General features: G+C 41.0%; 1 protein-coding gene across 1 annotated transcript; it reads right to left on the reverse strand.

Annotated features, from left to right (window-relative positions):
* Positions 1–18,681: 18,681 nt before the first annotated feature.
* On the reverse strand, positions 18,682–64,638 carry LOC124291729. Its single transcript, XM_046728805.1, has 6 exons — positions 64,213–64,638; positions 41,873–42,202; positions 41,678–41,767; positions 41,026–41,178; positions 19,040–19,075; positions 18,682–18,845 (listed from the first exon to the last, which is right to left on the reverse strand). The coding sequence occupies exons 2-6, from the start codon at positions 42,174–42,176 to the stop codon at positions 18,682–18,684; spliced, it is 747 nt and encodes a 248-aa protein (XP_046584761.1). The 5' UTR covers positions 42,177–42,202; positions 64,213–64,638.
* Positions 64,639–105,970: the final 41,332 nt, after the last annotated feature.

Below are 105,970 nucleotides of genomic sequence, written 5' to 3' on the forward strand. Positions count from 1 at the left end.
CCCCGTAGCTCGAAGTCGGTTAAGCCGGGCGCCGGCTGGGAGGTGCGTCACATCCCGCTTAAGCCGCCCCAAACTTTTTATAGTAGGGGTAATGGTAGCAAGAGCTATGGTCTGACCAAAGCCTTATTTGGGAAATAAGGCTTTGCAGAGGCTTTTGTTGAAAGTGATCCAGAACCCCCATTGTATATACTACTAGGTGTCACAACTGCATTGTGTCCATCTAGGTGTGACAACAGCACTGTGTCCATCTAGGTGTCACAACACCACTGTGTCTATCTGGGTGTCACAACACCACTGTGTCTATCTAGGTGTCACAACATCACTGTGTCTATCTAGGTGTCACAACACCACTGTGTCTATCTAGATGTCACAACATCACTGTGTCTATCTGGGTGTCACAACACTTCTGTGTCCATCTAGGTGTCACAACAGCACTGTGTCCATCTAGGTGTCACAACACCACTGTGTCTATCTAGATGTCACAACACCACTCTGTCTATCTAGGTGTCACAACACCACCGTGTCTATCTAGGTGTCACAACACTACTGTGTCTGTCTGGGTGTCACAACACCACGGATTAACGCAATCTAAAAAATAACACATTGCGTTTTATTGTCTTTGTACTTGACGCCAGCTGTGGTGTTTGCTTCATGTTCAGTGTACACGGTGTTATGGTTGTATCACTCTTTCAATTACACGTGTATATGATATTTATTGTTGTGATACAATGTTGAATGTTGGCATTCAGTTGGAGCAGCGGTGTGCTCTCTATATATGTCTGGTATTAAATACAACCATTCTCGGATGCAGAGAACCTTGCAGGAATATCTCATCCTTTTGCTGAGGCATGTAAGGGGAGCTAACTCTTGGCTCTCATTTTGTATTATATTACCTTTGAATTATAGTGACAGGAGCGGATACAGTGGTGGTGGTGGTGGAATTGGGTTTAACGTCGTGCTTGAGAATATTTCGCTCATATGACGACGTGCATGCGTGTGTATGTGTATGTGCGGCTGCTTGTACTAGTCGAGGCTGAAGCTGGTTTTATAGTGCTAGCCCACTGAGATACCATGCCGCTGTGAAGCATGGATACCCCACTCAGACACATTATACTGACTCCGATCCGACCAGTCCTTGTTGTACCCATTAATGCCGAGCGCCAGGCAGGGACCAACAAGTACCATATTTTAACGTCTTTTGGTATGACGCGGTCGGGGATCGAACCCGCGACCTTCCGCACTCCGGGCGGACGCTCTAACCACTACACCACGGAGGCGATCGGAGCGGATACAGAGGAGCAGGACTGTGATTGACTGCTACAACAAAAGAGAAGGTCTCTCAGTACGTTTATCATCAATCGTAGGAGTAAATCAGTCATCAGTAGATTTGAGGAAGATGTCTTGCAAAACACAATGCTAATGAAATGAAATCCCGAATTAGAATATCGCTAGAATTGTCCCGGAGGCCTCCACAGTCCCATTGACTTCAAGTGGGATAGTCACCATGGAGGTTAAGTTGGAGACAGTGATCGGGAGAAGTTCTGCACTTGAAGTGGAGGAGGAAGTCCCATACCCAGAGGGACATTCAAAGGAGTAGACACCTCAATATGTTTGGGTGCCCTAAATTCCTTTCTTCACTGTTGTTGATATATTGTTGGTATGTTCTGTCAGTTGTGCTATGTGAAGAAAAACCAATCGTTTTCATAACCCTTCAATTCACGTTGCACGGTCATTTGATGTGTTTGGACGTAGGTTCTATTGTTTGCGTTCCCCCCACTGTTTAGGTATGTTTTGGCAGTGCTTTGTTCTACCAGCACAAATCAGGCCTGTCAACATGAGAAATCCATATTTGATATTGATGTCAGCAAACTTCTGTCAGATATTTCCAATTTTTCTACCGTTGCGTTTCTTTTGTTATAGAGTATATTTGATAAAATCTGGATTTCTGTTGAATCTCCGTTATCACGGCGTGATGCCATCGTTGTACCCATGCTTACAGCGGATTTGAACATACTGACCCTCAAATAATCGACATGTATCATTGACTATCTGCGTTGTCAAAATCATGTAACGCAGGGTCAACAACATAGTCAACAACGTAATAATAACCATTCAATGTGGTTTCCGTCAACACTGTTGACCATTTAGTTCGGCCGGGGTCATTTGCTAAGAATGAAGTTATCAAAGAAAACATGCAGTGTCTATATTTTTCAGTCTTCAGAAATCATACGACACTACATGGAAACATGGTATTTAAGAAGGTATATATGCTTTTGGGATACATGCCGTCTGCCTCAGTTTATATCCAACAGTTAAGTTCCAGTCTGATGGGGTTTAATCTAGTCTGGTCCTTACAATCAGGATCATGGTGTCTTGTCTGGTACATTATTCAGCTTCAAGATTAAAAGTCCATAAAAATGTCAAGCGATTCATTTGATGGATTGCTTGTAATGATGATTTAAATACTTCTCGACAAGGTAACAACATACAACGTAAAGACACCTGCACAGGTCCTTGAAGAAAGCAGAAAAATGCTATCAAAGTTGTAATAGAGACCATGTTTCTGGTATTTTACCATCACCTGACCTTTCTTGCATACACGCCTGAAGGTACTCAATTTATCAAAGTGGTTTCAAAGTCCAACTGTTTAGGTGATCAGAAAACCCTCGTCCGACTGCAAAGAGCGGTCATTGGCTTAAAAGCTGACTATGGATCCATCAATTCTGGTGGAGCTTTATAACAGCAATTTGAAGAAACTGACGCTATTCATTATCAAGGGTTGTGGCTTGGTCATGGGGCTTTTTTAAAGCTTCCCAATTCATAGTTCACTATATACGTTTATATGATCGTCCAATACGATGTGTATCATTGTAGCTGTTGAGATCCACGGAGGCCAGTGGTGTGCCAGCTGCTATAACATGTAGACTGGGAGTAATATCTGTCCGGAATGTTCTAGAACATCTGGAATGTTCAGTGTTGTCATACATATATTTATTACCTACGAGGGCAAAAGTATCGGGGTTCAAATATCATTTCGTCATTGTGACGTCATGAACAATGCTATGACGTCACGTTTCTGCTGTGGCGGTGCGTTCTACGCGCGGCGACGGCGGGTAGAGAGCCTATGTTTGAAAGTAGATTTGGGTCCATTTGACAACTTCGGTAATAAACAGAATATTAATGAGTGCCCATATCATACTATGTTTACGACACTCGTGCCTAAATATCGGTAAACCCTTCCCTCTCGCTCGGGAAATACCAACATTTAGGCACTCGTGTCGTAAAAATAGTATGACATGGGCACTCATTTAATATCCTCTATTTATTACCTACGAGGGCGAATATATCGGGGTTCATATTTTTCATACGATGCCCTAGATAAAAATATCACTTTATCATGGTGACGTGACGTCATGAAGAATGTTATGACATTACGTTTATTCTGTGACGTTGCGTTCTACATACGGCGACGGCGGGTAGCCAGCTTATGTGTGTTTGAAAGTAGATTTGGGTTTATTTTCCTCAATTTGACGACTTCGGTAATAAACACAATATTATATTCGTGCCCACACCATATTATGTTTAGCGACACTTGTGCCTAAACATTGTATCGGTATACCTCACCTCGCTCGGAAATATCAACATTTAGGCACTCGTGTCGTAAACATAGTATAACTTGGGCACTCATATAATATCCTCTATATATGAAAGGGGAGCTTTGCTGCCTCAGTCACCACACAATACATCTCATTCATAATACATTGCATCAACGCCAGCAGTGTGTGAAGGTCACAGTTCACCCTGGATACCCAGCCAAGACCTGTTATGGAAGCTTGGCCACTGTTCCAGCCTAGTGAATTATCATGGCTCTCTTAAAAACTATAATTACTGCTTTTATGTCGCATTGCCATTGTATTGTACTGTCATTGTATTGTACTGCCGTTGTATTGTACTGCCATTGTATTGTACTGCCGTTGTAGTGTTCTGCCATCTATTGTACTGCCGTTGCATTGTACTGCCACTGTATTGTACTGCCGTTGTACTGTACTGCCATTGTATTGTACTGCCATTGTACTGCCATTGTATTGTACTGCCGTTGTAGTGTACTGATATTCGTACTATGGCTCTATTGTGTACTGCCATTGTACAGTAACTTTTTTTGTGGTGATTTGTAAAGCTATATAACTAGTGCTGTATAATATGTCTTTAATGTTTGTAGGTTTCATATCACACAAATGACTCAATAACCATTTTGTCACAACAGTTTGTGTCGTTCTAGGTTTTCTCCTGCCTTCGGACTCATGGATGGGATCAACATCGACTGCACCTACGAGCACCCTTGCCTCAGACGCAAACCAAACGGAATCCCCCGTTTACAACATCACCTACCAGACCGACACTGCTGTCTGTGTCTGCGACTGCCTCGGTGTCTACACGTGGAACGTGTCAATGGAAGAACTCGCTCTTCTCACAACGGACATCCGGAGCAGCCTCGCTCTCAACTATCAGGAGTTGTCAAACCGAGTCAGGGGAAAAACCAGTGCACCCGACGACCGCGTCAGTGACCGCAGTATGGGCTACACAAGTGCCCTCGTCATCTTCATCTCCATCGCCATCCTTGTTCTTATTGACATCAACAATATTTGGTCGAGCTTGGTTCTCTTCTCTCAACCAAAATAAGATCAAGAACATATCACCCTATTTCACAGTGATCACACTGATGCCCCTGACATGACGTGTGGAAGAGACCTGTCACTGATGCCCCTGACATGACGTATGGAAGAGACCTGTCACTGATGCCCCTGACATGACGTGTGGAAGAGATCAGTCACTGATGCCCCTGACATAACGTGTGGAAGAGATCAGTCACTGATGCCCTGACATGACGTGTGGAAGAGATCAGTCACTGATGCCCCTGACATGACGTGTGGAAGAGATCAGTCACTGATGCCCCTGACATGACGTGTGGAAGAGACCTGTCACTGATGCCCCTGACATGACGTGTGGAAGAGATCAGTCACTGATGCCCCTGACATGACGTGTGGAAGAGATCAGTCACTGATGCCCTGACATGACGTGTGGAAGAGATCAGTCACTGATGTCCCTGACATGACGTGTGGAAGAGATCAGTCACTGATGCCCCTGACATGACGTTTGGAAAAGATCAGTCACTGATGCCCTGACATGACGTGTGGAAGACATCAGTCACTGATGCCCTGACTGACGCTGACGTGTGGAAGAGATCAGTCACTGATGTCATTCATTTAGTAAACCACATACTCATATCGCATGGAACATCGTTCAGATCGTAATGGACTTTGTGCAGACCACTGTAAAGTGGTAGTGTAGTTGATAGTATATAAATGAATTACAGATCACGTAGAGACAGTGGTTACATATCGTGACGTATTGCAGATCAGGTGAGACTGTGGTTACATATCGTGACGTATTGCAGATCATGCAGAGGCTGTGGTTACATATCGTGACGTATTGCAGATCATGTAGAGACAGTGGTTACTTATCATGACGTATAGCAGATCATGTAGAGACACTGGTTACATATCATGACGTATAGCAGATCATGTAGAGACACTGGTTACATATCATGACGTATTGCAGATCATGTAGAGACAGTGGTTACATATCGTGACGTATTGCAGATCATGTAGAGACACTGGTTACATATCATGACGTATAGCAGATCATGGAGAGACAGTGGTTACATATCGTGACGTATTGCAGATCATGGAGAGACAGTGGTTACATATCATGACGTATTGCAGATCATGTAGAAACAGTGGTTACATATCATGACGTATAGCAGATAATGTAGAGACACTGGTTACATATCATGACGTATAGCAGATCATGTAGAGACAGTGGTTACATATCATGACGTATAGCAGATCATGTAGAGACTGTGGTTACATATCATGACGTATTGCAGATCATGGAGAGACAGTGGTTACATATCGTGACGTATTGCAGATCATGTAGAGACAGTGGTTACATATCATGACGTATAGCAGATCATGTAGAGACAGTTGTTACATATCGTGACGTATTACAGATCATGTAGAAACAGTGGTTACATATCGTGACGTATTGCAGATCATGTAGAGACAGTGGTTACATATCATGACTTGTTGCCCCGATAAACACTTCTATTACAAGAGATAAAATAATGAGAGTGTGAAGAGACGTGAGGGTAGAATTGAAAGTTCGAAACAGGATATGAATAGACATCGATGTGAGATCTGCTAACATGAACCAGGAAACAAGGGGTGCTACAGGACGAGACCCCGGATCTAGTCCAAACAGCAGGATGGACGGTGAGGCCAGTTCCCCACGATTCAGTTCAGTGAAAAGTAACAGGAATACTGACAGAGATTCTCATTCTGACTTGAGTTGGGAACAGAACTATGTGAACCAGAAGGTATCTGGTAGACGGCTGTCATCTCAAGCTGACCGTAAGCTCCGGGAGAGGAGTAGAGCAGGACGCAACAATAAATCAAGATTGTAAGACGCTTCAACTATTAGTCAGTACATTGGACAGTGCTACCTTTATATTGTGGAATGTGTCAGGTCTGCGTACAAAGTTAAAAGGACTGTGACTTCATAAAGTATGTCAAATCCTACGACGTTTTAGGTTTATCGGAAACATGGTTAAGAAACTTTGACATTGATTCTTATTTTGTGGACATCAAAGTGTTTGTAAAGGATGCTGAAGAATATCAGAATCAGGTAGACTCTCTGGTGGTGTTATTGTTCTGAAATTATGTTAGTATTTGACAAAACTCTTTTTGGTTTTAAAAAAAACTTATTGTACACATGTGTTTACATACATCCAGAGGGCTCATCGTGGTACTCCCCAGGTATTAACCTGGGAGTACCACGATGAGCTTCCTCTGAATATCGCTAAACCACATATGTATAATATAATTTTAATCTAAAAGCCAGACAGAGATTATATAAATGGTATACGTTTACTTCAAAGAGAAACTTTGCCATTTTTCTCATGAAATATGATGATGTTTATTTCTTTATTGGTGGTGATTGTAATGTATGAACTGGAGTGTTAGATGATTTTATAGAAGATGATGATAGTATTGGATATGTAGAGAATGATGAAGGTTGTCTATGGGATTTTCTTCTAGATAATTTCTCTCTGAAGAGATACTCAAATGATACCTATTTGAATATGTTTGGTAAATGTGTATTGAACATTGTTCAATGCAAAATATCCATAATGAATGGTAGATGTGGTGGAGATCAGGGCCTAGGTAATTACACTTTCATTGTTCATAATGGGGCCAGTCTAATCAGTATGCTCTCCCCCGCCATATTTTCCTTTTGTAAAACCTTTAATGTATAATAACGCACAGAATTATCACAGCTCCTGCTCTAGTATGGATTTACGTACGGTTGGTAACACTGACCGTCATGGAGATGTATATAAGTTTAAATGGGATGATACTAAGGCAAATGTGTTCAGACATAATCTAGAGTCAGAGTGATTTCAAACCGTGTTAGATAATTCTGTAGATATTGCTTTTACAAATATTGATGAGAGCATTGAGCATACGTCCCAAGGCTTATGTAAGACAGTCCAGCTTATGCAGAGACGCGTTTGCTTTAATCCTACAGATAGTAAACCCTAGTTTGATGCTGAATGTGATCTTAGAAATATGGAAAGATGTAGGGCTTTAAATAGGTTCAGATCTCTTATTAGATTACAACTCTGCTAGAAATAGGTATAATGATGTGTGTCGTCGAAAACAAGTGCGTTACAAAAATGAAATTAATGGAAAATTCAATTGACAAGCCCAAGAAATTCAGGTAGGTAAGTTTTAAAAGTTTTAAAAATTGTAACTTCACTGAGAATAATATAAGTAGTGACGATTGGCACAGTCACTTCGAGAGATTATTTGTTATAAAAGAGGATAGAGATACAGGCCTAGATTACACCTTCAATAGTTTTATTTGTGATGTGGACACTTCTGAAGATGATCTTAACACTGATATTTTAGATGCTCCTATTACGGAAACCGAGAGATACTAGAAGGTATACAACATTTGAAACCGAATAAATCTGCAGGAATAGACAATATTATTCCAGATTTCTTTAAATGTACTAAGGATATTCTTATGCCATATCTATGTGTTATATTTAATTTAATGTTGGAAAAAGCTTATGTTCCCAAAGGGTGGGAAGTTGGTATAATTATTCCTTTGTATAAGAGTGGAGATTCTTATAATCCAGAACATTATCGAAGAATTACTTTACTTAGCGATTTTAGTAAACAAATTCTGTATGTCTTTAATACAAGATTATTATTTTGGTCTAATGCTACAAATAAGATTAATGAATCTCCGGCAGGTTTTAGAAAAGTCTATTCAACCACTGACAATGTATTTATTCTAAACAGCCTCGTACAGCGATATCTTTCTTGCAAAGGTTCGAAGTTTTATGTCCTTTTTATTGATTTTTCTAAAGCCTTTGATTCTGTTAATAGAAATAAATTATGATGTTTTTAACAGCACATGGTTTGAGTAATAAAATGAGGAACATGTTACTAAGCATATATAACAATGTTAAAGGATGTATTAGAAGTAAGGGGGTTTTGTCAGCAACTTTTGATTGTAATATTGGTGTTTGCCAAGGGTGGATTCTGAGCCCATTCTTGCTTTCATTCTTTATAAATGAACTAGCGACCGCTGTTCATCAGAATTGTAATGATGGTATACAACTACATCCTGACGTTGTTACGTTATTCCTCCCATTGTTGGCCGATGATATTATCATGTTTTCTGGCCCTGTTAAAGGCTTACATCGTCAAATTACTGTTTTAGAAGATTATTGTGACAAATTTAAGTTAAAAGTAAATAAGACTAAGATACCGGTTTTTAAGAATGGTGGAAAATTATCCAAGTTTGAAATGGACATTACATGATAATTATTTAGAAGTAGCCAAAGGGTTATAAATGTTTAGGTGTACATTTTCAAAAACCTTATCATGGAACATACATGAAAATATTGCGTCCTACAGGGTACGAAAATATTTATAGGAATATTTCAAAATTTGATGAAGGCTGGTGAAGTAAATTATAATACATTCTTTAAAATATTTGACTCCAAATTAAACATATTCTATTATATGGCTCAGAGGTTTGGGGATTTACACATTTTAATGTTTTAGAAAGAGATCATCTTTATGCATGTAAAATATTTTTTAGGCGTTAAGGTCAGTACTTCTAATTGCATGGTTATTGGAGAATGTGGACGTTACTCTTTATATATTGAAGCATATTAGCAAAATTTAAGATATTGGATAAGGTTAGTAAATATGCCACTTTTTACGATATCCCAAAAATGTTACAATATGATGTGTGTATGTATGATAGATATGGTAAGATAAATTGGGAAACATATGTGAGAAATATGCTTGAAACATGTGGATTTGGATATGCTTTTAAACTTGATTGTATTATATCCCCAAATCTGTAACAAAAAAGGTTAAAAGATATGTACTTGCAACTCTGTACTGCGTCGTAAACTCTATCACCAAAAACCTTATTATATAGCAATTTTAAATCAAATCTTATAGCAGAGCATTACCTCCTTGATGTTAGCATTAAAGGTTTAGGACAGCAATTCCACGAGAGAAATTGGGCTGTGTAACAAGCGAGTTACATACATTAAGACATGTTAACTGTAAGTGCTCATTACGACGAATAAATGCATATTTAACATAGAGAGCTAGATTGCGTAGGGTGGATTCATTATTAGTTGTTATAAACTGGTAAAAGCTATCAGTGGTGGTTCCGACAGGTAACGTTCTGGGATATACATGTAGCGTAGATCTTCATAAAATGGACAGTCAAGGGTAAAATGTAGTTCATCTTCTACTGAAGAATTACATAAAGGACAAGATCTTTCAGATTTTGGGATGGACAGTTTTCTGCCTCTATTTACCATTAAGTCCAACAAACCTGTCCTTTATTTGACAAATATACTTCTGTTACACTTAAAAGTAAGTTTAGATAAATACAGTTCAGGTTGTAATAGGTTTTTAAATGTTCTATATAATTTGTAACGAGAGCTGCTTTGTAGAGTGAAACGCCATTCCTGATGAAACATGTTTACCGCTCGATCACGAAATTCTTTTAAAAACATAAAGACATCGCTTTACACCCTGGCTTATCCATATAAACCCATATCCATGAGAAAACCAAAAAGATTTCTAATATGTGATGCCCAAGATATTTTACCCATATTATCTAGTTGAACCATCATATTATAAGATATTTTTGGTAGACGACTTTTACGCATTAACAGAACCTTAAACCAATATTTAAGGCATCGTATTTGCGAATTAATATACATAGGGTATCTCCCGCATTCACCGTAAACCATACAATTTGGAGTAGCGGATCCAACACATAAAAACTTCTTGCAAGCCATAAGATGTAATCTCTCCAAGTAATCGTAGCGTTGAAATCCCCACACTTCCGATCCATATAATAAAATGGGTTGTATCGGGGCATCAAACAGTTTGAAAAATATATTTGGAGTTAAAATTCCACATTCATGTGAGATAGATAAAACTGAAATCATTGCATTCTTTGCACGTAGGAATAAGTCATAGACACAACTTTTTAAACTCATTGTATTTGAAAAAATTATCCCCAGATATTTATATTGATTAACAATAAGAACATATCTCCCGTGAAGAAACCATTTCTCCTTAGATGCAACAGCGCCATCCCTTCTGAATATGACTATTTTAGTTTTGTCTGAATTTACGGATAGTTTCCAGTTTTCAGAATTACTTTCAAGAATATTTAGCTGATTTTGAAAACCAATAACAGTTTCAGATATCAAAATGACATCGTCTGCAAATAGGAGCATGCAGCCATAACACAGATACCATTAAATATACAAAGTAATCATTTATTGGGGAGGGAGTGTGTGTGTGTGTGTGTGTGTGTGTGTGTGTGTGTGTGTGTGTGTGAGTGTGTGTGTGTGGGTGTGCGTGCGTGCGTGCGTGTGCGTTATGCGCGAAAAAAATCATCTCTTCTGAGGCAAGAAAACATCGAAATATATTATTATCAGTTTTGTACGATTCTGATTTGTGTTTACTTAATCCTTAATACGTGTGTCTGTAAAACATGATACATCATATTCAGAAATTTGCCCAATATACCGTCTGTTTGTTTACATTTAAGTGAAATATAGACATTTCCTTATTGCGTACATTGGAACTGGACCAGGATTTCCCTCTACATCTCCAGGAAGAAGAGTGTTGATATTGTAATGGACTAATTAAAATACTGTGCTAAACAATGATTGTAAAGAAGACAGTGATTGACCTATTGACAGGAAAGAATGGTCCCTTTGTTAGGTGAGGTGAAAGTTATTAAACATTTATTAAGATGCACATATATTGATGCACTGTACTCAAATCAATCATATCCTAAAAAAATGATATAGTATAAACCAGAAAAGCACATCTAAGTTGACCTTTCTTTTCAAAATGTAAATTATGTACCAAATCAGGGTCTTGTATATACAACTTGTAGGTAAAGCGGCCAACATTGTGCCACTAAATACAAGTCTATTTACATACAGAGACACAGTGCAATACGTGAGTGAGTGTGTAGAAATAAACAGTAGAAGACAGACTAACGAACGTCAGGAACAGTGATAAATATATGATACATGACTAACCACAGATGTCATGATGTGCGAAATATAAGCAGATATACTGGAGTGCAGTGCATTGTGACACCAAGCTATGTTGTGTGGACACTGGTTGTTTGTGCCCCCATTATCAGATGAAATTATGATAGCAGAATGACATGACGGTTACAAAAGATTGATAGAAAACTGTATGTTATACAGAGTCCAGAGACCTCGATCTCGTATGCATTGTTAAAAAAATGAACAATGCAAATGCAACTATTAGAGATACGACAATATCGTCTCAATGAATAATTGAGTAACTAAATTGAGTTTACGTATAGTGACCTAGTTGTGTGCTCATACACTTTTCCCACCTTGGTTGACTGAAGTGGTTATTGCGTCCCCACTTTGGAATCCATACGGTAGCCACAGTCGATACATCGTGTGGAATGTTTGTTGACTGTTGTGATTGTATCCTTCTACATCCATGAATAGTCGTTCATGATCCACTGTGAAATTACTGTGTCATGTTTGAGTACAGAGGTTGAAGCATGGCAATCTTGTTGATAGTCTCGGCTGTGCACCCTAACTGTTAAAGAGATTGTTTACTACGCCGAAGACCAGGGTCTTTCCAAATCAATGAGCTCCTGTTGTCTCATCAGTTCTACAACACTCGCATCAACATAGATCTCTCACACAGATAGTGAGGGGCGGTGGGGTAGCCTAATGGTTAAAGCGCTGGCTCGTCACGCCGAAGACCCGGGTTGGAATCCGCACATGGGCACAATGTGTGAAGGCCATTTCAGGTGTCCCCCCGCCGTGCTGAAATATTGCTAAAGGGGCGTAAAATACAAACCCAGTCAGTAAGTCATATAGATAGTGAAATGCTGTCTTTCCAACATCACCAACATCAGCTCCATGTTGTATCATCAGTTTTACAACACTCGCATCAACTTTGTCTCTCCCACAAAAATAGTGAAATGCTGTTCTTCCAAACACATCAATCTTGTTAACATCAGCTCCATGCTGTATCGTTAGTTCTACAACACTCGCATCACCTTTGCCTCTCTTAAACAGTTTGTGAAAAGCTGTCTTTCGACGATCATCAGTCTAGTTAACATCAGCTCTATGATGTATCATCAGTTTTACAACACTAGCATCAACTTTGTCTCCACAACAAAAAAAGTGAAATGCTGTTCTTCCAAACCCATCGATTTTGTTAACATCTGCTCCTTTTTGTATCATCAGTACTACAACAGTCGCATCAACTTGAATCTCGCACACAGATAGTGAAATGCTGTCCTTCCATCATCATCAGGCTTGTTAACATCAGCTCCATTTTGTATCATCAGTTTACAACACTCGCATCAACTTTGCCTCTTGCACACAGATAGTGAAATGCTGTCTTTCCATCATCTTCAGTCTTGTTAACATCAGCTCCAAGTCGTATGATCAGTTCTAAAACACTCGCATCAACTTTGCCTCTCGTACACAGATAATGAAATGCTGTCCTTCCATTATCATCAGTCTTGTTAACATCAGCTCCATGTTGTATCATCAGTTTTTCCACACTCGCATCAACAGTGCGTCTCTCAAACAGATAGTGAAATGCTGTCCTTCCATAGATATCAGTCCTGTTAATATCAGCTCCATGTTGTAGCATCAGTTTTACAACACTCGCATCAACATTGCGTCTCTTACACAGATAGCGAAATGCTGCCTTTCCAACATCATCATCAGTCTTGTCAACATCAGCACCATGTTGTATTATCAGTTCTACAATCGCATCAACTTTGCCGCTCGCACAGAGATAGTGAAATGCTGTCTTTCCATCATCATCAGTCTTGTTAACATCAGCTCCATATTGCATCATCAGTTTTACAACACTCGCATCAACTTGGCCTCTCTTAAGCAGATGGTGAAAAGCTGTCTTTCCACGATCATCAGTCTTGTTAACATCAACTCCATGTTGGATCATCAGTTCTACAACACTCGCATCGACATTGCCTCTCTCACACAGATAGGGAAATGCCGTAGTTCCTTACATGTCAGTCTTGTTAACATCAGCTCCATGTTGTATCATCAATTCTACAACACTTGCATCAACATCGCCTCTCCCACACAGATAGTGAAATGCTGTCCTTCCATACACATCAATCTTGTTAACATCAGCTCCATGTTGTATCGTTAGTTCTACAACACTCGCATCAACTTTGCCTCTCTTAAACAGTTTGTGAAAATCTGTATTTCCCACGATCATCAGCCTTGTTAACATCAGCTCCATGTTGTATCATCAGTTCTACAACACTCGCATCAACATCGCCTCTCCCACAGAGATAGTGAAATGCTGTCCTTCCATTATCATCAGTCTTGTTAACATCAGCTCCATGTTGTATCATCAATTTTACAACACTCGCAACAACTTTGAAAGGCCACCCGCTCGCACACAGATAGTGAAATGCTCTCCTTCCATCATCATCAGTCTTGTAAACATCAGCTCCATGTTGTATCATCAGTTCTACAACACTCGCATCAACATCGCCTCTCTCACACAGATAGTGAAATGCTGTCTTTCCAACATCATCAGTCTTGTTAACATCAGCTCCATTTTGTATCATCAGTTTTCCAACACTCGCATCAGCTTTGCCTCTCCCACACAGATAGTGAAATGCTGTCCTTCCAAAATCATCAGTCTTGTTAACATCAGCCCCATGTTGTATCATCAGTTCTACAACACTCGCATCAACATTGCCTCTCTCACACAGATAGTGAAATGTTGTTTTCCAAACACATCAATCTTGTTAATATCAGCTCAATGTTGTATCATCCGTTCAACAACACTCGCATCAACTTTGCCTCTCTCACACAGAAAGTGAAATGCTGTCCTTCCATACATGTCAGTCTTGTTAACATCAGCTCCATGTTTTATCATCAGTTCTACAACACTCGCTTCAACTTTGCCTCTCTCACACAGATAGTGAAATGCTGTTCTTCCAAACACATCAATCTTGTTAACATCAGCTCCATGTTGTATCATCAATTTTACAACACTCGCATCAAGATTGCCCCTTTCACACAGATAGTGAAATGCTGTCTTTCCAAGAAAATCAGTCTTGTTAACATCAGCTCCATGTTGTATGATCAGTTTGACAACACTCACATCAACATCGCTTCTCCCACACAGGCAGTGAAATGATGTTCCTCGTCCAAACCAAGCTGTCTTGTTTACATCAGCTCCATTTTGTATCATCAGTTCTACAACACTCAAATCAACTTTGCCTCTCTCTCACACAGATAGCGAAATGCTGTTTTTCCAACCAAATCAGTCTTGTTAACATCAGCTCCATGTTGAACCATCAGTTTTATAACAGTGGCATGGACATTGCCTCTCTTACAGAGATAGTGAAATGCTGTCATTTGATATCTATCATTCCTTTTAACATCAGCTCCATGTTGAATCATCAGTTTTACAACACTCGCATCAAGGTCGACTCTCGCACACAGATAGTGAAGTGCTGTCTTTCCAACATCATCAGTCTTGTTAACATCAGCCCTATGTTGTATCATCAGTTCTACAACAGTCGCATCAACATTGCCTCTCTCACACAGATAGTGAAATGCCGTAGAGCTATGCATGTCAGTCTTGTTAACATCAGCTCCATGTTGTATCATCAGTTTTATAACAGTGACATGAACATTGCCTCTCTTACACAGATAGTGAAATGCTGTCTTTCCAACAAAATCAGTCTTGTTAACATCAGCTCCACATTGAATCATCAGTTTTACAACGTTCACAGCAACATTGCCTCTTTCACACAGATAGTGAAATGCTGTCATTCGATGTCTATCATTCCTTTTAACATCAGCTCCATGTTGTATCATCAGTTTTACTACACTCGCATCAAGATCGACTCCCCGCACACAGATAGTGAAGTGCTGTCTTTCCAACATCATCAGTCTTGTTAACATCAGCCATATGTTGTATCATCAGTTCTACAACACTCGCATCAACATTGCCTCTCTCACACAGATAGTGAAATGCCGTAGTTCGATGCATGTCAGTCTTGTTAACATCAGCTCCATGTTGTATCATCAGTTCTACAACACCAGCTTTAACATCGCCTCTCTCACACAGATAGTGAAATGCAGTCTTTTCAACAGCATCAGTCTTGTTAACATCAGCCCCATGTTGTATCATCAGTTTTACAACACTCGCATCAACATTGCCTCTTTGACACAGAAAGTGAAATGCTGTCTTTCCAACAACATCAGTCTTGTTAACATCAGCCCCATGTTGTATCATCGGTTTTACAACACTACCATCAACATTGCCTCCCTCACAAAGATAGTGAAATGCTGTCTTTCCAACCTCATCAGTCTTGTTAACATCAGCTCCATGTTGTATCATCAGTTCTACAACACTCGCATCAACATTGCCTATTTGACACAGATAGTGAAATGCTGTCTTTCCCCCATCATCAGTCTTGTTAACATCAGCTCCATGTTGTCTCATGAGTTCTACAACACTCGCATCAACTTTGCCTCTCTCACACACAATGTGAAGCGCTGTCTTTCCATTCAAATCAGTCTTCTTAACATCAGCTCCGTACTCCAGCAGGACACGAAATGCTACATCGTTTCCACATTGTAGGACTTTGAACAACATAGTTCTTCCTGTTCCATCCGTCTGATCGATTGGTATTCTTCCCGTTTGCTGCAAAACATAATCCTAAGCATTAATTATTGACGAAGCTAATGTTACACTTGACTTCAAAAAGATGTACCTGTTTATGTTGTATCTAAACACTTTCATTGGACGTGTTTTTTGTCACATCACCGACTTATATTGTTACGAGAGTGTGTGTTTTTTGTAATTTGTAATAACATTGATTAGTGATAATAATTATGAGCCACAATGTTTAAAGTTTTGAGTGTCGGTTGTGGGTCACATTTCGAGTCATATATGTTCAGTGGCAACAACTAGTATTTTAGCGACACGCCTTTATGATAGCACTCCAGAGTTACCTCCCTTGACCGGATGTTTATGTGTTGACATCGTGATGTCGTATGTTCAACATGTTTCGAGAAAGATCTAAGTGGTTAATGATACAGCCATGCTTTGCTGGAACGTTCGAGAATCTGTGTCAGTATATATAAAAGCTGGCTGTTGTGTGGTGCAATGCAAGGACTGACACACGGAATTACACGGAACTTTCGATATCACTGGAGTTGCCCATCGGTGTTTGCCTTCGTCCTTCGTCACATCGCCATCGTCTGACCCTGACACTTCGTGCCTGACTGCTCTCATTTTTAAGCAAGCTCCATTTAGAATATCTGATATCACTCTGGTCAGTTAATATTATATATCTGACCCATAACTTTAGATTTGTGACTCAATTGCATTGTACCAGAAATCTGTATTGTGATTCATTGTAGCTTGCTCATTGTTTGCTCAATATATTATTGAATATTTTACACCTGTCTGTGTTATATTTTGCTGGTTCGAAGGGGATTCTTAAATCTATTGTCACGGCAATATATCAACTGTAACAAAATTATCACGATACAAAGAGTATTCGTATCTAAAAAACAGACTGTTGATTGAACACGACAATATGTAAGTAATACCATGACGTGCCAAATGATGTGGAATGGAATCCAGAAGTGATGCAGATCTTGGATGTAAGATACTTTGAGGAGACTGATGAGCACAGTACTGACAAACCAAGGAACATAATCAGGACGAGAAAGGGATTCACAGGTTTCTGGTGTGCCGTAAGATCCCAGGTCCCCACAGCAAATCGTTTTATTCTCTTCACTATCACCCCAGGCAAATTCCAACCAATTTAGAATAGATTTGGAATATCTCGTATGTAAAAACGGTGTATACACGATTCGATGGATCCAACACTGAAGGGGCATAATTTCTGTTGATTGTTTAGTTACCTTCCAGCATAGGAAGTTGAAATTGTTCCAAAAGGTATTCGCCTCAGTGATCGATGGAAAGAAAGCCCGACAAAAGTCCTCGTTTTGAAAAAATGGATGACCAAGTACAGCAAAATGTCTATAGAGCACTGGAAGGGTGAACCTCTCACACAAACGTCGGATGTTTTCTGGGGTTGGTGGCACGCTGAAGACACTTCTCGACACATTGATGTCATGGGTATGTGACGCTGCAAACTTCATTTTCTCCATTATAAAAGAGAAACTGAAATGTTTGAGAGCGAACACCACGTCGCGTGTGCCTGTGCAATTTGCTGCACTTTCATATATTGAAGGATGTGCGAATGTTATAATGCCTTGGGTGTTTGACAGATAGCTTCCAGTTAGAGGAGATGATACTTCAAGGATACCACTGCGCTGTTCATCGTCATCTATCTTACTGGTATCAAGTCGCCCATCTTGTTGCAAGAGAGTCTTGAACAATTGTTTCAGTTTTTCGTTTTCTAGATACGCATCAGTCGTGGCATCTAAGATCTCAAGAGGAGAAGTGAAAAACTGAACAATGTCAATTTGATTTCCCTTCTGCTTTAACTCTGCAAACAGTTTGCAACAATGTGGAAATCCGTATGGTATGCTTCTCGCAATAACTTTTCGTTTTTCTGTTTCTGATATATCATTGATATTCTTCTGATTCAGATGATAGTCTAGTATTGCGGATTGCTCCTTATCCGGCAGACGAGATAGATTTGTGACAGCGTTTTCCCCAAGAATGGAAGATTTATGTTTTTCAAGGCTGAATTCAACTTCTTTTAAGATATTTAACCTTTGCACAAACACACAGATGACTCCACATGGCTGCCCAGATTCTTTAGACTTTGACATTTTCTCCATGGCGTCGAATATGACAGGTTTCCATGTGCTGAACGCCAGATTATCAAGAGCAAAGGCCCCTATTACATCGTTCATCATGATGACACATTGGTCTGTATTGTTTGTAATATTGTAATAGTCCTCCACTGTCTTCATTCTAAACACTTCTTTTCCTTGCTTCATCATCTCCTCAAGCACCATGTAGGCCACAGTTGTCTTCCCATCACCACCATTTCCGGTGACTGTGATCCATTTTGTCCAGCGTCAATCTTCTTCACGATGTCATCAACGAACTGTATTTTGATCATACCAGATGTCCAAGTATTGATTTCTGAAACTGTCGCATCTGTGAAACGCATAAGATGCAATGTTAATGTATCATCTTGACATTGATCGTGATTATGTTGCATATGCCAAAGGAGAATTTAGAGCTACGTAATAATTTCACATCTTCACGAACTTATGATCAAACATACTTGTATGCACACTTGGCAAATATTTTTCAAACACTAACGGGAATTTTCAAGGTGCCACACTTACCTGTTATCCTCTGTATTTTGGAGTCTTTTGGGGTTTCTGAAAATTATGTCACATAAATCAATGTCAGGTCAGATGTGTAAAACCCATCCCTTTCGAGTCTCCTACAGATGTAACATGTCAATCTACAAGGGTTTCATTGTAAGTCCTTCAGTTGCGCCATTTCATGCAGCAATTTATCATATTATTCCACAAGAGATCATCCGTAAAGATCATCCTACAGATGCAGTCCTGGGCGGTGGGTCACGCCGGATACCCGGGCTCGATTCCCACACATGGGTACAATGTGTGAAGCCATTTCTGGTGTCCCCCCGCCATGATATTGCTGGAATTGTGTGAAACGGCGTAAACGCGCGCGTGTGCCCGCACGCACGCACGCACACACACACACACACACACACACACACAGACAGACACACAGACACACACTCACTCACACTTGCGTTCATACAGGTGTTTCATGTCTTTCCTCAAATTAGGATATGGTAGAATAAAATAATATGAATGTGTATTATATGTAACTTAAGAGACAAGCTCCCTCCCCCCCCCAAAAAAAAACAACAACAATAATTGGTCACCCATCAAAAGACACTTCGCTGCCTGACTGATTTCTGAAATGAGCTCTATACACAAGACAACACGCAGGTGTTTCATGTTATTCCACATCATTCTGTATGTGTTTCCTGTCGGCCTAGGCTGTTTTTATCATGCTACTAGGGTGTCATGTACCCTACAGATGTGCTATATCATGCTACTGGGGCGTCATGTCCATACAGATGATCTATGTCATGCTACTGGGGTGCCATGTCCCCTACAGATGCTCTGTATCATGCTACTGGGGTGTCATGTACTCTACAGATGTTCTATATCATGCTACTAGGATGTCATGTACACAACAGATGTTCTATATCATGCTACAGGGGTGTCATGTACTCTACAGATGTTCTATATCATGCTACTAGGATGTCATGTACACAACAGATGTTCTATATCATGCTACAGGGGTGTCATGTACACTACAGATGTTTTATATCATGTTACTGGGGTGTCAAGTACTCTACAGATATTCTATATCATGCTACTAGGGTGTCATGTACTCTACAGATGTTTTGTATCATTATACTAGGGTGTCATTTCCCCTACAGATGTTCTATATCATTATACTGGGTGTCATGTCCCCTACAGATGTTCTGTATCATGCTACTGGGGTGTCATGAACACTACAGATGTGCTATATCATGCTACTGGGGTGCCATGTCCCTTACAGATGTTCTGTATCATGCTACTGGGGTGCCATGTCCCCTACAGATGTTCTGTATCATGCTACTGGGGTGTCATGTCTCCTACAGATGTTCTATATCATGCTACTAGGGTGTCATATAAACTACAGATGTTCTATGTCATGGTACTGGGGTGTCATGTCCCCTACATATGTTCTGTGTCATGGTACTGGGGTATCATGTCCCCTATATGTGATCTATATCATGCTACTAGGGTGTTATGTCCTCAAACACTGTTTTTATATACCATGTTACTGGGTACCATGTCCCCTACAGATGTTCTGGTACTGGGGTGTCATGTCCCCTACATGTGTTCTGTATAATGCTACTAGGGTGTCATGTCCCCTACAGATGTTCTATATCATGCTACTAGGGTGCCATATCCCCTACAGATGTTCTGTATCATGCTACTGGGGTGCCATGTCCCCTACAGAAGATCTGTATCATGTTGCTGGGGTGTCATGTTTCCTACAGATGTTCTGTATCATGTTACTGGGTTGTCATGGCCTCTCCACATGTTTTATATCATGCTACTGGGGGATCATGTACACTACAGATATTCTATATCATGTTACTGGGGTGTTAAGCACTCTACAGATATTCTATATGATGCTACTAGGGTGTCATGTACTCTACAGATGTTCTGTATCATGCTACTGGGGTGTCATGTCCCCTACAGATGTTCTATGTCATTATACTGGGTGTCATGTCCCCTGCAGGTGTTCTGTATCATGCTACTGGGGTGTCATGTACACCACAGATGTTGTATATCGAGCTACTAGGGTCCCATGTTCCCTACAGATGTTCTGTATCATTCTACTGGGGTGCCATGTACTCTACATATGTTCTGTGTCATGGTACTGGGGTATCATGTCCCCTATATGTGATCTATATCATGCTACTAGGGTGTCATGTCCCCTACAGAAGTTCTACATCATGTTACCAGGGTGTCATCTCCCATACACTATTTTGTATAACATGCTACTGGTGTGTCATGATCCCTACACTTCTTCTATGTGATATTACTGCGGTGCCATGTCCCGTAAACTTGTTCTATATAAGGCTATTGGGGTGTCATGTCCCCTACATATGTTTTGTATCATGCTACTGGGCAGTCATGTACACTGCAGACGTTCTATATCATCTTACTGGGGTCTTAAGTACTCTACAGATATTTTATATCATGCTACTAGTGTGTCATGAACTCTACAGATGTTCTGTATCATGCTACTGGGGTGTCATGTCCCCTACAGATGTTCTATGTCATTATACTGGGTGTCATGTCCCCTGCAGATGTTCTGTATCATGCTGCTGGGGTGTCATGTACACTACAGATGTTGTATATCAAGCTACTAGGGTCCCATGTTCCCTACAGATGTTTTGTATCATGCTACTGGGGTGCCATGTCCCCTACATATGATCTGTATCATGCTACTGGGGTGTCATGACCCCTACAGATGTTCTGTATCATGTTACTGTGGTGTCTTGCCCCCTACACATGTTTTATATCATGCTACTGGGGTGTCATGTCCCCTACATTAGTTCTATATCATGCTACGCCCGTGTCATTTCCCCTACAGAATTCTACATAATGCTACTCGAGTGGCATGCCCCCATACACTGTGATGTATATAATGTTACTGGTGTGTCATGTACCCTACATTTCTTCTATGTCATACTACTGGGGGTCATGTCCCCTACAGATGTTCTATGTCAAGCTACAGGGGTGTCATGTATGCTAGAGATGTTCTACGTCATGCTACTGGGGTGTCATGTATCCTGCAGATGTTCTGTATCATGCTACTGGGGTGTCATGTACACTACAGATGTTCTATGTCATGCTACTTGGGTCATGTCTCCTACAGATGTTTTGTATCATGGTACTGACGCGTCCTGTCCCCTACATATGTTTTGTATCATGCAACTGGGGTGTCATGTACACTACAGATATTCTATATCATCTTACTGGGGTCTTAAGTACTCTACAGATATTCTATATCATGCTACTAGTGTGTCATGAACTCTACAGATTTTCTGTGTCATGCTACTGGGGTGTCATGTCCCCTACAGATGTTCTATGTCATTATACTGGGTGTCATGTCCCCTGCAGATGTTCTGTATCATGCTGCTGGGGTGTCATGTACACTACAAATGTTGTATATCAAGCTACTAGGGTCCCATGTTCCCTACAGATGTTTTGTATCATGCTACTGGGGTGCCATGTCCCCTACATATGATCTGTATCATGCTACTGGGGTGTCATGACCCCTACAGATGTTCTGCATCATGTTACTGGGGTGTCTTGCCCCCTACACATGTTTTATAGCATGCTACTGGGGTGTCATGTCCCATACATGTGTTCTATATCATGCTACGCCCGTGTCATGCCCCTACAGAATTCTACATAATGCTACTCGAGTGGCATGCCCCCATACACTGTGATGTATATACTGCTACTGGTGTGTCATGTACCCTACATTTCTTCTATGTCATACTACTGGGGGTCTTGTCCCCTACAGATGTTCTATGTCAAGCTACAGGGGTGTCATGTATGCTAGAGATGTTCTATGTCATGCTACTTGGGTCATGTCCCCTACATATGTTTTGTATCATGCAACTGGGGTGTCATGTACACTACAGATATTTTATATCATCTTACTGGGGTGTCAAGTACTCTAGAGATATTCTATATGATGCTACTAGGGTGCCATGTACTCTACAGATGTTCTGTATCATGCTACTAGGGTCTCATGTCCCCTACAGATGTTCTGTATCATGCTACTAGGGTGTCATGTCCCCTACAGATGTACTATATCATTATACTGGGTGTCATGTCCCCTACAGATGTTTTATGTCATGCAACAGGGGTGCCATGTCCCAAGGGGTGTAGATGTTCTATATCATGCTACTAGGGTGTTATGTCCTCAAACACTGTTTTTATATACCATGTTACTGGGTACCATGTCCCCTACAGATGTTCTGGTACTGGGGTGTCATGTCCCCTACATGTGTTCTGTATAATGCTACTAGGGTGTCATGTCCCCTACAGATGTTCTATATCATGCTACTAGGGTGCCATATCCCCTACAGATGTTCTGTATCATGCTACTGGGGTGCCATGTCCCCTACAGAAGATCTGTATCATGTTGCTGGGGTGTCATGTTTCCTACAGATGTTCTGTATCATGTTACTGGGTTGTCATGGCCTCTCCACATGTTTTATATCATGCTACTGGGGGATCATGTACACTACAGATATTCTATATCATGTTACTGGGGTGTTAAGCACTCTACAGATATTCTATATGATGCTACTAGGGTGTCATGTACTCTACAGATGTTCTGTATCATGCTACTGGGGTGTCATGTCCCCTACAGATGTTCTATGTCATTATACTGGGTGTCATGTCCCCTGCAGGTGTTCTGTATCATGCTACTGGGGTGTCATGTACACCACAGATGTTGTATATCGAGCTACTAGGGTCCCATGTTCCCTACAGATGTTCTGTATCATTCTACTGGGGTGCCATGTACTCTACATATGATCTGTATCATGCTACTGGGGTGTCATGACCCCTACAGATGTTCTGTATCATGTTACTGTGGTGTCTTGCCCACTACACATGTTTTATGTCATGCTACTGGGGTGTCATGTCCCTTACATGTGTTCTATATCATGCTACTCCCCTGTCATGTCCCCTACAGAATTCTACATGATGCTACTCGAGTGTCATGCCCCCATGCACTGTGATGTATATAATGCTGCGGGTTTGTCATGTACCCTACATTTCTTCTGTCATACTACTGGGGGTCATGTCCCCTACAGATGTTGTATGTCAAGCTACTGGGGTGTCATGTATGCTAGAGATGTTCTACGTCATGCTACTTGGGTGTCATGTATCCTGCAGAAGTTCTGTATCATGCTACTGGGGTGTCATGTACACTACAGATGTTCTATGTCATGCTACTTGGATCATGTCTCCTACAGATGTTTTATGTCAAGCTACTGGGGTGTCATGTATGCTAGAGATGTTCTACGTCATGCTACTGGGGTGTCATGTATCCTGCAGAAGCTCTGTATCATGCTACTGGGGTGTCATGTACACTACAGATGTTCTATGTCATACTACTGGGTGTCATGTACTCTACAGATGTTCTGTATCATGCTACTAGGGTGTCATGTACTCTACATATGTTCTATATCATGCTACTGGGGTGTCATGTCCCCTACAGATTTTCTGTATCATGTTACAGGTGTCATGTACACTACAGATGTTGTATGTCTGACTAGTAGGTGTCATGTACTCTGCAGATATTCTATATCATGCTACTGGGATGTAATGTCCCCTACAGATGTTCGATATCATACTACTAGGGAGTCATGTACCCTACAGATGTTCCATGTCATGCTACAGGGGTGTCATGTCCCCACACTGTTTTGTATATCATGCTACTGGGTGTCATGTCCCCATACACTGCTTTCTATATCATGTTTCTGGGTGCCATGTCCCCTATAGATGTTCTGTATCATGCTACTGGGGTGTCATGAACACTACAGATGTTCTATGTCTTGGTACTGGGCTGTCATGTCCCCTACATGTTTTCTATATCATGTTACTGGGTGCCATGTCCCCTACAGATGTTCTGTATCATGCTACCAGGGTGTCATGAACACTACATATGTTCTATGTCCTGGTACTAGGGTGTCATGTCCCCTACAGAATTCTACATCATGCTACTCGGGTGTCATGCCCCCATACACTGTTTTGTATAACATGCTACTGGTGTGTCATGTACCCTACACTTCTTCTATGTCATACTACTGGGTGTCATGTCCCCTACAGATGTTTTGTTTCATTCTACTGGGGTGTCATGTACACTACAGATGTTCTATGTCATGCTACTAGGGTGTCATGTATCGTAGAGGTGTTCTATGTCATGTTACTGGGGTGTCATGTGTCCTACAGATGTTCTGTATCATGCTACTGGGGTCATGTCCCCTACAGATGTTCTGTATCATGCTTTTGGTGTGTCATGTACACTACAGATGTTGTATGTCATACTACTGGGGTCATGTACTCTACAGATGTTCTGTATCATGCTACTAGGGTGCCATGTCCCCTACATATGTTCTATGTCGTGGTACTGGGGTGTCATGTCCCCTACAAATGTTCTATACCATGCTACGAGGGTGTCATGTACACTACAAATGTTCTGTATCATTCTACTGTGGTTTCATGTCCCCTACAGATATTCTGTATTATGCTACTGTGGTGTCATGTCCCCTACAGATGTGCTATACCATGCTACGAGGATGTCATGTACACTACAGATGTTCTCTGTCATGCTACTGTGGTGGCATGTCCCCTCATATGTTCTATGTCATGGTACTGGGGTGTTATGTCCTATACATGCGTCTATATCATGCTACTGGGGTGTCATGGAGTTTCTACTTCATGCTACGCGGGTGTCATGTCCACATACACTGTTTTGTATAACATGCTACTGGTGTGCCTTGTATCCTACTCTTCTTCTATGTGGAGCTACTGGGGTGCCATCTCCCGTAAACTTGTTCTATATCAGGCTATTGGGGTGTCATGTATCCTACAGATGTTCTATGTCATGCTACTGGGGTGTCATGTCCCCTACAGATATTTTATATCACGTTACTGGGGTGTCATGTCCCCTGCATATGTTCTGTATCATGTTACTGGGGTGTCATGTACACTACAGATGTTCTATGTCATGTTACTGGGGTGTCATGCCCCCTATATATGTTTTATATCATGCTACTGGGGTGTCATGTCCCCTACATGTGTTCTATATCATGCTACTAGGGTGTCATGTCCCCTACAGAATTCTACATCATGCTACTCGGGTGTCATGCCCCCATACACTGTTTTGTATAACATGCTACTGGTGTGTCATGTACCCTACTCTTCTTCTATGTCATGCCACTGTGGGGTCATGTCCCCTACAGATGTTTTGTATCATGCTACTCGGGTCATGTATCCTAGAGATGTTCTATGCAATGCTACTGGGTAGTCATGTCTCCTACAGATGTTCTGTATCTTGCTACTGGGGTCATGTCCCCTACAGATGTTCTGTATCATGCTTTTGGTGTGTAATGTCATGTATCCTAGAGATGTTCTATACCATGCTACTGGGTAGTCATGTCTCCTACAGACGTTCTGTATCTTGCTACTGGGGTCATGTCCCCTACAGATGTCCTGTATCATGCTTTTGGTGTGTAATGTACACTACAGATGTTCTACGTCATACTACTGTGGGTGATGTACTCTACAGATGTTCTGAATCATGCTACTGGGTTGTCATGTCCCCTACAGATGTTCAGTATCATGCTACTGGGGTGTCATGTCCCCTACAAATGTTCTATACCATGCTTCTAGAGTGTCATGTACACTACAGATGTTCTGTATCATGCTACTGTGGTGTCATGTCCCTACAGAAGTTCTGTATCATGCTACTGGGGTGTCATGTCCCCTACAGATGTTCTATTCCATGCTACTAAGGTGTCATGTACACTACAAAAGTTCTCTGTCATGCTATTGGGGTGTCATGTCCCCTACATATGTTCAATGTCATGGTACTGGGCCGTTATGTCCCCTACATGTGTTCTATATCATGCTACTTCGGTGTCATGGAGGTTCTACTTCATGTCACGCGGGTGTCATGTCCCCATACAGAGTTTTGTATAACATGCTACTGGTGTGTCATGTACCCTACACTTCTTCTTTGTGATACTACTGGGGTTCCATGTCCCGTAAACTTGTTCTATATCAGGCTATGGGGGTGTCATGTATCCTATCGATGTTCTATGTCATGCTACTTGGGTGTCATGTCCCCTAGAGATATTCTATATCATGCTACTGGGGTGCAATGTCCCCTACAGATGTTCTGTATCATGCTACTAGGGCGTCATGTCCCCTACATATTTTCTGTATCATGCTACTGGGGTGTCATGTACACTACAGATGTTCTATGTCATGTTACTGGGGTGTCATGCCCCTTACATATGTTTTATATTATGCTACTGGGGTGTCATGTCCCCTACAGAGTTCTACATCATGCTACTCGGGCGTCATGCCCCCATACACTGTTTTGTATTACATGCTACTGGTGTGTCATTACCCTACTCTTCTTCTATGTCATACCATTGGGGGATCATGTCCCCTACAGAAGTATTATATCATGCTACTCGGGTGTCATGTATCCTAGAGATGTTTTATGTCATGCTACTGGGTAGTCATGTCTCCTACAGATGTTCTGTATCTTGCTACTGGGGTCATGACACCTACAAATCTTCTGTATCATACTTTTGGTGTGTAATGTACACTACAGATGTTGTATGTCATACTACTGTGGGTGATGTACTCTACAGATGTTCAGTATCATGCTACTGGGGTGTGGTGTCCCCTACAAATGTTCTATACCATTCTTCTAGGGTGTCATGTACAATACAAATGTTCTGTATCATGCTACTGTGGTGTCATGTCCCCTACAGAAGTTCTGTATCATGCTACTGGGGTGTCATGTCCCCTACAGAACTTCTATACCATGCTGCTAGGGTGTCATGTACACTACAGATGTTTTCTGTCATGCTATTGGGGTGTCATGTCCCCTACATATGTTCAATGTCATGGTACTGGGGCGTTATGTCCCCTACATATGTTCTATATCATGCTACTGGGGTGTCATGGAGGTTCTACTTCATGCCACGCGGGTGTCATGTCCCCATACAGAGTTTTGTATAACATGCTACTGGTGTGTCATGTACCCTACACTTCTTCTTTGTGATACTACTGGGGTTCCATGTCCCGTAAACTTGTTCTATATCAGGCTACTGGAGTGTCATGTATCCTATCGATGTTCTATGTCATGTTACTTGGGTGTCATGTCCCCTACAGATATTCTATATCACGTTACTGGGGTGTCATGTCCCCTACAGATGTTCTATATCATGCTACTGGTGTGTCATTGTCCAAACAGATGTTCTGTATCATGCTACTGGGGTGTCCTGTCCCCTACAGATGTTCCATATCGTGCTGCTAGGGTGTCATGTCCCCTACAGCTGTTCTATGTCATGCTACTGGGGTGTCATGTCCCCTACAGATATTCTATATAATGCTACTGGGGTGCCATGTCCCCTACAGATGTTCTTTATTATGTTACTAGGAGGTCATGTCCCCTACAGATGTCCTGTATCATGCTACTACGGTGTCATGTACACTACGTATGTACTATGTCATGTTACTGGGGTGTCATAGCCCCTACATATGTTTTATATCATGCTACTGGGGTGTCATGTTCCCTACATGTGTTCTATATGATGCTACGCTGGTGTCATGTCCCCTACAGAATTCTACATCATGCTTTTCGGGTGTCATGTCCCCATACACTGTTTTGTATAACATGCAACTGGTGTGTCATGTACCTTACTCTTCTTCTATGTCATACTACTGGGGGGTCATGTCCCCTACAGATGTTTTGTATCATGCTACTGGGGTGTCATGTACATTAAAGATGTTCATTGTCATGCTACTGGAGTGTCATGTACACTACAGATGTTCTATGTCATGCTACGGAGGTGTCATGTCCCCTACAGATGTTCTGTATCATGCTACTTGGGCGTCATGTCCCCTACAGATGTTCTGTATCATGCTACTGGGGTGTCATGTACACTACAGATTTTCTATGTCATGCTACTGGGGTGGCATGTCCCGCAAGAGATGTTCCATATCATACTACTGGGGTGCCATGTCCCTCACCAGATGTTCTCTATGATGCCACAATAATTGCTATGTCCACCTACAGGTATTCTCTATCATGCTACGGGGGTGCCATTTCCTGCTGCAGATGTTCTATATCATGCAGGGTGTTTCATGTCCTCCTACCGATGGTCTATATCATGCTACTGGTGTGCGAGGATCCCCTAAGGCTGTTGTATATCATGATATTAGAGAGCCATGTCCGCTACAGGCGTTCTATATGATGCAGGGTATCATGGTAATGGGGTGTCATGCCCCCTACCGATATTCTACATCATGTTACTGGGGTGTCATGTCCCCTACAGATATTCTATATCATGTTACTGGGGTGTCATGTCCCCTACCGATATTCTACATCATGTTACTGGGGTGTCATGTCCCCTACAGATATTCTATATCATGTTACTGGGGTGTCATGTCCCCTACAGATATTCTATATCATGTTACTGGGGTGTCATGTCCCCTACCGATATTCTACATCATGTTACTGGGGTGTCATGTCCCCTACCGATATTCTACATCATGTTACTGGGGTGTCATGTCCCCTACAGATATTCTATATCATGTTACTGGGGTGTCATGTCCCCTACCGATATTCTACATCATGTTACTGGGGTGTCATGTCCCCCCTACAGATATTCTATATCATGTTACTGGGGTGTCATGTCCCCTACCGATATTCTACATCATGTTACTGGGGTGTCATGTCCCCTACAGATATTCTATATCATGTTACTGGGGTGTCATGTCCCCTACCGATATTCTACATCATGTTACTGGGGTGTCATGTCCCCTACAGATATTCTATATCATGTTACTGGGGTGTCATGTCCCCTACAGATATTCTATATCATGTTACTGGGGTGTCATGTCCCCTACAGATGTTCTATATCATGCTTCTGGGGTGTCATGTCCCCTACAGATGTTCTTTATCATGCTACTGGGGTGTCATGTCCCCTACAGATATTCTATATCATGTTACTGGGGTGTCATGTCCCCTACAGATGTTCTATATCATGTTACTGGGGTGTCATGTCCCCTACAGATGTTCTATATCATGTTACTGGGGTGTCATGTCCCCTACAGATGTTCTATATCATGCTTCTGGGGTGTCATGTCCCCTACAGATGTTCTTTATCATGCTTCTGGGGTGTCATGTCCCCTACAGATATTCTATATCATGTTACTGGGGTGTCATGTCCCCTACCGATATTCTACATCATGTTACTGGGGTGTCATGTCCCCTACAGATATTCTATATCATGTTACTGGGGTGTCATGTCCCTACAGATATTCTACATCATGTTACTGGGGTGTCATGTCCCCTACAGATATTCTATATCATGTTACTGGGGTGTCATGTCCCCTACAGATATTCTATATCATGTTACTGGGGTGTCATGTCCCCTACAGATGTTCTATATCATGCTTCTGGGGTGTCATGTCCCCTACAGATGTTCTTTATCATGCTTCTGGGGTGTCATGTCCCCTACAGATATTCTATATCATGTTACTGGGGTGTCATGTCCCCTACAGATGTTCTATATCATGTTACTGGGGTGTCATGTCCCCTACAGATATTCTATATCATGTTACTGGGGTGTCATGTCCCCTACAGATGTTCTTTATCATGCTTCTGGGGTGTCATGTCCCCTACAGATATTCTATATCATGTTACTGGGGTGTCATGTCCCCTACAGATATTCTATATCATGTTACTGGGGTGTCATGTCCCCTACAGATGTTCTTATCATCATGCTTCTGGGGTGTCATGTCCTACAGATGTTCTATATCATGTTGCTGGGGTGTCATGTCCCTACAGATGTTCTATATCATGTTGCTGGGGTGTCATGTCCCCTACAGATGTTCTATATCATGTTACTGGGGTGTCATGTCCCCTACAGATATTCTATATCATGTTACTGGGGTGTCATGTCCCCTACAGATGTTCTTTATCATGCTTCTGGGGTGTCATGTCCCCTACAGATATTCTATATCATGTTACTGGGGTGTCATGTCCCCTACAGATGTTCTATATCATGTTACTGGGGTGTCATGCCCCCTACAGATATTCTATATCATGTTACTGGGGTGTCATGTCCCCTACAGATATTCTATATCATGTTACTGGGGTGTCATGCCCCCTACAGATATTCTATATCATGTTACTGGGGTGTCATGTCCCCTACAGATATTCTATATCATGTTACTGGGGTGTCATGTCCCCTACAGATGTTCTATATCATGTTACTGGGGTGTCATGCCCCCTATAGATATTCTATATCATGTTACTGGGGTGTCATGTCCCCTACAGATGTTCTGTATTATGCTACTGGGGTGTCATGTCCCCTACAGATGTTTCTGTTATGCTACTGGGGTGTCATGTCCCCTACAGATATTCTATATCATGCTACTGGGGTGCCGTGTCCCCTACAGATGTTCTATATCATGCTTCTGGGGTGTCATGGCCCCTACAGATGTTCTGTATCAAGCTACTGGGGTGTCATGTCCCCTACAGATGTTCCATATCATGCTACTAGGGTTTCATGTCCCCCACAGCTGTTCTATGTCATGGTGCCGGGGTGTCATGTACACTAGAGATATTCTATATCATGCTCCTGGGGTGCCATGTGCCCTACAGATGCTCTGTGTCATGCTACTGACACGTCATGTCCCTACATATATTTTGTCTATCATGCTACTGGGTGTCATGTCCCTACAGATGTTCTGTGTCATGGCACTGGGGTGTCATGCCCCTCTACATGTGTTCTATATCATGCTACTAGGGGTGTCATGTCCCTACAGATGTTCTGTGTCATGCTACTGGGGTGTCATGTACACTACAGATAATTTATATCCACACGCTACTAGGGGTGTCATGTGCTCTACAAATGTTCTGTATCATGCTACTAGGGTGTCATGTCCCTACAGATGAACTATATCATTATACTGGGTGTCCTGTCCCCTACAGATGTTCTATGTCATGCTGTAGGGGTGTCATGTCCCCAGGGATGTACATGTTCTATATCATGTTACTATGGTGTCATGTGCTCATACAATGTTTTGTATACCATGCTACTGGGGTGCCATGTCCCCTACAGATGTTCTAGTACTGGGGTGTCATGTCCCCTACATGTGTTCCGTATAATGCTACTGGGGTGTCATGTCCCCTACAGATGTTCTATGTCATGCTACTAGGATGCCATGTCCCCTACAAATGTTCTGTATCATGCTACTGGGGTGTCATGCCCCATACACATGTTTTATATCATGCTACTGGGGTGTCATGTCCCCTACATGTGTTCTATATCATGCTACGCCCGTGTCATGTCCCCTACACAATTCTACATGATGCTGCTCGTGTGTCATGCCCCCATTCACTGTGATATATATAATGCTACTGGTGTGTCATGTACCCTACATTTCTTCTATGTCATACTACTTGGGGTCATGTCCCCTACAGATGTTCTGTATCATGCTACTGGGGTGTCGTGTACACAACAGATGTTTTATGTCATGCTACAGGGGTGTCATGTATCCTAGAGATGTTCTACGTCATGCTACTGGGGTGTCATGTATCCTACAGATGTTCTGTATCTTGCTACTGGGGTGTCATATACACTACAGATGTTCTATGTCATACTACTGGGTGTTATGTCCCCTACAGATGTTCTGTATCGTGCTACTGGGGTGTCATGTCCCCTACAGATGTTATATATCGTGGTACTGGGTAGTCATGTCCCCTACATATGTTGTATATCTTAGTACTGGGCTTTCATGGCCCCTACATATGTTCTGTATCATGCTACTGGGGTGTCATGTACACTACAGCTGTTCTATGTCATGGTACTAGGGTGTCATGTCCCCTACAGATATTCTATTTCATGTTACTTGGGTGTCATGTACCCTACATATGTTCTGTATCATGCCACTGGTGTGTGATGCACACTACATATGTTCTGCATCATGCTACTGGAGTTTCATGTACACTACAGCTGTTCTATGTCATGCTACTTGGGTGGCATGTCCGGCAAGAGATGTTCTATATCATGCTACTGGGGTGCCATGTCCGTCACCAGATGTTCTGTATCATGCTACAGGGATGCCATGTCCAACTACAGGTATTCTCTATCATGCTACGGGCGTACCATGTCCTGCTGCTGGTGTTCTCTATCATCCTATTGGAGTACCATGTCCCTCATCAGATGTTCTCTATGATGCTACGGGGATGCCATGTCCACTTACAGGTATTCTCTATCATTCTAAGGGGGTTCTATGTCCTGCTGCAGGTGTTCTATATCATGCAGGGTGTTTCATGTCCTCCTACCGATGTTCTATATCATGCTACTGGTGTGCGAGGATCCCCTAAGGCTGTTGTACATTATGATATTAGAGTGCCATGTCCGCTACAGGCGTTCTATATAATGCCGGGTATCATGCTAATGGGGTGCCATGCCCCCTACCGATATTCTACATCATGCTACTGGGGTGTCATGTCCCCTACAGGTGTTCTATATCATGCTTCTGGGGTGTCATGGCCCCTACAGATGTTCTGTATCATGCTTCTGGAGTCTCATGTCCCCTACAGATGTTCCATATCATGCTACTAGGGTCTCATGTCCCCTACAGCTGTTCTATGTCATGGTGCCGGGGTGTCATTACACTACAGATATTCAATATCATGCTTATGGGGTGCCATGTGCCCTACAGATGTTCTGTATCATGCTACTGACGCGTCATGTCCCCTACATATGTTTTGTGTCATGCTACTGGGGTGTCATGTACACTACAGATGTTCTGTATCATGCTACTGGGGTGCCATGTCCCTCAACAGATGTTCTCTATGATGCTACAGGGGTGTCATGTCCACCTACAGGTATTCGCTATGGTGCTACTTGGTTGCCATGTCCTGCTGCAGGTGTTCTATATCATGCAGGGTGTTTCCGTCCTCCTACCGAGGTTCTATATCATGCTACTAAGGATCCCCTTAAGGCTGTTGTACATTATGATATTAGAGTGCCATGTCCGCTACAGGCGTTCTATATGATGCAGGGTATCATGCTAATGGGGTGCCATGCCCCCTACCGATATTCTACATCTTGCTACTGGGGTGTCATGTCCCCTACAGGTGTTCTATGTTATGCTACTGGGGTGTCATGGCCCCTACAGATGTTCTGTATCATGCTACTGGGGTGTCATGTCCCCTACAGATGTTCTATATCATGCTATTGAGGTGTCATGGCCCCTACAGATAGCCCTACCCGGCATCCTGGGTAGCATCGTCTCGTGGTTGCTGGGTGCTTTGGCTAAAACTGCCACGTGGCTTAGTCAAAACCTGTGGGCAGCCATCGTCGCCGTGGCGGGTCTGGTGTACGTAGCGGCTAAGGAATTTTTAACCAAATAAGCCCCAAAGCTACCCCACCAGCCACCATAGCTGTTTTATGATCGATGTGCTGCTGCTGTGGGGGTGAACCTACAGGGGGTGTATGTTGAACCCTGGTTTCCGGGGATGGCGCCACTATACCCGTTTCACCGGTCGTGGGTGGTGGGACGTGGGGGGTGTTAACATCGGGGTTGACGCCCAACTTTTGGTCCGCCGTGGCTATGACTATTTCGTTGTTGTAGCCCACCACTTTTTTTACTCTCAGTTGCATATCGCTCGGAGCCATGTACAACCCCACGTCGAACACGTAGTCAACTTTCGACCTGGCGTATTCCAACACGCCTTGGTAGCGTTTGATGGCACTCGGTAGATCAACTGGAGCATTGATAGCATCCTCAACGTTGACAACGAACTGTTTCTGAGCGTCATAAGCAGTCCCCTTACCAAGGATGTTGGAACGCGTTTGCGTCTGCGCACCCAACAGCGCCCACACGTACGTTCGAATCGAGTCGTTTAACCTGATTACCCCGCCACGAGTGAATCCTTTCGACGTGTCCAGCATGAACTTTTTCCAGTCATCCGCTGCCCCCTGCTCGAACCTCCAGACTCGTTGGTTGTGAGGTGATGATACGACTTGTATCCCCATTCTTTCAACTTCTCGCTGGCATCCACGAGAGGCATGTTGTGAACGATGGGGATACCCAACCCGTGGTTCGGTCCCGGCAAACGCCAATCCGTTTTTGGGTTCAGTTTGAATTCATTGCAAATACGTTCATAGGCCCGCCTATCGTACTTGTTGTTTACTGCGTTCCATGCGTTGTCCTGTGGGACCGGAGCGCTGATTTCTTTAAGGATACGCCTGACCTGGTAGTACACGTGGAACGTGAACACAGACTGACTCAGCGGTCCACGCCGAGTGTCGGTTAATGTCACACCACACCCGTTGTAGCGCACCACACGGCGAAGTTGAGTTGATTCTGCCAGAACTGCATCGGGTTGTTGAACCAAGCATGAACTACCTTAGCGTTAGTCACTGAAAATGTATACAGGCTGAACACATCTAAAAGCTGGGCGTTGAAATACATCCCATCAGCGACCGCGATCTTCATGTGTGAGAAATCTACGTCCAGTTTAGGGTAAAACACTCCAGGGGAATGCATTTTAAAACTATTATATAATGAGCATATATACTCTAACATGTACATAACACTTCCAGGAATAACGAGCGGCGAGGCCGTTCAGCTGACGCACGCAATCGATAATACGTCGGGTCAACTCGAAGTCGCACTCTGCAATATCACCTACCTACCGCAATGGACTAACATCAATGCCAGCAACAATAAGCTGTTCGTCAGTGGAGCTCGCAGTCAGATAACTGACGGCTACTACAGCGTGTGCTAGCTAAGCGACGAGGTCTTCAAACCCCTGGGAGCCGAACTCAAGATGAACGACTCAAACGGTACAGTGGTGTTAATCAACAATGGAAGAAACTCCTTGAGACTCGGTCGACCATTGGCGAGGACACTCGGTATGACGCCTGACGAGATAAAACCAACAACAACCGTCACAGGCATGAAGTTACCCGACCTAATACCGTACCGAGAGCTGTACATTCATCTCGGCCAGGTGAGCACAACGTACAACATTCAAGGGGGTCACCATTCCACTATACTGAGAGCAGTGCCGGTTAAAACGGAGAAATACAACGACGGTAGAACTGAGTCGTTTTCACCGCGGCAGTATAAGAGGTTGACTCAGGGCAACATACCTGAGCTGATAATATCGGTGTTAGATATAAATCATAATCCCGTCAATATAGGATACCTCAGCTTAACGCTTCACATAAAATGACCAGCGCACAAGGGCCCGGGGTGAAAAAATGCGTCAATGTGGGGATCTCCGACCTCGGGGACACACGCGGTTTCGACGCTCCCGGAGTAGATGGTAAATTGTATGCCTTGCAACTGAAAAACAACATTTACAAACGCGTTGAAGTCCCCTCCGATGGAGCCCTAGGTGATATAGTAGATACCACAACACTGATCATCCAAGTCTACCTAGGGGAACCATCACAGGGTGATGTCGAGATCGTGAAGGGGATCAAACTCAGGTGGGCGAAACGACACCAGTATCACGTTTGCACAGTTTACGTGCGGGTGGGTGTCGGCTCCAACACCAGTCTGCAGGGTGTCACCGTGATCGTGGAAGACACGATATCACTAACCAAGATCTTCCTACCTGGCAACATACACTTCATGGGGGTGAAGTTCACCCCTGAACTATTATCAGAAAACCAGTTGGAAACTATATCGTAATAGTATTATAGCAATGACCAGTCATCGCCCCAACACTACGCTTAATGACCTAGGGGACACGGAGGGATTCGATCAGCCTGGTGAGGAAGACACCTTGTACGCCCTATTATTTAAAAACGGTGTGTACAAACGGCAGGACCTTGCAGACTTAAAGGAGCCCAAATGGGTGATCAACCATCACCGCACCTTATATCTCACTAGACAAATATGGCTATGTCTCTGAAATTAGGAACAACGGTACCTTGATCACGTCTTTCATTCCAACTGAAAAGATGATAGTTTCTAACTCTGAATATTTGCTTAAGGACACCCTGTTAATTTCATCCAGTCAGTCCCAGTTAAAAGCCACCCCCCATCATACCATAGCAGGGGTTAGGGCTATGGCCCCAGAATCCACACTCATCGTAGAAGTCGCTCACAATGGTAAGTTTGATGATTCGGACGGCGTTGACCCACCCCCAAACTTGCAACTTTTACCCGGTGTAACAATACGTTGGGGTGACTCCTACGCATCAGATTTCGTATATTGCCGTATCGTTATACGATTGGGGGACTCCCAACAGGGATTACTACCCCCCATAATAAACGGCTATGGTGTTGATATAGACCAGAAGTTACCTATTGACCCTTCCCGTATCTACACATACAAGAATCTAAGTTTTATAAGCCTCAGGTACGTTGACCGACTATTAACTGAAACCCAATTAAAATATCTTTTGTAATATATATTTTAGGATGGGGCTATACCCAGTCGTAGAGGAAGAAGCGAAGACCCTGGAAACCGTAGATGGGTTCCGTTTGAGACAGTTATGTGATGTGAAACGCCAACTAGAACAAGACCGCGACACGCGTAAAGCACTATGTAAGAAGTACCATAGAGCTTTCAATATCGTGGACGGGGCTGATACTGCCCTTATGGCAACCAGCATGGGGCTAGGGGCGGCAGGTGTTGGGTTGTTAGCTACCATCGTGGCTACCCCCGTAGTGCTAGGCATTGAAATAACAGCTGGGGTGGCAGGGGTGTTAGGGTTGGCGCTTAAGTTTGCATCCCGCAGACTGCATCGTAAGGCATTGAAACACGACGAGATCAGGGTTCTGGCTGAAGCAAAGCTGAACACAGTAAGTGAGCGTATTTCCATGGCACTCACTGACAGTAAGATCTCAGAGGAGGAGTTTCGTTCAATCCTCTCTGAACTCACAAAATATAACAAAATGAAACAAGAGATTCGGTCCAAGTCTCGTAAGTCTGCTATCAGCGAGGATGAGAAAAAAAAGTACATAGAACAAGGGGTGAAAAAAGCCCAGCAAGCCTTTATTACAAACACCAAAGAGATCATAGGCGATTCACATTAAACTGTTTCATCGAGGTAAACATGGCATAGCGGCACAATAGTGTCATAGCGGCACGTGGAGCGATGATGCAATCCCAGGATAGACCCGTTAAACCAACATACTTCAACCATGTCCCCAGTAGCTCAGTCGGTTAAGCGGCGTGGTTGTGAGGTATACATGTGGAGCTAGCGTCCTAAACTTTTTCATAGTAGGGCTAATGGCAGCAAGAGCTAAGGGTCCGACCAAAGCCTTATTTGGGAAATAAGGCTTTGCAAAGGCTTTTGTTGAAAGTGATCCAAAACCCCCATTCCCTATACTACTCACAACAGATGTTCTATATCCTGCAGTTTATGCCAAATATCATGTTACTGGGGTGTCATGTCCCACAACAGATGTTCTATATCCTGCATTGTATGCCATCTCCCCCGACACAGATATTCTTTATCATGCTACTGGGGTGCCATGCCCCCTACAGATAGTCTATGTCATATTACTGGGGTGTCATGTACCACAACGGATGTTCTATATCCTGCAGGGTATGCCATGTCCCCCTACAGATAGTCTATATCAAGCTACTGGGGTGTCATGTCCCACAACACATGTTCTCTGTGATGCTACTGGGGTGCGATGTCCTCTACAGATAGTCTATATCATGCAGGGTATTTCATGTCTGCTTACAGATGTTCTGTATCATGCTACTGGGATGGCATGTCTGCTACAGGCGTTCTATATTATGCAGGGTAGTGCATGTCCCTATACAGATAGTCTATGTCATGCTACTGGGGTATCATGTCCCACAACAGATGTTCTATATCCTGCAGGGTATGCCATGTCCCCCTACAGATAGTCTAGTTCATGTTACTGGGGTGTCATGTCCCACAAGAGATGTTCTATATCATGCAGAGTATGCCATATACCCCTACAGATAGTCTATGTCATGCTACTGGGGTATCATGTCCCACAACAGATGTTCTATATCCTGCAGGGTATGCCATGTCCCCCTACAGATAGTCTAGTTCATGTTACTGGGGTGTCATGTCCCACAACAGATGTTCTATATCCTGCAGGGTATGCCATGTCTCCCTACAGATAGTCTATATCATGCTACTGGGGTGTCATGTCCCACAACAGATGTTCTATATTCCGCAGGGTATACCATGTCCCCCTACAGATAGTCTATATCATGTTACTGGGGTGTCATGTCCCACAACAGATGTTCTATATCCTGCAGGGTATACCATGCCCCCCTACAGATAGTCTATATCTTGTTACTGGGGAGTCATGTCCCACAACACATGTTCTCTGTGATGCTACTGGGGTGCGATGTCCTCTACAGATAGTCTATATCATGCTACTGGGGTGTCATGTCCCACAACAGATGTTCTATATTCCGCAGGGTATACCATGTCCCCCTACAGATAGTCTATATCATGTTACTGGGGTGTCATGTCCCACAACAGATGTTCTATATCCTGCAGGGTAGCCCATGTCCCCTTACAGATAGTCTATATCATGTTACTGGGGTGTCATGTCCCACAACAGATGTTCTATATTCCGCAGGGTATACCATGTCCCCCTACAGATAGTCTATATCATGTTACTGGGGTGTCATGTCCCACAACAGATGTTCTGTATCCTGCAGGGTATGCCATGTCCCCCTACAGATAGTCTATATCATGTTACTGGGGTGTCATGTCCCACAACAGATGTTCTGTATCCTGCAGGGTATGCCATGTCCCCTACAGATAGTCTATATCATGTTACTGGGGTGTCATGTCCCACAACACATGTTCTCTGTGATGCTACTGGGGTGCGATGTCCTCTACAGATAGTCTATATCATGCAGGGTATTTCATGTCTGCTTACAGATGTTCTGTATCATGCTACTGGGATGGCATGTCTGCTACAGGCGTTCTATATTATGCAGGGTAGTGCATGTCCCTATACAGATAGTCAATGTCATGCTACTGGGGTATCATGTCCCTCAAGAGATGTTCTATATCATGCTATAGTTCCCTATACAGATAGTCTATGTCATGCTACTGGGGTATCATGTCCCTCAAGAGATGTTCTATATCATGCTACTGGTGTGTCATTTTCCCCTACAGATGTTCTATCCCATGCAGGATGCTGCTTGTCCTCCTTCAGGCGTGCCATGTTATGTTTGTCACTGCTGAAATGTTTTAACAAGTACATTGTACTTCATTTGCTTAGTTTGTAGATGCCCAAAAGTGTTTCCTTTGCCGTTGGGATGGTAGTTTCAAATATTAGCAAATCTTCTATTACCATGTGTAACACCGAATGTTTAGCCTTGTGATGTTTCATTGTCATATCTATCATGTATGTCGAGTGAGTGAGTGAGTTTAGTTTTACGCCGCACTCAGCAATATTCCTGCTATATGGCGGCGGTCTGTAAATAGTCGAGTCTGGTCCAGACAATCCAGTGATTAACAACATAAGCATCGATAAGCGCAATTGGGAATCAATGACTTGTGTCAACCAACCAAACAAGCGAGCCTGTCCACCCGATCCCGTTTGTCGCCTCTTACGACAAGCATGGGTTACTGAAGTTTCATTCTAACCCGGACCTTCACGAGTTCATGTTTGTCGAAGTGTCAAATGGCGAATCAAGGCACTGTAAGCTGTTTGAGATAGTGTATGGTACATGTGTGCTTATGGTGGCATTTTGTTCACTAAGGGCGGGTGAATTACCCTGTCTACAACGCCAGATTTACAAGATTGCATGTGTATATCGTGTGTGTAAGACTTACCGTCTTATGAGAGAAGAACAGAGGACAATGCTACTTGAACATTGCCTCTCGATACGATTTCGGGCCTTTCATTTAACATCAATCAAAAATTGCAATATATTCCAAAATGTATCGTTTTACTTGTTGGTCTGTTCTGTGTCTTCTGCTGGCTTTCAGCACCGTCACTGGATGTTGATGGCTGGATCACCTGTTGACCACCCATAGATACATTGTGTGCGGTAAGATTGGCCACCTCAGTCTTCTTTGTCAAGTTGAGCTGTGGGTTGTTGATTACTGAAAGAAGAGAGTAGGGCTTCAGTGGTTGCTCCGTGTGGATGACTGGAACACGGGATGCGTACATAGACATCAAAATGTAAACGTAAGACACCCTGTTGTTGGTGTTTGTTTCTCATATATTACTCTGAACAACCTCCCTACGTCGATTCGCATCGCATCTTGCTACACATGTGCTAATGGGAAGAAGGAAAACGACAAATATATCTGTTTCATTCTCCCATTGTTAAGCTTTGACAGATAATGCGTGTGTGTAGGTTTTGCATCAAATGAGACACATTTTCCCTTAAAATGTAACGTGTGTTGTAACAAAGTGATGTAGGGTAGTAAGCCAATTTCCCCAAAGGGCAGCTGCGCTCAGTGCATAGCCAGTCTTTGATGTTTTAACACATTTACACATCCATAACTGCAACCATAAATGAATCAAAACCTTCCTGAATCTAACATATAAGTATGATATGTATTGACATATTGACATATAATCAAAACTTATACCTACGTATATTTGTTACTCGCTGTTCGGTATTCACTGATGACATGGCGTTGCTGAATGTTTCTGCTATAGCATGCGTCAAGTCTTGCGTTTCGCCTGCAGTAGAAACAACCCACGTGTTTTAAAAGATAATATACAGAAATAAGGTCAATTGTTTATGGAAAATCAATGACTTACTTCAAATCCTTCGCACAAACTCACCTTGTGTCAGTGCCACAGCTCCCTGCAGAGGCGATGGAGACATATTCGTTTGTCCATCGTCGTTTTGATGAGTAACATCTGTGTCTTCACGTGTTTCCGTTTTGTGGTGGTTGTTTCTGTGATATATAGCCTCCAAAGGAGGAAGGAAATCGTTGCTGATACGAACCGTCTCCTGCTCTTCCTCCTCCTCCTCCTTGGCAACATCACTTCCTGAATCGCCCGTGGAGTAATAAAGGCCTGGTGTAACCTCCCCTGTGTCATCGCTGTCGGCACCATCAGAGTCTTGGCGAGAGGGTGAGCTCATTTTGTAACATGTACCACTACCCTTTTCTGGAATTCAGTGGTATAAAGCATAAGTATAAACCGAATAGGTAATGTCTCAGACAGTACTCACATGGCTTCATGTGTTCATAAGGATCAAGTGCCTGAATTTAGTTCAAAGAAGTCAAGCTGAGTAAAACAACCTTCATGCATGGTTCAGTAAGATATTTACATGATGCTGTAATTCAATGTGAAAGAGTGATGTAATTGTATCACATTGTTTCTGTGTAGGTTCATTAAATGGTAAGAAGATTATGTTTCTAAACAATCAGTTGTCAGCAAGGCATTACTTCCTAATGTAAGCAGTGGTGTGGAAGTCTATTTTTAGATTCCTTTTCGGTCAAGTGTAATCTGGAATCTTCTAGAACACAGTGGTCTAGTCACCCACAGTTTGGACGTACCAAAACTCACCAGTTCATAACCAGCTGGATGATAAGTACGCGATGTGTCATGAAGAAATAGTGAAGGGATTTGCAAGTCTTACAACATTTCATCGTACAAGTTCAATGCTATTTTGATCCCTGCATTATCTGGGTTGTTCTTTCTTGGCTTTCCAAGTATACTGGTATACTGCAGGTTTACTCAACACGAATCTCTAGTCTCTAGAATTAATACAAATTTTGTGCTATCGAAGCAATTTCCGACTTTTAGATGGAAATATATACTTGGAGAGAGTTTAACAGGATGGTCAAACGAATGTCATTATATAAAATATTGTCGGACAAAATCCAAAATGTCTGGTTGAGTAACTGGAGAAACTGAACATTAGAGTGAACACGTATCGTTGAAGAAATGCTGTTTCGGGTTGAGTAATGTAAAGTCCGTTAATCTGTGAGCATGGTAAAGTGCAAACGTCATAGTTAAGGAAAACAGCAAAACAAACCTGGACAAGTGTTGAACTCTACTATCAACTACACGAACACCAATTTCGAGCACATTAGTTTGACTGACTGACTGACTGACTGACTGAGTATGGGTTTACGCCGTTTTTAGCAATATTCCAGCAATATAACGGCGGGGGAAAACAGAAATGGGCTTCACACACTGTACCCATGTGGGAAATCGAACCCGGGCCTTTGGCACATTAGTTTGAATAAACATAACTGGTTAGACATAACAAACCTTTTCGACATGGTCAGCATGGGGGTACTGTTGTAGCCAGGATTCTAAACTTAATAAAACATTCAGGTATTATCATTTGTGGTGACAAGCTTCTTTCGGCCTTATTGGCTGGTCAAGGGATTTCAGTGAAGATATTCATAGTATAAAATAAACTGTTTTGTATTTTTTAGCACGGAAGGAATTGAAGCTTTCTGAAAGTTCACAAACTCTAAGTAAAAGTCTCCATGGCAGTACAAAATTGAGTGGCAGTACAAAACCAAAGGCAGTATATTACATTACGCCGCTAGGGTATGTTATGTCCATTGTTCTGGCAGGTTGATGTTCTGTGTATCAACCTTCTATCTGCACGTGCAGAGGTTGATATGTGGATAACAACCGGGTATGTTATTTGGCAGCTGGACTGTCTTACCTAGGGTAGATAAGTCAGACTTCGGCTTCGCCTCTGCCATTGACTTATCTCCCCACGGAATTTTGGACATCGGTAATTTTTCAAATATTGTTTCTCGGCTTCGCCTCGAAACAATATTTGAAAATTACCTCTAAAAAAGTGTCAAAAAGGGTGTGAATACGGCGATACCGTCCAGGTGCCAATTTAAAATAACAACATGAACAAGAATGTTTTTACATTTATTCCATTGTGAAATTTACAACGCAGTTTTCGATGGGAATCTGGTGCCTGGTTTGTGCTGCCGCCAGCGTGACGGTGGAGCTTGAGGTTCCAGAGGTGGTGTTGCTGTGTCCCTGGCCTGGCCTGGATACGGTCTCCATTGACTCTATCACTCCCAGTTGCTCGTCATTCAGTATGGCGTTTACAGTGGCCTTCTGGTCCTCACTGGTTCTGGTGTAACTGCGCACACTTGTTTGAAAGGAAATTGGATCAAATTAGTATATGTAACGTATGTAGTTAGTCTCAACATTACGACTTTAGTTTGAAACAAACGAACTTCCTCCACTTAAATGATTGTTTTACTGAAAAGTAAATACACACCTGTGACGCTCCTGTGTCCAGTTCGTTCCATTATCAATGGTTCGCTAACCCCAGCCTGGTACAGTCGGGTTGCAGTGGTAACCCTAAGTGAGTGGTTCGTCTTGTAGCCCTTTACACCAGCGTTGTGACACATTTCCGGGACAATTTTCTGTAACGTGTTGTGACCTAGTGGTTGTCGGAAGTACCTGGAACATGGGAGAATTTGTAATTTATAGACTCTGGCCAATCCAATACTGAACATTGGGTGTATTACATGTTTTTAATAAATATTTTTTATTTTATTTTTATTTTTAACAATAAATCTGCTATTCATTGACTTGAAAGTGCTTTAAATCAGACGGCTGTAATATAATGGTACGTCTCCATGTGAACAAGAGCTTCTATACAAATGTGACTTCATATATAGGATAAAGTATATACACTAGTTTGAACAAATGGTCTGGTTTGAATGTGAAATAGTTTTCATTTCGTTGATCAAAAATATTTATTTTAACAAAATCTTGATGAATTTTTGGATATGAATGCATCTCTGACATTGCCACATTAAAACCCGAAGTTGTAAACTCACGAAACACTTACCAACACTTATCTGTCGGAGACTGAAAAGCTTGAAGATACAAAGCGTCATCATGGCCGTCTTGGTGACACTGTGATAAGTACTTCTTAAACAGACGAACATGACATCGGGCAGGATTACTACCTGTGTGATGTTCGATCTCTTTAGGGGTAACTCTTCTATGCTTCAGGCCCCTTGCACAGTTTTAGAGTAATCTTCCCGGTAACACAAGTACTCGTGTCCTTCAGGACTCGTCTTCAGGGATATTTGTGAGTTTTTGTGCTTTAGCTTTCTGTGTTCGTGGCCACTACGAAGTCTAAAATGTTTGCCATTCAGGTAAAGCAAGGTGTTCACCAGTACTCGCGGGTTCTGGTCTCCAAGTTGACCACTCCTCCATAGCAGCTCCTCCTCGTCAACACTGATAGCTTCAGCTTTCTTAACGCTTTGTCCCAACCCCTTACGTGTCAGTCTTTTCATCTCTCCGTCAAGAACCTGGCGGAATTCTTCGAACACATCAGACTGGAGAAATTCAACATTTCGTTTAGAAACAGTCTTTATGTATGGTTGTATACCCATAAGTATTTGAAAGAGTGAATTTGGGGGGTATTCCCAGCCATCTTTTTTTTAACTTCCAGAACAAACTTCGACATGAAATAAGCCAACTCGTCAAGTCCCATATTTTCCAAAACAGTAACCGGTTTTCGTCCAGCCCACCTCCGATTATTTACGGCGATAGCCAAGGCAGTAAACGTGTTGTACGCCCATTTATCCCGTCGCTGGGTGTTAGTAGGCACAGAATCCAACGCACGTTTCTCAATTTCACCATCATTAGCTTCATAAAAACGTTCTGCAGTTTTACCTTCTTCTTTTTCAATAATTTGAGATGCTTGAAACAATTCAAAATCGCTATCGTTATAAATAAGGCTTGCCTCCGCTTCTTGTGAGGCCCGACAAAGCTCATCGTCTGAATTCATCTTGCACAATGATTTCTCTTCCCAAAACCAAGTGTACACGTAACCTTGGCGGTGCAGGAAACGCACGTGCAACAAGCAATGGACGAGTCCATTCGGCGCCCACGTGGTGTAAGTAGGTTAGCACCACCCTCTGCGGGTGCTAACGTATACAGAGCAGTGACAATGATGTAATATTCATCAATGCTGGTCATCTGGTAACATGATGTGTAATGTGACATGAGAGGCCATGGCCAGCTCCCCGTCTATACAGACAAATACTTCGTTAGAAACAGCTAGACTGTTGTCTGCATCAGCAAAGGGTCTTAGGACATTCAAACACACTCTTGGAAAGTCACGATAGAGCACACCACTGCCAATTTCGAACTCTCAAGGTACTCCTCGTTGTGAGTGCTGCGTAACGCTAACAGCTCTTCCCCCTGTGGACCCGGGGGAGAATAGGTCCGCAGCATCCCACTGCTGGTTGTAAAGGGCGACCAAATTGGGCAACCTGTGTCGGTGGAGGACGGGATTCTGGAGGTTGATGTCCACACCACTTTGACCATTACTTCACGGCGGGTGGTAGTATGGGTCCGGTTCGGCTCGTCATGCCCACCTTGTGTTACAGTGAGTGAGTGAGTGAGTTTAGTTTTACGCCGCACGCAGCAATATTCCAGCTATATGGCGGCGGTCTGTAAATAATCGAGTATGGACCAGACAATCCAGTGATCAACAGCATGAGCATCTATCTGTGCAAGTGGGAACCGATGACATGTGTCAAACAAGTCAGCGAGCCTGACCACCCGATCCCGTTAGTCGCCTCTTATGACAAGCATGGGCACATTGTACTGAAGGCACATTCTAACGCGGACCTTCACGGGTCCCCTGTGCTACATGTATGCGGTGTTGCCCAAAATTGATTAAAAACAATGATAGCTTGTTTTCTCTTAGTGCTGTGGTTACTACTCAGTGGCGATGGGGTAGCCTAGTGGTTAAAGCGTTGGCTCGTCATGCCGAAGACCCAGGTTCGAATCCTCACATGGGTACACTGTGTGAAGCCCATTTCTGGTGTTCCCCCGCCGTGATGTACCTGGAACATTGCTAAAAGCGGCGTAAAACTACACTCAGTCAGTCAGTCAGTCAGTTACTACTCAGCTTGCGTGTTCTTAAGAAGCCATTCTCAAAGCAGTAATTTAAACCCATATTTAGCTAGACTTGCTTAGATTTTAGACTGCATACAAGGCATCATATATATGTTACAGGACTCCAAGCCCCATTAGCGCATTGATTCACCACTTGCAAATAATTGTTGGCAGATGTAAATGTTACTGAAGGTGTTGGTCCTGCCAGCCATGGGAGTTTGGTATGTTTACTCTGTGACCCGAAGCCTGATAACAGACCCTGAACCTGGAAAAATCTAAACATGCTTTAATTAGGGAGTAAGCATTACGGTGAGGGCTAGGAGTAAGGGAAAATACTATAGTTCTGAGACTGTGATATAGACTAGAACAGGATCTGGAAAGCATACATCTGGACAATAAACCATTATCGGTTTCTCTTAATTGTAACGATGATTCAAATAGCTCAAACTAAATTTCAATATCCGTCGACATTTGGTTGAAACTGGGCAATATACAGTTATTCCGAGACAAGAACGAATATTTACTTGTAATTCAAAAGTACCATGTCATGAGTATCCGTTTTGCCTTTTATCTTCAACCCATCCTCACCTACCCCTCAAATACAAGGGTCTGCAGGTCATGGAGTATCAGTTCTGCCCTGGTTCAGCGTCCTCGATAATCTCCAGGGTATGCGTTACGATAACTCTCCACTAAACCCTGGATGCATCTGCGGCTTGGTCCGATGATTTTATTACCTCCTTTGGTTGGCTTTTTATCCAACCAGGTGTCTCTGATTGGAAGTCGAGCATACCAATCACAACTCACTTTCGCTTTTTAAATTATCTAACCGATTAAACTTGGCAACACAATAATATATTGTTGCAGAGGTACTGTGAAATGGGAAGGAGTTCTTGCATATATTTACTTAAGGTTTCACACCTGTCAATTTGTCTATATGTTTTCCGCAAAATCTGAACAAACTTTCGCGGCTGCGACCGCTACTTTTGTTGACACTGCCATGCTCGGTTGTAACGGCGGCTTATCTGATTGGCTACTGTGAGAAAACGGAGCCAGCAAAGGTAGATAATAAAATCATCGGCCAAGCCGCAGATGGAGTTTGCTTGTTCTGCCGACAAGGACAGACGTGTGTAGCTCTCTGAGTCAGTGTTCCTGTGTAGATTGTTTTCGCTGAGATTTATAGTGGTTAGTTGTGGATTGGTTTGTTTTATATCATAAGCATAGTTGGTGAAACTTGCTTTGGTGATTAATTTAGTAATTATATTTTGTAATTGCCTTTCGTTAGTAAGTTTGTGTTCGTGAAATTTACTTGCACGTTCACTGTTTCGGTTGACTGAGCACGCTCGGCTTTGTGCGTGCGCTTGGCACGTATTGTCCATGCAGAACTTGCTTCGCGGATTACGCTTGTCGACAACACTGATAGCGGAAACATGATGACGATGTAGAAACAAATTTTACAGAAATAAATCTGAAGCCCATTGTTATTTTTCCCTCGGTAGACTCTAGTGTCAGTTTGAAATCCGTCACTCCCGTTACACTAGCTAAGGACATTCAAAAACATATTGGGGATATAAATAGCCTAAAAAGGTTGGATAAAGGTGACATTGTGTTGCACTGCAGACCGGCTGAGCAGTCCAAAACTGCTCTCTCATTGACGCGAATTTGTGGGAAACAAATCAAAGCTTATGTCCCCAAAAGTTTGCGAGAATCAAAAGGTGTTATTTACAATATAGATCTGGATATTTCTGAAGATGAAATAGTTGAGTAGTTGAAATCCTTCAAAGTGACTGATGCTAAATGTTGAACCAGAGGTAAGGAAAAACAGCAGACATTATCAGTTCTGTTAACTTTTGCAAGTACCACACTCCCAGAGCATGTCTACATGTACTATCAGTCTTTCAAGATAAGAACGTATGTTCCACCAGCCCTTAGGTGTTATAAATGCCAGCGTTTCGGTCATACATCACACAATTGCATATAGAGGTTGTAATAAATACAAGGAAGCAGTTGAAATCCAACGTGTAAAAGTCGAAAACAAAGCTTCTTTTAAAGAAGCCGTACACATGGTTAAAAAAATTGTTCAACTCAATGTTCATGTCAGTGTTCTATTCATGGTGATAGATCACTGGATCAATCACAGTCTACTCGTCCATCAAGCGAAAGCAGCCCATCCCGGGTTGATAATTCCACTGAAAATCTTGCTGCTTTCTTACTAGAGGTTATCACAGTCTGTTTGGTGCTCCAAACCGTGATGACCAAATTTGTCAAATTATCACCTCTGCAAAGTCTCATGTCCACATTGATATATCTCAAGACATCTTCCGTTCTTTTTCCTCTCATAAATCATGATGGATAGCGCCCTCTTGCTGCTAACTATTCTGCAGTGGAATGCACAGAGTTTAGTTGCACACGGTCCTCATCTTAAGGCGTTTCTTGGAAAACTAGAATTCAAACCGGATGTAATATGCATTCAAGAAACATTCCTCTGGCCTGAATGTCAGTTTAAAATTAATGGTTATGTTAGCAAGCAAAAAGATCGCATTGAATATGACCCTACGTCCAGAAATTTTAAATGTGTCGGTTGTGCTATTTTTGTCAAATCAGATTTAACCTATAATAGTCATACCTTGCCGAAACTTAATTTTGAGGCAAATGCGGTGGAAATTGTCTCCGACGAGAAACAATTCCTAACCATTGTTAATATATACAGCACTGGTTTGCCATCTCTAGATGATTATAAAATGCTGACAAATTCTGTAGATACACCAGTTTTAATATGTGGTGATTTCAATAGTCATAATGCACTGTGGGGGAGCAGGCATACAAATCATGCTGGTCAAGTTGTAGAAAATCTTTTGGATGACACAGGCTTAATATTGCTAAACTCTGGCCAAATGACCCGTATAAATACTGGTAACTTTACTTTCTCAGCATAGGATCTTACCCTTGTTTCGCCGATTTTATCACACAAATGCCACTGGGGTGTTTATCAACACGACAGTCTGGGGAGTGATCACTTTCCAGTTTTCACTGAAATATCGTTTACACCTCTTCGAACACCTGCACATGGACTTTCTAGATGGAGATTTAAATCTGCAAATTGGCATAAATTTGTTGAACTTTGTTCAAATGAAATAACGTGTGATCTGCTTACAGATGGCATTGAAAGTTCAACTTGTAACCTAACTTTATTTCTGACTAAAATCTCAGAAAAAGCTATTGGTAAAACTTCCGGAAAGCCAACTACTCGAAATTCTCAGTATTGGTGGAATAAAGATTGTGATAAAGCCGATAAAGCTCGACAAAATGCCTATAACCGACTTCGCAGGACATCCTTACCTGTTGATTTTGAAGACTTTCGGAAAAAACGGGCTGAATTCCAACGTCTTGTACGATCATTAAAACGCAGCAGTTGGCGTTCTTACATATCTACAATAAACAGGCATACTTCCTTGTCTTCAATTTGGGCCAAGGTGAAAAGGATTAGTGGGAACCGTAATAGATCCCCTATTCCTGTTTTGGATCAAAGCGCTATTTGAGGCTGTTAGCAGCTATGAAAACTTTTCAACAAAATTTAAAACCGAAATCACAAATTTGGAGAATGAGATTATTCCTATAATTCCAGATTCTTTATTACAATCTTTTCCTGAATATCATTTATCCTTCCACCTGGGAGAATTAAAATCGGCAATATCAAAAGGCAAGAATACATCTCCTGGTGCCGATGAATTGTGTTACGAACATTTTAAACATACACCAGATTCAGCTCTAGAAGTCATACTTAATATCATAAATCAAAGCTGGATATCTGGGAAGTTACCCAAAAGCTGGAGACACGCTGTTGCTATCCCTGTTCCCAAATCTGGTAAAGATCCATCTCGTACTGTTTCATACAGACCAATAGCCTTAACGTCTAACCTGTGTAAAATCATGAAAAGGTTGGTCACAAATCGTTTGAGTTTCTACTTCAAATGAATCAAATGAATTATTAACGAGGCTACAGTGTGGGTTTAGGAAAACTCGTTCTTGCATAGATCACCTAGTTCGACTACAAAATGAAGCACAAAAAGCACTAGGAAACCAAGAGTATATGCTGTGTGTATTTTTAGACATTGAAAAGGCATATGATATGCTATGGAGAAATAGACTTTTATTTAAACTGCAAAGTTTGGGGGTAAAGGGACGTATGCTACAGTGGATAAAGTCCTTCCTAACTGATCGAACCATACAAGTTCGTATTGGCCAACACGGGTCTGACATGCCAATTATTGTAAATGGCACTCCACAGGGCAGTGTTATAAGCCCTTTGCTCTTTAATATAATGATCAATGATTTCTTTTCTGAACTTCCTTTAAACATTGATGCATCACAATTTGCAGATGACGGTGCTTGTTGGAGACGTTTTGGAAACATTGAATTTGTTTATAAATCTATCCAATTCATATTACTGTATTGTTACACTAACATTCGCCATATACGGCCGTCATATAATTTCTTGCAGTACCCGTTTCTCGCTTGATCTTCTCAAATGTTCCGATGTTCCAAAATGTTTAGAAGCCTAGTCATATTAGATCAAGACTATCTACTACTTTTACTATACACCTTAATGTCCCGTTCACCGTGACTGAGCGTGATTACAGAGGTGGTGGCCGCGCGCTCGAAATCTGAATTTTTGTGGATTTGGCCAATTCTTGAATTGAAAGAGTCTTGAGATGAGATTTTTTTCTCTAACTGTTTTCTTCACAATGATCTTTTAGACATATGGTTATGCAGGAAGGGCAGACTACATACTTCACATCTGCGTTGTTTATGCAGTATGTACACAGACTTTAGAATCAGGTTTGCCAGTATCTGCAGGGTATGAAAAGTCGACCACAAATAACTTCTTTGAGTGGCATTTTAGCACTTCGGAAGTACAATATAGACACACTTTATGGATAACAACTTCTTTATAACGTGAGTGTGACGTTTCGATACAGATTTCAATACACGAATCTGTATCGAGACGTCGCACTCACGTAATAAAGAAGTTGTTATCCATAAAGTATAATGTATACACCTCGCCAAAGTATCGCACCACACATTTTAAAGTCAAATTAGAAAATGTAAGTTTCGGTTTTTGTTTCTTAAATTACAAGTACATATTTAATATACTACACCATCTGTGAACATAATATCACAAACACACCTTGTTTCCGAGTTGTACGTGCATGCTTACGATGAGCATGCTTGCTCCGGGGGTCGGTTTGCTAAAAATGCAGTGTGCACATAGCCTCTTTTGGCGTATGGTACGTTGGCAGACACAGCTAAAATTTGATTTTAGGCATAAATTAAGCTTCACTGTGGCCAATCAGTGAAAAGGCCAAGCGTCTAGTGCCTCTGAACCAAAGATGGCAAATTATTGGTATACATCAGACTGGTATGTCATGTCGTGCTATTGGAGCACAACTGAACAGTAATCACACTGTCGTCAGCAGGCTCGTACGTAAACTTACTGCTTCCGGTGAAGTGAACGATGCACCGAGGTTACGACGTCCCAGGAACACAAATGACAGGGAAGATCGTGGTCTCGTACGCCAAGCCAAACGAAGCCCAAGTCTACTTGTACACAGCTGCGACAAGGATGGTATCCATACAACAGAGTGTCCATCAGCACCATCAGACGACGCCTAAATTCTGCAGTATTTGGAGCACGTCAGTTTGAACATGCGACGCCGTTGATATCTTGGTCGACGTCGACTGTGCCTATGTCAGGCAAAAGGCCTACGAGACTGTGTCAAACAGCGGAATATAATTTATATCCAGTGATGAGGACTTCTCCGACGCGGATTATGACAGCGATGCAACATCGCGTTTACTTCTACGACCTTTGCCTTGGCGATATGAGTTTTTAATCATCAATTTCAACAGCCTAAAGGGCAGACAAGAAGAATTTCCTATGGTATACCGGGAGAACACGTGCCACCATTCGATGAACCCGCTTATATCATCCGTGAAAAGAAACACTTTTTCACTTTATGTCAGCAAAAACATAACTTCTTCTGTCCCAACTATACCAATATTGAATAATCTGGTTTGTGGATGTAGTGAGCGTACACCAAAGAACAGGATTAGGCATTCTCGCATTCACAACACCAATGCAAAGTTGTCTAACAGTCTAACACCTAACTGCCTTGCACCCGTGAACACAGCTTTTGTCGACCTGGGTAATTGCTGTACAATTTTGGCGCCTAGCTCTTGAACATTCTGGGGTTGACGTCTCAAGGCACGAAGCCTCCAAAAGTATCCCACACTGGGCAGTTATGCGATCCCTAAACAGTTGCGGCTGACGTTGCGATCGTAAACCGATTACGCAAATGACATAGCGGAATTTGATTGTCCTCGGCTTGTGACGTGGCCGTCATTACCTGGGGAGTTCAGATGTCGTACACGTTAAATGCACTAGTGTCCTCAGGCTGTCCATCTACTGCAACTCATGGCATGTGCAGCAAGTAGACTTCTCGCAGTCTGGAGCATGTCAATTGCACGTACACGTTCCACATTTGAAAGGTGTGGCATGAACTCTTAAGGATTATTAATGTGTTTTTTCTAGTGCACTCGTGATGTAAGCTTTTCACATGAAATTGTGGTCACGTGACGCACGTTTTGCATCCACCGCGCGTGATTTCCCACAGTTGAAATGTACAGGTGGTCATTGTGGTATTCGCTCTTGTTAACTACCTTGTTCTACGTATACCCTTTTTGAATATAATTTCTCCAAATGTGAATTATTTTTTTTGTTCCCAGTGTACATCATTTGATATGGCATCGTTTTATCAGGATTTTTTGCGTCATTGAAACAAATGCGGACAACTTTAATGTTAATAAAAAGTTATTACAGCAAGGGCTGAGCGGAAGAAGAAATAACATGGTACAAGCACTGTGTGACAAGGTTCAAGTGCAGTACAATAATATTCCAATTATGATCAGACTAATGAGGTCAACGTTGATTTCAAACGTATTAAAGTGTGTCAAAATGAAGTTACTTGAACAGAGTATGGAAACATGTGATCAACTTGTTTGAACACAGGTAACACGAACATGTAAAAGCTGTTCATATGCATAACCTTGACATCCTGCATGGTACACACATATCCAAGATGTCTAAACATTTGACACTTTGGAACGATACACATGTTTCCCTCAAAAGGAAATTCCATGTTTCCAAACCTAGTCAACTCCGAACGAAATCAGAAATTTCAGCACCCACTGCAATCAAAAGAGATGATTGGAAGGACTCTACAATATGAGTGAGTGAGTGAGTTATGATTTAAAGTCACATCGGCAATATTTCTGCCATTTCGTGACTAAAACTAGTTCTAAATACCTTAAGACATACATATAACATATATAACCCTGTCAACAAAGGACAGTAAAATTACTAGATTATCACAAAATGAGTTAAAACTAGTTAGCATATATCTTTAAAAGGAGAAAACTATTTTGTGACAATACAATGTTAAAATGGGCTATTGATCGCCAACAACTGAAGGTATATCACCATACTAGGGGCCATGGGGACTTACGGGAATTACTCTATGATCACATATTTACTGGGGTACCTGTTTTTTCATTCAGGTTTTCAAATATCTGAAAATCTGGTCATAGACTACATGAACGAGGCATTAAACTACACCCATTTTCTACTCGGGCTAACAATGTCAGTTGTTACACTGCAAATGTACTCCACAAGTTCAGCCTCATGTATGGATAATAGTTGTAGTCAGATCCTTGGGAACACGGATTTTTGCAAGCTACGTTTAAACAACGTTTACTTGCCAGTACTCCCTTGTGAAAATACTGCTGTTGTTAGCCATTTCATATGATAGTTTGAGATAAACTTTAGAAATTCCAAACCTAATTAGGTCGTCAGATATCATTATTAATTGTTGTTCAACCGTAAAATAAGTGTCACAAAAGTTAGTTTGACGGACTATAGGCAGTTACTCACAGGATCCATACATTGCGAAAGTAGATACATTGAACTTGAAAAATCATCACCACACAAAATGAATGTATTACCCAAATTTACTAACATAAGGGAATATACGTTTCATCCGGCGGCCATATGAACAACGTTTGAAATCCACGTATCATCTGGCTGTCAGATTTACACAGGTTTAAAGGGGTGTTAAAATAAATGAACACTCAACTCTGTATTTACTTGTATTTCACATGTGTGTAAATCTGGCCATAGTTTTCATGTGTTTTCTAGCATGTGTAACGTATGTAAATGCAGTGATTGTAGGACATGCATTTCAATACCTTTGAAATCTCGTATGACCAGTGTTAGGTTTGTCATATATTTAGTACACGCGTAAATGGATGGTAATGGGTAAATAAAGTGTTACAAGACTAACACTACTTTAACATGTATTTCAATGGTTCTGTAATGTAACTGTCACATCGGGTTCGTTAGCGCGTCGGACCACACCATAATGCACGGAGATCATTAGAAACACATGGCGAAGTGATACCCATGACTGTGCACCACTATCAACGTGCCTGCCTTTCTTGACATACACATGATGTCCGTTTAAAAGGTTACAATATTGGGTCTATGGGCCAGAGCGATATGCATGTTAGGGAGTGTGTGTGTGCATGTGTGTGAGAGGGAGAGGGTGTGGGATGGGGTAGGCCTAGGGCGGGGTGGTGGCGGTGGGGTACTGATAAGCCTTTCTGATCAGTAGGTAATACCGTTTATACTTTTTGTAATGGAAATTACATTATAGTTTAAATAATTGACCTTAGGTACACTTCTTATATATGACATACAAGGAGAGACTGCTTATTACAATAAAACACAGACAGGTGTGTTCACGTAGCTGCACAAATTTCATTATCTATACTTTCGAAAAAGATGATTACAATGTATTAATGATGTGAAGTACTGTTGTAGATGTGTAAATATGCACATACTTGGTATTAGAGATGTGCTTCGTAGTCTAAGTGGAGAGACGATATATCCTGATACCAGTTTAATGAGGCGAGACGATATATCATGAGTGAGTGAGTTAAAGTTTATAGTCACAGTGGCAGTATTTCAGCAATATCGTGACTAAAAATAGTTATAAATTCATTAAAACCAGTGTTACATTCACACACACACACTTAAAGAGCTGTTGATCTCATAAAATTTCAGCATTTCATGTTGAATTAGGTACAGTCAGCATGTTCAGCACGCCTTAAAATAATTTGTTTCCTTTGGGAAGTTGTGTTTCCACACCAATTCTTTCACAAGCAATTCAATGTAATTTATATCAGAATTCAGAATCACTGAAAAGACTCTTAAGTCTGCTGTCTAAATTGTATCTTGTCTTTGTTTTCTTTCTTAACAAAGCTAAGACATCATTCATAGTTGTGGATAAATGGTGTTATTTGTCAAACAACTAAAACATATTTCATTTGCTTGAAGAGAAGTATTGTACAGTTCACAGAGTTTGAAATGTTCACACTCTATCACTTCTACACCAACTCCTTTGTTCATGTAACAGATACAAACAAATATTCCTACTGTCCAACCAACATTAGAATGAGGTGCGCGAAAGACGCGTTTGTGAAAGGACAGCTGGGAGCGTGCCGTGAACTGATCCACTACCTACTCGAAGGGGGAACAGGTGTGAAAACTTCGCGCACGTGATTTTTGTGATCCTCTGTGATCCACTTTCTACGCAATGATTCGGAAACGTTGTGTTTCTGCTCTAGCATGTGTATACTAGTATCTTGTAATGTGGTCTGTTAAAAGAGTATCAAACTCTGCAGGTATTTGAAACTTATCATGTAAATTTGGTAAACGGGGTCAAGCCATTCATTCACAAACACGTGAGGTTGCCTACAATGTCATTCAGTACAGTGTACTATTTCCGACAGCACACACAGTGAACTCAAAAAAGCCAGCGATGCTACTGGTATATCTGTCATTATCTTGCGCAAAATAAAGGACGAAGGTAAACAGGGGCGTAGCTACCATCATGAAATAAAGCCCGGGCTCACACATGATTTTGAAAAGTTGGGCAAGCTCTCAACACAAACTAAATATAAAGTTTTGCAACCTACCTGGATTACACGAAAAAAAATTAAAAATTTTCTTTCTTTCTTTTTCTCTTTCCTTTCTTTCCCCTTGATGTATTAGTTTGAACACTTCGATGTATTAGTTTGAACACTTAAATGTATTAGTTTGAGAAAAACATTGTCAACGTGGCGTGCGATGTGTGCACATGATACTTAACACTGACGTAGTTTCATAGGGGTCGTGTTGAACATTATGTTGGTCCGTGTACCTCAATGATAACTGTGCTGAGCTATGACACCTCTGTAAACTGTAGCAATTTAATCAATGTAATGGTATGTTATGGCTTTGCCGGGTTTAACAGAAACCAAGTCAGAATCTCGCTGCTGGAATCAAGAGAGCTACGTGCTGTTGTATGACCATACCCCTCTTTTTATACCTGAACTTGTATACATTTCATGGACAAAGAGCTAAGTCATATTCAAGGTTGCGGTACTTCTTCTCATAGCTACATACACAATTGTCCTAAAGGTGCCTCCACACGACGAATGTGAACCTTGCTCTCTCCTCTCGGTGTTCATATAGTACATTTGTTTGTCACAGGTGCAGTAGTTAAGCTGTCGAATGGTGTTTACAGGTTATTCATTGAAGACAAAAGATGTTTACCAGTCGTTGTCAAGTTAAGATGATAATTGCTCAGTGTAGGTATTTATGCAATATGGAAATCGGTAATGTATGGTGAATGCAGTGACATAATGGCTATATACGCAGGACCATATGAGTGTAAATAGTATCCACAGGGCACACAAAGGGTCCTGTGTAAACTCAACTGACACCTTTCACACCAAAGTGTGACGAAGGTGGGTTACTTAGAAATACTAAGCTGTATATATGGTATACTTTGCTGTACATAACCAACGCATGCATACAAAACATCTGTAGTGACAAAAGACTTAGTGAGTGAATACGTAAATATTGCTTAAAGGTGAGTCAGCAGTATTGCAAGTATTTGCAGTTAAGTTTGTAAGAATATATGGCGAAACACTTAATTGTGTATGATTATATCAAAGGTGTGATATTTATTATCCAAAATGTATTCTGGTGGAACTAGGGAAACATAAACGACCCACTCTACTAAAATGAATTATGTATGTAGAATATTTGTGCATATAATATATTGTGAAGCGGTTGCAATGGTATGGGCATGTCAGCCCACGTGTTGGAAAAAACCCACTCATACACTCACTTGACTTTCTATGGCACGTTTGAACAAACACAGCTGTTAACCTTAATGATCTTGAAGAATATCTGATTTGTAATCGGTGTGATGGTCTGAAACTAGAATACGATAATGATCACGTGACCAGCTACCTTAAACTCTTAGTGATTTTGTATTTTCATTTGTTCCCATAATTGAATACAAGCATATAAAGTAAAGCAAAAAGTGTACATATGCATGATCAAAGTTCATCAACTGGTAGCATGAAGAAATTATAATGCAATAAAGTTATTCAAGTTTGATTACAGATTAAGAGATTGACAACTGAGGATAAAGGAAACCATTTCTCTGAAAATTATCAAAATTATTGTTCCTTCTGGATATGAATTTCTTAACTTTTGGAATTATTTTCTTTAAAGTGCAAATATATATATGTCTTTTAGCAGAAAAGATTATATGATTTAGCAATGGCTTATTACCAAAAACCAAACCAAACCAAAGTCTTTCTTATTTCAAATTTCTGTTTGTTTTGGATTATCCAGTTTTCAAGTTCTTTCCAGAAGGTTTGAGTTACAACACATTCCCAATATACATGACATAAAGTTTCACTATCAACATTACAAAAACATATATGTTCCTCCAATATCAAATTTGAGTTTCAGATCTTCAAAAGACATAAAACTATCTTCATTACAAGGGTCCTAAATTGTTAAAATTCCATTTTTAGCCCAATGCCTAATAAATTGATTTGGGTTTTTTGACGTTATCACCATGAAAAAAGCCCCGGGCTTAGACATGATTTTGAAAATGAAAGTTGGGCAAGGCCTCAACACTAACTAAATATACAGCTTTGCAACCTATCGGGCTTACACAAAACAATTGGCTTGCTACGCGCTTGGTAAATGCGTTCCCGCGATGGGTACCAGTAAGTTCACAAGCCCAGGGAAAGTGTGTACTCGAGCTCGTACCGAAAGGAAAATTGAATTTGATAATTTTGATAAATGCGCAATTCGCCAGTACATTCAACACTGCTACACAGTAACCAAGACAATGCCAACACTGACAGTTTATCGCTTTACATACCCTCGGCACCTTAATGGTAAAATGGACTGCACCGCTTTTCAGATGCACGGGTTCAAATGACAGGTCGGCATTATTCTTAAGTTCGTCTCACAGTACAAGGTTCACCTCAGAAGAATTTCAAAGAGACTCCCTTCCCATTCCTAATGCAATACTCCTTACAACTTTCAGCAGTACTTCAGTAGTATCGGGATATATCGTCTCTTGTGGCGATACATCGATGTATCACAGACCCTTGCGATATAAATATCCTGATGTATTGCCTAAATGTGTTTTGTATTGATGCATTCGTATCGCATAGTTGACTATGCAAACATCGATACTATCGATGAATCGTTACACCACTAGGTGTGATGGCCTCTTTTGATTCGGAATACAGATGTTGTCCCATACGGACGTTTTCTCAAATTTCAGTTACCCGAAGGAATATACTGTACACCTGTTTTGATTCCATCTCTTGGGTAGATTATAGAAAACTGTTGTGATTGCAATTAGTTAATAAATTTAGATAAATAAGCAGTTTCTGTAATTATTGAAAGCTTACTACCTGACAGTATTTATGTTGCTCATGCGTTTTTAATTTTTGCTTTTTGCTGTCTGGTTTGTTATACATTATATAATATTGCTAATCATTCTGGCATCCCAATATCATGGAATATAATGTGAACTTGTTAATCTATCAAAGTACCGAAACGTTTTATAAGTATGCTTTACTGTTATTGGGTGAAACTGTTAATTAAATGTACCTCCGTACAACATTTCCAGAAATTAATAGAAACTGAAAATTGCGAAATAAATGGAAAACTAAATTGGGTAAAGATTGCAAACAGTTATTATTTATATACCTATTTTAAATTATCAGTGTGCAGATCATGTCACAAACATAAAAACTGAAGGATGGGTGTGGAACAAGTGGAGGAAAACACGTGCAAAGTCTCTGAGTCAGCTGTGATTATCCTTCAAAAACATCATATGTACATTTAACAATCACTTATCATTAAGGCAACCAAAGCATTACAAAAACGCCATATTTCCAGACAGCATAACATCACCTTTTGCTGGAGTTCTAAATATTCGATACCGAAAGCCTGTCAGTTAACTCAAAGGAAATAACACTTGTGCTTTACAGTGATGGTTTAATCATAGTCACAATGAATTATAGGCTGCTATGTGTTTTCCAATGTGATTGAGTCAGTGAAATACTAATATTTACCAAATCAAATTCTAAAGGAGCTTTTCTTCAAGCAGTGACTTAAAGCCATACATAGCTAAACTTGCTTAGATTATAAACTTCATATAAGGCATCACAGATATTTCACAAACATGGTACAGGACCCTTAGCCTCATTAGCTTATTGCCTCACCACTTGCGAATTAAGCGTTGGCAGATGTAACTGTTAATGAAGATGTTGGTCCCCGCCAGCCGTCGGTGTTCGGTATTGTTTACTCTGTAACCCGAACCCTGCAGTGAGTTTTAACAGACGCTGAACCTGGGAATATCTAGATATGCTTCATTTAGGGCGTAAGCATTGCAGTAAGGGCTGGGCGGAAGGGGAAATAATATCGTTCTCTGACTATGATAAAACAGAGACTATATAATAGACTATTGTATGGTCTCTGGATACAGATTGGGACAAGATATGGAAAACAAAATATTTGGACAAGACCATTGTTTGGGTCGTTTAATTGTAAATATGATTCCAATAGCTTAACCTAGATTTCGATATCCTTCGAATGTACATTTGGTTGAAACTGGACTGTATACATGTATCCCGTGACAAGAACGAATACTTAATAATTCAAAAGCATAACAGCACGAGTATCCATTTTGTCTTTTGTCAATTGTGTCTCCAGGTCACGGAGCATCAGTGGTTTAGGGGCCCGTATTGCAATTCTCGTGCGTTTCCATGTGTTGTTGACGCGGCATGGACGCCTTGTAACATTACTATTTGATTATGATTCACAAACACATGCTCATGATATGGTTGGAATCGTGCCATGGATTAGCAGATATTTATCATGAAGGTTTTTTATGTAAGTGGCTTGAAACGCGCTTTGACAAAGGCCTATAGTTCGATCACATTAATATTCGTTTGACAGCTTCTTTTCTATAAAGAAGCTCACGCCAAAACTGATTTAAATTCTAATCGCAGATAAAAGAATAAGACAATAAATAGTATACCAATTATCGTTACCATGACAACCCTGTGACATTTCACCTTATGTAAATGAGAAATAAATATGATGCTGGGTATGGCAGTACTACTGCAGATGATAGTGTATGTCGTAAATTTCAGTAAGTTGCAATTGCTGCAGCACTATCCCTAATCACTGGATATCTATACAATTAAATGTGTGATGGAGGAGAACTTGCGTCGCTACTTTTCTCAATAATCTGAATACATGTATGTAGCGTGAAACAGGCAGATACCTATAGAAGAAAGTGTTTGCCCTACCTGTAACAACCATGTCATGTGTCTATAAAGGGGATATAATGTGGGAATGAATGACACACGTACTTTTATCTGGGCCCGTTTATGATAATACATATTGCGATCTTTCACAATAATCTCACTGGCTATCAGATTGAGGATACGTTTCAAACATAACCGGTATTTCTATTATTGTATTTATACAGCAACATTCTTCGAACTTTCTCCATATACATCCGCCAGATACATTGCACACTACCCCTTTCTCTCTTGATCTTCTCAAACAACTGTTGCAAGTTCGAAGAATCGTGGTCAAAGTAGAAAAGTCTTAAGACTATTCCCTACAAATCTCTAACTTACACATTGTACCATAAATGAGTAGAGCTTCCGTTAGGGGGAATATCAGGAAGACAACGATACCATTATCTCCAATGTTGTAGAAAGCACTCCACTTATTTCGAAAACAATAACCCACTGATATATTGCATTCTTGTTGGAATCGATATTTTCGGCACCTGTCAGATCTGAACTTGAACATGCCAGGTCTGCGTCTATGTCAGGTTAAAGGTCTGCAAGATGTTTAGCAACACTGGGGCGTAACAGTCATAGGCCTGCTCCAAACAACGGAATATATATCTTGTTTGAAGGACTTCTCCGACTTGGAAAATTACAGCAATGCATCATCACATTTACTTGTGTGACATTTGCTTTCGGAATCTGGGTTTATGGATCGTCAATTTAAACAGGACAATCAAGACAAATTACAAAAGGCACAGAGGCCCAACATGCCAATGGTATACACACCCGCCTGTGCCATCCGGACATAATCGCTACACGATAAAAACTATTTTTTTGTCTGGCGTTATTACAGCAAAGGCTGAGCGGAAGGAGAAATAACATGGTTGAGGCACTGTGAGACTATTAAGAAAGGTCACACCAAGTGCAATAATATTCCAATTATGTACTGCCAAAACTTATTTTACAGTACAGATGACTTAAGAAATTACGAGTTGGTTCGTGTAGCGTATTTGGCCGTGATCAAAGAGAGATAGACTAATGCTTAGTCTCTGAACACATATAATTTTGATAGTAACAAACAAGCCCATTTAAATTGAAAAGGATCTACTGGGAGACTAGAGATTCAGAACCTGTGGAAATCTAGATTTGCTTTATTTAGGACTTTAGCACTGCAGAGAGGGCTTGGTAGTCTGTCGTACAGACCCTGAAGCAAATATATCCAAGAAAGCCCACACAAGTCTAGAAAATGTGGCAAGTCTAGATTTCCTCAGCTTCAGAAAATGAAGAAAGTCTCAGGGCTCCTTTTCATTATATATATTTTTTTTTACTATGAACGTTTTTCAGTAAAATATGTTCATTTCAGAGACTAGTTGTTAGTCTAAGGGCTTGGCAGCAGGGAAAGTAATGTGGTTCAGGAACTGTGAGACAGACTGCAAGAGAGATAAAGTGCTATTCTTTTGGGGCAGCTAGGGACACTTGCAAGGACGAAGGGGCAGCTCATCGCCCTTTTGTTCACCACTCACAAGATCTGCCAACAATGCAGACAAAGCGTAACTGATACTGGCAACAAGTGCGAGCGCAGCTTAATAAGCCATGTTAGCTTGCGTAATACCGCTTTCTTAGTCAGGCTCTTTTAATGATAAGTCACATAAATGTTGATTTCAAACGTACTAAAATGTGTGAAAATGAAATTACATGAACCAAGTAATTCACATGATGGAAACAAATGATCATCTTGCTTGAGCACAGGTAACATGAAGGTGTATGAACCGTTCATATACGTACCCCTGAAATCCGGTATGATACATAAATATCTAAGGTGTGTAAACATTTGCACATGTGAAAATTTACAAGTGTTTCCCAACCTAAGTAAATTTACATGTTTCCAACATGGGTAAACTTAGAACGAAATCGGAAATTTCAGTACCCATTGAAATTTAAAGGAATGCATCGGAAATACTGTATGATCATGTATTTACTGGGGTATCTGTTTTGCAATTCATGTTTGGAAACACCTGACAATCCGGTCATGGCATACATGAACGAGGTACTTGTGCATACGAAAATGTACGATGAGCATATGTTTCAAAGGTATAGAGTCATATGAAATGTATGCCCGAAGTTAGGAAATATCTGAAAACATACGTAAATCCGGTCATGGCATGTTTTTCCTACTGTATTTACGTTATTTCAATGGTTTACTATCCGGTTTTTGGTCCTGTGCATATAAATACAAAATCAGAAATATTTGCACTTTATTACGCAGTAATGTAACAAGAGGTGACTTTGTCAGTGGTCTCTGCATGTGGTCTTCATGTAATAGTCGTTGGTTTTAGGGCAAAATAAAATCATTCGAAAGTGACATTTCGTCATAGGAGATAACCTAAAGCAAGAAATATGATGCTTATTCCCATATTTACAGCACATTTTATGAAAGATGTTCATGTGTAAAATGACCGACAACTTACCTTACTTTCCAACAAATGCAGATTTCCTTCCCTTCTAAGAACTGATGGCCACTGACACAACCAACTGCGTTCTAAAATGTCAAAAGCATTACACTTATATGCCTCTGTAGGCTGCGACGCGTAACATCTATTGACGGTAAATGTATACCTTGACGTAGTCAATTAACTGTCTTTATACGCAAGTCAGGTCTTCAAAACGTTTCGTCATTTCATATCCTCCAGGATCCCGTTGTTCCCGCCATGTTAGAGGCAATGGGATGCGGAAAACACTGCTATGTTGTTTGAATGTAAATTGAACTTTACGTTCAAACTGCTGACTGCTTAACACTTCCACTGCCACAATATTAGCAACAGCGTAGATTAAACGCCATAACCACAAGCACACACTGCACGTACTTGGTGAAGTCACAGTCTGAATGCAAACACTATTTTTAGGTCCAACAACCGACAAGTCGAAATGCATGTCAGCAGGTGTGAATGAATTCGGGTCATTCGACACCAGTGTGTGACAGAATTGCGTTACTTGTAGCTTAGGCTGTTGTGACTATGTATTTGCGCTTTCACTCTGCAGTTGTGTTAGGATCTTTGTTTGTTTGTTTGTGGTCTTTGGAAGGCAAAAGTTAGAAAGGAATTTCCAAACAGCTACTTCCAGACCCTGACGTTGGTTGTTGACGGAGATAGTAATAAATGTTGGTCACAACTCTAGTAAATTTGATGTTGTTATGAAACAAGTATAGTTTTATAGAGGTTTTTATAATGTCTCATCTTACCGTTATCGTTAGTTTTAATGTGGAAATATCTTATCAATATGGACACTTGCATTCACACATAAACGCATCGTTAAATTCGTGTTTGAGAGGTATATATCTTGACAGTTGCTAGCTGGATAATAAGACACATTTATATTATTGGCAGGGTGAAAGTGAAGTTAGTCTGAAAATACATTCGTTCAGATTACAGGGTTTCTTCCCACGTTTACTATGCCCTGTCACTTTATCAAGGGGATATTTTCATTCCCAAGAAGTGACGTACATGTATTTGCCGAAACTTGGTGCAATGCACGAGGTAAAATTACAAAAATCGATGATTTAGCTATATACAGATTTTCATTTTCGACACATTTAAAATCGAAAGCGAAAGGCGGACAGTGAAAGGCTACCACCCGTAGAAGTTTTCCACGATGCATCATCAATGAATATATTTAGATTATGTCTGGTGTTGTAATGGAGATCTGTGTAACCCTGTTCATATCAATTAGTAGTGTTGCTCCTAATTTATGGTTGTAACTCACTATCTGCACTCATAATAAAATAAATAGGTTAACACATATCTTGATAATTATTGAGGAATTACCCAGTTATGTTGGGAAACGTTTCGCATCTACACTCCACTCTTCTGTCATAATTCTGAAATGCGCACTTTATTATAACAGAAGAATACGTTTGATTTCAAGATGTATTTTCCATAACCGACAATATATTCACAATGCACAGTGTAACTAATATTCTTCAGTGTAGAAAGTGCATTAATCGATTTTAGAAACGCGTTTGATTATGTAGGTCTGTCTGTAGATATTAATATTGCATGCTGGTGTAAACAGAAATCTTTTATCAACCTTTGCGAAGTCATAAAATCCATATCAGACTATTTCTAATGTATAATAAGGGTCTGACAGGGAGGTCATCTCTCGCCAATATTATCCAGCTTGAAAGACACAGCTGTGAAAGTTTCAAAGTATCCTTTATGTTAGCTGATGAGAACATACCAATGTCTATTCAAACTGTTGTCCTGTAATATGTTTATGCCGCATGGCTTTTAAGAAAACATAAGAAAGATTTAGTCACTTACTGATAAAGTTGCTTCTTTTTGTAAGTTAATTTTTCAAAGACATACTTACTGGCATTGGTTTCAATTAAAAAGATAGGAAATGTAGACTTTGTTGAGGCTTATGTACTATCTTTGTATGATATTCCTCTGATCAGGTAAAATAAGTTACGATAAACCCTGCAGCACAGTTAAGATCAAGCGAACAGGGCAATGTAATTTGTGATGCATAAAAGCAGACTGCATTTTAATCACTACTGTGGGATTTAATTTATTTGCTGTTGTAATATCCATACTGTGATGGGTTTTTTCTGTTTAATGAAAATAAAAGGACGGCTCTCATTTTCTTTTATAGAAAGGCTGCATCCTTTTAACTCTCTATTTCCAAAACGTTTACTTGTAAGCAGCGGAATTGCTGCTCGTCTATGCTGCAGTTGTAATTGATAATTAACGACTGGATGTCCTGACCGATTTGCCACTAGATTGTCTGATCTGTTTGTCACCCTCCACCGTGTAGGGCACTTGTACGTTTACGCAGATTTGGGCTGTAAATACTCTTTTCATAGATTGTTCCTGATGAAACCTGTTCATAATCGAAAATATGTAAGAAAGAGAAATATTTTGTTGATGACTTTGAAACACCCTGTAAATGGAAGTGGGTGGTTTAGCGAAGGTTTTAAGCAACTAAGCTACATCGCAGCAGTAGCTACACGTTGAGCACATGTGGATTATCCGAGCAACACATTCAATGAAAACCCCTTCAACTAGACCAACAATTACCTGGCTGCTTTTGTGGGCATTCGTGTTTATTATGACATAGTTGCGTTTGCCCCTTTCAAGGGCAAGTAACAAAGCTGTGCGCTGACCTGGTTTCGTAGCTCCCGGGGAATAGCTAGCTAATACATGTAGGTGGGGAGGGCAATGTAACAACATTGGGTAGGACAAACTGGATCGGGAGTATTCAAACATTAATGAAATTGTTTCACTGGTAAGCATATTCCGATGCATTTTTCATTCTAATGCTCAAGACCAAATGAACTGCAAGCAGCTGATAACTCTGTACGCGTTTTTTTCACTTTATTTATATTTATTATCACATCTAGCTTCAAACAGGTTTCCACTGGAGATGTAACACTATTAAATTTCAAATATGAAATCATCATTTCGTGAATCATTTTGCCTGATTCTTATGCAACATATATAGGTAGTCAATGTATTTTCTTTTTCATACTGATGTGTGGAATGAATGCTAATACCACCATCATTATCATTTGGACGTACACATGAACATGCAGTATACATTAACTGAGGTAAATTATGTTTTATAGCTTTAGTTGCCGTATAATATCTTACAAATGTACCTGTCTTCACAAACTTTTACCTCAACCGTTAATGCCGGGTGCAAATAACAGAGCAACACATCGTTGGGTATGTTAGTAAGTGCTGCTTTTGTCTTCGTATTCGTATGTAACATGGGCCGGTGTCATGGATTTCCCGAATAGCAAACAACAATTGATATATTGATTATAGTATGTGAATGTGGCGCCCGGAGGTAAGACGCGTGGATGCGTCACTCCTGTAATCACGTATGATAACACAACATGTACAGTGTAAACTGAGACGCGTGGATGCGTCACTCCTGTAATCACGTATGATAACACAACACGTACAGTGTAAACTGAGACGCGTGGATGCGTCACTCCTGTAATCACGTATAATAACACAACATGTACAGTGTAAACTGAGACGCGTGGATGCGTCACTCCTTTAATCATGTATGATAACACAACATGTACAGTGTAAACTGAGTGGCGTGGATGCGTCACTCCTGTAATCACGTATGATAACTCAACATGTACAGTGTAAACTGAGACGCGTGGATGCGTCACTCCTGTAATCATGTATGATAACACAACATGTACAGTGTAAACTGAGACGCGTGGATGCGTCACTCCTGTAATCATGTATGATAACACAACATGTACAGTGTAAACTGAGACAGACGAACAGGATTTCAGTAGCGATTGTTGTCTCTGCATGAAACTGATACCCGATGTGACCTTTGTGCATGTAATACGCCAATAGCAAAATTTATAAAACGTACTGGATATGATGTTGATTTCAGATGAGTGGTTGAATGTGAGCATGTTATGTCACAGCCAGTCCCTGACTGACTGATGGGACGTTCACTTCCAGCAGTCAGGGCACACAATGTTACACTCATTACCTGATCTTCCGCTTGGTGTCGCAGCACTTCTCGACCGTCAGAACTGAGTGAGTGAGTGAGTTGAAATTTATCGTCACATCGGCAATATTTCAGCCATATCGTGACGAGAACAATGAATTTTATACATAGTAAGTAATGGCAAATTGTAAAAACCTGTCAACGAAGGACAGTAAAATAACTAGATTATCACAGATTCGACTTTAAAACAAGTAATTAAATCTGAAACAGTTTAACTATAGATGACAATACAAGGTAAAAACAGGCTATATATTGCCAACAACTGAAGGGAGATCACCATACTAGGGACCATGGGGACTTACAGTACATTTGCTTCCTGCATGGATTCCTAGCTGGATTTACACCATCCCTTCAGCTATTAGCAGTGTTAGATAATCTAGCCTCAAATTAAACGAAGATATATTCTACGATTAAAATGGTAGTAGGTTTAAATTGACTTTGAATGTCTTGGGGACCTACGTACCCTCTCAGGAGGACAATAATTTTACAGTACTTTAACCCCCTTTGAGGGTATAGCCACTGACAATCTAATTTACTAATCTAAACTACCAATCATTAAAATGAATCTATATACAGGACATATAAATAATGATAATAATAATAATATCTTGACCGTCTGACCAGAAGGATCATGTCTGATAACAGAGCCCACCACCCTCGTTCCTCTCTTAACCGTTTAGACATGCCAATCAATTCTGGAGGTCGGGGTTTGATTAATGTGGAGGCTCTTCATGATAGAATTTTATTGTGTACTTTTGCACATATCTATTTATCGGATGATCCTCTAGTGATGAATGTCAAGAATCATGATGAAAGCAAGGAATTCCACAGCTATTTTAAGCGTGCCAAGGTTGTTGGACAGAATGTGAGATTTCAGGTTGATTTTGTTAATGGCGATGTACTGCTGGACGGTACAGCGATGGGAGTAAACCAGGTGAAGTCCTTCACCAAGTCTGCTTAGAGTCGGTCTTTTGTGGAGAAGCTTCCTGAGAAGCCATTGCATCGTGTGTACATGCAGTGTGTGGAACAGAACAGCAATCCCACCGACTCCTTCGCCTGGATGAAGTCGGCTGGTCTTAAATGTGAAACTGAGGGCTTTCTTTTTGCTGCTCAGGACCAGTCACTTCCCACTCGCAATCGCCTAAATGTGATTTTTAAAGAAAATATCAATATGAAATGTCGACTTTGCAATGAATTCACGGAGACTGTCCAGCACATTGTCAGTGGAAGCCCTTCCTTGGCACAAACAGCATATCTTAAACGACATGATGGCATGGCTCGTTGCTTTTACTACCGTCTCCGACATGCCTTTGGCTTTGACTCCGAGGTCCATCCATGGTACGACCCTGAACATGTCCAGGGCGTCATGGAAAATGATGCTTTCAAACTTCTCTGGAATACGCCCTTATACAGCCTCAGAAGAATTCCAGCCAACAAACCTGATCTTGTCCTTTTTGATAAAGCCAATGAATTGATTTATATCATTGAATTTTCTGTCCCTTTTGACACCAATGGGATTGGCAAGATTCAGGAAATGCATGATAAATATGCGGACCTCGCCTTTGAAATGTCTCGCTTGCATCCCAAGTACACTGTCGCCAGGCTCCCCATTATTCCCGGTGCCCTTGGTTTGGTACCTCATGATCTCTTGGCGCAGATCAGGAGAGTGCCCGGGTTCTCCACCGGGAGTACAGCCCTTCTGACACTCTGGGTAATGCAGAAGGCTGCAGTGTTGGGGAGCCTTCATATTCTCCGGAAAGTTCTTGGTGGATTCGACTACGCAGCGTTTCCTGGGAGAAGTCCCATTCGCTGTCTGGGCTGCGTGTAGAGGGGGCAAGGGCCCTGAGCTGATGATGAGACTTACCAGCCTGACTGTGCCAGGATCACCCGAACCCTCTCTGCTGCATGCTATCTTAAATCTGTAAAACATAATAAATATACAGCCTCAGAAGAATTCCAGCCAACAAACCTGATCTTGTCCTTGTTGATAAAGTATATTTGATGATATCTGGATTTCTGTTGAATCTCCGTTATCGCGGCGTGATGATCACATGATGATCACTTTATTCAGAATTGAAGGCCATGTGGCCAAGAGTACAACAGGTAATACAACATTGTCATGGTGTGTAGAGTTGCAATATAATTCATAATACAATTATTTTAACGTAGGTTTTGCTTCAGGAATATACATATTCCTTTAAGAACAGTGACACTGTGTATCTTCATAAGGGCTCGGAATTTCACAATTGAAGGTGGGCTGTAGAAATATGCTGGAATACATTGGGATCTGCATCGGTTATAAAATGGACATATTAGCAACAAGTGATATTCGTCTTCAAGCACGTTTAAAGTACATTTGTTACAAACTAATTCTTTATATGGGACAATTATCTTTGAAAAACGTTGTTTTTGTATATTCAAGCTATGTGATTGGCATCGGAATTTGATCAACATTCGGATAAGATCTTTGTTTAATGCGCCACAGGAAATATACAGTTCAGGTTCAAGAAGTGACTTAAATGTACTATAATTTACAAGAAATGATGAGTTTCTTATTTTACTATTCCAGTGTTGTATATTAATACAGCGTTGTTTGAACTCAAACATGAAGTGATTTACATCGCCACAAATAATGGACATATAGCATTGACTATCTGTGTTGTCAAAAGCATGTAACGCAGGGTCAACAACTTAGTCAAATAACGTAATAATAACCATTAAATGTGGTTTTCGTAAACATTGTTGACCATTTAGTTCGGCTGGGGTCATTTGCTAAGAATGCAGTTATCAATGAAAAACATGCAGTGTTTATATTTTTCAATCTTCAGAAATCATACGACACTACATGGAAACATGGTATTTAAATAGGTATACATGCTTTTGGGATACATGCCGTCTGCCTCAGTTTATATCCAACAGTTAAGTTCCAGTCTGATGGGGCTTAATCTAGTCTGGTTCTTACAATCAGGATCATGGTGTCCCATAACGTAGTAGTTTGTCTGTTACATTATTCAGCTTCAAGATTACAAGTCCATAAAAATGTCAAACGATTCATTTGATAGATTGCTTTTAAGGATGATTTAAATACTTCCCGACAAGGTTACAACATGCAAAGTAAAGACACCTGCCCAGGTCCTTGAAGAAAGCAGAAGATGCTATCAAAGATGTATTAGAGACCATGTTTCTTGGTATTTTACCATCACCTGACCTTTCTTGGATACACCGGTGATATAAAGAATAAACGCCTGAAGGGACTCAATTTATCAAAAGTGGTTTCAAAGTCCAACTGTTTAGGTGATCAGAAAGTCCTCGTCCGACTGCAAAGAGCGGTAATTGGCTCAAAAGCTGACTATGGATCTATCAATTCTGGTGGAGCTTATAACAGCAATATGAAGACACTGGACTGTGGCTTGGTCATGGGACTTTTAAACCTTCTCCAATTCATGGTTCACTATATACGTTTATATGATCGTCCAATACGAGGGGCGGTGGGGTGTAATAAAGCGTTGGCTGTAGAAGACCTGTTGAGATCCATATGGGCACAATGGTGAAGCCCAGGCCGTGATGTTGTGGTATTGCTAAAAGCGGCGTAAAACCAAACTCAGTCAGTCAGTCAGTCCAATACGATGTATCATTGTAGCTGGAGATCCAGGGAGGCCACTGGTGTGCCAGCTGTTATCATGTGTAATATCTGTCCGGAATGTTCTAGAGCATCTGGAATGTTCAGTGTTGTCATACATATATTTATTACCTACGAGAGCAAAGATATCGGGGTTCATATTTTTCTCAAATATCACTTTGTCATGGTGACGTCATGAACAATGCTATGACGTCACGTTTCTTCTGTGACGGTGCGTTCTACGCGCGACGACGGCGGCTAGAGAGCCTATGTTTGAAAGTAGATTTGGTTTTATTTTTCTCCATTTGACGACTTCGGTAATAAACAGAATATTATATTCGTGCCCATGTCATACTATGTTTACGACACTCGTGCTCGGGAAATACCAACATTTAGGCACTCGTGTCGTAAACATAGTATGACATGGGTACTCATATAATATCCTCTATATATGAAAGGGGAGCGTTCCTGCCTCAGTCATCACACAATACATCTCATTCATAATACATTACATCAACGCCAGCAGTGTGTGAAGGTCACCGTTCACCCTGGATACCCAGCCAAGACCTGTTTAGGAAGCTTGGCCACTGTTCCAGCCAGGTGAATTATCATGGCTGTCTTAAAACCTATAATTACTGCTTTTATGTTGCATTACCATTGTATTGTACTGCCGTTGTATTGTACTGCCATTGTATTGTACTGCCGTTGTATTGTACTGCCGTTGTATTGTACTGCCATTGTATTGTACTGCCGTTGTATTGTACTGCCGTTGTATTGTACTGCCGTTGTATTGTACTGCCGTTGTATTGTACTGCCATTGTATTGTACTGCCATTGTATTACACTGCCGTTGTATTGTACTGCCGTTGTATTGTACTGCCGTTGTATTGTACTGCCACTGTATTGTTTGCACTGTATTGTACTGCCATTGTATTGTATTGTACTGTTATTGTATTGTACTGCCGTTGTAGTGTACTGATATTCGTACTATGGCTCTATTTTGTATTGCCATTGTACAGTAACTTTTGTGGTGATTTGTAAAGTTATATAACTAGTGCTGTATAATATGTCTTTAATGTTTGTAGGTTTCATATCACACAAATGACTCAATATACCATTTTGTCACAACAGTTTGTGTCGTTGTAGGTTTTCTCCTGCCTTCGGGGTCATGGATGGTATCAACATCGACTGCACCTACGAGCACCCTTGCCTCAGACGCAAACCAAACGGAATCCCTCGTTTATAACATCACCTACCAGACCGACACTGCTGTCTGTGTCTGCGACTGCCTCGGTGTCTACACGTGGAACGTGTCAATGGAAGAACTCGCGCTTCTCACAACGGACATCCGGAGCAACCTAGCTCTCAACTATCAGGAGTTGTCAAACCGAGTGAGGGGAAAAACCAGTGCACCCGACGACCGCGTCAGTGCCCGCAGTATGGGCTACACAAGTGCCCTCGTCATCTTCGTCTCCATCGCCATCCTTGTTCTTATTGACATCAACAATATTTGGTCGAGCTTGGTTCTCTTCTCTCAACAAAGATAAGAGCAAGAACATATCACCCTATTTCACAGTGATCTCACTGATGCCCCTGACATGACGTGTGGAAGAGATCAGTCACTGATGCCCCTGACATGACGTGTGGAAGAGATCAGTCACTGATGCCCCTGACATGACGTGTGGAAGAGATCAGTCACTGATGCCCCTGACATGACGTGACATAACGTGTGGAAGAGATCTGTCACTGATGCCCCTGACATGACGTGTGGAAGGGATCAGTCACTGATGCCCCTGACATGACGTGTGGAAGAGAAGACACTGATGACAGACGTGTGGAAGAGATCAGTCACTGATGCCCTTGACATGACGTGTGGAAGAGATCAGTCACTGATGCCCCTGACATGACGTGTGGAAGAGATCAGTCACTGGTGCCCCTGACATGACGTGTGGAAGAGATCAGTCACTGATGCCCCTGACATGACGTGTGGAAGAGATCAGTCACTGATGTCAGCCATCGTGATGTCATTCAGTTAGTAAACCACATACTCATATCCCATGGAACATCGTTCAGATCGTAATGGACTTTGTGCAGATCACTGTAAAGTGGTAGTGTAGTTGATAGCATATAAATGAATTGCAGATCATGTAGAGACAGTGTTTACATATAGTGACGTATTGCAGAACATGTAGAGACTGTGGTTACATATCCTGACGTATTGCAGATCATGTAGAGACAGTGGTTACATATCGTGACGTATTGCAGATCATGTAGAGACTGTGGTTACATATCGTGACGTATTGCAGAACATGTAGAGACAGTGGTTACATATCGTGACGTATTGTAGAACATGTAGAGACAGTGCTTACATATCGTGACGTATTGCAGATCATGTAGAGACAGTGGTTACATATCGTGACGTATTGCAGAACATGTAGAGACAGTTGTTTATATCGTGACGTATTGCAGATCATGTAGAGACTGTGGTTACATATCGTGACGTATTGCAGAACATGTAGAGACTGTGGTTACATATCGTGACGTATTGCAGATCATGTAGAGACAGTGGTTACATATCATGACGTATTGCAGATCATGTAGAGACAGTGGTTACATATCGTGACGTATTGCAGATCATGTAGAGACTGTGGTTACATATCATGACGTATTGCAGAACATGTAGACTGTGGTTACATATCGTGACTTATTGCAGATCATGTAGAGACTGTGGTTACATATCGTGACGTATTGCAGATCATGTTGAGACTGTGGTTACATATCATGACGTATTGCAGAACATGTAGAGACTGTGGTTACATATCGTGACTTATTGCAGAACATGTAGAGACTGTGGTTACATATCATGACGTATTGCAGATCATGTAGAGATAGCGGTGAGGTATCATGGCTTATTGCCCCGATAAACACTTCTATTACAAGGGAAATAATATAATTGAGAGTGTGAGACGTGAGGGTAGAAGTGAGAGTTCGAAACAGGATGGGAATAGACAGTGATGTGAGTTCTACTAACATGTGCCAGGAGACAAGGGGTTCTACAGGACGAGACCCCGGACCGAGACCAAACAGCACGATGGACGGTGAGGCCAGTTCCCTACGATTCAGTTCAGTGACACGTGGCAGGAACACTGACAGAGCTTCTCATTCTGACTAGAGTGGAGAACAGAACTATGTGAACCAGAAGGTATCTGGTAGAGGGCGGTCATCTCAAACTGACCGTAAGGGCGCAACAATAAAGTGAGATGAGGGTGTGACCAGGGCCATCAAGATTGTAAGACGCTTCAGCCAATAGTCAGTACATTGGACAGTGCTAGCTTTATATTTTGGAATGTGTCAGGTCTGCGTACAAAGTTAGAGGACTGTGACTTCATGAAGTATGTCAAGTCCTACGACGTTATAGGTTTATCGGAAACATTGTTAAAAAACTTTGTCATTGATGCTTCTTTTGGACTTCAAAGTGTATGTAAGGGATGCTGAAAAGATATCGGAATCAGGTAGACTCTCTGGTGGTGTTACTGTGCTTGTAAAGAAATGCATATCACATTATGTCAAGGGAGTTGATATATTTGATTCTGGTATTATGTTAGTATTTGACAAAACTCTTTTTGGTTTAAAAACACCCTATTGTACACATGTGTTTACATACATCCAGAGGGCTCATCATGGTACTCCCAGGTTAATGCAGACAGAGATTATATAAATGGTATACGTTTTCTTCAAGAGAAGCTTTGTGATTTTCTTATGAAATATGATGACGTTTATTTCTTTATTGGTGACGATTTTAATGCACGAACTGGAGTGCTAGATGATTTTATAGAAGATGATATTATTGAATATGTAGAGAATGATGAAGGTTGCCTTTGGGATTTTCTTTTAGATAATTTCTCTCTGAAGAGATACGCAGTTGATACCTATGTGAATATGTTTGGTAAATGTGTATTGAACATGTGTTCAATACTAAATATCCATATAATGAATGGTAGATGGGGTGGTGATCAGGGCCTAGGTGATTATACTTTTATTGTACATAATGGGGCCAGTCTAATCGATTATGTTATATGCTCACCCCGCCATATTCTCCTTTTGTAAAACCTTTGATGTATATTCACGCACAGAATTATCACAGCTCCCGCTCAGTGTGGATTTACGTACGCTCCGTAATACTGACCGTCCTGTAGATGTTTATAAGTTTAAATGGGATGATACTAAGGCAAATGTATGAAGACATAATCTAGAGTCAGAGTGTTTTCAAAACGTGTTAGATAATTCTTTAGATATTGCTTTTACAAATATTGATGAGAGTATTGAGTATACGTCCCAAGGCTTGTGTAAGGCAGCTCAGTTTATGCAGAGACGCGTTTGCTTTAATCCTACACATAGTAAACCCTGGTTTGATGCTGAATGTGAGCTTAGAAAGAAGGAAAGATGTAGGGCTTTAAATAGGTTCAGATCTCTATAGACCAACAGTCCTTACAAGATTACAACTCTGCTAGAAATAGGTATAATGATGTATGTCGTCGAAAACAAGTGTTTAACAAAACTGAACGGCTAAAGTTTATTGGAAAATTCAATTGACAAGCCCAAGAAATTCCGGTAAGTTTTAAAAAGTTTTAAAAATTGTAACTTCACTGAGAATAGTATAAGTAGTGACGATTGGCACAGTCACTTCATGAATAAGAGTAGAGACACAAGCCTAGATTACTCCTTTAACAGTTTTAATTGTGATGTGGACACTTTTGAAGATGATCTTAACACTGATATTTTAGATGCTCCTATTACGGAACTAGAGATACTAGAAGGAATACAACATTTGAAACCGAATAAATCTGCAGGAATAGACAATCTTATTCCAGATTGTTTTTAAATGTGCTAAGGATATTATTATGCCATATCTATGTGTTATATTTAATTTAATGTTGGAAAAATCTTATTTTCCCAAAGGGTGGGAAGTTGGTATAATTATTCCTTTGTATAAGAGTGGAGATCCTAATAATCCAGAGCATTATCGAAGAATTACTTTACTTACCGTCTTTAGTAAAAGAAATTCTGTATGTCATTAATAAAAGATTAATATTTTGGTCTAATGCTACAAATAAGATTAATGAAGCTCAGGCTGGTTTTAGAGAAGACTATTCAACCACTGACAATGTATATATTCTAAACAGCCTCATACAGCGATATCTTTCTTGTAAAGGTTCGAAGTTTTATGTCTGTTTTGTTGATTTTTCTAAAGCCTTTGATTCTGTTAATAGAAATAAATTATGGATGTTTTTACCAGCACATGGTTTGAGTAATAAAATGAGGAACATGTTACCAAGCATATATAACAATGTTAAAGGATGTATTAGAAGTAAGGGGGTTTTGTCAGCAACTTTTGATTGTAATATTGGTGTTCGCCAAGGAGGTATTCTGAGCCCATTCTTGTATTTATTCTTTATAAATGAACTAGCGACCGCTGTTCATCAGAATTGTAATGATGGTATACAACTACATCCTGACATTGTTAAGTTATTCCTCCTATTGTTTGCCGATGATATTATCATGTTTTCTAGCACTGTTAAAGGCTTACGACGTCAAATTACTGTTTTAGAAGATTATTGTGACAAATTTAAGTTAAAAATAAAATAGAGATAAGACTAAGATAGTGGTTTTTAAGAATGGTGGAAAATTATCCAAGTTTGAGAAATGGACATTACATGACAATTATTTAGAAGTAGCCAAGGGTTATAAATGTTTAGGTGTACATTTTTCAAACACCTTATCATGGAACATAAATGAAAATGTTGCGTCCCTACAGGGTAAGAAAATACTTATGGGAATATTTTATAATTTGATGAAGGCTGGTGAAGTAAATTATAATACATTCTTTAAAATATTTGACTCCAAAATTAAACCTATTCTGTTATATGGCTCAGAGGTTTGGGGTTTTACACATTTTAATGTTTTAGAAAGGGTTCATCTTTATGCATGTAAAAGAATGTTAGGTGTTAAGGTCAGTACTTCTAATTGCATGGTTATTGGAGAATGTGGCCGTTACTTTTTATATATTTAAGCATATTAGCAAATTTTAAGATATAGGATAAGGTTAGTAAATATGCCACAGTTACGATATCCCCAAAAATGTTACAATATGATGTGCATGTATGCTAGAAATGGAAAGATAAATTGGGTAAAAAATGTGAGAAATATGCTTGAAACATGTGGATTTGGATATGCTTTTAAACTTGATTGTATTATCTTCCCAAATGTTTTTATTAAATCTGTAACAAAAAGGTTAAAAGATATGTACTTGCAACTCTGGACTGCGTCGTTAACTCTATCACCCAAAACCTCATTGTATAGCAATTTTACATCAGATCTTATAGCAGAGCATTACCTCCTTGATGTTTGCATTACAAGGTTTAGGACAGCAATTGCACGACTACGATGTACATCCCATGAATTAATTATAGAAAAGGGCAGGTATCATAATGCTCCACGAGAAAATAGACTGTGTATGTTATGTGATTTAGGGGTGACAGAAGATGAGTATCATTTTATATTAGTCTGTCCGTATTTTCACAATTTCAGAATGTTATATATCCCCACAGTTTACCGCATCAATCACTGTGAATATAAAAGCAACAAATCTACAAATTGTTAACAATCTGTCAATGTACATCTATTATGGGTTCAACAATAGAAAATGTGTTTGAAATACCATGTGACTGTGCACACTTGTATTGTACTATAGGCTTGTGGCCTCTTCAGTACCCTGAATAAAACAAATTGAAATTGACTATTTGTAGATCATGTAGAGACAATGGTTACGTATTGTGGTAGATCACATAAGACTTCTGTACACCTGGGCAAAGCCGTCCTACTAGTGGATGTCCTCTGTAACCTGAAACAGGTTGTCCTGCTACTACAACTTGATAAGATGGTGCGGCTAGTGGCTGTCTTTTGTACACCTGGATAAAGTCATGCTCACCTGGAATAGTTTCTGCTATTCTGGATGACAGGAGAAATTGAGACATTAGGTGTACTGGAAGACAGGGGGCACTGAGACATTAGGTGTAATGGAAGGCAGGGGACACTGAGACATTAGGTGTACTGGAAGACAGGGGGCACTGAGACATTAGGTGTACTGGAAGACAGGGGACACTGAGACATTAGGTGTACTGGAAGACAGGGGACACTGAGACATTAGGTGTACTGGAAGACAAGGATTATTGAGGTATTAGGTGTACTGGGAGTCAAGGCACACTGAGACATTAGGTGTACTGGAATACAAGGATTATTGAGGTATTAGGTGTACTGGAAGGGAGGGAACACTGAGACATCAGGTGTATTGGAGGTCCAGGAACATTCACACATTAGGTGTACTGGATGTATGGGAGTGGTTAGGGTTGGTAAGGTATTACACTTGTTGTTGCTGGTGGTTGTGGATGTCTTGGCGGTGGTTGTTGTGGACGTAGTATCTCGCGGGTGCAGTGGTATGAGTAGAGCCACAGGGGTTTGAATCACTGTTTGGACAATAATTTTAGAAAATATATAATCTATATTTTTGCAACCGTATATTGTTTTATATGTTTTGAGTAACATATGTTATATTTGGGATTACACTTTCTTAGTAAAGTACAAATTCTAGTACTTTTTGAGTTGAGCCCCATCCGGGATTCGAACTCACACCCTCAGAGTAACTTATGTTTCAAATTTGAACGAAATCGGTGAAAAATGGATTTTTTAGAAAATTCTCCCGCTACACTCATTACATAAAATACACAAGGGGTGACACTCGCGATGCTAAAAGCCTGATAAAAAAACGGACAGCCCGACTATTTTAACGTGCGTTCAATCAAACCAGACGTTTTTCACTAAACAATGTGTTGAGCTTGTAGATTATTCTTTTGGCCTTCTGCTCATCGTACTCAGTTTGTCTAACTGCATTTCACATTTGACCACTCACCCTCGCATTAGTACTACCCTCCGTTTTGAACAAACGTCTGGCCGCCCTTCGGTAAACATCGACCCTGTCCGAAAATCTCGGAATGACTCGGAACACAAAACGGCTCTCATTGGTCAATTTCCACGTGTGCGATTATTGCGGAATATTGTTTTGACAGTTGACATGTTTGGAAAACTCGAAAACATGGTTTTAGAAATTTATTCAAGGTGTGTAAAATTTCTTCACCGATTTCGTTCAAATTTGAAACATAAGTTACTCTTAACATATAAAAACAATATACGATATTTTATTTTTAAAAATTATTGTCCACACAGTGATTCGAACCCATGTGAGTAGAGCTGTGGCCGTTGTTTGGTGTTGTAACTGGAACCGAAAGAAGAAAGGGCAGGAAAGGGGTACAGGAAGCGGACGTAAAATATCTTTGTGTGCCGGGAGTCAGCAAAGGTTTCAGCATGCCTGCGGAAGACGTACACTATCCTTCTGTCGCCAACATCTCATACAATATCAGCAGTTGTTTCTGTTTTCAACCAGTCTCTATGTGAACAAGTTTGGTTTAAACATATTATACTTCCAAAGGAATATGGATCGGTAAAATACCTTGCAAAACCATCATACTATTCCACAAATGAAATGTGTAAAGTCAATATGTTGAAGTCGGTGGTGTCCAGGTGTCGGAAAAATAAAATAGTTAAGTTATCCTTTCCATAGGAATTTAACATAGCTCAAATATTTAGCTTTTGGCGATGATTTTAGCTTACAACCATGTACGTGAAACTATATTGTCTTTCTGATATTGTCGTATTTGTGACAGACGAAGACTAAATGAGTCCCATTCTCATTGTGATAACAGTATGTCAGATCCAGGGCGCCAAGATTATCAGAGTTTAAGCCAGCCGAGCCTGGGGTGACAGTGGCCAATTTGGCACATTCTAGACCTAGACGTTCAAGTCCAGGTTAGTGATAATTAATCAGAACGATTAATTAAGTATTTAAATTCAATGAACGCGTATTAGATCTTCCTAAGGTAGATAGTTCAAGAGGTTAATCATATCCTGACGAAATGATTTGGCATGAGGCTGGGTTCTATATTGGCTTGTTTGAAAGCTTGATCTATTTCTTAGATTATTGGGGCGGTGGGGTAGCCTAATGGTTAAAGCGTTGGCTCGACACGCCGAAGACCCGGGTTCGAATCCCCACATGGGTACAATGTGTGAAGCCCATTTCTGGTGTCCCCCGGCGTGATGTTGCTGGAATATTGCTAAAAGCGGCGTAAAACCAAACTCAGTCAGTCTTAGATTATTATTACTATGATCAGAGACTTGACTGGGTATGAAATCGTTTACATATTTAGGTAAAATGTCATTTCTCATTATATTAACTGAAATCAGTCTGGCGACGTCTTCGTTCTTTTATATGAGAAAATTTGTTTCGTTAAACATTTTGGCATGGCTGTTATCATCTGCTCCGTGCATAATTCCCTTCAATTTCATGGACCTGTATTTTCCATGAACAATTGATTTGAAGTGTAATTCCAAACTGTTTATGACTTTGTACTTCATTAATAAGAATATCCTCCATGTATAAGCTTGGTCTAACACTAGAACCGACTTTGCGACCGAATGTTACAATTTTGGTCTTATGGGAGTTTGCGGAGAATCCATTTGTGGTCCCAGTTTGAAATGTTTGCTAAATCGTTATTGATACTTTTTGCTGCAGGGATGTAATCATCAACGTTGATATAGATGGAAGTACCGTCTACAAGACAAATATTACTCTCTACGCCTTCAACAATGTCGTTTAATGAAAGTGGTTTAATTACTTTTGCTAAACTGAAGAATATTTATGATACTGGCGGAACCTTTTTAGATTATCATAAATTACTATGTTGCATTCCTTTTAGTTGGAAACACTGTATTAATGAACAAATATGAATCAATAATTCAAATTTAGTGATTAGTAATAAGTTACTTGACATTCTCAAACCTTGTAAGGGTTCTAGATATTACTATGTAACATTATTGTTTGTGATGAGTTTCCGCGTGTGTAACAAATGGGTTGGAAACTTCAAGGTGGTATTTCCTCCCTGGAGAGAGATATTTCTTCATTATAGGTGTTGCAACAAGGATGTAAAACTATTAGAATTCCAATCTAAATATTTACATCGAATAATCTACACCAAGAAGGAATTAAACATGTGAAAGTAGTGAATGAGGATATTTGCTCCTTCTGTAAAACTGATAGGGAAAGCAGAAATGTGTTTTTCTGGAATGTGAACATGTGGAAGAATTCTGGCTGAGTGTGGAATTATACGTGAACTCTTATTTCAATGAAGAAATAAAACTTCTGGCATTTGAGTGTGGAAGTTATGGATATGAACTTCTTATTTCGACGTTGATGGCTATACTGTTATAACTTCTACTAACACCGCTATGAGTGGCATTTCAAGAAGTTGATGTAACACTGACAACGAGTGTAACTACTAACACCGCTATCAAACGTTTCAGTGTAGCTTAACACATTAAGCACGTTTCGGTGTAGCTACTAACACTGTTATCAAGCACGTTTAGTGTAACTACTAACACCGTTATTAAGCACTTGCTTGATAACGGTGTTAGTAGCTACACTGAAACGTCGCTCATATTATATTAAAGAAGTTGTATATCAATAAAACTCTCCTCATTATTGAAGAAATAAAAGTTGATACTTGTGCTATTCGTTTTGGATTTCCAGCCAAATTTAAGTTAGTTAACCCCTTACTCTTGTTATGTAAAAGACATGTATTCTTAAGTAGTCTTAACAGGACAACCCTTTCAGTTTATACAATGATAAAAATCTTCAAAAAGATACATTCTATTGAAATATTTATTGCCTGCGATAATAAATGGGCTGCGTTTGAAAGAAAAAATGGCTTCCACTGTCAGAACCTTATGATCAAGTCTCTTGACTTCCTGCTTTTAAAAACCACTATATCACTGACACGTTATATATATAGTACACTTTGTTTTTATATGCTCTGGGTGTTTAGTCGCTAACAATTTGTAACTTTTCTCTTTACGTGATATCTCCCTTACATTTCATTATTTTTGTGTCCATCACTTTGAACAGTTTGTGCCTTAACTTTGTAGCATTAATCACATCTTTTGTTAATACTTGTTTGTATGAGAATATTGCCATTGTTTCTCTGTATCAGAGAATTATTGCTTATACAAAAATCATAGTACAATAGTCTTTGTAACCAATATTTCGTCTCTGAATACAACCATGCTTGGTTGACATGCTTGTGACCTGATTTTGCAGGAATAACAAAAGCAACCAAAAAAAACCCCCCAAAAACAACAATAAACAGCAGTGGCCCTTGCTTGTAAAAATTTCGATTCTGAGCTATAACCATTAATGGCTACTTCTTGAGTTCTGGCTTCTAAATAACTTTCGAACCATGTCAAAAGATCACTTTTGGATACCGGAAACCTTTTAGTTTATGGGTGATACCTTGACGCCATACCCCATCAAAAGCTTTACTTTCATCGAAAAAAGGCTCTAATTTCTTTACCTTCGTCTTATGCACTAGCAATACAATTCTAGAGGCATGTGATATTAAACTGAAACCCCGACTCCAACATAGCCAGTATATAACTTGTCCTGAAGACATTAAACACATGTTTGTATATACACTTTTCTAAGATTTTCCTGAGCAATTTCTTTACCTTCACGTCTATAGTTTGAAAAGTAATGTATATCGCCAGTTTTATGAGTTACCGATGTTTCCAGATTGACGGAATACATTTATTTTACAGGAAAAGTTAAAAACCTTTGTCAAGTGTCACATTCGAATTTGTTTTTATTCTTAAATCAGCAATTCATTTAAGAACAGTATTGTAGTAACGTTTTGAAACTTATTACGTTTCCAAAATTATATTTCAAAAATCTTTTCAAACAAAATTTAAAACTAAAAGCTATATAACATATATAAATAAAACCTTGCTATAAGTTGCAGCCGTCAGGTAAAGTGTTCGTATCAGACCTCTGATTAACTTATCACAATTCTTTATAGTCATGTTACAATTTACCATTAAGTTGTTATAACGTGAAAACAACTTCTCTTGTTTTGAATTGTTTTTGAAAATAGTTATTTGATAATATGATACAATCATTATAAATATTACGTAGTATAATGTGTATCGATCGTGATATTCTTTAAAAATGGTACTTGTTTTAATCATGGTATTGTTAACATAGCTGTATCATCACGCCTCCAAACATTTCTATACATTTTACGGTAGCGCTTAAGATAAAAACCTTTAACAGGTTTGGCATACCAGTTTCCGTTAATTCCCAAGAAGTTTATTATGCACATTTTAAAACATCTAATTTGTGTGATAATTATTTGATAAGTGTTACTTTTAACGATTACAACCACTTTGATTCTTGCCGATGCAACGTAAAATCTCAAGTCACCTAAATCACTCTTTTTCTCGGCACAGTTCTCAAAACTGAACGCTGTCGACGTTTTAATGTTCCGTGGGAATTTAGCAAATGTAAACTTTGTAACTTAAAAACAAATATCGCTATTGTTTAGTCCAACATACCGCCATCCCGAGTAAATAACCTAACATCTATATTTTACATCTATCCAAATATTTCGAAATTTGACTCACTGATGACTGATGTTTTCCAAGAGCGTATTATCAATATAAAGTCTGAGTGTGTGGCTTAAACAAATCAAATGATGGACGTCAACGCTCATACATTCCCCCCGTCCGATACCCCTCTCTTGCCCGCAGGCTACCCACGCTTGACCAACTCGCACCCAAGTCCACTCTGACGATGACCACTGGGCAATCATGCAGCCATTAACAAGGGGATAAAACAGTGTTATCTGGCCGCACAACCTAATCTTTACACCGCGTGTTGACATTTTCAATCTAAAGAAAGTTTTTCTTAAGATTTTAATCAGATCAATTTTCTACTGGCCGCTGCCAAACTATCACATTGGCTGGTTTTATATCGCTGATGAGAGCCGTTAAGAGGTCAAGCACACACCGTTGAGAAACCCTGGCAATCACAATGAGACGAAAGCTTCAATTAAGTCATTAAAAAGCAGTGTTGATTGGTCGTGATTTGGAAACATCTGTCACAATGGAAGCTTTTAAAGCATTCGTTCTGGCCTGTTTTACACATGTTAGTTCTTCCTGTTGTCGACCCGCTCCGCCCTACAATGGTGTCATTAACACAATAAACATTGTCCTGCAGATAGTTTGTCCTGCAAGATACTCCGCATAATTATTTTCTTTAAATTTACGACTCTATTGTAGTTAAATTGCAATTTAAGGTAGCAGTAGTGTGTAGTGGAACTACTTCCACGTGTTGAGGAACACAAATAAAGTCAATGATAACCCCTAACAACTGAAGAAGTAACAAACGACTGCGGGTGATAGTGTTCTTATTGATAGCCATCTAAACATAACACTGGCTCCCACAATATGCCAAAAACAAATGAACATCGTTTAGTGAAACTCCCACATGTGACAACTACATTTAGTTTATGATCGTGACAAATGTCACCAATATTGAGATTTAACAATTGAAAGGAATATTGTTAAATACGTTTTGATTTCCTCACATACCTTAACATATGTAACGTACGTTATATTCGGGATTACATTTTCTGTGTAAAGTACAGATTCTATTACTTTTGTTAGTTTGAGTCCTATCCGGGATTGGAACCCAAACACTCAGCGTCAGGCATCTAGGTGTCGTAGTAAGAAGTATTACCCGAAACGTTGTGTTCATCATAATTAAGAAGTTGACATCCATAAATTCTCACTTTTTGTTTGACACCTAATCGCCAGCAGACAAAGTCAGCGATCTAACCCACTCAGCCACCACGGCTTTCACAAAAATTCAAGTCGGACAGCTTCGAATACCCAATGTTATAAAAAACTATATATGATTTTGAGTCAGGTATTTTTTGCAAAGAAATTTATTGATGAAGTAAATGTTGCTTATTTTATAAATATTCTTTCATTCAGAGAAACACACCAACTCGACATAATTTACATGTCATTGTAAATGTGAAATATGACTATCATCGTGAATTGTGAATGTAGCAAGACATGTTAATGCGTAATTTGGCTGGCAAATTTGAAATGCAAATAAAGTTTTAAATCTTGTAAGTGTCAATAGCATTGTGAAATGTACATGTCAGTGTCATTGTGAAAAGCATACATCATTGTAAATATTAAAATGAATGTACACATCATTGGAAAATGTAACAAGATGAACACGTGTAATTTGGCTATCATTGAAGGTTCTAGTATACTACCCATCAAACGTTTAGACTCACATAGAGCACTCACTTTGTGCTATATATATTTGCAGTTGGTTCCCCCAAGTTGGTTTCCAAGTTAGTTCTCCAATTATATAAGTTAGTGGGGATATATATATGTGTGTATATATCACAGGAACATTCAAGCGTTCCTTTAATATTTTCCATATTTCACCACCAGCTTTGAATAGCGCTGTGGTGATGAAAACTGGAAAACAATAAAGGAACGCTTGCATTTTCCTGTGATCCTTTATTTGTTTCTCTCAGTATATATATGATTACATCGAAGATTGATTTCTCCGCTAACTTGGGGGAACCAACTGCACACCTTATGCAGATGAGTTGCAAGAGCATCATGCTTCAAATTGCTGAAAAGCGTGTTAAAATATCATGCATGTGAACAGCTGCGTTTTGGTTTAAAGTTTTGTTAAGAATTCGCCAATTTTCACTGCGTTTCATCTTTTATTGAACTCATGACAATAATCTTTTCAACGTTACGAATCTGTTTTACAATACATCAGTTCATGTGTAAACAGTACCTTTAAACATTATGGAATATTTAGCAAAATCTAGTTTAGAAAAGTTGACTGAAGTAAGTGGCTACATTTACACTAGTGAGTCTAAACTTTTGATGGGTAGTATACATTAAATCAGAACGCCAGTCTGTGCATACATGTACAAGCAGTGACTATAGACTGCCTAGTTTACCGGGAAACCTTTGCTTTGAGTAACCTGTTAATGTACATGTCTTTGTAAATGTAACATGTGCATGTAACTGTCAATGTGATAATTGAGGCATATGTCATACTGAAGTGTGAAATACACCGTCACTAAATGCTTTGTATTTTAAAATCTTAAAGATGCCGAATTTAAATATTTGCAACAATTACATCAGTTTCACAGTTGTATGTGTGATGTGCTGGTACAAATGAATACAGGTATTGAGGTATCACTGTAAAGGTGGGATCAGGTTTGAGAAAAGGGTCAACCAAGATCGATGTTGTCACTTCTTTCTGTGAACTGTACATAGAACATTTGGGTTAGCGAGACTGTGATTGAGTGTAAGACCAAAACGTTCTCGCTGTTTATGTAGATGACAAACACACATCTGCACCCTAAGCTTCTCTGTCTCTAAACCTGTAATTACCGACCTGGTTAAGTACCTCTTTGAACATCCATTCAATGGAGTTGTGTTTATGGCAGTTATTTGAACAGTTGATGTGTTGAAATATCATCTTGCAGTTTTAAGTGAAACATCTAGTTTACTTAATGGTTGTAAATTCTCTCCTGGCCTCCTGATGGTCATATTGGAGGTATAACTGCCCCCGCTACAAAAGGGACTGTTGTTCAGATAATGACAAGCGTTTTCTGAATATCGAAGACAACAGACAAAAGGTTTGTAAGTGTGAGGCATGTCACACCAGTGAGTCATAGTAACGTCTCCGTGAGGGTACGTCGTTACTCACGCCGAGTCGACTGGCCAGACAGAGGTAGGGGACAGTCCGATGTTATCTCGAACGTGAGAAAACCAAGCCGGCAGCAGCTCCAAGCAGGGTGGGCTGTACGCAGGCAGGGTGAAGAGTTACTGTGGGGAGGGTGAAGCTATACACCAGACACTGGGGAAAGGCAGAAGTTGGGGTGAGGATTTACACCAGACACGGACAAGGTCAGCAGCCGATTGAGGGGCTAAAGCAGAAAGTGGGTTGGTCATATATGTGTATCTGCACAAGACAAGGTGGACATCAGAACAGAGGGACGGTTATAAATCGTGTTAGGAGCTACATCAGACTGGGTGGGGAGACAGAAGTCGTGTTACGAGCAACATCAGACAGGGTCGGGTGTTCGAAGTCGTGTTACGAGCTACATCAGACAGGATGGGGCGTCAGAAGTCGTGTTGTGAGGTACAGCAGACAGGATGGGGTGTCAGAAGTCGTGTTAGGAGGTACATCAAACAGGATGGGGTGTCAGAAGTCGTTTTAGGAGGTACATCAGACAGGGTGGGGTGAAAGAAGTCGTGTTAGGAGGCTACATCAGACAGGGTGGGGTGTTAGAAGTCGTTTTAGGAGGTACATCAGACAGGATGGGGGTCAGAAGTCGTGTTAGGAGGTACATCAGACAGGATGGGGCGTCAGAAGTCGTGTTGGGAGTACATCAGACAGGATTGGGTGTTAGAAGTCGTTTTAGGAGGTTCATCAGACAGGATTGGGTGTCAGAAGTCGTGTTTGGAGGTACATCAAGCAGGGTGGGGTGTTAGAAGTCGTGTTAAGAAGTACATCAGACAGGATGGGGTGTTAGAAGTCGTGTTAGGAGGTACATCCGACAGGATTGGTTGTCAGAAGTCGTGTTTGGAGGTACATCAAGCTGGGTGGGGTGTTAGAAGTCGTGTTAGGAGGTACATCAGGCAGGCTGGGGCGTCAGAAGTCGTGTTGGGAGGTACATCAGATAGTTTGGGGTGTTAGAAGTCGTTTTAGGAGGTACATCAGATAGGATGGGGTGTCAGAAGTTGTGTTAGGAGGTACATCAGACAGGATGGGGCGTCAGAAGTCGTGTTGGGAGGTACATCAGACAGGATGGGGTGTCAGAAGTCGTTTTGGGAGGTACATCAGGGCGAGTCGTGTTAGGAGGTACATCAGATAGTTTTGGGTAGGTCGTGGGGTACATCAGACAGGATGGGGTGTTAGAAGTCGTTTTATGAGGTACATCAGACAGGATGGGGTGTTAGAAGTCGTTTTAAGAGGTACATCAGGTAGGATTGGGCGTCAGAAATCGTGTTGGGAGTTACATCAGGCAGGATGGGGCGTCAGAAGTCGTGTTGTGAGGTACATCGGGCAGGATCGGGCGTCAGAAGTCGTGTTGGGAGGTACATGAGACTGGGTGGGGTGTTAGAAGTCGTGTTAGGAGGTACATCAGACAGGATGGGGCGTCAGAAATCGTGTTGGGAGGTACATCAGACAGGGTGGGGTGTTAGAAGTCGTTTTAGGAGGTACAGCAAACAGGATGGGGCGTTAGAAGTCGTTTTAGGAGGTACATCATACAGGGTGGGGCGAAAGAAGTCGTTTTACGAGCTACATCAGACAGGGTCGGGTGTTCGAAGTCGTGTTGTGAGGTACAGCAGACAGGATGGGGCGTCAGAAGTCGTGTTAGGAGGTACATCAAACAGGATGGGGTGTCAGAAGTCGTTTTAGGAGGTACATCAGACAGGATGGGGTGTCAGAAGTCGTGTTAGGAGGTACATCAGACAGGATGGGGTGTCAGAAGTCGTTTTAGGAGGTACATCAGATAGTTTGGGGTGTCAGAAGTTGATTTAGGAGGTACATCAGACAGGATGGGGCGTCAGAAGTCGTGTTGGGAGGTACATCAGACAGGATGGGGTGTTAGAAGTCGTGTTGGGAGGTACATCAGACAGGATGGGGTGTCAGAAGTCGTGTTGGGAGGTACATCAGATAGTTTTGGGTGTTAGAAGTCATTTTAGGAGGTACATCAGACAGGATGGGGCGTCAGAAGTCGTGTTGGGAGGTACATCAGATAGGATGGGGTGTTAGAAGTCGTTTTAGGAGGTACATCAGACAGGATGGGGCGTCAGAAGTCGTGCTGGGAGGTACATCAGATAGTATGGGGTGTCAGAAGTCGTTTAGGAGGTACATCAGACAGGATGGGGCGTCAGAAGTCGTGTTGGGAGGTACATCAGATAGTATGGGGTGTTAGAAGTCGTTTTAGGAGGTACATCAGACAGGATGGGGCGTCAGAAATCGTGTTGGGAGGTACATCAGACAGGATGGGGTGTTAGAAGTCGTTTTAGGAGGTACATCAGACAGGATGGGGCGTTAGAAGTCGTTTTAGGAGGTACATCATACAGGGTGGGGCGAAAGAAGTCGTTTTACGAGCTACATCAGACAGGGTCGGGTGTTCGAAGTCGTGTTGTGAGGTACAGCAGACAGGATGGGGCGTCAGAAGTCGTGTTAGGAGGTACATCAAACAGGATGGGGTGTCAGAAGTCGTTTTAGGAGGTACATCAGACAGGATGGGGTGTCAGAAGTCGTGTTGGGAGGTACATCAGACAGGATGGGGTGTTAGAAGTCGTGTTAGGAGGTACATCAGACAGGATTGGGTGTCAGAAGTCGTGTTTGGAGGTACATCAAGCAGGCTGGGGTGTTAGAAGTCATTTTAGCAGGTACATCAGACAGGATTGGGGGTCAAGGGTACATCATGCAGGATGGGGCGTCAGAAATCGTGTTGGGAGGTACATCAGATAGGATGGGGTGTTAGAAGTCGTGTTAGGAGGTACATCAGACAGGATGGGGTGTTAGAAGTCGTGCTGGGAGGTACATCAGACAGGATGTTGCGTACACGTAGTACACAAGGTAGACGTGGTGGTCGTGGTTGACGAGGCTAACACTGCAGACATTGTAGGGTCCAAGGTATTCTCCCAGATCGAACATTTAGACTTTGAGGGCTCTACACAATGGGTCCTGGGCTTCCTGACAGTGTTTGGTTTAGTTTCAATAAACGTCAAGTCAACCCTCCTGCAGTAACACGTTGCGTGACGACAATGGCAGTGTGGATGTCACGGCCAACTTATTCATACTTTGACCACAAGCAGGGTATTGTTGGCAACAAAGGATCTTGAAAACCGCCTTTTAACGCTTAAGAAATTAACCTGATCAGACGCCCGGTGCTAGGCTCGTCTGCACCCAGCTATTCACTCACTCCCGGTCCTCAATAGCATGCTGATCTACCAGAAACGCCGATGGACAGATAAACATATTGCTTATCTCCCAGGCCCGCTCCGTTAGATTACATAATTGCAAGCCTTAAGCAGCTAGTTATCCTGACTGGCGTTTCAGCGAGGGAACGAATAAGACTGACGGGCTGTTTTCAGCTTCAGTGCTCGACAAATACCTCACAAGTGAGGGATAAAGGCGTGCTTCTAATGACAATACGGGTAGAAACAAAGCAAGGGGTGTCGGGGCTGACGCAGGTGTGAATAGCCTACACCTCTGCCCGACAGAAACTGTTTCAAGGCAGGAGATGGAGAGGGTACCATCCCTGCCGTGACTCACCTGGGGGTGAGGAAAGGGAGGGATACTGTAATCTAACCCCCGTATTCATATGTCTCTGTTCAAGGCAAGCCGTGATAGAGTGACGTTTGGCCGCTATCTGCGATCTCTGGTGTTACTACCTCTGCCTCAACCTACATTCCACAGTTCCAAGCGCCCCCTAGTGGCCAGATCTCATCTCTAACCACAACTCACTCTCAGTGTCGAAGCTTAATGAATTTGCCTTTCATTAACTGCTGCATATTTGAACCTTTGAATTGCCATTAACAACACCATAACCAGTGTTGAAGGCCGGTGTTCAGTCAGACTGGCGTACTGTGTTGTTGGTGTACAGTTACAGTGATTAAGTGTGAACAATAGCACTCAGTTTTGTTACAGGGTTATCGTGTCATCACATCGTATATGTGTGTAGTTCACTGTAGTACTCCCAGACATGCAATCGGCACAAATACCTCGCTTATTGCTTTAGGCACATCACAACGGAGATTGTGTTTCCAAGTCCACAATATTACATCAAAATCAAAATACCTCCGCTTCCAGTAAACGCCACCGTCCTGGGTAAGGATACCCAGGCTGTTATGGCTGCTTCAGATAATCATGAAAGGATGACGAAAAATGGTTTCAAAGTATACAGATTCTTAATGATCCAGGCTGCAAGTACTCACATCCGTTGTGTCTGTCCATACTCTCACATTCGTTGTGTCTGTCCATACTCTCACATCGGTTGAGTCTGTCCACACTCTCACATCCGTTGTGTCTGTCCATACTCTCACATTCGTTGTGTCTGTCCATACTCTCACATCGGTTGAGTCTGTCCACACTCTCACATCCGTTGTGTCTGTCCATGCCCTCACATCAGCTATGTCTGTCCATACTCTCACATTCGTTGTGTCTGTCCATACTCTCACATCGGTTGAGTCTGTCCACACTCTCACATCAGCTGTGTCTGTCCATACTCTCACAATTGTTGTGTCTGTCCATACCCTCACATCAGCTGTGTCTGTCCATACCCTCACATCAGCTATGTCTGTCCATACTCTCATATTCGTTGTGTCTGCCCATACTCTCACATCCGTTGTGCCTGTCCACTCTCTCACACCAGCTGTGTCTGTCCATACTCTCACATCAGCTCTGTCTGTCCATACTCTCACACCAGCTGCGTCTGTCCATACTCTCACATTGGTTGAGTCTGTCCATACTCTCACATCAGCTGTGTCTGTCTATACTCTCACATCGGTTGTGTCTGTCCATACTCTCACATTCGTTGTGTCTATCCATACTTTCACATCGGTTGAGTCTGTCCATACTCTCACATCAGCTGTGTCTGTCCATACTGTCACATAAGCTGTGTCTGTCCATACTCTCACATCCGTTGTGTCTGTCACTACTCTCACATCAGCTGTGTCTGTCCATACTCTCACATTCGTTGTGTCTCTCCATACTCTCACATCAGTTGTGTCTCTCCATACTCTCACATCAGTTGTGTCTATCCATACTCTCACATCAGCTGTGTCTGTCCATACTCTCACATCAGCTGGCATGGGTCATTTACAAGCACACAACACCTGTCAATAGCAGGTATGGGATCCACAAGGTGCAGTGACATACTGAAACTTGGATCCATGCTTACAATGGGCTTAGATATTTAAACCAAATTCGACCCCACATCATAGTTTTCTGATTAGTCAATGATTTGACCCTTAGCAAAGTGTAAATTATATATATATGTAGCACAGTTATAGACTGCTGATATCGAGGAGTCACCATCAACCAAGGATGACGGGTGATGAACACTAGATACATCTTCCCAGAACTCTAAGGGGTGTTCTTATAGTGGGGTACGTATAGTCTGTTTGCAGTGAAAACGTACCGATGAATTTCACTTAAAACATAAAAGTAATTCAAATACAGTGAAATTAAGATTGCGAATCCTCATAATTTTACCTTGCCAATTGAAATTTAAATCTCAAATTTTTATTCAAATTAGGATAAAAGTTGTTTAACAAACGATCATAGATTCAAATCGCTATTACTGGTTTGTATTACAATGGGGTAAGCGCAGTGGTTGGAACAGTGAAACAAATGCACGTGCGGTACGTGAAGAGCGTTAACTTATAACAACCCTTGCCGTTTTAGGTGTTTCATTTGATGTGCATACCCCCTTGTAATACAAACCAATAATAGCCATGCGAAACTATGATCGTTTGTTAAACAACTTTTATCCTAAGTCGAATAAAATTCTGAGATTTTAATGTTCAATTGGCAAGGTAAAATCATGAGGATTCGCAGTCTTAATTTCACTATTATTTGTTTTACTTTTTGGTTTAAAGTGACATTCATCGGTACTGTTTTCAGTGCAAACAGACTATAGTAGTGGGCAAGGCCTCGGCGTGAAGACATAACCACCGAGGGAGCAGCTGGGGTGTGACCTGAAAGATAGTTGGTCTTTACTGGATGTGCAATGAACATAAACCAGGCAGTGAGTCGCTGCAAAAATGCATAAAAATACAATGGAAATGTCTCACAAATGAAATAAACATGTCACACAGTATCTACCCTACAGATCCCTACTTCTACATCGAAGACTTATAAATCTAATATGCATACTAGAAATATATTCATTCTTGACGTGGAACGTTGATACAATGTAAACACACAAAGCAGTTGCAACAGTAATTATGATTAACTGGTAATCTGAGCCGAAATTACAGCTAACATATGAAAGGTACAAAAATCACCACCAATACAAATTGCTGTAATAAAACAAATACAGAAACACTGTACCCACAATTGACCACTGTGTGGCAGACAGTGGACAGCGACGTGATGGGCACTAGACGGGTCCGGCCAGGCCACAGGAGTCTAAACACAGTCTAAACAGTTTATGTCGCATAAGAGACAGGAAGGGGCCAATACAGTCAGAAAAAAGTCCAGTAACCTTTCATATGAAACCAATCAATATTAATCTGCATCCTGCATTCACTCATATAATCAGAGTATACGATTTATAGTTTGATTTCCATGAATTATGAGAGCCATTATACACCAGCTACAGTGTTGGTACCACACGATAAACGGATACTGATATATATATCTAGGTAATAATTCGAACTAATTTGCATGATAATGTTCACCTAGAAATATTTATTCCGATCACCTATGAATGCATTACCTTAATGCATCAAATTCATAAAACTATATTTGTTACGGTTTAGAAATTACTGAGATAAAAGGCTTGTGAGTCCCCTTTAAACCAGAAAAATAAAACACAGACGAGTCTATGATATTCAAATATATATTGAATAAACAAGGTTACAATGACAGTACAAATTTCTAATACAATGCTATTGGATCAATAATCTAAAATATTGGGTTACAAATCTAAAATATTTACTCACCAAAGTATTGACATTCCCAGTAAAAAGATTGAAGATTATTGACAGCTGTTGAAAGTTCAACGTAGACGAGGCCAGTTGAGGGGTAGGTTTTGAAACGTTGATGTTAGCAGACAGATAAGTAGTTCTTCATATATCTCAGCAACCATCCCTTACATACCTATTACACAGTTCTAGTGGATTCTAACAAAAACATGCCGCACTACGACCATTTAAAAGTTACTTACAGCTTCCAGAATCCGACAGGAAGCAAAACAAAGTGGAAGTAACTCCCCAGCCCACAGGTGGCAATACACAACCTAAGTTCAAGGTGTGAATTCAAATACACACTCACCGCTTTAAACTTGTGTGACCAATAACAACCAAAAGTCAATGAATGTGACATTATAATTAACAAAAACAGACTCATAACAATTAGCACAGGCAATATAACACGATACGGAAATATGAACAAGACTACCATCACTTTTGAAATCCCTAGTCTAGAGGAACGTCTTGGTTGCCAAGAAAGGCAAAAGCATCTGCCAGGTAAACGTTCATCTGTCGTTGTGTTGTATGTACTATGCAATTAGTACAGATTTAGTCAGACGCTGGCTAAGACAGAAACTAAACAATTTATAAGACGTTACTGAAATATAGCAAACTAGTAATACAATCAACTAAGCCACGCTTGTTAAGGATAGTTCAATAAAATAATACATACTTATTTCATATAATGTTGTAGTATTATGGTGGGCAAAATCCATACCCTGTAAAACGTATGGTGGACAGAGTTCCTGTGAGCAAAGTTCCAACACCTAGAAACCCATGTGATATGTTGTGTATATGTCGGAGCCTGAATGGAGTATACTATGTTCCAGTGTACCTGGCCCTGGAATATTCATAACACTCAAACATTATAACGTACATGATGTCGGTATTGTATATATTCACAGAACATCGTCAGAAGATAGCGTAATAACAACAAAGAACGAGTTAGACTGCTTCGGGGGAATTGTGGAAGATATGACATGTTGAGAAAAGGTGTGACATCACAACAGTGTAGGCAATGTAACAACCGTGTAAGGATATAGTGACAGTGTAGGCAATATACCAATAGTGTAGGCAATGTAACAACCGTGTAAGGATATAGTGACAGTGTAGGCAATATACCAATAGTGTAGGCAATGTAACAACCGTGTAAGGATATAGTGACAGTGTAGGCAATATACCAATAGTAGTGTAGGCAATATCTCAATAGTGTAGGCAATATAACAACCGTGTAAGGATATAGTGACAGTGTAGGCAATATACCAATAGTGTAGGCAATATAACAACCGTGTAAGGATATAGTGACAGTGTAGGCAATATACCTATAGTGTAGGCAATGTAACAACCGTGTAAAGATATAGTGACCAGTGTAGGCAATATAACAACCGTGTAAGGATATAGTGACAGTGTAGGCAATATACCAATAGTGTAGGCAATATAACAACCGTGTAAGGATATAGTGACAGTGTAGGCAATATACCAATAGTGTAGGCAATGTAACAACCGTGTAAGGATATAGTGACAGTGTAGGCAATATACCAATAGTGTAGGCAATGTAACAACCGTGTAAGGATATAGTGACAGTGTAGGCAATATACCAATAGTGTAGGCAATGTAACAACCGTGTAAGGATATAGTGACAGTGTAGGCAATATACCAATAGTGTAGGCAATGTAACAACCGTGTAAGGATATAGTGACAGTGTAGGCAATATACCAATAGTGTAGGCAATGTAACAACCGTGTAAGGATATAGTGACAGTGTAGGCAATATACCAATAGTGTGTAGGCAATGTAACAACCGTGTAAGGATATAGTGACAGTGTAGGCAATATACCAATAGTGTAGGCAATGTAACAACCGTGTAAGGATATAGTGACAGTGTAGGCAATATACCAATAGTGTAGCAATGTAACAACCGTGTAAGGATATAGTGACAGTGTAGGCAATGTATACCAATAGTGACAAGGCAATATAACAACCGTGTAAGGATATAGTGACAGTGTAGGCAATATACAAATAGTGTAGGCAATGTAACAACCGTGTAAGGATATAGTGACAGTGTAGGCAATATACCAATAGTGTAGGCAATATAACAACCGTGTAAGGATATAGTGACAGTGTAGGCAATATACCAATAGTGTAGGCAATATAACAACCGTGTAAGGATATAGTGACAGTGCTAGGCAATATACCAATAGTGTAGGCAATATAGGCAACCGTGTAAGGATATAGTGACAGTGTAGGGATATATACCAATAGTGTAGGCAATGTAACAACCGTGTAAGGATATAGTGACAGTGTAGGCAATATGCCAATAGTGTAGGCAACAGTGTAAGGATATAGTGACAGTGTAGGCAAAATACCAATAGTGTAGGCAACGTAACAACCGTGTAAGGATATAGTGACAGTGTAGGCAATATACCAATAGTGTAGGCAACAGTGTAAGGATATAGCGACAGTGTAGGCAATAAAACGAATAGTGTACGCAATAAACGAATAGTGTAGGCAATAAATGAATAGGGTAGGCAATTAACAGTGTAACCGATATGGCAATAGTGAAATGATATAACAATAATGTAGGCAATATATGGTGTAGGCAACGCAACAAGGGCACGCGCAATATAAGAAGCGGTTTGGTGGTGTAAAACTGTGGCAATATAACGAGGGAAAAGTTAAATTTACAATAGCGTAGACAACAACGAAAGAGCGTAGGCAACATGACAAGAGCGTAGACAGTATGACAAAAGTGTAGACAGTATGACAAGAGTGTAGACAGTATGATAAGAGTGTAGGCAACATGACAAGAGCGTAGACAGTAGTATGGCAAGTGTGTAGGCAACATGACTGGAGTGTATGCAACATGACAAGAGAGTGTAGGCAACATGACAAGAGTGTAGACAGTACGGCAAGTGTGTAGGCAACATGACAAGAGAGAAGGCAACATGACAGGAGCGTAGGAAACATGACAAGAGCATAGGCAACATGGCAAGAGTGTAGGCAACATGACTGGAGTGTAGACAGTATGACAAGAGTGTAGTCAACATGACAAGAGCGTATGCAACATGACAAGAGTGTAGGCAACATGGCAAGAGCGTAGACAACATGGCAAGAGCGTAGACAGTATGACAAGAGCGTAGGTAACATGACAAGAGTGTAGGCAACATGACTGGAGTGTAGACATTACAACGGGAGCGTAGGCAATATAGCAATCGTGTAAGACCCGACAGGCTGTTCGTCAGAAGGGGGCGTAGCTCCAACACGTGGCTGACTCCGATTTACCCCGCCCCCTGGGCAGGTCTGCGATGTAAAACACCTATTAAATAGCTGACGGTATTTGATGTCGAGCGATGAATCGCGGCATTAGTCGACATTAAACAGAGCGGGCACAGAGCTGCGACATATGTAAAGCTAATAACAGTCTAGTAGCGCCGTACAATGGGAAATCTAGGTATTGGATCGCTGCTTTGTTGACAACAACACAGCACAATAACAGCACAATAGAAAAGGAGTAGAATAATAATCAAGCACGACTTTCATAGGAAACGTCTGCAGATGGAGGTGTTGAGAAAATTGACTTTTGTGACATAAAGCAAGGAGCTTTGTTCATATCCGGTCAATATGTTTTAACGAATAGTGTCGTTGGTCTGTCGGAGCAGGACATATTACGGCGCTGGTGCAGCAGAGGTCACACTTTTCAACACCGCCCTACACGGGTTTATCCAGTTCATATCATTACAATATTTATTACCGGGGACAAACGGTTTTGTTGGGGTTTGCTCAGACTCTCACTATTGGAGGAGCAAATTGGAAAACGAATGACCCCCGTCTATTGATACCTTTGAGCAGAACGGTGTAAGTCCTGCTGAAGGATGAATGGCTCGCCTAGAGAGGGTTGGTGGTTACACAAAGACCCCTCTTCTTCTCGCCCCCGTCATTCTTTCTCCACTGACTTCACCACTCCATAATACTGAAATCCTTTCATGGGGTATTAGGCCCGCCTTTACACGTAAAGTCCACTATATTCATCAATTATCATCCGACATAGAGGGCTCCGCAGATTAAAATACGGAGAAAACGTTGTGTGGTTGCGAGGCAAGATGTGGAAGCGTGAAGAAGCTAATCTCATTGACTGGACTTTACCGTCAGTAATTGGGGACAGGGGACTCGGTGCGTCGCCCAGGCTGCTGCTGGTGACGGCAACACTCAAATAAACGGTGGAATTCTGTCACAAGATTTTCAATTATATGTCTTTAAAACTCCGTCAAACTGGCCGACCTTATAACAACTGGTGCATTTAGTCGGGAGTATGTAGACGGGTGGAGGCGAGTCGCCTGATTATACTTGCACCACGGACACTGAGATGCACAATCGTGCCAAATCTATCACACAAAAGAGAGGTATTTCTTGCTATCAAAAGATCTGTGTGTGATATTGTGTGTTTTTTCCAAGTCATGCCAGACACGATAAAAGTACAATCCCTGCTTTTAAGTCAACATTTAATTTTGTATTTCTCTATATTGCATGAGAAGTGTTCAATTACGGCAGTTTATTGTTTCAGCAAGTGATAGTTGGATCTACATCAGAGCTTCACTAACTGGACATGTTATTACCGTGCAGCCAGTACTGTGCTGTATACACGTTTGTGAAAGCTGCGACCCTGCATCTCCTACTGTGAATGGCTGGTATATCACACACAGCATCATGGCAGACCTGGGTCGCTCCTGGGGATAACAGCAGCTTACTAAACGTATATAATTGATGGCAATTACTTGTATAATGTTGTGAATGGAAAACCGTTCTAAGAATTTACGATAAGAATTAATATTGGGTGTTGTAATGCAGGCCATAGGTTCTGAAAGATTTCTTTTATGAAATTAAATAGAGTTCATAGTGCCGAGTGAATATTGACACAACAATCAATTACGCACCTATGATTTATGCTGTGGTAGCGTGTGAACGTAAATACAGGCTTTTAGGTACATAACAGTTGTGTTTGTGCCAGCATTCAGGTGTAAGCGAGCGTAAAGATGATTGTAGATATAATACACTCAGGTCTCTTGCTTGACTAAAATATCAATCTTATCCTGGGATCAGTTATCTTGAATCAATTAGAACGAGGTAATTTATCACATTACCTCAACAAAAGCATCAAAGTGATTTGTTATTAAGTAAATCGTTCCCACCCGCCAAGGGCGCAACCTCTGTAGAGCCGTTTTCCAACCACAGTACCTCATACAACCACAGTACCTCATACAGTCACAGTACCTCATACAACATACAGTCACAGTACCTCATACAGACACAGTACTTCATACAGTCACAGTACCTCATACAACATACAGTCACAGTACCTCATACAACATACAGTCACAGTACCTCATACAACCACAGTACCTCATACAACATACAGTCACAGTACCTCATACAGACACAGTACTTCATACAGTCACAGTACCTCATACAACATACAGTCACAGTACCTCATACAACATACAGTCACAGTACCTCATACAACCACAGTACCTCATACAACATACAGTCACAGTACCTCATACAACCACAGTACCTCATACAACATACAGTCATAGTACCTCATACAACCACAGTACCTCATACAACATACAGTCATAGTACCTCATACAACCACAGTACCTCATACAACATACAGTCATAGTACCTCATACAACCACAGTACCTCATACAACATACAGTCACAGTACCTCATACAACCACAGTACCTCATACAACATACAGTCACAGTACCTCATACAACCACAGTACCTCATACAACATACAGTCATAGTACCTCATACAACCACAGTACCTCATACAACATACAGTCACAGTAGCCCATACAGCCATAGTACATCATACAAATACAGGGCGCCATACAACCACAGGACCTCATACAGTCACAGAACCTCCTACAACATACAACCGCAGGACGCCATACAACCACAGTATCTCATACAAATACAAGACAACGTACCACTCCATGACGCCATACAACCCCGTTACGCCATACAAGCACAGGACATCATACAAATATTGGACGTCATACAAGCACAGGGCATTTTACAACCCCAACGAATCATACGTATTCAGTTGTAAATTCACTACACTAGATAGAAAATAACGAGTGATCTTTAATATACCACATCAAAATGATGTCAAAGGGCTGTGTTGTGAATAGACAGCATACTAAATAACGTGTGTCATGTAAATGCACCAGAGACAGTAGAATCTGTGATGTGAATAGACAGCATACTAAATAACGTGTGCCTTGTGAATGCACTAGAGACAATATAATGTGTGGTGTGAATAGACAGCATACTAATAAGGGTTCCATGTAAATGCACTAGAGACAATAAAATGTGTGATGTGAATAGACAGCATACTAAATAACGTGTGCCTTGTAAATGCACCAGAGACAATAGAATGTGTGGTGTGAATAGACAGCACACTAATAACGTGTTCCATGTAAATGCACCACAGACAATAGAATGTATGATGTGAATAGACAGCATACTAAATAACATGTTCCATGTAAATGCACCAGAGACAATAGAATGTGTGATGTGAATAGACAGCACACTAAATAACGTGTTCCATGTAAATGCACCACAGACAATAGAATGTGTGATGTGAATAGACAGCACACTAAATAACGTGTGCCTTGTAAATGCACCAGAGACAATAGAATCATGTGTGATGAGAATAGACAACATACTAAATAACCTATGCTATGTAAATGCACTAGAGACAATAGAATGTGTGATGTGAAAAGACAACATACTAAATAACGTGTACCTTGTAAATGCACCAGAGGCAATAGAATGTGTGATGTGAATAGACAGCATACTAATAAGGGTTCCATGTAAGTGCACTAGAGACAATAGAATGTGTGATGTGAATAGACAGCATACTAAATAACGTGTGCCTTGTAAATGCACCAGAGACAATAGAATGTGTGGTGTGAATAGACAGCACACTAATAACGTGTTCCATGTAAATGCACCAGAGACAATAGAATGTATGATGTGAATAGACAGCATACTAAATAACGTGTTCCATGTAAATGCACCAGAGACAATAGAATGTGTGATGTGAATAGACAGCACACTAAATAACGTGTTCCATGTAAATGCACCACAGACAATAGAATGTGTGATGTGAATAGACAGCACACTAAATAACGTGTGCCTTGTAAATGCACCAGAGACAATAGAATCATGTGTGATGAGAATAGACAACATACTAAATAACCTATGCTATGTAAATGCACTAGAGACAATAGAATGTGTGATGTGAAAAGACAACATACTAAATAACGTGTACCTTGTAAATGCACCAGAGGCAATAGAATGTGTGATGTGGATACAGTAGACACAAAACGACAGGTGATCCCAATACACTAGATAGGTACCAACGTGACGTTAGCACATTAGAGTGAGTGAGTGAGTTTAGTTTTACGCCGCTTTAAGCAATATTCCAGCAATATCACAGCGGGGGACACCAGAAATGGGCTTCACACATTGTACCCACGTGGGGAATCGAACCCGAGTCTTCGGCATGACGAGCGAACGCCTTAACCACTAGGCTACCCCACCGCCCCGTTAGCGCCTTAGATACGGAAGTAGGTCTACTGCACTTTTTTAAAAACTATACTCCTTCAACAAGTATGTGAACACCCAATATTTCCAGAATATCTTCCTAATTTTAAAAAGAACTCGGAAACTTTGTACAATTGGAAATAGTAAGATATTTACTGATTTCACTTTCAATAACAGTTACAATAGTGTCATCAGACAATATCCGGACAGCGATTTGCAAGTGAAGAGGGTCCTTTTTAGAAGGCACAGGTCATCACAGTCTTTTAATAATGAGTGTGCCATCATGGTTTCGGGTGCATTCGTCACAGAGAGATCTCATGGATCTGACAAGTGTCCGTACTGATGTCTGTGGTATTGCCTGCCATTCTTGTTGAAGAAATGCAACCAGCTGATGGCGGTTAGCAGGAGGAGGGTGCTTTTCACGAACAAATCGGCCCAAAATGTCCCAGACATGTTCAATGGGGCCGAGATCAGGAGAATAAGCCGGCCATTGCATTCCCTGAACACCTCTTTGGTTGAGAAAGTCACGTGCGCGATGAGGCCTGGCATTATCACCTTGAAACACACTACCAGGTCCAATGGCGTTAAGAGCCGGAATCACAAGGGGTCCACCAATCTCGTCCCTGTATCGAATACCATTCAAATTGCCTTGAATGTAATACAGGGGAGTCCTGTGGTTCAAACTGAAGCCACCCCAAACCATAAACGACTCTCCGCCGAACCTGTCATACTCCCAGACATTGGCATCCCGGAAGCGTTCATCGCGCCTTCTGAACACACGAACACGGCCATCCTGGAACATTAAACTGAAGCGGGATTCGTCAGTGAACAACACTCGACCCCATTCTTGGCGATTCCAACGCATATGGGCACGACACCATGCACGCCGGGCTTGTCTGTGACGTTGAAGAAGAATTGGTCTAACAGCAGGACGTCTACTGTGGATACCAGCGACACGAAGACGGTTCCGAATGGTTTGTGTGCTGACGTGCACATGTGTTGCCTGTCGAAGACGTCGTCGTAGAGCATGGGAGGTGATGAACCTCTCACGCAGAGCCGTCAAAACGACATAGCGATCATCAGCCCTTGACGTGGATCCTGGTCTACCTGGGCGTGGTCGATCCTGGACTCTTCCAGTTGCCTGAAATCGTTCCCATAGACGATGAATTACAGATGGGGACCTCTGCAGGCGTCTTCCAATTTCTCTGAAGCTGACTCCATCTTGATGCCACCCAATAGCTCTTCCACTATCTTCAGTACTCAGAGGTCGACGCACCATGCCAAATCAAAAAGGGAACACAGACCAAATTCCTGCAGCGTCAGCTTTATACCCATGGGTGCAGTCTTATCCCCAAGTTCCCGAATGCACGTGCATGCATGTTTTGCCATTGCGGAGACACTCCGTTGACAGTTCACCTGTTTGCATTTGAGCACATTCTCATTTGTTTTTGGCCACATTGACCGACGCCAAGACGCAACCAATATCCGATCATAAAGGGTTTTACATGCATGTGTGGATACCTTACATCTGCATTGTTAAAGAGACACCACTAGACAATGTATCAGTGTTGTTTTTTTAGTACATGTTATATATAATCTGAGGTCTGCCAAATAAAGGGCGTTTTCATACTTGTTTGAAAGAGTATATGTTACATGGCAGTACAGCTTATTGATAAACAATGTTAAATTGTATTACACTGTCCTTAATATTCAGTAGAAGTGCATAAGACTGTGTTGTCACGCTAATTAGTCAGGTGCAATCTTGTATCTTCTGAAATAGCTGACTGACTGACTAACTGTGTATGGTTTTACGCCGTTTTAGCAATATTCCAGCAATATCACGGCGGGGACACCAGAAATGGGCCTCACAAATTGTACCCATGTAGGGAATCGAACCCGGGCCTTCGGCGTGACGAGCGAACGCTTTAACCACTAGGCTACCCCACCGCCCCTGAAACAGCTGAAGACAAATGGGCAGGTATTTAGCTATGAAGACTACAAAAATGGTCATGCTTAGTCCTCTTTCCTCTCACACAACTTCATGACCATCGTCATGATATGGCTGAGATATTGCCGATGTGACGCCAATTATTAACTCACTCACTTCATGACCATCGTCACGACATGGCTGAGATATTGCCGATGTGACGTCAATTATTAACTCACTCACTTCATGACCATCGTCATGATATGGCTGACATATTGCCGATGTGCCGTCAATTATTAACTCACTCACTTCATGACCATCGTCATGATATGGCTGAGATATTGCTGATGTGACGTCAGTTATTAACTCACTCACTTCATGACCATCGTCATGATATGGCTGAGATATTGCTGATGTGACGTCAGTTATTAACTCACTCACTTCATGACCATCGTCATGATATAGCTGAGATATTGCCGATGTGACGTCAATTATTAACTCACTCACTTCATGACCATCGTCACGAGATGGCTAAGATATTGCTGATGTGACGTCAGTTATTAACTCACTCACTTCATGAACATCGTCATGATATGGCTGAGATATTGCCGATGTGCCGTCAGTTATTAACTCACTCACTTCATGACCATCGTCATGATATGGCTGAGATATTGCCGATGTGACGTCAATTATTAACTCACTCACTTCATGACCATCGTCACGACATGGCTGAGATATTGCTGATGTGACGTCAATTATTAACTCGCTCACTTCATGACCATCGTCATGATATAGCTGAGATATTGCCGATGTGACGTCAATTATTAACTCACTCACTTCATGACCAGTGATTGTGTGAAAATCAAATTGTCGCTGAGTATATCCATTTTGAACAGCAAAATGAATGTTTAATTACTGAATTAGCGGTCATTTTAATTGCTACCATACATGATATTAACATATTTGTACAATCATTCGATTATGTACTGTAATTGTCGTTAGCAGGGTCGTTAGAGTCACAGTTTGTACAGCCAGCCCGGGGGTGTATGAGGTATCTGTAAAGTCTGGAGTAGGTGATGTGATGTGATGTGATGTGATGTGATGTGATGTGATGTGATGTGATGTGATGTGATGTGATGTGATGTGATGTGATGTGATGTGATGTGATGTGATGTGATGTGATGTGATGTGATGTGATGTGATGTGATGTGATGTGATGTGATGTGATGTGATGTGATGTGATGTGATGTGATGTGAGGTGAGGTGAGGTGAGGTGAGGTGATGTGATGTGAGGTGATGTGAGGTGAGGTGAGGTGATGTGAGGTGAGGTGAGGTGAGGTGAGGTGAGGTGAGGTGAGGTGAGGTGAGGTGAGGTGAGGTGAGGTGAGGTGAGGTGAGGTGAAATTGGGTTTTACGTCGTGCTTGAGAATATTTCGCTCATATGACGACGTGCATGCGAGTGTATGTGTATGTGAGGTGATATATCATGTATGAAAGATATGCACACCCCACAAGGTGAGATATATCATGTATGAAAGATATGCACACACCACAAGGTGAGATATATCATGTATGAAAGATATGCACCCACCACAAGATGAGATATAGCATGTATGAAAGATATGCACACACCACAAGGTGAGATATAGCATGTATGAAAGATATGCACACACCACAAGGTGAGATATATCATGTATGAAAGATATGCACCCACCACAAGATGAGATATATCATGTATGAAAGATATGCACCACAC

Source organism: Haliotis rubra, unplaced genomic scaffold, assembly GCF_003918875.1.
Source record: "Haliotis rubra isolate DU_JTF1 unplaced genomic scaffold, ASM391887v1 Scf1130, whole genome shotgun sequence".
Classification (NCBI taxonomy): Eukaryota; Metazoa; Mollusca; class Gastropoda; order Lepetellida; family Haliotidae; genus Haliotis; species Haliotis rubra.

What these genes read in the sequence shown, in the direction of transcription:
- LOC124291729 (XM_046728805.1), bottom strand. Translation starts at nt 42,176, where the DNA reads ATGAGCTCACCCTCTCGCCAAGACTCTGATGGTGCCGACAGCGATGAC. An exon ending in AGCTGTGGCACTGACACAAG is followed by an intron (nt 41,768 to 41,872) that starts GTGAGTTTGTGC and finishes TTTCTACTGCAG; the next exon opens with GCGAAACGCAAGACTTGACG. An exon ending in GACACAGAACAGACCAACAA is followed by an intron (nt 19,076 to 41,025) that starts GTAAAACGATAC and finishes CATAATTTTCAG; the next exon opens with AAACCCCAAAAGACTCCAAA.